The sequence below is a fragment of the Tetrao urogallus genome, assembly GCF_951394365.1.
Source record: "Tetrao urogallus genome assembly, chromosome: 23".
Lineage (NCBI taxonomy): Eukaryota > Metazoa > Chordata > Aves > Galliformes > Phasianidae > Tetrao > Tetrao urogallus.
In genome coordinates, this window is record NC_136836.1 from 1860425 (window position 1) to 2000017 (window position 139593).

General features: G+C 52.2%; 12 protein-coding genes and 1 long non-coding RNA gene across 13 annotated transcripts; 5 read left to right on the forward strand and 8 right to left on the reverse strand.

Annotated features, from left to right (window-relative positions):
• Window positions 1–1770: 1770 nt before the first annotated feature.
• ZMPSTE24 (zinc metallopeptidase STE24) lies at window positions 1771–14946 on the reverse strand (the record flags this gene model as incomplete). Its single annotated transcript, XM_079546241.1, has 10 exons — window positions 1771–1995; window positions 2320–2463; window positions 4158–4262; window positions 4942–5102; window positions 6340–6481; window positions 7434–7586; window positions 10322–10438; window positions 12088–12174; window positions 12805–12951; window positions 14830–14946. The coding sequence occupies 10 exons, from the start codon at window positions 14944–14946 to the stop codon at window positions 1771–1773; spliced, it is 1398 nt and encodes a 465-aa protein (XP_079402367.1).
• A 3798-nt stretch (window positions 14947–18744) lies between these two features.
• Window positions 18745–46325, reverse strand: RLF (RLF zinc finger; the record flags this gene model as incomplete). The annotated part of the gene is made up of 8 exons (XM_079546223.1): window positions 46152–46325; window positions 40973–41127; window positions 35193–35274; window positions 28945–29077; window positions 27385–27587; window positions 26502–26638; window positions 25437–25578; window positions 18745–23442 (listed from the first exon to the last, which is right to left on the reverse strand). Exons 1-8 carry the CDS (start codon window positions 46302–46304, stop codon window positions 18745–18747), a joined length of 5703 nt encoding a protein of 1900 aa, XP_079402349.1. The 5' UTR covers window positions 46305–46325.
• A 1668-nt stretch (window positions 46326–47993) lies between these two features.
• On the reverse strand, window positions 47994–54178 carry C2 (complement C2; the record flags this gene model as incomplete). The annotated part of the gene is made up of 16 exons (XM_079546139.1): window positions 47994–48179; window positions 48267–48316; window positions 48432–48567; window positions 48698–48789; window positions 49073–49149; window positions 49239–49389; window positions 49520–49631; window positions 50020–50240; window positions 50974–51063; window positions 51138–51284; window positions 51359–51497; window positions 51775–51911; window positions 51986–52081; window positions 52401–52574; window positions 53571–53756; window positions 54013–54178. The coding sequence occupies 16 exons, from the start codon at window positions 54176–54178 to the stop codon at window positions 47994–47996; spliced, it is 2160 nt and encodes a 719-aa protein (XP_079402265.1).
• A 1704-nt stretch (window positions 54179–55882) lies between these two features.
• Window positions 55883–57247, forward strand: LOC306954790. Its single transcript, XR_013792597.1, has 3 exons — window positions 55883–55954; window positions 56873–56960; window positions 57088–57247. It is a non-coding gene; the product is annotated as an uncharacterized lncRNA (long non-coding RNA).
• A 2603-nt stretch (window positions 57248–59850) lies between these two features.
• ZDHHC18 (zDHHC palmitoyltransferase 18) lies at window positions 59851–71445 on the forward strand (the record flags this gene model as incomplete). The annotated part of the gene is given in 13 exon segments (XM_079546061.1): window positions 59851–60095; window positions 60773–60933; window positions 63442–63591; window positions 65062–65199; window positions 65695–65741; window positions 65743–65754; window positions 66213–66305; window positions 67714–67823; window positions 68472–68591; window positions 70707–70799; window positions 71245–71332; window positions 71334–71365; window positions 71367–71445. Coding segments are annotated over 13 exon segments (1368 nt in total).
• Window positions 71446–73979: 2534 nt separating this feature from the next.
• SFN (stratifin) lies at window positions 73980–74721 on the forward strand (the record flags this gene model as incomplete). Its single annotated transcript, XM_079546133.1, is given in 2 exon segments — window positions 73980–74672; window positions 74674–74721. Coding segments are annotated over 2 exon segments (741 nt in total).
• Window positions 74722–78991: 4270 nt separating this feature from the next.
• GPN2 (GPN-loop GTPase 2) lies at window positions 78992–82912 on the reverse strand (the record flags this gene model as incomplete). The annotated part of the gene is made up of 5 exons (XM_079546180.1): window positions 78992–79064; window positions 79547–79677; window positions 80430–80590; window positions 80778–80934; window positions 82496–82912. The coding sequence occupies 5 exons, from the start codon at window positions 82910–82912 to the stop codon at window positions 78992–78994; spliced, it is 939 nt and encodes a 312-aa protein (XP_079402306.1).
• Window positions 82913–84212: 1300 nt separating this feature from the next.
• On the reverse strand, window positions 84213–88602 carry GPATCH3 (G-patch domain containing 3; the record flags this gene model as incomplete). The annotated part of the gene is made up of 7 exons (XM_079545927.1): window positions 84213–84432; window positions 85004–85131; window positions 85272–85393; window positions 85655–85714; window positions 86079–86253; window positions 87560–87978; window positions 88245–88602. 7 exons carry the CDS (start codon window positions 88600–88602, stop codon window positions 84213–84215), a joined length of 1482 nt encoding a protein of 493 aa, XP_079402053.1.
• Window positions 88603–90824: 2222 nt separating this feature from the next.
• On the reverse strand, window positions 90825–92067 carry NR0B2 (nuclear receptor subfamily 0 group B member 2; the record flags this gene model as incomplete). The annotated part of the gene is made up of 2 exons (XM_079546185.1): window positions 90825–91105; window positions 91560–92067. 2 exons carry the CDS (start codon window positions 92065–92067, stop codon window positions 90825–90827), a joined length of 789 nt encoding a protein of 262 aa, XP_079402311.1.
• Window positions 92068–93601: 1534 nt separating this feature from the next.
• Window positions 93602–101532, forward strand: NUDC (nuclear distribution C, dynein complex regulator; the record flags this gene model as incomplete). The annotated part of the gene is made up of 9 exons (XM_079546120.1): window positions 93602–93697; window positions 94801–94878; window positions 96830–97033; window positions 97362–97445; window positions 97773–97886; window positions 98294–98488; window positions 99245–99328; window positions 99625–99743; window positions 101481–101532. The coding sequence occupies 9 exons, from the start codon at window positions 93602–93604 to the stop codon at window positions 101530–101532; spliced, it is 1026 nt and encodes a 341-aa protein (XP_079402246.1).
• Window positions 101533–108445: 6913 nt separating this feature from the next.
• On the reverse strand, window positions 108446–111270 carry KDF1 (keratinocyte differentiation factor 1; the record flags this gene model as incomplete). The annotated part of the gene is made up of 3 exons (XM_079546080.1): window positions 108446–108528; window positions 109197–109271; window positions 110175–111270. The coding sequence occupies 3 exons, from the start codon at window positions 111268–111270 to the stop codon at window positions 108446–108448; spliced, it is 1254 nt and encodes a 417-aa protein (XP_079402206.1).
• A 5468-nt stretch (window positions 111271–116738) lies between these two features.
• On the forward strand, window positions 116739–117278 carry TRNP1 (TMF1 regulated nuclear protein 1; the record flags this gene model as incomplete). Its single annotated transcript, XM_079545924.1, has 1 exon — window positions 116739–117278. One exon carries the CDS (start codon window positions 116739–116741, stop codon window positions 117276–117278), a length of 540 nt encoding a protein of 179 aa, XP_079402050.1.
• Window positions 117279–133079: 15801 nt separating this feature from the next.
• TENT5B (terminal nucleotidyltransferase 5B) lies at window positions 133080–136922 on the reverse strand (the record flags this gene model as incomplete). The annotated part of the gene is made up of 2 exons (XM_079546072.1): window positions 133080–134189; window positions 136752–136922. The coding sequence occupies 2 exons, from the start codon at window positions 136920–136922 to the stop codon at window positions 133170–133172; spliced, it is 1191 nt and encodes a 396-aa protein (XP_079402198.1). The 3' UTR covers window positions 133080–133169.
• Between the last annotated feature and the right edge of the window lie 2671 nt (window positions 136923–139593).

Sequence of the window (139593 nt, forward strand, 5' to 3'; positions counted from 1 at the left end):
GTATTCAGCTTGGAAAAGGCCCTGGGAGACCTCTTTACAGCCCTACAGTAGTTGAAGGAAGCTTATAAAGAGGAGGAGAGTGACATTTTACATGGTCTGATGGTAATAGGACAAGGAGGGATGATTCTCAACTAAAAGAGATTTAGGTTAGATGTGAGGAGCAAATTCTTTACTTGAGGGCCTGCAAGGTGCAGGCACTGCTGCCCAGAACTGTGGGTGCCCCATCCCTGGAGTTGCCCAAGGCCAAGAATGGGGTACAGGGCAGCCCAACCTGGTGGGGGGCACCCAGCCCATGAGAAGGAGCTGGAACTGGATGATCGTTAAGTTCCCTTCACCCCCGCCATCCTATGATCCAAGTTAACCCTTTTATTTCCAAAAATAGTATAGGCTGCTCCTCTAAAACTGTGTCCTAAATCCCTATCTGTAGTTTTGCTTCACGTTCTTTAGTTCATAAATACAAATCATACATCATCTATTCCTACTGCTCCTGAGGCATCATCATGCCCACCATCTCAATTCTCCCAATTCTCCCTGTGACCAAAAAAACAAATGTAAGCCAATAGCAAAGTGTTGGAGAATGTTCAGGCACTCAAAAGGATCAGATCTTGCTTTGATTTGTTGTCTCTGCACAAAACTGAGAAGAGAATTTCAACTTAGAACATACAGGAAATCAGATTTTTATATAAAGTATTTGCATTCAGTCCACTCTGACGGCACATACAAACCCACATTTAATTTCTATCTTTATTCAAAAGTAAATTCAATTCCACATCTCACCTGTGATGACAGATGCAGAAGCCATTTCTCCAAATACCCCTTTACCCTTCCCCAGCCTATACAAACAAACCGTATCTTGAATTACTTGTATTACAGTGATCACGAGCAATATTTTTTGAGTTCCCACACTGTTTCAGTTAAGTCCATATGAATGAAAAAACCCTCTGCAGACCTCAGAATTAAAGTTTGACATGAACGCGCAGCCTGAGCATCAGACCTCTTCCATATACACAATTAAATTAGGCAAAGATTGACAGAAATGAAGGAACCGAGGTGTGGAAATGCTGTTAACCATTATGCTTACAAGCAAGAGGAGGAAGACAAAGAACTTACAACTTTCTTTAATGCATGGGTCTTGTCTTCACTTCTCCATCACATTCTTCTGCACCCCCAGAATGGAGGACAGCCCAATCCCCCCTATACCAATACTGAATACAGACTAATCCTCATTTTCAAGGAGGCCATGATTTATTTCTTTGACTGACTCAACCGTATTGCTACATTTCAGAGAAACAGCATTTTCCCTTATGGCAGACATGGATTTAACTCCAGCAGAAAGGCTCATACCTGCATTAAACTCTTTTTAAACACAGTGACCGGCTAGTACGGTTATGATGTGAGAAACCATAGCATTCAAAACCTCTTCATTGTGAGTGAAGGTGGAGACAGAGAAAGTTCACTGAACACCAAGAAGGGGAAAAGAATCAAATCCAATGTAAAATTTAAGAAATAGGTGCCTCAAAATATTATATTTTTCTCCCCTTACAAATCTATACGGAGATAAAAGCCAGAGCATAGGAGGCGTGGCCTTCACCCAGGACTTTATTCTAAATTAAGTTCCACCACTTCGTTTTTGTTTAAAAATAAAAAGTCATAATTTAATACTGTTTCAGGATTCTTGGATTTGTCGTGCTGTTAACGTCACACCCGTTTTTAAGAGATGCTCCTATCTTTGCCTCTGGATGGAAGCGCTGTCTGCCCCACAGGCTGCTGTCACTCTTGCTTTGCTTCTTTCAAGGCTTGCAGTCTTTCTAAAAGGGGTGGATGGGAATAATGCCACATTGAAAAGATCCAGTCAGAAACAGGGAATCCTAAGTTATCTTTGTTTAGTTTGATCAAAGCAGAATATAGGTCTTTAGCCTTTCCAAGTTCCTTGGCAAATGCATCTGCTTGAAACTCAAATCGTCGGCTTAATACAGTCAAGCAAAAGGAGAGAATCTGTGGAGAGAAATACATTAAAATTACCTAAAAATTCAACCATCTGCACTTTCTTTACACTGTCAGTGTACAGACACTGCTGTACCTTCCCTCCCCATCCCACACGTCACTGTGGCTGTAGATTGAGCTCATAAGATTTGTCCAGGCCATACCCCCAACTGGGAGTCTTACATGGAGCAGTAACGATCTTTATGAAACAGGAATAGCAGAGCTACCTAAACTTCCAACTTTTCTCCACAGTAATAATACAGTCAACGTAAAGTTGTTATTTAAACAGGACAATACTTCAGCAACTGCATCTGAAAGACAAGTTCAAAGCCATACCTCATTGTAAGGTGAAAAAATGAACTGGAAAATAATCATCAAGCCTATCAGGGTTGGCTGAGTCTCGTAGAAGCCAAATGCAGCAAAGAGTTCTTTTCGACCAATCAGAACAGCAAACAAGAAGAAGCAGAGGAAGGAATTCATCTAGAGAAATGTAACAGCATTCTTGATTAAGATGAGCTTTTCATCCAAGTCTAATATATGCCCTAAAATATAATTGGTTTGCATATAAGCTCCACAGGAAAGATAAAAAGAAATCCAAACAGATTACTTCAGAACTCATATGTGCAGAGGAGCAAGCAGTTGGCTTTCACCAGCTTTCTGAGGCTGCATGCAATTAAAAAAATCACTGTTTTGGTCCAGGGCAACGTGCTCCACATGTCCCTGCTAGAGCAGGGCGTTGGGTCCAATGGCCTCTGGAGTCCCTCCCAGCCTCATCCACTTTGTGACTTCGTGTTGTTTTCTGTCAGTGACCTAAAAAGATGCCTCAGGTAGCGAAGGAAGACAAAAAGGCAACACAACAAGACAACTGATAGGGAACACTGAAGACAATCTATTTCCTTGGATTTAAGCGTGGGTTCCAACATGTTTAAAGATGAACCATGTGTGTGCACATCACTCAAAGCAGTATCTGCTGTTTGTTCCATCATACACCTGCTCCTAGCAACAATGTTTGTTTCCATCTAATCCAATATGTGCCCATTGCTTGGTAGGTTGTCCAGAAGCACCTCCCTGCTTTACCATGGTGTGCAGGGAAGCAGATTAGTGCCTTTTCCATTCCTGCAAACAGCTGTTTTTAGAGTAATGTGGAATGTGGCAAATAACATTCACTATTCAAACACACAGGACAGAAGAGAGATAGTGGCAATAAAAATCAACATAAGAAATAAAACATTGCAGAAAAATTGGTGAAAATTTCAGGAAGTGAAGGTAAAGCTTCCTTCGAAGTTTATCTATTACAGCAAGATTATATCTAAATAGTGGCAAAAACATCACAGTCATTACTTTATCATTAGTAGGGATCAACACCAACATCAAAAGTTGGAACATAATTGCATTAATCAAAGTAGAAAGAATGTCACTGGAGGGTTTAGTGTCATGAATAAGAAAAACATAGCATGGAATCAGAGAGATTGTCTTAAGCAGTGATGTAACCTGAAAAAAAAATCATTAATAGCTCTAGAGAAAAAAAAAAACCAAGAGAATAACATTCCTGCACTCATCAACAGGAGAAAAGAAAAAAGTTGGGAATGTGAAAAGATGGGTGCGTGATAATTGGAAAAAGTTAGATTACACCATGATAGACTTGATAATAATTAACGTAGAGTACATAGCTGTGAACTGGAAACCAAAACATCTGAAATTAGGAAGTAAGATACTTGGGGAAGGAATTCCCTTACACTGTGCTACAACCAGAGGCACATGCATGAATAAATGGACCATCAGGCTCCTTTCATTCCAACGTGAAGTTGCCCAACCTCCAGAGATTGCTTTGATACTAAATCCTGATTTGGGCACGCAACAAGAATTGCAAATAATGTTATTTACCAATAAGCAATGCACAAGGCAGGACAAAACAAGATAAATAAGTAAATAAAATAGAAATACCCTCTGAGTCAGATTTCATAACTGGCAGTCATGTTCCTCCGTTCTTCTGCAAGGAGCAAGAGCAATTCTCTGGTTCATGCTACCCACCAACCAGGTGGGGCAAGGAAGGGACGGGAGGGTACAGCATGCTCAGTAAAGATACAAAAATGAAAACAAAAGGGGAAAAAAAAGAAAAACAACTGGAAACAATAACTTGAAACAATCACCACCGCCAGTTTGTCATGACTTACCTGGCTGATAATAATGTTTTTGACAGTGTGACCTAGCTTCCAGTGACCCAATTCATGACCAAGGACAGCCAGAACTTCTTCATTCTTACATCCTTGCTTTTTATTCTGAGGGAAGAAAGTCAAACTGAGCACAGCTGAACATATTTTTCACTTATTGTTCTCTTAAGTCACTTAAGTTTCCCAAGACCAGCACTGCTATGCTCTTCCATTCTACCAACACATACAAGTTCTTAGTGAGGCTTTTTCAAGATGATATTGGGAAAATACGAAGTTGTGAGTTCAACAGTCTTTCTACCATGAAGCAGCGATGTCTCACTTCTATCTGTGCAAACATTTCTCAGCAGACCTGGAACAATGCTGGAAAATCTCCCAAACTCTCTCCAAAGCACCAAAGCTCTTGCCTGCAAGTAAGAGGCACTCCTATGATGCACTGATAAGCAAAAGCACTCCCTTCAAAGGGAAGCTTACCTACAGCAGTCCCAAGAGTAGAGACAAAAGCTAAAAATCCAAACAGGTCCCTCATTCCATCAGTTGCATTTGTTACGTGCAGGAAAACAATGTTTGCTAAAGCCCCTGTGGACTTCTGAGGTCTCTGGTTATCGGCACCCACACACTGCCAAGCCTAGAAATTCCACTTTGTAACCATTCAGGGATACTTTGATGATGGAATTTGGGATTTCAGCATCCCACTTAGGACCCTTAGGACACAAGGGATAATCTCACCAGTAAGTAAACATAAATAACAGAATGAAAGACATTGGGAGGGTAGGGAAGCATAACTCACTTTTGTTTTAGACTTTGTTTCTTCATTCTCACCCTCTTCTCCTTCTCCTGGTTCTTTGTTCAATGCAGAATAATCTTCCAGGAGCGTGTCGAACAGCACTATCCGCTTATTCTTGAAGAATCCATAGAAGTAAGCATTGCTATGAGAAGAACGCTTAGAACCTGACAGGGAAAAACTAACATTAGAGACCACAGTTCAGATAATCCTGCTCATCAAAGCTTATACATAAAATCTTAGACAGAATGGATGCTTTCAAAGGAATTGCCAAAGTCCTGACACAACACAGACATACTCAAGCAAATGATTTCATGGGCTGACGTGCATTTTAAGTAGAATTTATCTCTTTTACTGACTGCAATAGAGAAATAACATTTTTCATTGTTAAACAAACAAACAAACAGCCAAGTGAAGATCTGCTATCCAAAAAAGAGAAAACAATGTCTATTGTAATTTCAGGTTCAGAGTGGAAAAAGAATTCTGCAAAGAACTTGTGCTGCTCCCCCAGCAAAGCCCTGTCATGGATTCATTCGGAATTGTCTGAAAGTGACAGAAAGGACTATTCACAATTCTGAAGCTGTAGGAGCAGATAAAGAAAGAGAAGATGAAGAGATGCAGTCCCTTATAATTGTTTGAAATAGGCAATTTTTTAGTTATTTTCATCTAAATCACCTGAATGGTGGACCTACAGGCTCTTTCTATTACTGATAGAATTTAGGCCAGTAAAATCATCTCTTTCCATAGAACAGACTGCTTCAGTTGATCCTAGTAAGTTGTCTAGGTCAAAGGAACTGTTCAATTTGTCTATTTTTTTTTGCCTATAGACAGGAGCCGTTGCAAATCCAGACTGAATAAGGGCTCCATGGGAGAAGAGGTGGAATTTGGCTCCATTTATTCCAGCAAAAGATCAGGTACTTCAGGCTGAAGGCATGCTCCCACTGTGTGTTCATCAGCTGCATCAACTCCTCAGGGCATAGGATATCCATTGTCTCATTGCCAACCCAAGGTACACACACGGCAACTTCAGCACTCAACCATGACAGATGGGCAGAGGAAGAAGCTGCTCAGAGCACGAGGCCTCAGCATCCAGTCCCTCTGCATCAAGGAAATCCCATGACCAGCTACAAGGCAGCAATGTCTTTTGGCAACACATGTCAACCTCTATGAAAGCATTTGCAGGGAAGGAACCTTTGTAACCTAGCTGTTACTGAACGAACCCTGAAATTAACAGAGTTTGTTGCACATCACCAATTATTGGTTATGAACTTGAGAGAGCCAAGACACAGGGCAGTGAAATGCTGGAAAGAAGACATCTGTAGAGCAGAGTCCAGATCAGCAGGGGCTCAACGCTTTAGGATGCCAGGAAAGAAAACTGAAAATCCACAGATTTCAAACTCTCACCTTCAACAACATACACCTTCGTCAATGGGAAGTCAATGCTCTTTGCCATGACTTCAATTTGTTGCTTGAGCTCTCCCTCAGGAAGTGGAATGAATTTATCAAACAAAGGAGCAATGTAGTCTGCATAGATGGTAACGAGCACCTGAAAAAAGCCAACATTGTGTTTAGTGTTAACTACAGGCTAAGGAACTGATGGTCTTTATCACAAAACCTTGCTGTGAGGTACCATATCTCTTCCCATTGGTACCAGATGCAGACTGAGAAAGTTTAAGTTCTAGTTAGAGGAAAGGGACAAAGTGTGTAGGCATGGGCTTAACCCTCAGGAAGAGGGGAGAGAGAAGGGGGAGGTGGGAGAAGAGGGAAATACAAAGAAAAAATCCTGGAAGATCTTTTAGTAGTATTTGTGAGCTAGACTCACCGCTTCAGCAGGGCACTGCTGCTACTATACTGTGTCACCATGGAGCTCCACATCAAACATGAAATCATTTTAATGGATACAAAAGGATCCTTCAATTACCAATTCAGTCTATAAAAGCAGATATACCAGCAGGGCAAGAAATGGAAACCTGTTAATTGTCTCAGTGCAAAGTAAAACAACTGCAAATTGGTGTTTCGTTATGTGGAAAAGAAGCCCTGTGGGAATATTACTGACCAAGGCACATTTTGTCTTGTCTTGTTAAACCAGTGGTCATTGTCTTGGCTCCCTTTCTATAGGTACAAAAAAAGAAAAAACAGAATCATAGAACCATCAAGATTGGAAAAGACCTCTAAGAGCATCCAGTCCAACCATCCTATCGTTATGTAGCATTTTAATTCCAGTACCTGTTCTAAAGTTTTTTGAATGTTTAATTTCCGCTGAACCACTGCAAAATAAATCAAATCTAAAATATCAAATTAGCATGGGCAATTAATATGAGCTATTACTGCTGAACAGGAGCAGTGAGAACATGACAAAATATTTATTAAACACTGCAGGCACCAAAACTCCCAGGAGATGCAGATTCCTTCCTATGTTCTTTTCAGTTATGTATTATGTGCAGGTCAGCACACCAAGCCATGTATTTGGAAGAACCCAAACATACCCTCGTACTCACCAAGGACACAACTAATGTGAAGAGCCAGGCGTAGATGAAGAAGTAGTCTCCCCCTATTTTAATAATATAAAGCAGAAGGGATGTCACTGGCAACAGAATGCACTGTGTCACGATAAACTTCTTGATGGCATCCTTAAAAAAAAATCCCAGTGTCTGCAAAGGAAGGACAGCAGTGACATTTACAGTGTAAACACCAACGGGTCTCAGCAGTCAGTGAACTGATCCTTACACTGGACAAGCAGAAGCAAAATAAGACAAGTCATGAGACAACCAAGTGGCAATAACAACGTGTGGTAAGGAGAGCAGTCAGTTATAAAGGGTGGAAGAACTTCTTCAGCTCTGCTCGTAGCAGCTGTGGCTCCACATATCCACCTGGACTTGAGGCCCATGTGGCTGCACAGTTTGTTAGCAGGACCTGACCCAAACCTGAATTTTCTGGCATATACATCCTTCACCACAGAAGAAAAGGAAAACGTTAAGTTTATCTGTCTCTTAATTCATTTACCAATCAGTATTCCAGATATGGTGGAGTTTTAGAGAAATGGGAAGTGGAAAGAAACAAAGTTATGTAGGATATTTTGTCTTTGAGCAGTTGCCTCAATTCATCTCAACTCAGTCACCAAGCTGATTGTCTGACCTGGAAAAGGGACAGAAGTCCTCCTGAAGACTTGTAGGTAGCAGCTGGGCCTTTTATCCCTATCAAAATTAGAATAACTTTATCAGGATGGATGTTTCATAGATGTTTAAGGGATGCTTCAAAGACCTCTACTTGAATCAAACTTCACTAGTGATTCTGCAGTGCAGTTACACTCCCAGCTAGCTCTGTCAGAAAATGTTCTTTCAGTACTTACAGCTATCTGCAAGGCACAGAAGTGAAGGGTTTATTATGTACAGATCCTTTCCAACAAGGCATTAAAAGCCCCATACTGTGTTAAAGATATGGAACTCGTCTGGAAAGAAAAACAAAAACAAAAACCTGGTGAAACAACTTGGGGCAATAGTTTGGATAGATTTCAACTCTCTCTTTAATGCCAGCACCATGATCTAGGAGGAGCAGAGCTATCCATTTTTATGGTGCTTTTTGACTTTGCTCCATCTCTTCTGACCTTTCTAAGGCAGGTGTAAACTCAAGAGAAACCCTCATTTCCATCAAGGCATTCTCATGGAAGAGTCAGCATGAAGATCAGTTGCAAAGTGCCAGGTGTGAATCTGGCTCATTCACTCAAGGAGCCAGCCTACTGCTCTGAAATGAATGGCAGAGAATCCGTGTTTGTAAGACAGCTGTTATAACAGACTGGATTTGAGCCAGACTTGGCATTCAGTTCTGGCATGAGGACCATTGTGGAGAAAAAAAGACGTAAGGAAAGGCAGCTCAATCCTCCTCACTCTCACTAAAGCATTCAGAGAAACTACAGAGCTTCTGTGAGCTGTCTCAAGGCAGTTTTAAAGAGCTGCTAAGGTCAGGTTTTGGCCCTCTGCTTCCCTACAGACAAAGGGTCTGCTCAGTGCTGTGAGCCTACCATGCACTCTGCAAGGTTACTGATGTTTAAGTGAAGCTGTCCATCCACCAGCTGGTCCCCGGTTTGCTCTACCTTTACTACATCACAGCTCCTAGTTTTGACAGTCTTAGGACTTTTGTGTTCCTGAAACAACAAGCTTGCAGAACTGGAACCAGGATGGTTCCCAATAAGGTAAGAGACAATCCAAGCACAGATCTGATGCAACTGCAAAGGACTGACATGAGAGATAATCAAAGAGGCTTTCTGATGGATATTTAAGGATTTTCAATATCAAAGGCATGTCTAAGGTAAGGCCAGGCCATAAACATACTGCAAGAACTGAGACTTGGTCAGCCTTTACAATCCCTGAGGACTGCAGAATTGAAGGGACAGAGAGAGAACAAACCAAGTACATTGCACAGATATTCTGGTTTGGCATTTGCCAGAAGAAAAACTCCTCGTGCTCTGGAAACAAGGGGACATTCACCCTTCCCTCAACAGGAGCTCCCTATTAAGTCTGCAGAAGAGAAGGGAACCTCTAGTTCTCTAATTCAGATTCACTCAGATACAAACGACCACCTACATCAACACTCTGAGAATGAGTACTTCCTTATTAGTATGAAAAAGAGAAGAAAAATATTTTTAAAAGATGCACGTTTTCCAGCTTTGCTAGAGCAACGTTTTCAGAAGGACAGGTTTTCATGTCAAACAAGAGCTCAACGGAGCACAAAAGAGTTCCAAGCTGGTCACAAGCTTAAGTCTCATCCAGAACAATCTTGCTTCCCACACACTGGAGTAGCAGCTGCCATTGGCACAGTTTCAGAAGATACACATGCAGCTGTCAAGGAAAAACTGCAGTGGCAATTTTCAAAGTTGAGCTTCCCCAGAAAGAAAACAGTGCACCAGTACAGAATAGAGGTGGACAAAGACAACGCTGGGAGCACCACCACACTGGGTTTATGAGGCAAAGTTCTGGGAGGAGTAGGGCTGGACTTGTGCTTGGTGCAAGCAGAGCACAGCACGGCCCCGTGTCAGCTCAGGGGCAGCCCCAGCTGCTCCAACAGGGTTCAGCTGCTGCCAGAGCTGAGCTGCCACGTAATGCCAGGGTGCTCTGGGAGAGCAACAGCAGATGGGAGACAGGAGGGAGAGACTGAGAGAATGAATCAGGTAGATGCTACAGGCAGACAGAGAAGGAGGGCAGGAGCTGCTCCAGGCACAGAGCAGCAGTTCCCTGCAGTCCAGGAGAGGCTGGAGGAGCAGGCTGGCCCCCTGCAGCCTGGGGGCACGACACAGAGCAGATCTTCATCTCAGAAAATACCTCATCCCACTCAACCTACCAAAGCTATGGAAGATGTTAGGTCAGTACACAGGTTGCCCACTATACAATACCTGCTGATTGAAGCCGTGTTTCTCTTCTATGACAAAAGTGTTGTATAAACTCCATGGGAGACCAGTCAGGGCACTGAACAGTGTCGCGAGCAGCAGGAACACCAATGACTGAACGATCTGAAAGCAAAACAAAAGAGCTGATATTTACTGACCTATGCTGATTAACATTCCTGCTGTCAAAAAGGATTCCATGTCAGTAGTGTAACTGAATCTGGTTAAAAGCTAAAGCTAGATGCATTCACAGAAACAGCATTTCTGAGTGTCAGATTACTGACTGCTGGAGCAGCCTCCCTTGCACCAAAGCAAACTGTTTTCATAAAGGATCTGGTGCTTGATGCTTGAAAACTTTGATTTGTGTTCAGCAGTAGACCCAGCCAATTGTGAGAACAGCTCTTTCTGATCTTAGCTTCTAGCACATACAGGGATGGATGTTCCCCCACATTCACACTGCTCCTGCAGTGTGTAGGCACTGCTCAGAACTTCTTCAGAATACAAACCAGGATGCCATCACATATCTCAGACATCATGGAGCAGCTGGAGATAAGAGAGGCCACTACTCAGGTCTGCTTAGAAAGGAAACTTTTTACCACTGACTTCTGAGTAGAACAGGGGTCGACTGTCCAAAAAGCAACAGCTTTAAATCTCAGAAGTTATTTATGTGTCTTCTGCAGAACTTTTGGAGTAGAGGAGTAATGAATCCATAATGACTAAACTATTTATTCTGGGGAAATCTCACCGTGTAATTTAAAGAAAAACACCTTAGACAAAACTGGCACTACCACCTCCCTGTGATCATATGGCTTTCAAGTGGTTTTTATGATGGTAGAGAGAGGTTTTCAAGAGATGTGTTTCTATTTGCTCACTCAGGCAGCAGACAGAGGAGACACATCAGAACTGACACAACCTAAGAGTGAAGCAGAGGACACTGAGCTTTCCTTACCCTAAACTGAGGGCACCTGATGATAACCCAGCTATGGGAGCAGAAGGAATGATGGACATTTCCTTTGCACAGGTATATTTATTTTTCCTGCTCTCAGACAAAAATAAAAAAGAAGGCACATTATTTATTTGTGGGGGTCATCTCAATAGAGTACCTTGGGCTTAAGTGATTGAAGCAGGAAAAGTATGACACCTCAAAGGTGCCATCAGATGCGGGGGTTTTCTTGACACGTCAAATCTTCTCTAGAATAGGAAAGTGTCTGGAACAGAACTCCTCCTTTCTCATTTGGAGGAGAGACTCCAACTCCTCAAGAAAATGGGTGAGAAAGGACATTTCATACAAAACTGGATGCCTTGGCCATCACACGTCGTCTTTGAGACTCAGCCACTGAAAGTAACCCCACAGGTTCAACCTCCCCCCTCAGTGCTGCTTGTAGGACCCACCATGGAAGAGCTGGCAGCAACAGCCACTGCTGTGGTGTGACAGCAGGGATGTCTGACACACTCTCCTGTATTTGATATCCCACGCTGTGACAGGCGAAAGCTTTCATCTATCAGAAAGTGGTCCTGAGAGGGGGAACAAAGAACCCCTAAGCCTACACCCCCCTGTGCTGCCATCCTGACACCACAGAACAGCTTTGTTCAAAGTGAGCAGAAGCTTTTTCTGGACTGCTTGAAGGTCCAAACAAAGCCCTGATCAAAACATCTACAATACTTAAAATATAAAAGCCCTTAAGCCCCATCTGCCACCTCAGCTAGCTGAAGCGGCGCTGAGATGTGGGTCACTCCATGTTTAATGCTTTCTGTAGCATTTCAAGACTGCTTACCTCATATTCTGGTCCAAACCCAGCACGGCCTGAAATCTGACCAGACAGATTCCAGAGAAAAGGAATTCCTCCGCAGATGAGAATCATCTGGAAAACAAAAACACAAACCACAGAGCCCACATGAAGCAGGCTGTCACCTTGTGCTGCTATGATTTCAGCATGAGAAGTGACTTCAGAGGATGAATCAGAAGAGTTTTGTAATTAGGTTTTCCCCTTCTCTTCCCCTGACCTCAGCTCTATCTTTTCCATATACATGAGCACTCATTGCCCATTGTAACTCTCTTAAGAAGGACCTTTTGGTATTCCTCCTGTTCTCACAGGTTTGTCTTTCTATCTCCTGCTTAATTTGAACCGACAAGTCAAACAGCTGTAGCCTTTCAAACACAGAGGTTGTATTTGTAATAATTGAAATCACTCCAATACTCCTTAATTACTTGGAAAGCATAATGGCTCAGCTGTGCCCCAACGCATAACTATACGGGTTGTAGCTGTGCAGGATTATTCAGCACTGCACAGAGAAATCACTTGCTACCTGAATCGTCTCTTCTTTTCACAAGGCAATACAGCCACAAACAAGAAACACGGAGCCTGAGCCATTCAAATTTCAGTCTGATGTGAGGTGCCACAGTGCCAACAGCACAGGATCACTCCAAAGTATTTCACAATTCCTTCACCATGAAAATCACCACCTGATGCTGGAGCAGCTCTGGTACTTACAGTGCCCTCCAGCTCTGAGTACAGCCCTGACCAGAAGCTGAAAGTGCTCTTGTCCAACTGATACAGACGAGATTTTTCAAACGTTTCTGAATCCATGATCTGTCCCAATTCCCACGGCACGTGTGTTGTTGTCCTGTACACCCGTCTCTGAAAAAGAGAAAGAAACTTCAAACCGACTTCCAGTGTTCTGAAGGGGAGAAGTAAGACTGAGAGAAGTATGGCATGGCAAATGCTCACCAGCCACCCCAGAAAGGAAAAAAACAAACAAACAAACTGAAAAACTCCACAGGAAAACAAATACTCCAAAGTTCTTGTTTTCTGTGACGTTCCAAATCTACAATCAAAGCACGACTGCCAGACCCAGAAACCGAGCTGCTTGCTTACCCATTTCTAACACAAAAAGTTGCTATATAAAGATCACAGAAAGCAATTCTTTCCACGGGGTAAGACTGACGGTGCTGTGATTGTGACTAAGCAGAGTTTCAAACCCACCACCACATCCTCTGTGAAATCATCCCTGTGAGTTGGCTGCGATTTCATTTTCGATCAAGAACTTTTCACTGTAAATTTCGGAAGTCTGCTCGCCATTCTTCCATCCATCCTTGCCTCATTTCAATAGTTTTGCTCCTCCTCCAAGGAAAAGCTCCTCAGCTCTGTCACTTATCTCCTTCCTTCAAGCAGAGGATCAGGCTGCAGATCACCCAGTGGCTCACAGCAGCTGCCATTGCTGCTCCCCCCCCTCCGAGATGCAGTTTGCTGTCTTCACAGCAGCCCTCACAGTGCTGCGCTCTGCGTGCGCTGCTGCGATGTGCCAATGTGGCATCAAGGTGCACTGTGCCCCTCTCTGCCCAAGGGCACGGAGAATGGGGATGCACAGCAAGACAGGAGAGGACACAGCTGGGGCAAGGGGATATCCATAGAATCGTCTGAGTTGGATGAGACCTTTAAAGGCCACGTGGTCCAACTCCCCTGCAGTGAGCAGGGACACCCACAGCTCCATCAGCGCTCAGAGCCCCTCCAGCCTCACCTTGGGTGTCTGCAGGGATGGGCACCACCACCTCTGGGTAACCCACTCCAGTGCCTCACTGCCCTTATTGTATTCCAACTTATACCCAATGCAGATCTCCCCTCTTTGAAACCATTCCCCCGTCCTATCGCCCTGCTAAAGAGTCTGTCCCCTTTCTTACAGCCCTTTCAGACACTCACAGACCCATAGGTCTCCCTGCAGCCTTCCCTTCTTCAGCTGCACAGCCCAGCTCTCAGCCTGGCCTCGCAGGGAGGTGTTCCATCCCTGGGAGCATTTTTGTGGCCCTTCTCTGGACGCTCTCCAACAGCTCCACGTCTCTCCTGTCCTGAGGACTCCCCATCTGGGCGCAGTGCTGCAGGTGAGGTCTCAGCACACAGCAGAGGGGCAGATCCCCCGCTTTGGATGCAGTCAGGGTACGGTTGGCTGTGAGCTGTCGTGTCCAGCTGCCATCCATCAGTGCCTCCTTTTTGGCAGGGCTGTGCTCCGTCCTTACATCCCCAGCTCATACTGATGGTGATAGTGTTGCTGTGACCCAGGTGCAGACCTTGCACGTGGATTTATTGAACCTCACGAGCTGGGCGCACCGCTCGTCCTACCCGGTTCCCTCCCGCCGCCATCCCGCACCGCAGGGCACCGCGCTCAACAGTAAGAACCGACGCGGCAGAGGAAGGCGGGACGCTGAGCCGCGGCGCGGAGGCCTTCAGCGCGGCACAGCGCCTTCACCGCACGGCTCGTTTGCAACCGAGAGGAGCGAGTGGGGCAGGACGGCAGAACGGCGCACACCGGCACCGAGCGGCACCGAGCGGCACCGAGCGGCACCGAGCGGCACCGAGCGGCACCGAGCGGCACCGAGCGGCACCGAGCGGCACCGCGCCCCGGCCGACCCCCGCCGCGCATCGGGAAAAAGCCGCGTGAAGGGAAACCAGCTCCGCCCGTCGGGCCGGGCTCTCCCCGCTCCCGCCCGCCGCCGGCCTCCACTCAGACTCAGCCCCGCCGACCTGCCGGTGCGCCAGGAAGGCCTCCCACAGGTACACGGCCCAGGAGAAGAGCAGGACGGAGGTGAAGATGCGCTTCTCGGCGGGCAGCTCTGCCCACAGCTCGCCGGGCAGCGCCATGGCCCCGCGCCGCGCTCGCACTTCCTCCTTCCGCCGCCAGCGCTGCAGCGCCCCCTGCCGGAGCGGAGGAGCGACGCGGGGTGAACCCGGCTCTGCGGCGGAGGCAGCGAACGGAATGAAAGGAAACCCGAGCGCTGAGCGGGGGAAGGGACGGAGCCGGGCTGCCCGCTGGCAGAACTAAACAGAAGGAAATCTTGTTTTCACTGCGCAGGACGTGGGATGCGGGGGCTCACGGTGGACACAGCCCTGAGTGCTGGCTGAGCAGAAGCTGAGGCTGGTGGGGTGAACAAGGTGTTTTCAGGAGGACTTTTCTAACCAAAATGAATGTAGCACCGTGGGGAGGCTGTCCTCAGAGATCCAGCGAGTGAAGTCCAGACGCACAGCACTGCCCCAAAGCCCTCAGTCCCTTTTCCATCTGCTCCAAAGCCATCATAGCATTCGATGGACATTTGCTTTCCACGCACCCAGGAAAAGAATCCAGCTGGTGGAACTGCACTTCTTGGGCATGGCATCAACACACAGCTATTCATCGGGATGATCAGCAGTTAATCATCAGCGCTCTGTTCCAACTTGTGTGAAACGTCTGATGCTGTCCCACGTCACATCCCCGTCTGCAGATCAGACGTGGGTTTGGTGCATGGAGCACGGCTGGCTCAGGGCTGGCTGCCCTCAGGGAGCATTCCCAGCGCCCCGTGTTGGAGTGGGAGCACTGCAACCTGAAGACCCCCCCAGCCCACGCTGCGTTGTTACCTCACACAGCTCTGAGCTGCCACCCCACCTCCTGCTCAACCCTTCTGGATTTTCAGTTGGCTCCATCCTAACGTGGTGAATCTTTCTGCTCATCTTTGCCATCCGTTCCTGCTGGTTTCTACTGCTTCTGCTCAGAAATCCCCCTTCTGATTCACGTTTTCCATTCTGCCCAGGATGAACTCCATGCTGGAGGTGGATTACCTTCCCAAACACCACGTTGCTGCTCTGTGCATTTCCCTCCTGCCCCCCAGCTTGCTATAAAGCCAAGAATTTCAGCATGATTGAAGGAGCAAGGAGTTTCTTAGCAACCTAAAATGCAAAGGAGTAGAAACTCGACTCCCACACAGCTTCTTACTGTGACTTTAGCAGAGCTTGAAGGGAATTCACACCCTACTGGATGGATGCAGTCTTCAGTATTGAAGCTAGTTGTGTCCATTCAGCCCTATGAGCCCACAGAAGTCTCCTTCCCCCCTGCTTCTAAAAAAACACCTCTTTCCAGGACATAACCATCTGTAATGACTTTACTCTTCTCCCAGTTTCCAGCAGAGTTCCAGTTTCTTTGCTTTCATCCCCAGCGCTATTGAGGGATGTCTCTTAGCTGTCCTCAACCAGCTCTGGTTTTTCCATTCCTTATTTTCTCCTCCTTGCAATGGAGCATTTGTTGCCTTCAACATAAGCTCTGTTAAATCCTTTCTGAAATCAGGCCACCCAACACGTGTCCAGTGCATCTCTTGGGCTTCTTGTGCTGGGACCAACCTCAGCACACAGCGGTTCTTCTGCAGGGACTGCCAGAAGGCGGGATCTTCTAGAATTCAAAATCTACGTTGCCTCCTGTAGCGTGATGTGGCGTGGATGACACCACAGGAAGAGAACAGGAGCGCAAAGATCAGAATACAGAATCAGAGCAGTGCACTCAGCGGATTGTTCGAATAGAATCGAACAGAATAGAATCAAATTGAACAGAATGGGAGGATTTCAGAGAGTGGGGAGCAGGCACTACTATGGCACTGGCTGTGCACACTGGGCAGGAACCCTGTTAGGGATGACAACCTTTCTCTCCCACTCCACCTCTGTGCTCACACGTTTACATGGTTTTGTAGTGAAACGTTTTAAAACTGAAGAGTTATTTGGCTTTTAAGCCATTTCTTGTCAGCTCATCGTGAAGTCAAGCAGGTCCTCCCCCCTCCCCCCCCTCCCATTTCTACAACAGAACAAACAGAACATGTTTGAGGAAATAGAAGGCAAGTAAAATTTGGCAGTCCTACCAGGAAACAAATATCTCTTGAGTTGATCCAAAGTACAACAGAGCTTTTCTGTGTATCTACTCTCAGCCCCACGTTCAGGTGCAGGCAGTGATAGGTGGCATCCCCCAGGGGACGGTGCTCAACACCTTCGGTGACACAGATGGGATCCAGATGCACCATCAGCAGTTCACACAGAGTTCTTTGGCAACAAGGACTTACAGTGGAGTTTATATAATCCACATAAGAAATACAGACTCGGTTGAAGTCATGTTTTTAAAATGATTTGGGAGTCTGACATAAGGACATAGGAAACCAGGCTCTGGAGGGAGAGGTGATGCTGCAGCAATATGCACTTTGTAGTCTTTTGCTCATTAATCACACTGCAAGGGCAGCAATACCCCCAAAAAAGCCAGAATTTTGTGCACTGCTCCTTCTGTCTGCCTATGGTAACTGTTGCTGTTCCCACATCCATCTCAGGAGAGGGAAATCAATGCACCCTGAGTTCCACTGGAGACGGATATCTGCAAGAAGCCTTTCTACAGCAATTTATCCCATCGTCTCAGGCAAACTCTTGTGATGCATTTCTCTCTCACACAGAAGAGCTCCATCCATGCCAAGCTGAAACCCCTCTTACTGCTGGACAATTCTGTGCACCTAGAATTGTCTTTATTTAAAAAAAGCCCACAATTAATTCACAAACTGCACGAGGACGTTCCCTGCCCATCTATGGACACAGCTTCCTATGGACCAAAAAGCAGAAATGGGAAAGAAACAACCTGCACAAAGTTTCATTACAATCAAACTTGAGCACAGATCGATACGCCGTTCTGTCGGATGCCCCCCGCTACCATCTGTCACACAGCAACAAAACGTCACGGGATGATGGTGGGAAGATTCCACCTCTGCTGCCACACCACCTTCATCTGTCTGGATATTGGTTACCAACAAGCACTTTGGAGGATGCTTCATTTACTTCAGACACCCAACCCCAGTGCAAGATTTAACATTTTGACCTCATCTTTTGTCTCCTAAAAACTAACAAGATGCACACATCCTCTCACAGTTTCAAAACGAGATGGGAAAGATACAGCAAAGGGCCCTGCTGCTTGGAGCACAATCTGTGTGCTGCAGGGAGTTGGATGAAGACCATCCAGGCCAACTCCAAGGATTCCGATTCCACTGCATTCTTTGAAGATGCCCAAATCCCTGCTCCAAGCTGTGAGTCGCTGAGGGACGGCACTGCTGTTTGCTCACCGCCATTCTTGTGGAGACTGGGGCAAAAACACTGATGGAGGAACCAAACGCCATCGCTCCAAGGTGAGAAATGAGACGCAGCAGGTCAAAAAACAAGGAGGCCACGCTAAGGATTTACTGTACAGTAAATAAATGGGTGAAAAATCGTAATTTATTGAAACTCATAACTCAAAAAATATAAGATGCTGTAGTGTACAATATGTTACACAAAGCACCCTCGGGTGCACATTCAAGTCAACTCCATCGCCCCAAACCCTGGTACCCCAGCACTGTTCCATACACAGTCATGCACACGTACGCTGCAGGAGGAAGCCTCCAGTACTCTGATGTGTTAAATAGCACCAAAATCAGCAGTCCATTGGAGGAAAAAAAAATAGAGGGGGGAGGAGGGAGCTAAATTAACTTGGCCAATGCTTTTGACAGATATTATACATTCATGTAATTAAACAGTCTAAACTAACCTAAACAGTGTGAACTGTGACAGCTACTGCTCTGACGTGAATTCTCCCCAATAGCAGCAGTGCAGGCAAGCTGCTCCAAGCAGAACTGCTCACATACTTCCTACGCAGAGCTCGTCTGCCTTTTTTGTCGGAAATAAATTTATAAGGGCTGTGGAAAATTTGGATCTTTCAAGAACAACTACAGGCCTTAAGTAATGGAGCTGCTTTAAGGCAAGGTCTCCGCAGCCTGTCAGCGCCTTGTCCAAGATTGCCCTCAGGTTGTCTAAAGAAGGGGCAGATGAGGGCTCTGCCAACAAGGGCTGCATTTCTGAGAGCTGCCCAGGATCGCTTTGGGGCACGACGACGCTTTTGTCACTCGCACAGCTGTTCAGCGTGGAGTCCTTCTGACCCTCTCCCTCTTTCTGCAACGCTCTGTCTATGGGCAGCTGCTCGGGGGACTCCCATTCCACCACCTCATCAAACTCGTCGTCGTCGTCGTCATCTTTTCCCTCACTTTCCTGAATGAATTTTAGAAATGAAGACTCAAACCCCATTGGTTTATATGTCTTTAAATCAAATGGTCTGGAGACTGGAGGCTTCTGAAATTTGTCTTTCGTAGCAAAAAGCACGTTTCTTTTTGCACTTGGATTGACTGCGCTTTGCTCACAGCCTTCTGGCTCTTTCTCTCTTGGCAGTTCTAATTGTAAACCGGAGAAATAAGAGCTATTTTCTCTTTCACTGTTCTCAGAAAACTCCTCGGTGTTCCCCACGCCTGACTCCCTGACGTTATGCTCTTCCAAACAGCTGCTTTTGGAGCTGTGGCTACAGTTTAAAGTGCCCGAATACACGAAGGCACCCGTACTGAAGCTCTCGCTACTCGATGGACATTGCTTCTGCTCCTCACTGCTCGCATCCTGATGCTCAGTGTTCGAAACGAGAGACTCCTCCGCTTCCTGCGGGCATTCAGGATCAGCTGATTTCTCCTCTTTCACTTCTACGTCTTTCTTATCCAAGTCTAAGGCTGGGTCAGAGCAGGCCTGCTTTTCAGTCATTGTGCCACATTTAACGCAAAGAACGAGTTTCTGAATCCTCTGCTCTATGTACATGTTGGTCATCTGATGTGTGCGCTTATAGTGCCTCAATATGCTGCTTTCCAACTTGACAACAGACAGACATCCCACAACCATGCACGGGTACTGGGTCTGGTTAGAATTCTCCTGACACATCTGCAAGGCTTCCTCTTTTGTTTTGAAACTAAGCAAATGCTTGTCTTTACTTCTGCTAATTCTTTTCGGTTTGTCTTTGACCCTCTTTCCATTCTGCTTGCTTAGGCCAAATCCGCCTCTCACACAACTTTGCCCACTTTTATTTTTGTCGTGATTATCTTGCTCCTCTTTCTGATTCCCGAAGAGATCGTCGTAATATTCGCTGTGCCGGAAATACACGTGCTGCGAATAGTGACTGTAGTTGGTGAAAATCCGATTGCAGCCGTTGAGGTCGCAATGGATTTCAAAATCTTTGTTTATTTTCTCTCCGCTGGCATGTTCTTCAATGAGGTGCTGTTTCAGCTTGCTGAAGGTACAAAACACAGCAGGACACTGGGCTTGATTGCAAGCAAACCTTGCAGATTCAGTCCCAGCAAGCAGCTTTTGGTCATCCAAGTGTTCATTGTGGAAATCACTGCAATGCTTAGCGAGGTCCTTAGAACAGAAAAAACGCTTACCACACTCTTTATGTTTGCATGCAAATATTTTTTTACATTTGACAAGTTCCCTTTTTGTTTTTGCCTTGTCTTTTTCTAAGCAAAGCTGTTCCTTATTATACTGGTGAACAGTCCTATAATGGCGAATCAAACCCTTCTGGTTGGTAAACGCGGAGTTGCAACTTTTGTGTATGCAATGAAATGGTTTGTGATACTTGTGCAGTATATAACATAAGTTTCCTTTAGCAACTGTTCTTTTACTGCCTCTCCCTTCCCTTGCTTCCAGTTCCTCCCTATGGCTGTCCAGAGTTGCTATTTTAGACGATTTTCTTGTTAGGTTTCCATCCGTCTCCTCACTGGACTCCAAATCTGTCTCAGAACTGCATTCCTCCTTTTTGGGATGACAGCGCTGCTCGGAACGGTCAATGAACTCAACCTTGGTTGGACAGACAGGTGTTGGGACAGCGCTGTTTTTGTGCACGCTGTCTGGACACAAGCTGGCATGATCAAATTTTTCATTAGAACACACCTTGTGAGCCACCTGCTCGCAGCCAATCTGATGCTTGTTTCTGTAGTGAATCCTAAGGTGTGTTTTTCTCGTAAACGATCTTTGGCAAATATGACACTTGAAAGGCGAATAGCGATGCTGGAACATGTTTAGCTGAAGAACCATTTCCTTGGAATAGTTATGCTTTTTAACATAATGCATTAAGAGAGCTTCTCTCGTCACAAATTCACACGTGCATCCCTGACATTCGCAGAAGAACGGTTTAGCTGCCAGTTGAGTAAGGTACTGGCTGGGCAAGTTTTCTTGCTGCTCTTGGAACTGAAACTTTGAGGTAGCTGCATCGACTCCTGACTCGGGGCACTTGGTGTCTCTGGATGAACAGGACTGGAAAGAGCCCAAAACACGCTTACTTCTTGAAGAACTCTGGATGTTAGAGTTTTTTAAACTGAGATGCTTTAAGCCTAACATGAGTTCCAACATGTTATCCTCAATACCTGATTCTTTAGAACTGTCATAAAAAGACGCTTCTGGAGAAGAAGGATACGTTTCTTCCTTGAAGCTGTTGTTTCCTTTAGCATTTATATTGCAGCACGAGTTTTCTGGAGAGTCGGTATTTCTGTCTGCCTTATGACCCAACTCTGCACTGATGTCTGTAGGGGACTGACTTTCTGGAGCATCACTCAACAAATCAAGAAAGTCTTTAGTTTTCACTTCCATACCTTTTTTCCCTTTGAAGTTATACGGATGAGCCCTGCGCAGGTGTTTGTGCACACTTCTGGAGTTCTTGTGTGCAGAACAGCAGCCTTCGAAGCCACAAGAAAATTTCTTTTCATCAAAGCAAACTGCTGCATTGGAACACTGCTGTTTCACATCTGCTGAATGGAAAACTCCTTCCTGGGACATGAGGAAGCTCGGAACAGTCTGACCGTGAGCCAGTGTTTCAATCAGTAAAGGAGGGACCTGGCCTTCATTCACCGCAGCAGTCCCGCTGTGGTTTCCACAATGAAGACTGCAATTACTTTCGCTGTCTAGATCTTCACTGTCAGAGAGAGCCTCTTCTTTAATCTGGGGGATTTCCTGTGATGCCGTGGGATCCAAGGATTCATTCTGACGGGAATTTTCAGATTGTTCAAGCAATTGAGACTCTTCAAGTTTCACCGTTTGCTTCACCTCCCCATTGGACACCGCAATATTGTGCACTGCAAGGTGATTCTGAAACTCGGTTTTTGAATAATAAAACTTTTTGCAACCAAAGAAGTTGCAGGTATACGAAGCATCTCTGAAGTGCTGTGCCTCATGGTGGTAAAGTTGCCCTAAGTCACTGAAAACAATGTTGCAGCCGTTCAACTCGCATTTGTAACGAAGATCGTCGTGCGTTTGTTTGTGATTAAGCAGCTCGTTAACTGACCCAAATCTGGCATAGCAGTCCATGGACACACACATGTACGGCTGAGGCCCGCAGTGCACGCGCTCGTGTTCCCGCAGGTGAAAGGACGTCATGAAGTGTCGGCGACAGAAGGCGCACTTCTCTCTCCTGTTTTTCATATCCAAGTAGTGCTTCGCGTTCTCATCGTTGTTCTGATGTTCGGCTTTCAGATGCACGCTTAAATATTTGAACTGCTTAAATACTCTGGAGCAATCCGTCCCAGGACACGGGTAGATGTCCCTGTCTTGTAGCTGGCAATTCTCCAGCTGGCTGAACGTGACGTATTCATGCGCATCACTTCCAAAGGCTTCGGGGAGCTCTGGCTGATGTGATTTCTCCTGAAGCGTCGGAGTGGGGCTGCTGGAAGCTGTTGTCTTTTGTGGTGATCTCTCTTTCTTTAGTATTATCTTCTTTTTAGGTCTGTGTGTTCTACTAGGGGGCATCTTAACGTGTTCCATTACGTGTGGTACGAAAAATTCCTTTCTCTTGAACTTTTTCGTACAGACCGGACACGTGTAAATGCCATCTTCCATATGCATCTTAGAATGATGCAGTATCCTAGCCTCTATGCACTCCCTTTTGCAAAGCACACAAAAAAATTTGTACTGAAGCCATCTCTGGTATCGTTCTGAAGAACCAATTGGTTTTTTCACCCTTGCTTTTTCTTTGTGGTAGTTTATTGGGTCTTTCCCATCGTAATATTTGTGGTCCTTTGCCTCATCACAGTCACTGAAGAAAGTTTCTAACATGTCGGTTTCGTTGATTGACATATTACAGCTCACATCATCCTCTGAATCAGAACCTGCTTTCCCTAACAGTTTAAGGCAGTGTCGCTTTAAAGTCTTCCAGTCCCAGAATTCAGGATCAAATGGCCAATATGCTTTTAAAGCTAACAGCAGCTCACAACGGAGCGAGTTTGGAACCAGTGCATTTTCTTCATCAAATTTTTGATCTGGTTGCATATAGAGCTCCTCCAACATATTAAACCCACTCAAAGTTGGCTCCAGCAAGAATTCAGTGAGCTGACAAGCTCTTCGAACTTCAAGGTCTTCTGGTAAAAGGCATGCTATTGTTTTACACACCGATGTCTTCATTTCGTCACTTCCATTCGATCTGATCTGAAGGGCTCTCACACACAAAAGAACAGACACAGCAAGCCCTGCTTCTTCTGCCTGTTAAAAAAATAATAAAAAAAAAAATCAGCCACAAATGTTTCTTTCTTTTGTCAGGTACACGCATTCCAGAGCTGTTCTCTAAAAGAGCTGTGTGACAATAGCATCCAGTAGACTTGGAATATACTTCAGGCTTCTGAGTGTTACATGTCCAAGTCCATCACCATCAGCCTACAACATTTTAAATTACTTTATGTAAGGAACATCGACTCTTTAAGAGAGGGGATCCATCTCACATTTACTGCACTGTGGAGGAGTCCACTAACTAGTTTAGATGTCAGAGCACAGAACCATAGAATATCTCAAAAGTTGGAAGGGATCAAAGGATCATCAAGTCCAACCCTGGCTCCAGGCAAGACAACTCAAAAACCAGATTATACATTACACATAGAATCATAGAATCACCAAGGTTGGAAAAGACCTAAAAGATCATCCAGTCCAAATCCACATCTCAGAGTGGTGTCCCAACACTCCTTGAGCTTCAACAGCTTGAGGCTGTGCCCGCTGCCCTGGGAGCCTGTTCCAGTGCCCACACACCCTATGGTGAGGAATCCTACCTGGCCCTCCCCTGTCACAGCTCCATGCTGTTCCCTCACGTCACATCACAGTCACCAGAGAGAAGAAATCAGTGCTGCCCCCCATTCTCATCATGAGGAAGCTGTGGGCCACAATGATGTTTCCCTTCAGCCTCCTCTGGGCTGAGGAGACTGACTTCAGCTACTCCTCATGTCTTCTCCAGATCTTTCCCCATCTTCATAGTCCTCCTTTGGGCACTCTCTAACAGTTTTATGCCTTTTTTGCACTGTGCTGTCCCAAGATCCTCACAGTACTCAAGGTGAGGCCACACAGTGCAAAGCAGGACAATCCCTTCCCTCACTCGATGGCAGTGCTGTGCCTGATGCACCCCATGGGACAGCCGGCCCTCCTGGCAGCCTGGGCATGCTGCTGGCTCATGGTCACCCTGCTGCTGACCAAGCCCCCCCAGGCCCCTTTCAGCAGGGCTGCCCTCCAGCATCTCATGTGCACGTGTAGCCAAGGCTGCCCTTCCCAGACGCAGAGCTTCTCTCCTTTGTCAAGAACTCTCTGCAAGGCCTCGCTACCCTTGAAACAGTCAACAGCTCCTGGCAATTTAGTATGAAATGTAAATTTGCTCAAAACTCCTCCTAATCTTACATCCAAGTCATTTATGAAAAGCTTGAAGAGAAGCGGCCCATAAAGGGAGCCCTGGGGAACCCCACTACAGACTGGCCACCAGCCTGACAGCACCCCATTTCCCATAACCTTTTGGGCCCAACCCATCAGCCAATGCTCATCCTTTATGTTTCTGTCTAGCTGTAAGCCGGACGTTTTGTCCAGAAGGATCCTCTGAGAAACAGTATCAAAAGCTTCGCTGAAATCCACAAAGGTAGCAACAACTGGCTTCCCTTGGTAAACTAGATAGGTGATCTTGTCATAAAAGGTAATTAAGTTAATTAAACAGAACCTTCCCCTCATGAAACAGAGCTGGCTGTGACCAATGACTGTGTTGTTTTTCAGATATTTTTCAATAACTTCTTCAGGCACTGAAGTGAGACAGGCAGGCCTGTAACTACCAGGATTATCTTTCTAGCTCTTCCTGAAAACTGGAAAAACGTTTGCCAGCTCCCAGTCAACTGGGACCTATCCAGATTCCCAAGACAGCTGAAAAATAATGGTGAGGCCTTGTGATGACATCAGCAACTCCAAGTACCATGGGAAAAATCCCATTGGGCCCAACGGACTTGTGTAAAACCAGGTGGAACAGCAAACTGTACACAAGTTCAGGGTTACATGAAACAACTCCATGGACCAACTCGGTCATAATCTCCATCCCTCATCACTGCTAGACCTTAATCATTAAAAAGTCAGATGTCTGATGTCTTCATAGCAGATCAGCAGAATTATTAAGAGAACGGTAAATTCATCTAAACAATTCCAGTTGCACCCAAAGCCTCTGGAACGAAGCACATACTTACTTCAGACTGTATGACTCTTATCAAGAAAAATAAATGCTGTAGAGTCTTGGCAATGATGCCAAATTGACGACATCTCTCCAAGAAGGAATCTAAAGAAGGATCTATTCTTCTCTGCAATTTGCTCCAGAAAAGTGTCAGCTCCCTGCAAAAATTAAAAACAGAACATAAGCCCATTGCTGATACACACGGCCTGCATGGAGTCTACACACCTCAGAGCTGATGTCACAATAATTTAAGTGTTACCAGAAAACACTGCACACCTCCATCAGCTCTCTATCTCCTAGAAATGCTGACAAGAACAGTTACTGTGCCTTACTTCCATGCGTGCATTGGATGAAAACAGTTTGCGTCCTGTTATTTAATGGGTAAAGACAAGAGGATTTATTTTGTTTAATACAGATATCTAGAGTTGAACAAATTGTTTAAACTCCCTTTATAGTCAAGAAAAAGAAAAACAACACAACCACAATCGCAGTCTTAACTTTTTAGACAGAAACTCAAACGGGGCACAATGAGTCACAATGCAGCTCTGCCGCAGGGCACGAAGCAGAGCTGCTGACATCTGCATTCCAATGACACAACTCTTCCCCGGTGCTTTAAGACTCTAAATCTCTGAGATTTACAAATATCTGAAGTTCAGGAGTGAAATGGATGGGGCTGGTCTCTTTTTTTTGTGTGCTGCAACAAAACGGGGCAACGAGGAAAAAAACTGCAACACAAAGCTCCATACAAATATGAAGAAGAACTTCTTTACTGGGAGGGCAGCAGGGTGGTGGGACACGCTGCCCAGGGAGGTGGTGGAGTTTCTTCCTCTGGAGATGTTCCAGAACCGTGGGGATGTGGCTCTGAGGGATGTGGTTTAATTGGCAGGATTGGTGGTAGTGGTAGGTTTTTTGTTTCTTTTGTCATAAGTTACATAAACAAGTATTTTAGCCTGATATATTTCTTAAGTTAAAGATGCATCCACTTCCACTACGTATTTTTGTACTTTATTAGCTTAATTCTCTCACACGAAAGTCACTGAGGGAAGAAGAATTAAAAGCAGCAGTAATATGCATTACTTACCAAGAGCAATACACGTTTGCTGTTTGAAGCTGATGAGTAAGGTATGTCGTACAAAGAATAAAGGCAGTGTTTTCTTGCCCCTCAGATTCCAGATTACATATGATGTCCAGTACTTCTTTGCAATCCACCTTTGCAATCTAAAGAAAATAAATCAGGAGCACATTTATAAGACAAATATATGCTTACTCTGCCAAAGGAAGCTGTCTCAAGCACACAAACAAAACACTGTCTCCTTTTAATAGAGTTTACATCACACATTTCAGCTACAGAACAGGGTCAAGAGTTGGTAGGAGTGAGTTCTGTTTCCTACTCAGTTTTACTTTTCTGTAGGACCCTCTTCCATTTGGGCAGTCAGCAAAATGTACCTATACACCATAAAGGCAATGCTACTACAACTCCCAACTCTGCATTTTGCAGGCATTCTTTTTTTCTTTTCTTTTTTTTTTCCTTTTTTTTCCTTTTGGCAATTAAAACCCAGGTCCAAAAAGGTCAAGAGATCTGCTGCAAAAGCCAATCTCACGCTGTCTGCCCATAAGCATGAATTCCAAACAATCATGTTCCAAAACATGACACTCAACCAGAACATTTCTATCGATGGTATTTTATAGAGGAGAGACAGTTTGCAAGGCAAGGATGACCTGAGACTTCCTTCAGCCCTTTCTTCTCAAATCAAGCTTCCACAGTGAAAGCTAAAAGGGAAAGTTAAACACTCACCTGCCTCGATGAGGAGAGTTGCAGTTACTACTGTCATCTCCAATAAATCACTGGATATTTTGGAAGTCAGTTGCAACACTCACTCTCCAGCTTCAGCTCTCAGTGTTGCACAAATATATTTGTAAAATGCTGATAAACAGCCAATAAAGAGGGACCATGATTTACTAACCTCCTTAATGGAGTCCTCATTAGGCAGCATAGAACACACACAGGTGATGTAGGCTTGGCGAAAAGATGCAACATTTGCAATATCTGGAGAATCTGCACACAGTTTTGACAAGAAAGTGGCTTGTGGGATGCAGTTGGACTTCATCAAATGTTTTATTCGCATCTGCAGAAAGGAAGGCCCTTCTCGTGTAATCAATTTATTAGCTAGGGAAAGAAAAAAGCCTTTGAGAATGCATCAATTCACAGCTGACTGAATTCACACCTCCCTGAAGCTGCCTCCCTGCACTCAGAGTTCATTACAATGCTGTGCAACGCGCCCAGCTCCCCTGCAGAACGCTATGGGTGATGGAAAGGAACAGCAACAAGTGGAGCATTTTCTCCCACACGAATTCCCAACAACTCAGGAGGGAAGGAATGCTGGGCTATAGGAAACGGGGTGGGGGTAGAAATAACACCAAAGGACAGCATTCCTTAAGGCAGCATGGAATTATGTTGTAGCAGTGCCCAAAGGGCTCTGATCAGGTGATTTTGAACAGGATTCCACCCGTTTAGTTGAGATTCAGCACCTTCAACCTTTAATTGCAGCTTTATATTCCAAAGAAGCAGAATATTTCAACCAAGTATTTTTTTTTCCACCTCAAGGTGTTAAAAACCCCCGTATTTCCACAATTTGCAAAATGAATTTCAGAGGGAAAATGTTATTTCTGAGGTAGTTTTCAAAGCCAGTCCCTGAGACACGCCAGCCTTTTGGTCCAGGTCAACCAAATACAACCAGTCACCGCAAGAGGCTGCAAGCCCCTTCAATATTAGGAATGCAACTCCTAACGATTTTTCTGTAATTAGTTAGCACTATCTATTCCGTGAAGTTCAAAACCACAAAGGAGCTGCATTAGGAGTTAAAGCCAGTTTTACACTGGATCAAAAGACATCTGACTGAAAATCTCGTACTTAGTTTGATTCTCTTCTGAGGGATGCAGCAGGCACTTGGCCTTAGCTGAAGGAATATGCTTCAGGGCAGCTATGGGATTATTTCCAGGTGATCAGGATCTACAAAAAGACAGCCTGATAGTCTCCAGATCTACACTTGATTCAAAAGACCCTTGACAATTAGAAGAAAGAAACCAGTGTGTTCTTACACTGCATATAAACAGACACAAAGGTCCAGGAACGAGCCCTGCATGATGAGACAGAGAAGCAGCGATGGAATTCCTGAAATATTCCTACATGACACATATTAGAATCAGTGCTCTGCAGCCAAACGACTTACAGAGCAAAACCTCTTTTTTTAGTAGAAAAAAATAATTCCTTTTGAAAACATTCCTATTAATGACACTTGTGTACCCACAGTGCAGATCTGGCAGCAGGGATCATCATTCAGTATGCCAGGGAGGAAGTGCTGATCACAAACAGAACTCAGCAACACATGAACACACAGTACACACGTCCTGCACAAAGCCATTGAAACCAACTCCTTTCTGACTTTAAATCCTTGTTTCCTCACCAAAGGTGCACTGAGTTACTTCTTAACAACCCCACCTCATTGCCAGCACCTCCTGCTTACCTTCCTCTGTTTCTACAGGTTGCTGGGACAGAATTTTCATAAGAACTGGATTTTTCCACACTCCTTCCCTTGTGATGTCCACCAGTATTTGGAGGTTGTTGTTCCCAAATTCCAATAAAGCATCGTGTGAATCCTAAAAAAAATATGGAAATCAATCATTAGAAGCCTTTGTCAACCATTAAAATCATGTAATTTTTAATTACATATCTTCATATCTCATTGCATTCTAACAATTTCACACCGTTCTTCAGAGCCATTACTGCTTCAGTGCTTGCACTGGGCTTTTAATAATACAGCATCCTTTCTCGTGTACATTTCCCTAATTCTGTAACAATGTTTGCCAATTTCAACGTCCTGAAACTTAACTGCCTTCTTAATTCAATAATAATAATAATAATAATAAATTCTCCAGTTGTGATTCTGCAATTTTCATGTTTCTTCATGAATGTGTGCAGCATTTCCCTCGCTTTTAAGTCTGCTGCTATTTTCTAGCTTCTGAAAAAGAAGAAATAAAGAAATTGCTATACAAAAGATGAAGGATAATTCTGCAGCAAAGCACTGAGTGCCATTTGAGAAACAGGAATTAAGACTAAATAGCTCTAAACATGAAGTACTGTGAGCCTCAAATGTTATATTTACCATTAAAGCTCGTGAGGAGCTGGTTGTTTCTCTGAGAGGCATTAAAGCACATTGGTATGAAGTTCAAATTCACACACACACACCCTAAAGGTTCATGCAGAGGAAGGGCAGCTGGTGGCATTCAGCTATCTGCTCATCTGAGGGAAGCAATGAATGAAAAGCCATCCTCAGCTATGGAAGGATCTGAGCAATGGGAGCACCTGTGAAAGAACTCTCAGAGATCCCAGCACTTGTGTTCTAGCAGGAAAATCATCTCTGAAAAACTCACAGTATCACTGAGCAGAATTTCCCCAAACACAAAGCAAACCCAATTAACTGCAGCAATTGGTGGCTGCCTGGGCAATGAAGTGCTGCTCTCATCAGTCACGCCACATCTCCAGTTGAACAGAATTTGACACGACTGCATCCTCTGGTTCTAACGAGCTGTGCTTACAATTAGCAGTATTCTTAATCACACAGTATACAGCAGCTTGGGTGGAGTAGGACCGGTAGAATCCAGCCCTCCCCTTGTCACAAGCAGGGACACACTCCTCTAGAACCCCATCCAACACCTCCAGGCATGGGGCACCCACACTAACCCTGAGCATCCTGTGCCAGGCCTCTACCATCACCACCACCAAGAATTTCTTCCAATTATCCAGTCTAAATCTCCCCTCTTTCGGTTTAAATCTGGTACCCTTTGTTCTGTCACTGTGGGCCCTTGTAAAACCTCTCTAGCTTTCTCAGGAGCCCTCGTTGGGTACTGGAAGGTTGCTTTGAGGTCTACCCAGAGCTTTCTCTTCTCCAAGCTGAAGAACTGCAGGTCTTGCCGCCTGTCTCCCTCTGTAGGGTACAGTGCTCCCCTATGAGCATCACAGCCTCCTCCAGATCCATGGCAACAGCTCCACATCCTTCCCATGCTGGGGGCTGAGAGCTGAACACAGTGGGGTATCAAAAGAGAGGAACAAAGGGGGACAACCTCCCCCCCAGCCTGCTCACCACACTGCTTTCTGTGCAGCCTGTCGGCCTTCTGGGCTGCAAGCACACACTGCTGGCTGCTCACCTTCAACTTCTTGTCCACCAAACCTCCAAGTTTTTCTCCTCAGGACTTTCCCATTAGGCATTCAGAGTAAAAGACATCTTTGCATTTCATGGTTAGCTATCCTTCAATACATTAGATATCAATGTTCAGCAGTCTCTAGTTATCAGATGTTCATTTCAGACCAACTAGTGAGATCACTTCCATTTCTAATACTGCAGCAAATCACACACCGTAAGTCTGCACAGGAAAACCTAAATTTAACTCTTGGGCGATGCACCCATCTACTGAGGAGAGCAGCTTTATTCCCAGTAAAAGATTCATGAGCAGAAAATTACATTCCTGCAGTGAGATTTCACTTCAATTGATCCACAGCTGTGAGAGTCTCAGAAGCTTCTTAAAGGGTTCCTAACAAAACCACACTGCTTCACAAGCTACTTAAGAAGCACCAAATTAAAAACACAGCAAACAGGCAACCTTCACCTCTTCCCCCTCTAATTATGCACACCTGCTCTGAGTGGACCTCAGCACACTCATAATCATGGAATGGCTTGGGCTGGAAGGGACCTCAAGGATCAAGCTCCATCCCCCTGTCTTATCTACAATGGATAAACAATTACTACTTCACCACCAAAGCCTGTGTCCAGTTTTAAGTTGATACTGGCCCATTCATCACCTGGACAGCTTTGTTTCCTAGTGAGTGATGGACTCAGAGCACGAGGCTCTTCAAGGAGGCTGTGTGTCCAGCTGACTTTGGGATGCATTATCAGTTAACAGAGAAAACGTGCAAATTTGTGAGAAAATCATCCCCAGCAAGAACTGCACGAAGACTCAATACTGAAAAAGAACAACAGAAAAATGCACGTACTACAGAACTCCCTGCAACCTTCTTCCATGCTCACATCACACACCAGCTGCGTAATTTCAGAGGACGAGCAAGAACGCTGTGCTCTGCAACTTGGTCTAACAAGAAGCATTACATCCGTGGGAGATCTTATTGTCACAGGAAGCACAAGGAAGACTAGGAACAAGCAATACATGTTTTGTGTATCCCCAATCTAGTTAGGAATGCATTCTGTGCTGCTTTATTAACTATTGAGATTTGCATAAACAATTTGCCATGCAAGTATAGCAGGGAGGTAAGCAGCTAGCCTCAAACAACAGCTTTCAGTACTGCTGCTCATTTCAGACAGAGAGCATGACTGCTGTGGGAAGGCTCCTGCTGCATACAGGAAGAAAAAAACAACAAAATAACCACAAAACAAAATCACATTGCCCTCATTTGCCAAGACCAAGGAGAAGAACCCAGGGAACTACAGGTCAGTCATCACAGTCAATGTCTCCAGCAAGAGAGTGGGACAAATTCTCCTGAAAACGACACATAAAGACATTCAGACACATAAAGAACAACAGTGGGACTGGAAATAGAAAGGACTTACTTTAGCAAGTAACACTTGATCAGCCTGAATACACTCTGCAGCAACAGACTGCAGATGACGTGAGAGCAGGCAGCATTGATCACACAGACATAGCAAGACTTTCAACAGTCTCCCATAGCATCTCCAGAACTAACTTTTCACAATATGGAAAAGGGGAGAATAATGTGGGTGGCAAAATGAGCTCAACTGTCAGGTTCAGAAGCTTTGTGATCAACCATACAAAGACTAAAGAGCAGCTGTCTCCTGCAAGCATTTTTCGAGGGTCAACGCTGGGCTGACATTTTCAACATCTTTATTCATGGGCTGAATAATGTGGAAGAAGACATTTCCTGCTGGTCTGTACCTCACACAAAACCTGGAGAACAGCAGGCATGCTGCAGAGCAGAGCTGTCGTTCAGGAGGAGCTCCAACAAGCTGTAGGAAGGAGCTGACAAGGACTTCAGCAAGTTCCACACAGGGAAACACCAAGCGTTGCACCTGGCACAGAACACCCCAAGGCACCTGCTGCAGCTCAAGAAGCATTCATACAGTGCTCTCAGAAACACGGTTTGGATTCTGGGGAGTCCTTTGTTGAGCCAGGACTCAATGATCCTTGTGGGCCTCTTCTGCCTCAGGACATGCTGTGATTTTTATGTTAAGTATCTGTGGAGGCTGGTGACCAACTGGATTGGTTCCAGCTTGGTAGAACTGGCCTTTAGGGTCTGTAAGGGAAACATCAGTCTGTCACGAGCCTTTACAGCAAACAAGGTCACCTCTGCTGAACTGCCTTAACCAGAGCATGACCAAGAGGTTGGCCAAGTGTTCATTCCCCTCCGCCTGCTATTTTTGAGGCTCTGCTGTAGTACAACACACTTGTCACAGTGGAGCAAGTCCAGCAAAGGTCTTTGGAGGGGTCTGTGCAACCACAGGAAAAGAGAGTGAAGGGGGAATACTCAGAAGCCAGATGGAGCTAAACTCCTCATTAATTGTAAGAGTCAATACAACAGTCATAATAAAGGGAAATCCTGATAGAGCATGTGCTCACTGCAGCGTTTTGGTGTTCAAATTCTTAAAGATGCTTAACATGACTAAGAATGAGAAGGAGAACCTTCAGCAACCTGATCCAAAATAGTCCTACAAGGTAAAACTGGAGCTCTCTTCTAAATCCAGCTGTGCTACGACTCTTCCACAACAGACAGCTTCAAGGGGCTGCACATGCAGTGCATTCAATCCATTTACTGCAAGTACACTTAGTGTGAGACAGTGCTTCCACCTGAGACTGCTCTGACAGAAAAACAAAAAGCAAGCCAACAGAAGGAATGCAGTTCTGTCCAAAGACAGAAATACAGTCCAGATTTCCAGCTCTGACCTCCCAGCATGCTCACTAATTGAAATTCATTATTAAAGACTAAGCAATCTCTAAAAATTACTCAAAAAGCAAACCAGCAAGACACCTGTCTGTAAGATCATCTCAAAAATCAGCTGTTGGTAGCTGTAGAAGAGCTGGTGCTAATTTACAGATTCAAAGATGTGTGATGATCACAGCAGTGATTTCTGCCCTTGAGCCTGAGATGTCACTTACAATTCAGCATTACAGTCACACCCTGAGTATTCAAGTGACTTTAAGTGCCCCTAACCAGAGCTCCAGGAGCTCTTAAGCAGTGCTAAGAACCTAAAAAAGAATGACGACACACAAAAGTTTCAAGGTGCATTCAAGCAAAACGACCTAAGCAACCATCATGCTCACACAGCTGCTCTTTCTCTCAGGTCTTCCCTTCCTGTACAGTTTGAAAACAAATTCATCAGAAAGAGTCTCAGAGGGAAGATTTTTTAGTATCTATTTTTGATTAACACAAGATCAATTCCCCACTTTATACACGGCCAGATGGCGTGCCATGGAATTTGACAGGTGAGTGACACGTAAAGTCAGCACTGCTGCCCAAAAATGCTCAGGTTGGAGCTTTAGGAGAGCTGTACATGTGATGGTACAGGAACCACAAACATCACGGGGAGATTAACAGAACTGCTACGGATGTGCTAGCAAACCTGCATCTTACCCACAAAAGTACAAGCACATTCTGACAGCTCCCACTTCTCATCTTGCTCAGCAGTGCGACACCAGGCACTTTTCAAAACATTCCTATGGGAGAGTGATCAGACTTTACATTCCCTGCTGTTAGGGATGCCAGGGCAGAGAGCCTTGGGATGAGCACTAAGGGGACAGACAGCAAAGAAGGTGCTGCCATGGATGGCACTATTGACTAACAGTTTTACTGCAAGTCCTGAGAATGCATGCCAATTCCTGCGGCATCATTTGAACAAAAGCGTGTAATTCAAGATATGCCCAGCTCTTACTGTTGAGAAATTGTGCAACATACACAAGACAAAGAAGAATCTCTTAAATTACAAGTGCTTAATGCAGCAATACTGCAAGAGACAGCTCTAGGAAGTCACTAGTTCTCAGCATGCATTGCATGTAGCAGTGTGACTCATATCTCTTCTGGGAACTATTTATCAGAGAAAGAATCTGGATGGCAGAGTTTTGAGCTCTGCACAGCTCTGTAAGACACACACACACACAAAGGACAACTCCTGGGTACACAAACTTATCTTATCTGAGGACAGGTATGTGTTACACCCAAAAAGCATTTCCCAAGTAACAAGTGCCAAAGATGACAAGCACATTATTGAGCATTGTACTACAGCAGCTGAGGTTTGCTGCCTCCTAGTGATACCTATCCCAAGCCCCTCTCTGCTACTGTGATTCATGTTCCAGATGAGCCAAAGCCACCAGTCTTAGACACTGCAAACACACATCATCTGCTGCCTCCCCTGCAGCAAGACCTAACTACAGAACAGAACTATCAACTTGGGCAAGCTGAAGTTGTACTCCTGAGAACACTGCTGTCCCTCAGCTGATGACATCCAGCCACTCAAACAACCAAGTAACAGTGTGTCCTGACAGCAGCTCTTCCCCAGCACATCTCTACTCACATCTGAGATCACATGCTAAATTGGATCAAAATATATAGCATGCTGTATGAGCTTCTTCCTAAAATAAGATATGCTACTAAACCTGAGTAAAGGCTGAATGAGGATTTTTTTAAAAAGGAAAATATATATTTAAAAATATGTAAAACTGGAAGAAAAAAAAAGAAATCCAGAGCACTTACCTGTATGGACTGATGGAATTCTAGCCACACCTCATGTGGCAATTCACTTTCAGGAATTGAAAGGAGTAGCTCAAAACAACTCCTGGAAAAGTAAGAGGCAAGTAAGCAAGCTACCTGAACAAATCCTGTCTTTATGATAGATAACATTTGTGACAGACATTACTTAACAGAGAAGTGACAGCAACGCTGAAATACATTTGACTGCATAAATAACTTAAAGGCCAACAGCAGCCCCAGATTTGGGCAGCCATCAATAGAGATGAGTGCTCCTTTTCCCCGTGCACAACCTTCCTGGGATAAGATTGCTATGAGCAAAAAGGAGTTCTGTCCAGTGCAGCTTAGGAACTTTGCACTACAGCATTTCTACTCTTCTGAAATGGAGGAGAACGTCAGACCTAATTGCTGTTCCTTCATTTAAACCACCAGGCTAATGCTAATTTTTAAGGAGAAAAAAACAACAAGGAAATGACTGCAGACATTTAGAACGCTCACTGTATCTCAGGGGAAAGTCTTGATCAACACTGACCAGTTTCTTTGGAGACGAAGCATTAAGGCTATTGCCTACGCTGTTCACAAATGGGTTATCTAAGCTTACACTGAGCACACAGACAACAAAAACCACAAGTGCTGCCCAGAACAACATCACCAAGTCAAACTGAAGGCATCAGCCACAACGCAGCATCTGGAGAAACCACAGGGCTGACGTACAGCAGGAAAGTTCCCACACTTCACCTCAACATTAAGAAAGAAAATCAGTCCAGGGCTCCCATACAAGAACCACACCGAATTGCTGCTCTAAGTTAGACCTACATTGTTCAACAGTTCTAATTCATGCTAATTATTGCTAAAAACCTCCACTCCCAAATATTAATTAGAAGACATGACTGGACAACACACTGCTCCCAGAGACAGAAGAGCTAAGTGTGGGGAAGGGGAAAAGACAGAGATGGCCATCAAGCAAATGTGAGTTTGGGTACACCCAGCTTTGCTGTCAATGTGCTTTTCAAGATGCACACTTCATTTTCTTTTGTTAAAGACTCAACTGTCCTATCTACTTCCACTAATTTAATTTGGGGAAAAAGCTTGCTGTAAAAATATTCTTTCATGTATGTACTAGTTATAGGAAGATAGCAGGCTTAAACTACAAGGCAAAATGAGGTTTCACAGAGCTTTTCCTGCAGTTAAGCACTTGGATGCTACCCGACCTATGGAGAGATTTTTAGACATGATTCCCAAAGCATTATGTGAATACAGACTGAGATATCAGCCTGTGAAAATAAAAGGGCTGAGTTTATACCTAGAAAAATATCATCTGCTGTAGTAACTCAGGACTGAGTTGAGCCAAGAAATCTCTGAGCCCTGCAGTCTCCTCCTGGAGCCATTTCTGAAGCGTGAAGCACACAACCACCTAACAGCTTACAGCACAGCCACAAAAGCCAACCAGAGATTTGTTGGGTTTCTTTTTTTTGCCAAGAAAAACAAGTCATTGTCTTTAATTTTTTGTTAGAAGTTACTCATGTACAGCTGCACAAAGACTCTCTGTCCTCCCTTAGAAGCAAGAGGGAGGAACGGCCGTTCAGAGCAACCCTGGATGAGAACACAAAACAAAGAAGATGCCATTCTCCCCAAAGGGAAAGTCAACTGCTACTGAGCAGAACAGCTTTGGCTTCAGCTCAGAACGCTGCTGGTTCTTCCTAACATCACTCTGTACAATTCAAAGGCACAATTTCATGGTGTAACTCTACTGAAAGCTGTTCAACCTTCCCACTCCTTTGTTCTGTTAAAGAACAAGGCCTTGGGGTTTCTCCTTCATTTCATGCTTTCTACCCATAACGTACTCCCTGATTTCATGTTTTTTATTCTGCAGAGCAGCTCTGAGTCAAATAAACCCAACGCTTCATATCTGCAACAATTATTACACTACTGCTTTTATAGGCAGCAATTTAATTGTGTTAAAAGACCAACAGGAATAATCCACCTGCAGCCAGAAGTTACTCTGCATTTGCTCTGAGTTGAATTAACCCTTAAGGACAGCCAGCAGAGTGGTACAGCTGAGTTAGTGAATTAAATTACAGCAGCTTATTAGACAGAATAATGCTATGTTAGACATGTAAAGACACTGAACTACCACACCTGCCTCCTCACAGAGGTGCTATGAAAAGCAAGGGCTCTCCTCCTGGAAGCAATACACATCAGACTCGCTGCTCTAACCACAGTTCTTTCTACTTAGACATTCAGGTCTCCTTTCTTCCACTGGTTGAAAAAGAACATAAAACACCTTGCTGAAGATGTGGAAATGCTGATGTCCCTTTCGAATGACTGCCTTAGCAGCTGGGGCTGGGTTGGGCAGATACTCCTCCCAGCCTCTATGATCCTGTGCTTTGCTGCTGTGGAAATGAGCATCCCGAATTCTATTTGATCCAAGGGCCACAACAAAGACCATTCCTTTTCCCTCACACTCACTCGCCCACCCTGCACACCACAACCACTCCAAGCTTTCCTTCTATTTTCTAACGTTAAGCAGTGGACCAGAACATCCCCACACTGCACCAGCATCAATTTTCAGGGGATGAGGGGAGTGTGACAGCAGCGTTTGTGTCTGTGGCAGCTCCCATCAGAACAGCACACTTCCATATCCCAAACCAAGTAATATTCTTCCTCCCTCACAGAACTTAACTTCAACCTCTAACTCCCTGCCTCAGCTCCTCTCTCCTTCCCATTTAAACTTATATAAAGATACGATGGGAGAGCTCAGAGTGAGGAAAAGAGCACACCTAAAACCCGTGACACAGAACCACCCGTGACCTCACGCGTCACCTCTTTCATTCCTCAGATTCCTCTCAACTGCAACCATAACAAGAACACGATGATTCTACCACACCAGCCACAAAGTGAGCCAAGTGCACAAGCTGCACCCTGAAAGATGAAAGAAGCTGTACTCCAGGCATCACTGACCCCACGTACAAAGACAGAAGGCAAACCTAAAGCTAAATGAGTAGGAACCAGCGGAATAGTGATTAGAAAAAAGGATGGGAACATGATAAGAGAGTGAAAACTGCCGAGGTGTTTTGCAAAGAGATGTGCTGGGCACCAGCTGAGGCAGCTGCCTGGCCTGCAGCCCCACACCATCACAGCAGCAGCTACAAGCAATGTGACAAGAACTCATCCTAATAAAAAATGGATCTCTGTAAGATCAGCAGACTGCAGCCAAACAGATGGAAAAACAGGAAAAGCTGTCGCAGGAAATATGGAGAATAAAGCAGCTAATTTCAAATAGTCTGCTTTGGCAGTCGGTGAAAATACCAACACTCCATTCTCATTAGAGGTATTGATAATGAAATGCTTTCTTTGTTGCCACTAAAATACACAACTAAATCTCGTGATTTGTATGAAGCAGTAAAAAAAAATTACATTAAAGCCATTTTATTTAACCTTTGTCAGCAGATCTGGTAGAGCTACTGAAGCTGATGGAGTTCAAGGAGCATCTGGACAAGGCTCTCAGATACAGGGGTTGAGTTTTGGGTGGTCTGGATAGAGTTGGACTCAACGACCTTTGTGGGCCCTTCCAACTTCTGACCTTCTATGGTGCCCCAATGGTGGTTGGTAAAACAGTGGGACTTACAAAATTAATAGAAGAGGATGCAATTGCCACGGCAACTCACATCTGGTTAAATATCAGCAGGTCTTACATCAAGAAAATTTATCTGCAAAAGCTTAAAAAAGGATAATGCCATGCAAATCATCCTCTAAGCTGTGAATGTCATCAATCCAAGGGACTGAATCATCGCCAGCTCCTGGAGTTCCTTAGAAGTGCAGATGCTGGTTATGGGCCGTTCCTCCTTTTGCTGAAGGAAGGTGGCTAACTTGGGGTAAAATGTTACATTTCACAGTTTGTGGAATGAAATCAAGGCATTTATGGAATCCAAGGGAAATTCTGTGCCAGAACTTGAAGATTAAAAATGGCAGCTGGATTTAACATTTTGGGTGGGTTTGACCACTCCTTAAATGAGTGAAACGTGTCTTTGAGGTCAAAAATCAACTCATCAGTGTTATGCTTCAAACCAAACTGAATTATGGCAAGCTCAAGTTATAGCAAATGATTTCATGCATTTTAATGCGTTGGCAAAACAGTCCTGTGAGCAGAGGAAAACAGGCAGCCCTACTTTCCATTCTGATAACGGAATTTGAAAATAGTTTTCAAAATTGCTGAGAAAGACATCAATTTCTTGTATATTTTTGACTCCAGTTTCAGTCAACATAAAAATATGAGCTGCCAGTCTTCAAGAGGAATGTGTAGAGTTGCAAATCAACTCAAAAGCCTGGCCTTGTCTCTTACCATAGGAAGATACCCCTCACTTCTCAGTCACACCTTATTCATGCCATCACCTTTTGGCAGTGCATCCATTTGTCAACAACTCTGCTTTCATGGATGAAGCACAGGAAAACTAAAACTTCATCAGACATCTCTGACAACCCTCTGAGAGCTCCAGCCACTGCCATCAACCAGGCACGGATGCTTGGTTTCACAGCTACAAGGTCACACATCCCACTAGTTTTGTTGTGTTGTTGCTGCTCTTATTTCCTAATATATTTTTTATTAAAACAAGTTACTTTTGGCAACATTGGGATATATTATATATGAGGCCCAAGACAATTCCTCTTCACTCAGTGCAGCCCAAGAAACCACAAAGCCATGAGCTGAATGATTTACAGTGTAAGCTTTCAGTTTCCATGTTAGCATCTTAAATTAAACAAACAAGGAGAGGACTGTAAGGTAATTCAGGTGGGAAGGAATCTGATTTTATGTTTTTTTCTCTCCTAGGCAGAAGTAGAAAAAAAAATAAACTACTGCTAGTTCATATTTTCTCTTAACTCCAAATATTAAAAAAAAAAAAAAGCATCATAAGGAGATATCTGGTTCTGACTGATATTTCAAGTCCATCCATTACAAAACGTGTTCTCAAAAACAACACTTGACTTCAGATCACTACTGGCAGAGAAAGCAGAGAAAAGTCAGCCCACTGAGAAACCAAACTACTCATATTTTACACAGAGCTTCATAGCTAAAGTTCAGAAACTTCACCCTTCTGCCTTGAACAAAACCTCACCAGCAGTGCTGTTACCCTTCTGGGGTTAAGGTTGCTAACCGATGGCTTTGAAAGCCCTTACACTGCGGTTTTCGCAATCACAAACAGCACCCCTGCACTTGAAAGTGTCTGTGAGGAAGTAAGAGAAATTCCAATTTTGCATCCACCAGTAAAAACAGGAACAAAAAGGAGAATTGCTTTACAAGAATCGATCTGCTTTAAATCATCCGAGTGCCTACAGACCCTGGTCAGAGAGCTCAGGTTAAGTCACACGTGGCTTATATACACACAAAACTTCGTCTGTAACCAACACAAACAGCTTCTTGTTTTCAGAAGGGGATCTCCTCACAACTTCCTTGCACTACAAGCAGAAGGACACACAAAGGCAGCAATTGCACCAAGACCGATGCAGGTTTCTTCAGCTATGCATGAAAGCCTAGCATTAAAGCTTGCATTCAAAGAGAACTCAGCTTTTTCTACTAAAGAAATAATTTTTAGAACCTTTATGAAGGAACAGAGTCTTCTTAATACCTTTACACCTACCCAGGTACAGAGGAACTAGATAATACATCTTAAACACGGCTGTCAAGTATTACACTGCATTTCAACAACTCGCCCGTTCATTTGTAAAGTATTGTTTCTGCCTTTCTTTAAATGTATTTTAAAACACAGGTGTACCAACTTAACACTTACAGCACCAGCCTGCCCAGCACCAAGAGAACATCCTCACATTCCGTGGTCAAGTAAGGCCGTGCGTTGGCAAAGCTTTGGATGGAGATCCGATATACTTCCAAAAAAGGTAAAATATGTTCTGATGCACCCCGACTGCCAGCGTAGTGAAGAAGTGTCTGAAAGAAAATGGGTTTTTGTTAGAAGGTCTCATAGTACACTTTTCTGTAAGGAACAAACGTCATTGTGTAATATCCAGTAGAGATGATGGGTGAATTCTGAAAGTGAATTCCTATTCTAAAGGAGAGCTTCTTCTGTGCAAGTGTCACACAGGCAGATCCACACATGTAGCAGTGGATCACAGCAGCACCAAGGTTGGAAGAGACTCCAAGATCATCCAATCCAACCTAGAATCATAGAATGGCTGGGCTGAAAAGGCCCACAGTGCTCATCCAGCTCCAACCCCCTGCTGTGTGCAGGGTTGTCAACCAGCAGCCCAGGCTGCCCAGAGCCACATCCAGCCTGGCCTTGAATGCCTGCAGGGATGGGGATCCACAGCCTCCTGAGCAACCTGTTCCAGTGTTTCACCACCCTCTGGGTGAAAAACTTCCCCCTAATATCCAACCTAAACCTCCCCTGTCTCAGTTTAAGACCACCTCCCACCAATACTTTCCACTAAACCACATCCCTCAGTAAAACATCCCAACACTGAGATTAAGAACATCTATCAAGCTGTACTGTATTAAAGACACACATACATCAATGCAACAAACATGAGGCCATCAGTAGAACACTACAGAACTACAGAACCCAGATCATACCATTCTGTACCCATGTTCCAAACACAGGCACAGTACTGAAGAAGCCACCTAAAATCCAGCCTGCTTTAAGAAAAATAGTACAGTTTTGACAGTAGCATTTCCTCAGCTTCTTAGACCTCTGATCAGCGGTGTGTTGTTTTCCTACCAACCACTGCATAACACAGAGCAGGCAAGGTGCTGAGCTAAGGACAGTGCAGTCCTGCTTCCAGGCAGCACCTCCTCTCTGAAGGCAGGCACCCTGCAGCTGCTGTTCTCACCAACTACAACCTCCTCCAGTCCAAACCAAGTACCAACATTAAGGTCAGCTCCAAAGAAAAAAAAGGCAACGATGCTGAGCTTTGGGCAATCCTCAGGGCCAAGACTGTATGGGAAGAGTTTAGTTGTCACAAGGGTTTGGACAAGTCCTATCACTTCAGGCTGTGCCTCTGACACCTCGAAATAACGTGTGATTACATCAGACTGTGACAGGACATTGCTGACCAGGCACAATGGTGAGCCTGCTAAAATACATGCAGTCATTACAGTGGTCAGAAACTTCTAAAGTGTCCAACATAGCAAGAAATAAGCAGCTAGTTCCATGCTGTTCTGTGCACTGCCCAATGCTGTGTCAGTGATCTAAGCCATACCTTGACAGTCCCAGGGTCAAAGAATGCAGACATCCACTCCACCAGCACACCCACACGTATGTTTAACAATGAAATCTATGGAAATACTAAAACTAAGACTGTTCTGCAGGCTATTCTCCCAGAACTCAGTAATACAACCCCTGTGTGAATTCAACCATAAAATAACCCAAACCACAATGTTAACACTTTTAAAGAGGCTGGAAGTTTACAGAAACCATCCTTTAAAACCACACAAAGCTCATTAACAAAAGCAATGAGTTACTAATGGTTGTTTACTGATGTAAGTGCCTCTCTAAGAAACTAGTGGAGGATTTAATAAACAAAATAAGGCATTAGAAGAATTACGAAGGCTGTCAAGCCGTAATTCCTTGAGCTACTCACAAGACTGATGACTATCATGAAATCAACTATTCAGAAACCCTGCTAGGAGTCTATCATTATAGAAATAAAATATACTGATCACTGTACCTGACTAAAACTACATCCATTAATGGCAGCTTACCCAATTTAGTACTTGCTTATGACACGTGGAGCTGTGGGGGTCCCTGCTCACTGCTGGCAGTTGGACTGGATGGCCTTTAAAGATCCTCTCCAACCCAAACAATTCAGTGACTATGATTCTATGGCAGAACAAGGCTGTAAAACGTTCTACAATGTTTCCCAAAAGTATATACGTTTGCTAGAAAACACTACACCCTTCCCCTTAGTGCTGTCTTACCACTGAGGTCATCTACAGTCAGCAATTCTTTGAGCAGCCAATGAGCTGGAACTTCTCCTGGAGCAGATAGACACTGAAATCATCACTACATCCCCTTTCCTTTGACTACAGCCACAGACGTAACCAGAGTGGGATGCAGACAACAGAGGCCACAAGCATCCACCTACAGCACAACCCACAGACTGACGCAGCTCCTCAGTTCTGCACTGATTCCCAAGCAGGTATTGCAGCACTGCAGGGCACAGGTGCACTTCTCACAAAGCTGTTCTTACACCAGCTTTGAGTTTAACATAAATACAAAGACATCTCCTCTTTAACAGACCTGATCACAGCTGCAAGTCCTCCAACAGTTTCACCCACCCAACTGGTGCTGAGGATCAGCAGATGAGGTTCTTTGAGGTGCTGCACGCTCTGCCTCATTGACACTGCTTCATATTTACAACACAGCAACCTCATGTACGCACAACCTGACCCTACCAGTTGGTGTCTGTGTATATAGACTTAGCCCAACAGACTTGTTCCTCATAATGTGAACGTGCAGTGCATCACAACAGTGCAGAGCCAACCCACTATTTAGTGCCGAGACACTTAGCTGTGTCATCCTGAACACTCATCTTCCTCTCCTGCCCAAGAGGTAGGTGACCAAGAAGGCAGCATCATCAGACACTGCTCCCAGAAGGAGCTGCAGGAAAGCAGCACAAGTTTCTGTGTTGCCAACGCTGCTTCTCTGTGCACAGAGCAGTCTGGATACTATTTGGTTCACCATCTGTTGTGCCCTGACGGCATCAGTTGCTCCCACAGTGCCAGATGTACCCACAGGATGGCAAATCCTGAAGTATTTTAATGGCCCCCACCACAACTACACCTCCAGACCCTACTTAAACACAACTGAAGTGAGTTTCTCTCTAGGCAAGACCTGCTGCAGTTCAATGAGCAGATGACAAGATATCAGTGGTGGCCTCCAAGATGTTAAGTACCTCAATTCAACTTTCTATTAAGTTTAACTTAGAAGCAGACATTCAGTTCTTGAGAAGTTTTATCACTAGAGCTCTGTGCCACATCCACAAACATCCCCAGTTGGAAGGGGAAACAGCGATGTAAAATCATACCCTCCCATAGCATAGTTTGACAGCACAACATCACAAACTCACACCCCACTGACATGGCTGGATGTCAGCCCAACAACTGCACGCCTGGATCTCTAAGAGAACAATCATGGCAATCAGAACTGTCCAAAACTGATGACAGCACTGGATAAGTTTATTCTGGGCAACCAAATGAATACAAGTGTTGGTCATCTTGACAGTATCTGCCAAACATCTGCCAAATCCTTGTTCCAACGCTTGGCTGCAATAAACAGCACTGCAGGTCATTTTTGTAAAGCCTGAAACAAGGCAGAAGTAACACATTTTACAGAGATTTCCATGTAAACCCATGGTCATCTCAGTGCACACGTAACTTGGGAGATAACTGCAGTATGTGTGAGCTGCACTCTGAAGTTTGCAAAGCACAAATACCAGAACCTAACAAACCTTTCCAGCACTGAGCACCCTCACTAAGTTCACAGACAGCATCAAGTTGGGGGAAGCATCGATCTGCCTGAGGGTAGGAAGGTGCAATGGAGGGAGCTAGGCAGGCTGGTTGCTGGGCTGAGGCAGATGGGATGAGCTTCAGTGAGACAGAGTGCTGAGTGCTGCACTTTGGTCACAACAGCCCCATGTAATGCTGTGGGCTTGGGGCACAGCAGCCAAGAGCTGTGAAGAGAAGGACCTGGGGCTGATGGTGACACTTGGCTGGATGCGAGCCAGCAGGGTGCCCAGGTGGCCAAGAAACCCCATGGCATCCTGGCTGCAGTGCTGTGCTCAGCCTTGAGCCTCTCACTGTGAGAAAGACACAGAAGGTCTGGAGTGTGTGCAGAGAAGGGAACAGAGCTGCGAGGGATCTGAAGCACAGTGCTGGGGAGCGGCTGAGGGAATGGGATGGGTCCACCTGAAGAAGAGGAGCTCAGGAAAGACCTCACTGTTCTCTACAACTGCCTAAAAAGAGGTCGTGGGGAGGTGGGAGTCGGCCTCTGCTTTTGTGATAGGATGAGAGGTGATGCCCTCAAGTTGCACCAGGGGAGGGTCAGGTTGGGTATTAGAAAGATCATCTTAGAATCAGCAGTGATGCAGTGGCAGAGGCTGCACAGAGAGTGGTGGAGTCACCATCCCCAGTCATCCCCACTCCAGGTGCTCCAGAACCATGGGAAGGTGGCATTGAGGGCCACGGTCCATCAGCAATACTGTGGTGGGCAGATGGTTGGACTGAATAATCTCAGAGGTCTTTTCCAACCTTATTGATTCTCCGATTTCCCCAAAAGAACAGCATGGCCAAGCACACAGCCTACAGGTGTAAATCAACCTTGTGAGGACTAACACCACATTTCAGACACCCGTGAGGCTGCTGGCCACAGTCAGCAGCTGGTGTTGCCCTTCCATTCAGAAAGGAAGGCGGGTGGGAGCACTGGCTGGCAGGTTGGGTTTTAAGCACAGAACGCTTTCGGATTGGAGAGGAAAAGCACCCAAACCCAACAACAACAGATGATGTAACCGCACAGCTCTCACTAACAGATGCCGTTCAGGAAGCAATAACTCATTAACCGCACAGATTAATGTATCACAAATATGTCACGTTCACCCATAACACTTAATCAAGCTCAAGAACTTAATGATTTAATTCAAAAAACGTTCATCACCGGCATTAAACCACCGCTCACACCGAGCACTGACCCGGACGCAGCACAACGGGCGGCCGGCCGGCCGGACTCCCACACGGCGCCGTTTCCAACCGCGATGAACGCAGAACGTCCCGTCCGTCCCCCCCCCAACCCCCCGATGCCCCGCGCGGCCCAAAGGCGCAGCGCTCCGCCTCACCGCACCGGCGGCCCCGCACCGCGACGCCTCGACAGCTCCCCCCCCGCCGCACTCCGCCAACTCCCGCCGCACTGAAGTCTCGCAACGACCTCACCGCGCTGAGAGGCCCCTCGCCGCGGCCCGTACCTGGCAGAAGCCGCGGCAGTAGGCCCGGGACGACGCCTCCGACACTTCCTGCTCGCACAGTTCCGTCTGCAGCTGCCACAGCCGGCCCCGCAGCGCCGCCACCAGCCGCGCCATCTCGGCCCGCGGAGCCGCCTCGGCCTCAGCGTCCGCCATCTGCGCTCGGCCCCGCCGCGCGTAGGCACGGGTCACGTGACGGCGCCGCCGACCTCAGCGGCCCGGGACGGCGGCACGTGATGCGCACGTGATGCGACGCACAGCGGCGCTGAGCACGTGAGCGGAAATAGCGCAAGGGTACGGGATGAGCTCTTCCGGGGGCAGCCGGAAGCGTGTCGCTGCGGGGTGAAGTCAGTGCGGATATGAGGGGGTGTCAGATCGTAACGGCGCCGATGACGTCACAGCCCTAACGTCGGAGTTGTCGCGTGTCGTGAGGTATTTCGCCGCGTTTGTGGGGGTGCATCTGTAATTCTGCGCCCGCGCGGAAATAAAAGGCGGAGGAAATGCCTGATGGGGTCCGTTCTGGTGATGGTGCGTGAAGGCCGCCGGGGGGTCTGGGTGGAGAGTCCTGGAGGCTCTGGGGGCCGGGGTGGCCAGCAGGGACGGGGGGGGGGGTTGTCTCTCTCTACTCTGCCCCCGTGAGGCCCCCATCTGCGGTACTGTGTCCTTCGTATTGGAGCCCCCAGTACAACAAGGACAGAGAGCTGTTGGAGAGGGTCCAGAGGAGCCACAAAGATGATCAGGGGACTGGAGCACCTCCCCTACAAAGACAGGCTGAGGGAGCTGGGCTTGTTCAGCCTGGAGAAAAGAAGGCTGCGGGGTGACCTCATTGCAGCCTGCAGTACCTAAAGGGAGCCTACAAACAGGAGGGGAATCAACTCTTGGAAAGGGGGATAACAGCAGGACAAGGGGAAATGGTTTGAAGTTGAGGGAGAGATTTAGGTTGGATGTCATGGGGAAGTTCTTTACTATGAGAGTGGTGAGGTGCTGGAACAGCTGCCGAGAGAGGTTGTGGATGTCCCGTCCTTGGGGGTGTTCAAGGCCAGGTTGGATGGGGCCCTGGGCAGCCTGGGCTGCTGTAAAATGTGGAGATTGGAGGCCTTGCATGTGGAGATTCATGATCCTTGAGGTCCCTTCCAACCCTGGCCTTTCTGTGGAGGCAGGATGAGGGGCTTCCCTATGTTTGGGGCTGTACTCAGCTGAGCACTCCAGGCACAGGAGCTCTCTCCCCTAGGAAGCAGTGTGGCAGTCAGCTCCCAGCAGCCCTCTGGGAGGGTCCCAGGACAGAGCTGTGGGGCGTGGTTGTGAGGTAGTAATTAGGCAGCCGAGAGGGAGCACTATCGGGCAGTCATGGGGGCAGAGATATGGTGCAGAGCCGTGGGACTGGGGTTGGGGTCACCTACAGGCCAGGGTTGGGAGGGTTCAACGGTAGGAGAGTGAACTGTGGGAACGGTGCCGTGGCTGTTAGTCTGGATCCAGCTTCTTCTGTGGGTCAGGGTTTGGAGCTGGGGGAGGGTAAGGATTGTGTAATATTGTCTCCTCTGGGCAAGTTATGGGAAATGGGAGTGGTTGAACACAGCCTACCTCCCCTCCCCACAGGTGGGGCCTTGTTAAGTCTGAAGCTCATTAAGCACAGTGATGCTAATGAGCTCCCCCAATGGTACCCCAGAAGTCCCACCACCCCATACTGCCCCATCTTAACCACCCATGGAAGTTCACAAAACTGGGAGAGGCACAACTTTATTTGAGGGGGGGTGGGGGAGAGAATTGGGGTAGGAGGGTCCAATTGAGCTCCTATAGGAGTCCAATGGCGAGGACCCTTGGGGGGAGTCCTGCTGTGGTGGGGAGTCACAGGGGGGTGAAGCGCAGGACCCCCCCCAGGTGTCGCCGTAACCAGGGCTGAATGCGGAAGAGGCTGATGGCAAAATCCCTGGGGTGGTGGCCAGGGGGGGCTGGGGCACGGAGCAGCCCCCCCTCGGCATTGCGGCCCCCCCTGTAGCATGGATTGAAGGTGCCCCAGCTCAGGACCCCCACCTGCAGGGAGGGGGAGATTGGGGAGCCCCAAACGGGTGGGGAGGGGGGACTGGAGGAGGGGATTCAGGCCCCCCCCATAGCACTCACCTGGAGGAAACGGTGGCGGCGTTCCACAAAGAGGGAACCTCCAGATTCACCTGGGAATGTTTGGGGACATTGGGGTATGGGGATATGGGGACAGTACAGTGACATGGGAACAATATGGGGGCATGGGAGTGTGGCGATGGGGATATTTGGTGCCCTCACACACACCTTTGCAGGCTGCATCCTCCTGCTCACTGCTGCTCTCCTGCCCACTGCACAGGAACCGTTCTGTCACCACATCCTTCACAGAGGCATTAGCATGGGGCATCCCAGGCTGCACTGCACCCGTCAGGCAGGAGGCACGCTGTGGGGCAGAGCCACGCTATGGGGCAGGATCCTGCTGTGGGGCAGAGCCCTCCTTGGACTCTTCCTTGTTGTGGAGGGTGTTTGGGGCCCACTATGGGGTAGAGCTGTGCCTTGGGGCAGCCCCACACCTCCTCCTGCTCCTTGATCCTGACGCTCAACCTCTTGCCCTCCAGTGACACAAACTCGGCGGGGACACGAGCGTGGCCCAACAGCTCCACCTCTGGAGGACATTTGGGGACATGGGGATAATATGGGGATGTATGGGGGGGCTGGGGACATGGGGATGGTGACACAGGAATATGGGACATTGTGAAATTTGGGGATATTGGAACAAAATGAAGACTTGGGGACGATGTGGAGATGGGGAAATGGGGATGTAGGGATAGGGAGACAATACCGGGGGGATACAGACACAGGGATATGAGGCACTGTGACATTTGGCAATATGAGGACAGTGTGGGAACGGAGATACAGGGAGGTGGGGATGATGTTGGGTGCCCCACCTTGCTTCTGGCATGTGGTCCCTGGTGCCATTCTCAGAGCTCTGTTTGCATCCTCAGTGCAGGGTATGCAGATGCGCCTTTTTTGGGGGGGGCAATTAGATTTCTTAGGGGGGTCAGAAACCCCTCAACATCAACCTGCCCCCCCCAGCCCCACTGTCTCACTCACCTGGGGACCCCTGTGTCTCCCACCTCCTTCTCCAGCTCCACCAGGGCCACATCATAGTCGTAGAATTCAGGGACCCCCAGTGCCGCCCTCCCCCGGATATCAAAGTCCTCATGGAGGTTCCACCTCCGGATGGAAACCTCCTGACCCCCTGCTGCAGACCCCCAAAAATGGGAATCGGGGGGAGTCCCAATGGTTTGGAGAGGTCCTGGATTTTGGGGTCCCAGTGGGTTGGGGGGGGCTCTGGGATCAGGATGAGGGAGTCCCCACTTTTGGGGCCTTACCCAGCTCGGCGCTCCAGTCGTGGGGGCTTTCACCCCCCAGGAAGCAGTGGGCAGCCGTCAGCACCCAGCGGCCCCCCAGAAGGGTCCCTGCACAACGCTGCTGCACTCCAGTCTGGGAAAGTAATGGGGAAGGGAGTGCAAGAACATGGGGTCTACATTGGAATCCCCTGTCCCCATTGGGTCCTCCCATCCCCAACAGACTCCTCCACCCCCAATGATCCTTCGTGACTTCCCCCCAAGCCCTAAGGGATCCCAACGATCCGTAATGGATCCTCCCAACCCCAGTCGTTCCCCAATACATTCCCCCCATCCTCACTGGATCCCTCAATCCCCAATGGTTCCTCCCTCCATCCTCAACGAATCCCCAATAAATATTCCTTTGACCCCCAACATTCCCCAAAGGATCCCTCATCCAAGATGGTACCCAAAGCGTTCCTCTCCATCCTCAATTGCTCCTAGTGGATCATCTCCAACCCAAACAGATCCTCCCCAGTGCCCACCCTCAGTACAACATGCCACGGTGGTCGGGCAGTGCCAGCAGGGATGATGACACCGCAGAGATCCCCGATGGCAGTGGCAGTCAGAGCCCCCTCCAGTGCCTGGCGTAGTGCCGACGCATCTGCCAGCTTGAAGGCATGGCGCTCATCCCGGCGGTGCGAGGCCACTGCCTCCAGCTCGGCCATGTCCACCTCCAGGGTCCCCACCCCAAAAGCATAGATGTCTGGGGGTGAGAGGTCAGGGGGTGAAAAAGGGGGCAGGGGACACCTGGAGCGGGGTTTGGAGAACCTGAGTTGGGATTGAGTGCAATGAAGGTGGGTGAAGGCCTCAGAAGTGGGGTCTGGATGTCTCACATGAAAATTGGAGCACGTAGAGCAGGGCTTGGGGCATCTAGAACAGGGTTCAGGGCACTGCAACAGGGTTAAGGGCCCCCAGAATGGGGTTTGGGCCATCTGCCACAGGGTGTGATCATAAGTACGGGGTTAGAGGCACCAAATCAAGGGTTGGTGACCCAGGATGGGGCACTGTCCCTGGAGATAGCAGTAAACCAGGGTATTGACCCCACTGCTGGTGCAACAGCAAATAGTGGCCAGGGCAAAGGGACACTGGGGGCAGGGATGTGGAGACAGGATGGCCTCCAGATGCCCAAAGCCCAACTCAGGTCCCCAGAACCACTGAGGACACCTCAACCCTATTCCTCAGCTCTCCAAAGCCACTCCCAAGGTCCCCAAACCCTACCTTGATGTCCCCACTCCCCCATCCATATCCCCATTGGTGTCCACATGGCCCCGCAGATGTCCCCAGTCTAGCTCTGAGGTCCCCCAAATCACCTTTGAGGTGCCCAGTTCTACCTCAGGTGTTCTCAAACCCCAACTGAGATCCTCAAATCCACTTCAGAGATCCACAAAGCCAACCTTAGTGTCCCCATCTCCCCGCTGGTGTCCCCACACACCCACCCAGGTACTCCTCGCGGTCGTCTCTGATCTCCAGCACATCCTCAATCTTGGCCACAGCATCCCGGGGATGTCCGCCAACGTTGAACCTCCCTAAGGGGCAGCACGATGGAGCTCAGCCCAGCCCCACAGCACCCACCCAAGCGCTGTCCCCTCATTGTCCCCACCATCTGTCAGCAGGATAACGACATGCCGCGTGTTCCTCCACGCGTTGGGTTGGCCGTCACGCGTTGACCGCTCCTTTTGGAAGAGGATCATGTGGTAGACCTCCAACAGCGCCCCATGCATGTTGGTCCCCGTTGCGTTCCTGTGCACTGAGGGGACAACACCATGTCACTGTGTCCACAGTGCGTTCCCAACTTTGGGGTCGCCCACTTTGGGGATGTACCACCAAAGTTCATGGCCTCCAAGCGCGCGATGACTTCGTCAGCATCAGAAGCGTCGTCTTCGATGGTGGAGATGATGACATGCGTGTGGGTGGCGAAGGAGACGATGGCAAACCTGAGGGGCACCTCGAAGCTGCTGAGCTGTGGGGCAGCAGGGGGATGGGGACAGCTCAGGGCACCCATTCCAGACCTCCAACCTGTAGGACCTACCCCCTTGGTCATATTCCATCTCCTCGGGGTCTCATCTCATCCCATCATTTGTCCCTGTGGTCTTAACCTCATCCCGTGGTCTCACCCCATCTCCTCATCTCTCCATGATCCCCCTATGATCCCACCTCTTCTCCCCATGGTCCCACCCCATCTCCCCTCCCCATCCCCCGTGGTCTCCTCATGGTCCCACCCTGCTGTCCCCTCGCACCCTATCCACGATGGCCACCGCGCTCTGCCGGAAGAGCTCAAAGTTGTCCTGTTGGACGCTGCCAGAAGCATCCAGAAGCACGTAGACATGGAGGGACTCATTGCGGCTCAGTACAATGCGGCGTCCCAGGGACTTGTCTGTCACCACAGTGTCACCGTGAGGTCATTGTGATGATGTCACCATGGTGTCACCACAGTGTCCCCCAGCTCACCATTGTCAGCGTGGGCACCCGCCAGCTCCAGGATGGAGGCAAAGGAAGAGCCAAGGCCACTGCTGATGTCCTCGGGGAGGTCGAAGGAGTAGGGGTCTGTGGGGACATTTGGGGATGTGGCAAGTTGTGACATTTTGGGGAAGTGGGAACGTGGAGACAATATGAGGACATTTGGGAACATTATGGGGATGTGGAGATACAGGGACGCTTGGGGACATGCAGACATTTGGGGACTTAGGAATGTGGGTATCTGGAACACAGGAAAAAGGGAACAATGTGAGGATATTTAGGGACATGGGAATATGGCACATGGGGATACAGGACATGGGGATTTTGGGGAACACGGGGGTATTTGGGGACATGGATATATGGGACATATGAGGACCCGGGGACATAGGGACACAGTGCCACTCACGGCGGCAGGTGGGTTCGGGCCCGGACCACCTCCCAGTCTCCATGCAGTGGCGTCGGGAAGGTCCCAGAAGCTGCAGCCCTGCCCCACAGTGCACCCGAACCTCGGCTCCATGGTGCCGTCCCCCGCCCGTTGTCACCCCCCCCGCTGGTGTCACAGGGGGGGGACAGTCACCTTCTAGGGGGAGAATCAGTGGAGGTAGCCCTTGACCCCCTCCCCAAGGGACCCACACACCTCAGAGGGATGACCCCCAACCCCACAGAGACTCCCCAACCCCATAGGAATCCCCCTATCTAACTCCTATCTCCCCCCCCCCCATCCCCCCCCCAGGCCCTTAGGGACTCTTGACAAACCCCAAGGACCCCATAACCCCCCAGATATTTTTTCCTTTCCCCTCAGCCCCACAGGGACCACTGAGTCCCTCCCAAGCAACCCACCTATCCATCCCATGAAGACTCCCCCCACCAACCCCCCCAATCCCCCAGACTCATGTTCCTTACCCCCCCTCAGCCCTATAAAGACCCTCCAACCCCTGTCGTCCCCCCCATCCTCCTGAAGAATTTTGGGGACTCTATGAGGAATTCTGGGCTCTGTAAGAGGAACTTTACACCCTTCCTACCCCTCCACCCCCCCCGAGGTATTTTGGAGCATCATTGAGAGATTTGGGGGTGATGATGAGGGCTCTGCCCACACTCTTAACATCCCCTTCTGGAAAGGATTTTGGGGCCCTTAGGAAGGATTTTAGGGCTTTTGAGGTGTTTGCCCCATCCCACAGATATATTTCACCCCCTCTTCAGAAGAACTTTGGGATCTCTGTGGGGATTTTGCCACCCCCAGAAGGATGTGGGGGCTTTCATGTGAGGGATTTTGCCCTCACACCAGAAGCATTTGGAACTATCTACAGAAGATTCTGTCCCTCCTCACAAGTATATTGGGGTATATACAGGGATTTGGGGAGCTCCCAAGAATTTTGGGGCATTTAAGACAATTTTAAAGACCTTGAGGGATTTGAGTGCCTTGTTGAAGATTTCTGGGGTCTCTTTGAGGGATCTTGAGGTCTCCCAGGGATATTTTGGCCCCGCAAAATAATTTTGGGGCATTTCCTGGAGGCTTGGGGGCCTTTTGGAGGGATTTCGGGCCCTTTCGATGGGTTTTAGGGCTTCTCTCACTCACCGCCGTCGTCGCACACGGGGGGGGCGTCGCTCCAGACACCCCCGGTTCTGCAGCGCAGTTCCGCGGCCCCTCGCAGCACGAAGCCGTCGTCACACGAGAAGCGGAGGACGCTGCCGGAGGGGTACGCGGGGAAGCGCGGCTCCACGGTGCCGTGAGGGAAAGACAGCGGCGCGGGGCAACGGAGCGCTGCGGGGGGTGAGGGGCGGCAGTGAACCCCACAGCAAAACGGCCCCGGGGTTCTGTTTCCCCCCCGGACCCCATTTCAGGCGGACCCCTGTGGAAATGCCCAATTGCGGGGAATCGCAAACGCAGGAAAATAATTTTTTCATCAGTTTCCTACCCGGCCCCTATTGGATGTGCACCCACTTCCTGCCTAGTCCGGAATTCGCCCGCCACTTCCGACCCCCAAGCGGAAGTTGACCTCCCGCAACCTATTTCGCACCTCGGCACCGGACGGGCTCCGAGCGGCCCTTCGGGGGACCGCAGCGCTGCCGTGTTCGGCCCGGGGGGTGCGGGTAAGTGCCAGGGGGGCACTGCGGGGCGCAGCGGGGAGAGGCGGAGGGCGTCACGGGGAGCACCGCGAGGAGCAGCAGCACCCACAGAGCCATAGCCGGGAACTGAGGACCCCGAGGGAGAAACGCGGGGTTAACGGGGCCGGGGGAATGGGGGGGGCAAAGGGAAGGCCCTGCCCTCCACCAGGGGCGGCTCTGCACTGTGGGTCCGCCCCCGGGGCCTAACGGAGGGGGACGTTGCTAAGGGGGCGGTGCGGCGCAGGATGATGACGTCATCACCACCGTCCTGTTGCGATGATCTCGAATTGACAGCGGGGCGAGGATGAGAAGGGACGTGGGGGGGGGCAGCGATGACGTCACGACGGCTTCTCTCCCCGGGTTGTGGCCCACGTGATCTCCCAGTTCTCCCCCAGTGCCCCCATTATCGCCAGTTTCTCCACACTGTTCCCAGTTTTTCCTTCCTGTTACCCCACGTAGCCCCCACTGATTCCAGTTTCCCCCTGTTAACCCCATTGCCCCCACCACCCCGTGTCCCCAATTCCCCCACTGCCGCCCAGTTCTCTCATTGCCCCTATTAGCCCCATAGAGCCGAATTTCCTTGAGAATGGATCTGATTACGTGGTATGTCCCAGCCAACATGAAATATTTCCTTGAACTAGCAAATATGGAGAAAGGTGAGGAGCAAGGTCCGTCTGCACATCTGTCTGCAGGGGATGTGCCTCTAAACTTTGACTCGATCCTATCCTTAACTTTCTGCTTTGTATAATACTCCATTTGTACACATGGACAAAGCTTTTTCCTCCATTCAAATCATTCCTCCATTCAAAGGTTTTTCAGACAGGTGGAGTTTGTGTTTAGAGGGATGGGCATCTCTGTCACGTGGGAGAGAAATACATCTGCTGATGACACTCTCCAGCCCAACAAAAGTAGTGCTGTCTTGTACTTTCTTGGCCAGATTCCTTCCAATGTGGTCACTGTGGTCCCACTTGAGGCTAAGTGAAGTGTCCACACAACCACAACTCCACATTACTTACAGTGCCACTATTTTGCTTTCTTAACCAAGGGTTTCAAGTCTCACGTTGGTTCCACGTGCCAATTAACAAAGCAGCGCATTTTATGATCCTTTCCACTTCCCCATTCAGATTTATCTTTCCACATTGGTACCCAATGTCCAGGCCCTACCAGAGATCACAAATTCTTATCGGTAGTAAAATGAGTGCAGCAACAGGGATGGATAATCTGGTGTACAAACCACCTTCACTGTGTGTTCGTTGTCATGCAAATATGTGATCATTCAGCATAGGCTTCAGCGCAGCGTTTTTCATTGAAGTATTTCCTTCTTTATTTTGAGAACTCTCAGAAATACAAAGAAAATGTATTTAAATAAATAATAAATAAATATAAGAATGCATGGCAGCATAAAAGTAGTAAAAACAGGGACATTCCCAGTGCCAGCATGCACACCTTCCTGTGGAGCGTGTTAATTGCATACTTTCTTGCATGGGAAAGGACCATATGACCAAGACCTAAAACAGTGAATTTCCTGGAGAAAATATTTCTGAATTGTCAGGATTCAGTGAATCCCTTCAGTTCTGGAAGAATTCTGTAGCTCATAAATAATGGATCTTCTTGCTATTTTGACTTGCCGTGGAAGCAGGTGATTGTGAAGGTAGGTGTGACTGTGATCACTGTCGTCTTCTTTGCTGCTGTGCCAGCTAACAGTGAAGCTTTGTTTTTTTCTTTTGAGGTGGGTGCTGAGTTGAACTGTGATTGTCATCCCCTCATGGCTGGCAACTGGGAAGGCATCACTGGAGAAGGAGAACCACAGGCAGACTTTGGAGAACGGTGAAAGGAGAAGCTTTGAGTATCTTGGTAAGTTCCCTGCTGTTACTTGGATGCTTGGTTGCTGTTTGATGCCCACGATTTGAATGTTTCTCAAACCAGGCGATGTGAATAATTTAATGAATTTTAGACCAATGGAAAGAAGACTCAGTGCACACAGTGATTGAAGTACTGCCCTTTGGGAGTTAGAAAAGGGAAACACAGCCACTGGTTGCAGAGAGAGATGAAAGAAAGAGGTGGTTTGCCCAGAGATACAGTACAGTTCTCAATGGGGAAAAAAAGACAACACTCAGATAAGTGAAAATCTCTTCTGGAGTAGTTTGTCACAGGTGCCTCCACAAGCTCATGATCTGCCAGCTAAAGGCAATCATGAATCATTTCCCAGAATAAATATCTTCATTTCATGCGTTATTCTTATGCTCTGCTCCCAGTTTTATTTTCATGGAATACAAAATCCCTCCTTCTTCTCGTGTGATTCCTTTAATGGCATCTGAAGTATCATATTTGCCTATGCAGCTTCAACCTGTACAGACAGAGTTTGAGTGACCTGAAAAGAAATAGGCTTTCTTTTTTCAGAGAGGAATTGTGCTGGTGATTTCTGCAGGCTTACAAATATCTGTTATCTGTAGCCCATGTCACAAGCAATTGCAGCCATGTTAGGACTCGACTTCCTACCATCAAGTTGGGTGGCAGATGGTGTTGGAAGTGAGGTGTGCATGTCCTGCACCTCAGAAAAACACTGCAGGCTTCCAGCCATCTGTTGGGCTTAATTCTTAAGTCACTGGCTCGCTCCCTTTGGCATCCTCTGCTGCTCAACATGGAGGCATAACCTGCAGCTGAGGGCTGGGAAAAGAGCAGGGGTTAAGTGAGACTGACAGGGCACCATCCAGAACCACCTGGGGGAATGGAAAGACGTCAACATTTGTTCACTTTTTCTCTCTCTTTCAGAATCTGTTGCAAAATGTGAAAATGAAAGGGGGAAAGTCTACAGGTAGCACTGATCCCAGACAACCTTTGTATCGTGTGTGTTTGCCTGGTAAGTTTGCATTTCAGATCACACGTGGATAAACACAGCTCAAGGCCCAAACAGGTGACTGGCCCACGAGAAAGGACTTGTGGCAGCTTGGGAACACACTTACACTGCCTCTTCCTTCTGTACATAGCAAGAAGAAACTTGTTTGTGAGCAACTGCTCTGCAGCTGTAACCAGGTCTCCCTGCTTTCTGTGAATGCTGCTTTCTTGTCTCCTGCTGTCATAAATACAGCACTGAGGGGTGGTGTGGGCACTCTGCTGGCCAGCTGCCCCTACCAAGGTGAGTGCCTCTATTAAACTGATGGATATTAACTTGCCTCCACGTATTTTCTTTGGGATTGATAAACCTTAAGCAGAAGCACTGGCCTGGTTTGTCATTACTGAGTTAAGACTCAGCTCGTTAGCTGGTGCCACCTGCAGCAAGGTGAGGGTGGGTGGGACTGACACTGAAAGAGTCACAGCTGCTTGTGCTGCTGTTCTCTGTGGCAGTCTGGTTTAGTATATTAACTCATTGCTTCTTGTCAGCAGTAGTAGAGAGAGCTGAAAGCCAAAGCAGTCAGATATTGTAGGTTTAGGTTGGACATAGGAGGAAGTTTTTCACCCAGAGGGTTGTGAAGCACTGGCACAGGTTGCCCAAGGAGGCTGTGGATCCCCATCCCTGCAGGCATTCAAGGCCAGGCTGGATGTGGCTCTGGGCAGCCTGGGCTGCTGGTTGGTGACCTGCACACAGCAGGGGTTGGAGCTGGATGAGCACTGTGGGCCTTTTCAACCCAGGCCATCCTATGATTTTATCAACTTAGTAGGTGTGGGTGTTGTGATAACAACTAGAAACACAAGGAGCTTAATTGGCAGTGACCCCCCACAGTGAAAAGGTCAGATTTGTTGGGGCTTTGTGAAAAACGACTTCCTGGTTATTGGGGTTCTTTGCAAAGATCTGACTTCCTGGAGGTTCATTTTGTAATGTTTCTGTCTTAATAAACAAAGGTGTGTTTTTTTTATAATGTAAAGGAGGATGCAGGAGAGCAGTTCAGAACTATCAGGTGTGTGTGCATACATTTGAGCCACTTCATTAACATAACATTGGAGAATATGAGCAGAGTAATTACAGAAAAATAAACAGCACCCATACAACAAGCTGTTGGAACACATTTCCTTCCGTCTTTCAAATATGCAGTTGCATTAGTTATCTTATCTGCACTGAAATAAACATTTGAGAAATGCAGTGTGAACCTGGAGAGCTATTTCTTTGTTTCTGAAACAGCTAAAAAGACACTTCAGCATGGAGGAATCTTTCTTGCCTTTCTCCTGCTGCACTCTGCTACATGACATGTGTTGTAATACAGAATTTCCTTTAGGTAGTGATTGAGTGCAGATGATACACGTAGCTGAAGAGCATGGCTCTGTCCTGGAATGGACAGCTGATGTAAATGTACACCTTCACCTTCCAAAGACACTTCCTTTGAACAGCATCCTGTGCTTTATGGCTGCTCACAGATTCATTATAACAAAAGGAGCTGCTCAGCACAGAGCTGTAGCAGTGGACACCTCTTCCTAAGCAGCACCAGGGCTGTACCCATGGGGTTGTTCCCCAGTGTCTCCTTACTTTTCTAGGGTGTTATCCTGACTTTTCGCCTCCTCCCGCCTTCCCATTGGCACTGCAGGAGATGAGGTGGAAGAGCCGGCAGGCAGGCAGAGTTTTGTCTGCCTCCCACTGTTATGCAGAAGATGATAAGGAAAGATTCCCATCTTGTGGAGGGTAGAAACTCAAACCCTATGTTCACAAAAGGAGCCACTGGACCGAAACTCTCAAAAGCAGAAAGAGCTGCCCTCCTTACCACAGAAGGGGAAACGCATGGCAGCGAGCTGCTGGCCCTGCTCACAGCTGCTGCTTCCCGTTAGGGCTCCTCTTTGCAATCACATGAGGCCGCAACAGGCTTGAAAGGTGAGCCTGGGTGAAACTGATGAGGTTCAACACAGCAAAGTGCAAGGTTCTGCACTTGGATCAGGGGAATCCCAGGCATCCACACAGACTGGAAGCAGCGGTCCTTGAGAGCAGCCCTGCAGAGAAGGACCTGGGGGTCCTGATGGATGAAAAGCTGAACGTGAGCCAGCAGTGTGCATTGCAAAAGCAAATGGTATCCTGGGCTCCATCAGAAGAGGGGTGGCCAACAGGGACAGGGAGGTGATTGTCCTCCCTCTACTCTGCTCTTCTGAGGTCCCATCTGCAGTACTGTGTCCAGATCTGGAGCCCCCAGTACAACAAGGACAGAGAGCTGTTGGAGAGGGTCCAGAGGAGCCACAAAGATGATCAGGGGACTGGAGCACCTCCCCTACAAAGACAGGCTGAGGGAGCTGGGCTTGTCCAGCCTGGAGAACAGAAGGCTGCGGGGTGACCTCATTGCAGCCTGCAGTACCTAAAGGGAGCCTACAGACAGGAGGGGAATCAACTCTTGGAAAGGGGGGATAACAGCAGGACAAGGGGAAATGGTTTGAAGTTGAGGGAGGGGAGATTGAGGTTGGATGTCAGGGGAAAGTTCTTTACTATGAGAGTGGTGAGGTGCTGGAACAACTGCCGAGAGAGGCTGATGCCCCGTCCATCCCTGGAGGTGTTCAAGGCCTGGTTGGATGGGGCCCTGGGCAGCCTGGGCTGCTGTAAAATGTGGAGGTTGGTGGCCCTGTGTGTGGCAGGGGGTTGGAGCTTCGTGACCCTGGAGGTCCCTTCCAACCCGGGCCTTTCTGTGATTCTGTGCAACGACCCCCCCGATTCCCCCGTGCTGAGCCGTGCCGCCCCGCAACGCCGCTCTCCGGTCACACCCCGCTCCCACGGCGGCCGGCAGGGGGCGCTGCAACGCGGGGCGGGGCCGGGCCGGGCGCTGCGGGCTCCGGGCGGCGCCATGAAGGACTGCGAGTACCGGCAGATCCCGCCCGGTGCCGCCGCTCCGGGCCCCGCCGTTTCCCCGCCGCCCGTTGTACCGGAACATCCAGGCGAGAACCGGCGGCCCCGACGGAAATGGGAGGTGTTCCCGGGCCGCAACCGCTTCTATTGCGGCGGCCGGTTGATGCTGGCGGGGCACAGCGGAGTCTTCGCCCTCACGCTCGGTCTCATCCTGGCCACCAGCGCTCTGTTCTTCGCTTTCGAGTGAGTCCGCGCAGCCCCCAGCGCCGCTTCGCGTCCGTCGGCCGGCGGTGCCCGCTGTGCGGTGCGAGACATCGCGTCCGTCCTTCCCGTTCTGCGCGTGAGCTGCCGGGACCCGGAGGAGGAAAAAGAGGAGGAGGAGGCAGCGCTGAGCTCGGAGTCCTTTCCGTGCCGGTTGTTCGGGGGATGCGCGGTGCCGGGCAGCCGAGCTCGGTGCTGAGCCTCCCGAAGCGGAGGAAAACGAGCGCTCCTTTCCCTCTCCGCTTTGGGCAAAGCTCGTGCCGTGTTTGATCCCTGCTTAACCCGGGCTGCGGGGGGGGGGGGGGGAGGGGGGGGTCGGGCTCGGTGACCCCCGTGGGTCCTTTCCTAGTGGGGATATCCTGCGGTTTGGCGATGCTGCGATTGAGGAGGGCAGAGGTTGTGCGGAGCGGCTGGCTCCTGGTGCTGCCTTGGTGCTGGAGAACACGGGGCTGCCCCGCACAGCTCCGGTGCTGCAGGATTTGTGTTACGGGACGTGATCTGTGCTGGCTCCTGCTGTGTTAGAGGGCTCTGCTTCAGCCCAACCCCGTCCCCGCGATAATTTGTAGTATGCTGTATAATAAACGATAGCTAGTTCTGAAGGGATGGGAGGTAACAGTGCTTATATATGTGAGTTTGGGGTTTTTTTGGTCATTTCACAGCTGTCCCTTCCTCGCCCGTCACCTGACCCTGGCCATCCCCATCATCGCAGCTGTCCTCTTCTTCTTCGTCATCAGCTGCCTCCTCCAGACGAGCTGCAGGGACCCCGGGATCCTGCCCAGAGCCACCCCCAGTGAGGCTGCAGACCTGGAGAAACGCATCGGTGAGACAGCTGGGCCCTCTGCTGCGGGTGCTTCTGCACGCTGTCTGCTTAGAGCTTTCCTTTCTGCTTTGTCCCGTTGCTTTCCCAGGCAAAGCCCTGTGCCTGTAGCACAGCAGCAAGTCAGGCTGTGGCTCTGTACAGAGCTGAGATGAAGGAGAGCTCACGACATCAGCATCCTGAACATGGTGCTGTCAGTGGCTGTGCTGCAGCTGGGGGTGCACAAAGTCCCCATTCAGAGTCACACTGCTGCACTCGTGGAGGCAGACAGGCAGAGCGTTCATCGTCTGTGCCGTAGTTCAGATCTGGGGCTGGGATTTCTGGGGATTTGATTTCCAGCCGAGCCTACAGACCTCGGTTTATTTTCCCTCTCTTGGAAGAGACAGTTCTGTGCTACCTGAGTTCCTCCCCTCTGCCCTTCTGTGACGTGGCTGTAGTGCAGAGACTCTGACAAGACAGAAAGCTGATGAGGATTAATCAGCAGCATTTAGAAAGCTGCTGAAAGCAAGAGGCACGCTTGGAAGATAAAAAGCTTCCCTAGATGATGTGCTTATCCCCACATCAGCTGGGATTTGAGGGGAGAACTTGACAGGCAGAATCTCCTGAGTAGGGTTCCTGGATCAAGGAAATGTTTCTAAAAACAATTAGGGATGAGATCCTCTTTTCTGTTTTCACGGGACAGCCGCGACTGAGCTAAAACTGGTGCTGAGATGGAGGTTGTTGCTGCACAGAGAGCGGTCCCTCAGTCATTTCATCTCAGTGTGAGTGAGGGTGGTCTGTTCTGATGCATGGTCCCATCTCTCACTGCCCTCCCTCCCGCTGGTGTTGGTGGGGTCGCCCCGCAGCAGGAATTTTGCTGTGATGGAACTGAGCTGCCACTCCTTGCTCAGGTCAGCATTGGGAAGGTGGAGGGGCTGCACAGCAGGAGATGAGAGAGCAGGATGGGCCTGGGGGGTGGAATCCACTCTTGGGGTGTAGTAAAGGACTGTGGATTTGTAAGCTGGAAGCACTCAGCCAGAAGTGCAGGGGGGGGGGGGGATGTCCAGTGCTGGGATGCTTTGGAACGCCAGTGTGAGAAGGATGGAGCCCTTAACCTGTGCCTTCACTCCAAGTGGAACCATCCCTCCTGGAGGCTTTAGTGGGTTTCAGAGCTGCTTGTGGTAAACCACGACAAACCTCTGCGTATGCATCCTGCAGATAGTGAGGGCTGGGCTGAGCAGCCTGAGCCCTGCAAGGAGGACGAGGTGAATGGCCAGGGTTGGAAGGGACCTCAAGGATCACAAATCTCCAACCCCCTGCCACATATAGGGCCACAAGCTTCCCCATTTAATACCAGGCTGCCCAGGGCCCCATCCAACCTGGCCTTGAACACCTCCAGGGATGGACGGGGCATCACAGCCTCTCTGGGCAGCTGTTCAGCACCTCACCACTCTCATAGCACAGACTTCCCCGTGACATCCAACCTCAATCTCCCCTCCTCAACTTCAAACCATTTCCCCTTGTCCTGCAGTTATCAATAATTTCAAAGAGTTGATTCCCCTCCTGTCTGTAGGCTCCCTTTAGGTACTGCAGGCTGCAATGAGGTCACCCCGCAGCCTTCTTTTCTCCATGCTGAACAAGCCCAGCTCCCTCAGCCTGTCTTTGTAGGGGAGGTGCTCCAGTCCCCTGATCTTTGTGGCTCCTCTGGACCCTCTCCAACAGCTCTCTGTCCTTGTTGTACTGGGGCTCCAGACCTGGACACAAATGATGCGATGGGCTCAGCCCCCAGCTCTTTGCTTTTCACTGCATCAGTGCCACTGTCTGCTGTGCTGCAGTGCCAGGAAGGTGTGTGCACCCTGACCTTCAGTAAGAAATGCTTTAGCAGAGCTGACATGGAGCATTTCCCATCTGCCCACTGAGGGCAGCTGCAAGGCGATAATTCTGTACTTGACTAAACAAACTGGCTTGAAAATCTTCTCAGAGTGGTTATCTGTGTTTCTATTTATAAGTGCTGACAGCAGTAATCTGGCTGCAGATGCTGCCTGCTGCACCAGCTGTTGCTGGTAATATAATCCATTTATTTTCCTCTTACCTTGCTCTGTTACATCTCTATTTTCAAAGCCTTCCCCAGGAGTGGGAAAGGTGCTCTTTCAGGAGTGGCTGAGACAAACAAATAACCCAAAATCGCAGACATGGCACAGAGGTTTTCCAGCTCCCAATTTTGCCGAGCTGATAATCAGTTTCTAGCTGCCAGCTCCAAGTGCACAACGCACAGGTGAAACGCACAGCACCTCTGCAAATCCTCAGTTTCACCCACGAGGATAAGGAACCCTTCGTGCCACTGATGTGCACGGGTCAATGAAATCTTCCTTGGAGCACCTGAGACGTGCTTGCTGTGCTGCTCTGTGATGGGGATGTGCCAATGCCTCGTCGTGCCTGGCAGCGGATTGGGGTCCCGTGGGGTGTCAGCTGGGTCCTGGGGTGGTCAGGTGTCCCCTGCACTGCTCTGACTGTCCCTCCTCTCCCTTGCAGATGCCATGGGGACCTCCACGTACCGCCTGCCAGCCCGCACGATGGAAGTGGTCATCAATAAGTACGTGGTGAAGCTCAAATACTGCTACACCTGCAAAATGTTCCGTCCCCCCCGCACCTCTCACTGCAGCGTCTGCGACAACTGCGTCGGTGAGTCCCGAAAGCAGCAGTTTGCATCCCATGGGTGTAGGGGTGGCTTAGGTTCCTGAGCAGACTGCTTTTGCTTTTCACAAGGGGTTATAAGGTGAATAGCAAGAGGTCTGGCCTCTTCTCATTTAAATAGAAGTGGCTCGGGTTGAGGGCTCAGCACGTCCAGTGCTCTGTGTCTCTTTCCCCTGCTTTGGAGGGGAGTGTTCCATGATGTGTGGTTTTGCTGGAACAGCTGCCCAGAGAGGCTGTGATGCCCCGTCCATCCCTGGAGGTGTTCAAGGCCAGGTTGGATGGGGCCCTGGGCAGCCTGGGTTGCTATGAAATGTGGAGGTTAGTGGCCCTGCCTGTGGCAGGGGATTGGAGCTTCTTGATCCTTGAGGTCCCTTCCAACCCTGGCTGTTCTGTGATTCTGTGATTCTGTTAAGGCTTCACCAAGCACAATGTTTGCAGCAGGCTCCAAGCTGTCTCTGGCCTCTGGGTGGTACAGAAACTGCTGCAGGTTGTGGTGTAGCTCATCTATGCGTTCACTCTGTGCCCTCTGGCTGCGGTGGGGCAGGAGGGAAGGAAGACAAGAAAAGCCCCCAAGGCTCCATGCAGCCAGGCCCCATGCAGGGAGCAGTGTGAGTGGGCAGAGCAGCGGCACAGGGCTCAGTGGCACGAGCAGAGGCTTTGCTCCTTGAGTGAGGCTCCTGGTAGTCCCCCGTGGGGCCCTGCAGCCATGCACTGCACTTCACTGGGGCAGATGGAGCAGCAGAACCCCATGGCTCTGATTAAGTTTGGGAGCTCTTATGTGTTTCATGTCTGAGGATAGCTGTGGGTGGCTGGGGCTCCTCCTTGCACTGGATCTGCTGCCTGGAAAGCAGCCACAGGCAGGACAGCATTTGGGGAGGTACAGTCTGGGTGAGCAGGCATGCACTGACTTTGTGCCAGAGTTTTGTTTGTGTTGATGTCCCCTGCAGCAGGGTTACAGCAGTGCTTCAGTCTGCAATCCAGCCCTTTCATTAGAAGCTGGGAGTGCTTCCAGGCATACTGTACCTGCCCTGGGTTCCCAGGCAGTTTCTTGGATTGTAGAGCTGTATTTTCATAACTTTGTATATTATTTCCTGCAAAGGGAGCAAACACACAGAGGGAGAGCAGCAATGCTGTGGGTACACACCCAGTGCTGCTGGGTGCTGGAGAAACTGCCACGCTTTCCCTGCTCTCTTTCAGTTTTAGTAATGGGAGATGTTACCGGTCACAGGGCTTGCAAGCTTGCAGTGCATGGTGATAGGAAATTTTTGACCTTAAATGATGTTTAAGAAGGGGTCTATGAACAGGCTGCAGGGCTTGCTTCAAGCTTCTCAGCAATGATGCTCTGCTGAGAGCTGCTGATCTCGGCACAGTGGGTGCGAGCTCGGTTCTCAGCCGGTTGTCAGAGGCTCAGCAGCGTGTGGAGGGCAGCAGCAGCCTCACTGTTTTCCTGTGTTCCAGAGAGGTTTGATCACCACTGCCCCTGGGTGGGCAACTGCGTGGGGAAGCGCAACTACCGCTACTTCTACGCCTTCATCCTCTCCCTCTCCTTCCTGACAGCCTTCATCTTCGCCTGCGTCGTCACCCACCTCACTCTGCGTAAGTCCGGCTGCCAGCAGCAGCAGCAGCACACCTTGCTTTAGGAGACAAGCAGCTCGGGGCCCTGGGGCAGCACGAGGTTGTTGTGTGGGTTTGAGCCTGGTTTCCCAGTGCAGGTATCCCAAATAAATGGGGGTTCACGTTGCGGGGAAGCCCTGACTCGCTCCTCTCCTCTCTGCAGACAAACCTTGAGAGCTGGCGACAGAGTTATCCCCCTCCAGAGCAAATGCATTTTGTGCAATCCCAAATGTGTGGGCTTTAAGTGTGTCTTCACTTAGCCCTGCAGGGCAGGTGACCTCTCCTTCAGCTCTAAATCTCCTGGACCTGCACTTGCTCACTGACATCTCTGCACAGTTGCAGCCTGCAGGTGTTTTTGGGCAGCCAGGCAGATCCCTCTGGCCTGCGGGGGGTGGCTGTGTGCTGGGGAGTGAAGCATTGCCTGGAGGTGTGAGGCTGCCTGCTGGAACGTGGTTCCTTGTCCCATTTGCCTTGCAGGCTCTCAGAGAGATGGATTCCTCACCACTCTGAAGACAACACCTGCAAGATATCCTTTTGGTGCCAACAACTGCTTGGACAATTGAGCACTGGTGCAGCAACAATTAATTGTGTAACAGAGAAGGGAAGCTGGCTCTTCATAGGGGTGGCCTGATGTATTTCCCATGGTTTAATCAGACCCCAGGTGCCAGGTTGGGGCAGGCAGCTATCCGATGCTCACAGACTGATGGCATCACCAGTTTGGTTTCATCTTTACTCCCACTTGTAGTTCATTGCCAGGGACTAAGGCTGGGTAGCAAACTTGATTCCCAGCTTGCAAGGCTCTGAAGAATGAGGAACATCTGGAGAAAGTCATGCATTGGTGGATGGCTGCAGAATGGCATGGGGATGGAGAGGTAGCTGGGGTGCTTTCATGGCCCAGTTGGTGTGGTCTTAACTGTGAGTACCTCCCCAAAACAGCTTGTGTAGATGACTTTGTTCCCTGAGAATTCCTTGACTTTTGTTTCACTGTGCTGGAGCTGGTGATTTGTTTTTTCTCAGTCTGGTCTATTTTGGGCCTCTCAGGTTTTCACACTTACTTAGTTGCCTCGAACCTGACCACGAACGAAGACGTGAGTAGCCAAACCCTCATCTTTTCACCCCAAAATCTGCTGAGGGGCTGCCAGCCCTCCTGCTCTCTTAGCAGAGGTGAGGCTCCCAGGACTCCCTGGCCATGGTGCAGGATCTGGGTGAGGTATTCTGCCATAATTCACTGACAAGGAAGCAGCTGTGCTCCCGGTTTGGAGAGCTGAGCAAGGGAACAGCAGCAAACAGCAGCGTGGTGGGAGGACAGCATTGGTGTCAGGTTGGGAGGCAGCACTCTGAAATGTCAGCAGGGTCACACATGTGAGCTTTTTTCCATTCTGTGTATGGGTTTGCTTAAAATGAGGAGTTCTGAGGTTAAAAAAAGGAAAGCAGGCCCCTGAGGTTTGGGTGTTAGCTTGGGACATGGGTGATCTTAATTCAGCATCCTGTCTAACCACAGGTTTCCTGAGAGACCCTGGGCAAGTCCCTTTGTCTCTATTAGTTCCTCGTGTCTAATAAGCAAAAAATACACAGATGCCTTCTCAAGAGGTGTGCCTTAAAGGCTGGGGTGGTGCAGACTCAAAGGGCTGAGTGAGTGCCCTGAGAAGGGCAGACTGTATGGAAAAGCAGGATCTGTCTGATCCTCAGAAGGAATCAAAATTCACCCTTCTGATCAGAAGTACCTGTCATCCTTGCTGGAAGCTTCTAGCACTGCATCCCATTAGGTTTGAATCCTTTTTGTTTGTTTGTTTTTCTCCTCTTTTTATTTCTTCCTCCTCCCCATTCTGTTGGCTGAGAGTGGTTGGCTGGACTGCAGCAGGCTGTCACAGCCCAGCCCCACCAGCCGTGAGCCCAAAGCTCCTCCAGCTGTGCTGCCCACGTCCCAGGCACGTGCTGCATCTGCAGAGGGGGAGTAAAAACAGAAGGAGGAAACAGGGTGGTGAATGGTTCACTGCAGCCAGGGGCCCAAGGCTGGGTACAACATCTGCCCGCCTGCGTGCGCCTATGCTGAATGTGCCCTGACTTTCAAAATCAGAGTCCTTGTGACAGCTGCTGAGGGTGGGGACATGAGATTACTTCCTCCTGTTGCAGAACGACCTGGGAGTTCCCTCACTGCTTGTTTAACCTCTGGAGCATGAGAGGGACCGTTAGGCAGAGCGCTGCTCTGAAGAGCTTTCAGCTTAGCGGAGAATAAAGAGGGGTGAGGGTCAGGCAGTGGCACTGATGGTGCATGGCATAGAGGGACACGGCTCTGGAGCTTCTGGTTGCTGAGCCTGGGCAGAGGCAGGAGCGGCACGCTGCCGTCATGCTGCCCTGCTGCTCATCACACAGAGGGAGGAGGTTTGCATTAAGCCCAACCTCCCACCTCCTGAGCGAGGATTTGAACCAAGCCCCCCATCGCGCCATTACCTACCATCACCTCTTTCCTACCTTAATCGTGTCCTTTCTTTTCAGATCAAAGGGTCCTGGTCAAATAAGAGGGGTTCAGAGTTTGCCAATCCTTACAGCCATAAAAGTATCCTCACAAACTGCTGTGCGGTGCTGTGTGGACCATTCCATCCCAGGTGAGAGCTCAGATGACCCGAAATGCTTGGCAGCATCCCACCAGATTCTCCAGAACAGCTGTTAGTGTTTGTCTGGGGAGCTGCAAGCAGCTGCTTTCGCTGCTCTGTCACCAGAGGGTGCACTGGGGCAGAGTTAGGCTGCCTGCTATGCAGCTCTGCGTTCTGCATCCTGCTCTCTGCGTTGCTCCCTGCATTACCCACTGCTCTTTGTTGGCCTCAGAGGTACTGAAATGCCAGCATTGCCATTCAGCAATGCTAAATGTCGTTTCAGGGAGCTGAGCTGCGTGCTGGGAGGCTGCAGAACAACATTTCACCTAGATTCTTTCCACATTTAGTTTGTATTCCTGTTATAAAGTCCTTCTGCAGCTCCCACTTGGGTCTGTGGCAACCCAAACCTTTCTGTTGGCTGTGTGGTGGGCAGGGAGCTGTGGAGACCTCCTGTGGGTCATCAGCTCCATCTCTACAGCAGAGCTGTCTGCGTGTCAGGAAGGTTTTGCTTTTATGATCAGGGTTGGTTTACAGCCCAGGCCAGCAGAGGGTCTGCAGAAACCATCACTGAAAATGATTTGATTCAGTGGCTGTGCGTCCGGTCTCCATGTCCTGCATCCTAACCCTCCTCCCCTCGCGTCTTTTCCTTTTGTTTTCCAGTTTGATAGACAGACGAGGGTTCATCCAGCCAGATGTGGGGACGCCGGCCAGTCCAAAGAACGAAATCCCTTCCTTTGGAGCCAAACCTGACACCAGCATGGTAGGAGGTGGTGCTGGGGTGTAGCCCAGTGCCCGCCATGCCTGCACCCATCTCCAGCAGTACCTTCCCTTCTCACCATCTCCCTGGCCTCAGGCAGCACAGCTTTGTGATGCAGATCTGCCAAAGACTCGGTCGAGCCATACGTTGCCTTTTTTTTTATTATTATTATTTATTTATTATTTTTTGTTTCTTCCTTTCACTGTGATGTGACCTGCCTGGACTTCTGACTGATGCAGCACCCCGGGGCTGCCGGGGAAGCAGGGATCCCTCCTGCACCTGGGAAGCGAAATGGGTCTGGGGAGAGCCCTGAGCCTGGAGCATCACTCCGGGGAGTGGCTGCGTGCCCTGCGTGGGGCAGAGAGGAGCTGAGAATGGGGCATGGGCTGGCAGAGGGATCCTGCTTGGAGCTGTGCTGCTGAGCCTTGCCTGCAAGGCTGGTGCAGGTGGAAGCTCCCTGGTGCCCCTGCTGTATCCATGAACGCTTCTTGCTCCTCCGTGCCAATGCAGAGGGGTTGTGTGTCTTAGAGGCCAGGTATTCAGCTTGACCTGCTGCCAGAGTGGCTTTTCTTTTCCAGCAGCTGCTGTGCCTTGCTGAGTTGTGGTTGTGCAGCCATGGGAGCCGGCTGGGCGTCCTGTCTGCTGCTGGTTCTGTATTCTGTCCGCTCACCGGGGCAATGCTGGGGAGATCTTGGCATGTTGGCTGTGGCAGTAAGACAAAGCTTTGCAGCAAGGGCACAAGTTAGGAGGACCCTCGTAGTGAGGAAGAAGAAACACATACAGCATCCTGCAGCTCTCCTTGTGGGAAGCTCCAGTTGTGAGATTTGGGATCCTTAACTTGCCAGGGAAGCCCGACTGCATCCAACCTGTAGGAGAATGGAAGGCTGCAGGAAAGTGGTGACTTCCCAAGGGCTGTGCCTGTCCCAGGTGGTTACACAGAGAGCAGCAAGCGGGTTCTGATCTCTGACAGCCTCACATCGTGCTCTTGCTTTGGGTTTTGGGCCAGCAGAGAACTCAGGGTGATCCCTGTGTGCCTTGGTGCATCATTCCCAGCCTATGGAGATGTGGCTGAGCCGGGTTGGGCTCCCAGCTCTGCAGGTTGCTGACAGGAGCAGTAGAGGGAGACTCACAGGCCTTGTTAGCAATACTTGAATCGTGTTACTAAAAGCTGCTGGATAATTTTGCACAATTTGTAGATTTTTTTTTCTATGTAATGTTTTTATATTTGACATAGATAGCATTGTGCATATTGGGACCAGGCTGGAGCCTTGCAGGGCTTTGTGTCAAGCTGCCTGGTTGGGTTTCCTGGGAGTTGCAGGCAGGGGTTTCAGCCTGGGGCAGGGGCAGCTTGTCCTGCTGAGTTAGCCAGAGCTGTGCTGCATGCAGCAGGTGACTGAGCCAGCCCACATGGAGGGCTGCCAGCTTGCCATGGCCACCAGCTTGCCTTCCCCTCTGCAGAAAGCTCGGCTGGCCCCAGGGGCCCAGGTGAGAGTGTGGCAGCTGCTCCATTTCTGCTGCATCCCAGCAGATGGCCCTCACTGAGCGCAATGGGAGCAGTGTGGCTCCGTGCCATCCCATGGGCTGCGTGCTTCAGCCTGCAAGCCTAAAAGCCACCTTGGCATCCGGAGAGGCTGCTGTGCCCCTTTGTCCCTGCTGCTGCACAGCTGTCCCAGGGGTTTGTCCCTGCCAGCAAGGGCTGAGCAGGAGGACCTGGGGCCAACAGAGCCGTGTGCAGGTCATCAGCGGGGCCCAGGTTCCTTCCTGTTCTTATTGAAACCGGTTTCCTTGATTACTCGTTGTAATAAAATTATATTTTTAAAGAGTTAATTGCTTGGATTATTATTTTATTCCTTTAAGACAAAAGAGGATGTTGACGTTGGATGGTGCATTAGTCACAGGGCTCGCCTGGGCGCCCTCCTGCAGGATGGGGCTGCAAGGGGGGGGGGGGGGGCGCTGAGCACCAGTTGAAGCTGGGGGAGGGGGTTTGCCCCCAGGTCTCAGGGCAGGGCCAAGTGTCGCCCTGCTCATGCATCTCTGCTTGGAGCTGAGCTCCCTCTGGGCCCCGCACTCCATCCATCACAGCTCGCACACCCCGTGCCCGCTGGCGTTGCGGCGCGTAACTCTGGTGTCTTCCCCAGGAGGATGCCTGCCAGGACTTCGCTGTTTCCTGCACAGCCTGATGGGACGTGCCCTCTCCTCTGCCCCTGGCCCTGCATTCTGGGGGCTGGCTGGTAAGAAAGGATTTCCTTTTTCTCCTTCAGCCCGTCTCATCTCCACCGCATGTCTGGCTCTGCCTGTGAAGCCCTCCATCACCCTCCAGCCGTGCTGATACCTGCATGCTCCCACCGCCTTCCTGCAGCCTGGGTGAGCACAGCAGGGTGCTTCCCCCCTGTGTGTTCCCTGTGTGTGTTCCCCCCCCTTGAGTGCTGTGAGATGGAGCTGGACTGGGTCAGCCCAGCCTGGGGACAGCAGCCCCGTGATGTTTGCAGTAGTGCCCTGCATGGTGCAGGGATGTGTTTGTGGTTTGTCCGGACTGGGAGCACGTTATGGTTCCACCCCTCATCTCCATCTCTCCGTGCCTCAGTTTCCCTGTGTGTAATGTGACATTTGTCCTCCCATGTGCCTACCATCAAGGTGAGTTCTTTCTCCTCCTTCCCCGGTCCTGGGGCTGTGCAGTGTGCTCAGGGCAGCATGGAGCTCCGCAGGCTGGCAGCCCCTCTGCCCCTCTTGGAGCACCCTGGGGAAGCCAGGATCCCACGAACCTCCCCGATGACGACAGCCATCAGCACCGCCTGTGCCTCTGCAGAGCTGTGCCTTCCCCCTTCCTGCTGGGAGACAGGGGGGAGAGCAGCCATGTGCAAGCCAAAGCCTTTCTGAGCCCCCCACCCACAGCAGGGGCCAAAAAGCCATACAGCATCCCTCCCGAGTGCAATACTGCGTTCCTCCTGCCTCCCACTCACCGTGGGGAAGGGCCATAAACTGAGCCAGGGCTCCCAGCACCCAGCCCTACCTGGGGGCTCCTCCTGGGGAGGGGGGGGGGGGGGTTGGGTTTGAGCCAGCACGTGTTGCCCACTGCATCCCACTTGACCCTGTAGGATGGTGCATGGTCAACACTCACCCTCCTCATGAGCTCCCCACCCCCCAGTTCATCACTATGGGGCTCTGATGGAGGGGTTGGGTCCCTTCCCCCTGTGCAAAGGGCTTCAAGCCTGGTAGGATTCTGCCTTTTACTTTTGTAATGAAATAAAGATTTTCCCGTTTCCTGTCTGTCTCTGTGGTGCTGGGCTCCATCCTGCATCCCTTGCTGAAGCTGTGTGAGTTTAGGGGCATCTGTGGGTGCTCTGAGTGTGATGGGTGGCCATGCTCCCCCCCCCAGCAGGGCACAGAGCTGGGGCTCGTCCCTTCACCTCCTCCTCCCCCCCTAACTTGCACCAAAACCGGTAGAGCAGAATATTTCTGCAGCTCCTGCTCAGCTCATTGCCACCATTTGGCAGCAGCTCGGTGCTTTTGGCAGCACCCGAACCCTCGAGCTCCACGCTGCGCCCTGGGGGGGACCTGCCCCCATACTCTCCGATGGGGGGGTGCTACCATGTTGGGATGAGATGGGGCAAAAGTGCATTCTGCTCAAAACCACAGCCCCTTCCATCCGTGAGGTCAGGCAGTGCCCATGTGGGCTCCACTTTGGGCCCCAAACCCCACAGCCCCCACCGCTTGGCTGGAGGGGGAGTGGGACCGCGTAAAGTTGGGACCGGCAGCTCCCAGCCCTGAGCAACCCCAGCAGGGACAGAACGGAAGGGATGGGGCCGAGGGTGCTGGCACAGTGCTGGTGAAGCCCTTGGCCCCATCCCCACGTGCTGCCTGCCCGCCGCACCCTGCCCTGTGCCGGCGTGTGGGAACAGGCTGAGAGCGAAACTGCAGCGCAACGCTGAGCGCAGATCCTAATCGGGGCCGCCAGCGCTCCTGGGCAGAAGTAAAATAAAAATGAGAATGAAAAAAAAAAAAAAAAATTGGAAAAAAAAAATCTCAACTCTTTTCAGTGCGGCGTGAAGGGAGCGAAACGTGCCCTGCTGCGATGAACGGAGAGGGTGGGGGACGTGGCAATGGGTCTGGGGGAGAGCTGGAGAAGCCTTAATGGGGCTCCGGTGGGGTTTGTGGGTGTGGAGCTGCCCTGGGGTTGGGGACACCCCGATATTTTGGGAGGGGGTTGGTGCTGAGTACTTCCAAGTGCCAGGGCAATTCCCCTGAGCCGGCAGTGTTGGTTGGGAATGCCCTGATCCCAATCCTGGCCCCGATCCCTGTGGCAGTGCTGGGCAAGGTGCTGCTCCTCCTGCCTCGATTTCCCCACCGGTGGGAATAAATACCTGCCCTTCAAGCCCTCGCAATTACCAACGAGTTAATCATCATATAAAAATGACAGCGATAGGATTTTTGGGAGGAGACCATTTTTACAGCCAGGCCCACCCCGTGCTGTTTCTCTAAGGGTATTTGGGAAGGGAGCACCGGGTGCTGCTGCATTTCTGCTTCACCCCAACGTGACGACCCCACTGCTCCCTGTTCCGAGCACTGCTGGCAGATGGGGAAGGGTCCCCAATTGGTCCCCCGGTCATCTGGGGTCTCCATTGATTCCAGGTCTCCCATTTATTTGGGGTCCCCCATTGATCCAGGTTCCCCCAATGATTCAGGATCCCCCATTGATCTGGGCTCTCCATTGATTCCGGATCTCCCATTTATTTGGGGTCCCCCATTGATTCAGAGTCTTCCATTTATTTGAGGTTTCCCATTGATCTGGGGACCCCACTGATTCCAGGTCTCCCATGGATCCGACCATCCCACTGATCTAGGCTCTCCTATTGGTTCAGGGTCCCCCACTGGTCTGGGGTCTCCATGGATTCCACATCTCCCATTTATTTGGGGTCTCCCATTGATCCAGGGACCTTCATTGGTTCAGGGTTCCCAACTGATCCGAGCTCCCCCATTGGTTCAGTCTCCCACTAATGCAGGATCTCCCGTTGACCCAGAGTTCTCCACGGATCCAGAGTCCCCCTGGGGTGTCCCCTTGACACGGGGGGGGCTCTCCGAGGACCCCAGGACTTCCCTGAGCTCATCCTCTCCCTCCCAGCACCCTGAGCGAGGGCAGGGTGGGTGCCACCCGCTCACCCCTTCCCCAGCACCCCTCTGCCTCGGGGCGCGATGACTCACGGCAATTTGGCTTTTAAGGGCGGGCTCAGCGGGGAGGAAGCAGAGGAGGAGGAGGCCGCTCCTTCAGCCTCGCTGACTCCTCCCGCTCTCGCTCGGGGCTCCGACGCTCAGCCAAAAGCGAATCGAGGCGGCGAAGCTCAGCAGAGGCTCCGACGGCTCCCAGCCCCGCTCCTCGCCCCGACGTCTCGTCCCGCGCCCGTCCGCCTTCAGCCATGGCAAGAAACCACCAAGTGCAGAAAGCCAAGCTGGCCGAGCAGGCCGAGCGCTACGAGGACATGGCGGACTTCATGAAGGCGGTGGTGGAGCACGGCGACGAGCTCTCCAACGAGGAGCGCAACCTCCTCTCCGTCGCCTACAAGAACGTGGTGGGCTGCCAGCGCTCGGCCTGGAGGGTCATCTCCAGCATCGAGCACAAAACCGAGGAGGGCGACGACAAAGCGCAGCTGGTGAACGAATACAGGGAGAAGGTGGAAGAGGAGCTGAAGGGCGTCTGCAACGTGGTGCTGGGCTTGCTGGAGAAGCACCTCATCAAGAAGGCCGGCGACGCCGAGAGCAAAGTGTTCTACCTGAAGATGAAGGGAGACTATTTCCGATACCTGGCCGAGGTGGCCGCCGGCAACGACCGCAAGGAGACGATCGACAGCGCCCAGAAGGCGTACCAAGAGGCCATGGACATCAGCAAAAAGGAGATGCAGCCCACGAACCCCATCCGCCTGGGGTTGGCCCTCAACTTCTCCGTCTTCCACTACGAGATCGCCAACGCCCCCGAGCAGGCCATCTCGCTGGCCAAGACCACCTTCGACGAGGCCATGGGGGACCTGCACACGCTCAGCGAAGACTCCTACAAGGACAGCACCCTCATCATGCAGCTGCTCAGGGACAACCTGACGCTATGGACAGCCGATGTGCGCGGGCGAAGACGGCGGCGAGGCTGGCGAAGAGCCCAAGAACTGAACGGCCCCCACGCAGCTGGGGTCCGTCCCCCACCTCCTTCCTCCTCCTCTCCCTCCCAGACTCCCCCTCCTCCCCTTCCCGAAACCCCTCGGTGTCTTTTCCTTTTTTTTTTTTTTTTTTTTTTTTGAAGGGGTGGGTAAGGAATTTCACCCCACCCTCCACCCTCAACCCCCCTCCAGTTCCGGGAGTGGGGTCCATATGTTTGCCCTTTGGCAGGGCCTCCCCTTTCCCTCTCCCCCCCATGTTCTTGTCATGCTCCCCCCCACCCCTTTAGCATTTTGGTTGGGAGATACCCCAGCGTGGCTTAGGGGAGCCCTAACCCACTGTCTTGGGGGGCTGAAGCCACGCCACTGGTCCCTTGGGGGCAGTGGGAGGAGGTGATGGGACGGGATGGGGAAAAAGGGGAGGGGGGTCCGATGTGCCCCCCACCCAGTTGGAGGATCGTGAATTGCCGAAGCCTCTGTGCGGCTCCAATAAACCATCTCGTGCACGCCTGCCTCTGTGGTCGCCTCATCTCTCCTCCCGTGCACATGCCCAGGCAGCTCCTGAAGCTCCCAGCGCCGGTCCCATTGCATGCCACGCCATGCTGGGGGAGCACTCAGGGCCCCCAAAGCACCGGTCCGGCTGCCTGCAGCCCCTCCCAGCCCTGCCGTGGGTTGTGGGAATACTCAGCGAGCCCAGACCTCAGGGACAGGTCCCAGAAAGGGCTTTCCAGGTGGGCATTCCAGGTGGGTTTTTCCACAGGGAGAGGGTGCCCCACGTCTCCAACCCTGCAGTTGTGTGTCCCCATTCCCACGGTGCCCCCATCCCTGCACTGTTCCCGTTCCTGTACTGTCCTCACCTCCATGATGTTCCCATAGTGTCCCCACCCCCATGGTATTTCCATCCCCACGGTATTCCCATTCCCCAGACCCCGGGTGTCTCCACCCCCATGGTATTTCCATCCCCATGGTGCTCCTGTTCCCACTGAGTTTCCATCCCCATGATGCCCCTATTCCATAGTGTCCCCGTCCTCATAGCGTCCCTATCCTCATGGTGTTCCCACCCTCATGGTCTTCCCATCCCTACGGTGTCCCTATGGTGTTCCCATCCCCACAGTGTCCCCATCCCTACAATGTTTCCATCCCCATGTTTTCCCTATGGTGTCCCCACCTTCATGATGTCTCCGTTCCCATGGTGTCCCCACCCAATCCACACAACCCACAGTATCCCAGATCCCATTACTGGGGCTCCGTGCAGACAGGGGGGACATTTCAGGATGTTTCAACCCCTACAGCACTGACATGGAGCTGTCCCAGGGGAGGTGACAGCATCCCACCAAGGTGAGGACATCCCCATGGAGGTGCAGATGTGCCGGCGCAGGAGAAAGCTCAGCACTTCTGGCCCTGGCGCTCAGCCACAGCGAAGGGCGCAGCTCTCAAAGCGCGAGTTTCAACACGAACAGTTAATTACACTGAAATCCAGTCCCGGCAGCCTGGGCCGTGAGCTCATCAGATGGAGAGCAGCAGGGCTGGGCCGTGGTGGGCAGGACCCGGCTTTGATGGGAAATGGGGTGGCAGGAGGAAGCGGCGTGACTCAGGGTGTGCCGGTTCAGTGGGGTCTTTGCTTGGGGACATCGGGGACATTGCGCCGAGCTGCGCTTGGGCACGGTCAAATGTTGGGTTTGGGGAAACTGAGGCACGACCCTGGGGTGGGGAGGATGGGGCCGTGGGAATGCTCTGGCTGTGGGAGGATGCGCGGAGCAGAACCTGCTCACCCAGCCCCGCATCCCGTGGCAGAGCCGGCTCAGTGCCTGCGAGGCAATGCTGGGAGCCCCCAACCCAGAGCTGAGGAGAGGCCGTGGGGTTGAGGATGGGGTTGGGGTCCATTGGTGCCATCGGTTCCCTTTGAATGGAAAATGAGCGGCTTCCGCGGTTGGCCTCTGTCCTGCCTAGAACGCACCCACCCCTCCTTGGAGCTGCTCTCAGGCTCATTGGGCAGTGCAGGGCCGGCAGACGTGCAGGATGACCCGCAGGCACCCGCTGGCCGTGACCCCAGGGGTTGGGGACACGGGGAGGGGACGGCGGGCAGTGAGAGATGATAACCATGCCCCAGATTGCAGTGTGATTGGGGCCGTGCTGCTCCCCAGCCTCCCAGACAGCCCGGAGGCTTTTTGGGGCTGGGAGGGATCCCTGATACCCACAAGGCTCCCCGTCCTTATCTTCCCAAAGTAGGAACAGAGCAGGGCTGTGCATGTGGATTTTAGGGTTTTTGAGCAGCAGCAGCACAACGGGACTCAGGTGCCCGTGTCCAGGGAGTGTCCCCAACTCAGAGCCACCCCAGGGCTGGGGATGGGTGGTGGGCACTGGGAGCAGGTCCCAGCACAGCCGCACACCCGGTGGCTACTGGCCATGGCTTTATGGCTGCTGGAATAGATCTCTGCTGCCTCACTGGCACTGCTTGTACAACCTAAGTGGGACAGACAGGCAGCAGGACACACAGCCAGGCTTGTTCTTTGTCCCCAGGCTGGGTGACAGAGGCTGAGCCCCATCCCAGGGGCTGCTGGCCACAGCAGGGCAGCTTTTGGGGTGCCCATGGTGAGTGCTGCCCTGATGGGGAGTTCACTGAACCCAAAATCAGGGGGAGGCAGCCAGGCTGGTGATGGGCTTTGCAGTGGTTGGGAGTAGATGTTTGGGATGGCTGCAGTGCCTGGAAGGACCCTTCCGTCCCACTTGCTCCGTGTCTGTGTGTCTGTCCACACACAGAGAATAGCACAAGGCTGAGGCAGTGAGGGATGGTGCCCATCCAAGCCTGGGGGGCTCTGAAACCAGTTGGTGTTGGTCCCAGCCCCACACTCCTGGGCTGCTGCTGGGATCAGCTCACTCCAAGCCCACTGCTTCGAAGTAAGCCAGTCCTGGGCACTGGAACCCATCCATGGGGGGGAGCTGTGCTGTGGGGCAGGGGGATGGAGGTGCACAGAGCCGTGAGCAACGCCTCGACCATCCCCCATCTCCCACCACTCCCCACCTCCAAACATTCCCCATCCCCAACCATTCCCAATCCCCGACCCCACAGAACACAGAGCTGGGGGTGGGGGCAGGAGGGACCACACGGGCTGGGAGCCAGGACCCCAGGGCCAGGCCCGCACCGTGGTGACGAATCCTGGCCCCGTGCCCAATGCTTGCTCAACGGGAGCGACGGGAGCCAGGCTGTCACCTCCTCAGCCCCCGGGATCTGTCCCCTCCCGGCGTGGGGACGTGCAGGAGAAGGACCCGGTCTGTGGGACACGGCAGCGCTCCCCTCGGGGCTCAGAGCTCTTTGATTTTCCATCTTCCCCACCGCAGGGCTGGGGCTGCAGGTGCTGCAGGGGTAAAATCAGCAGAAGGTGAGCGGCTATGAAAGCTTTGGCAGCTCGTGGGTAACTCTGGCTTGACCCAACAGCACCCTTTTAAGCCATCAAATCTCTCAGAGCCATGAAAAATCGGCCATAAATCGGCTTATTTTTTTTATGAGCACATCATCCGTCCCTTTTGCATCAGATGTGGGGCTCAGAGATCGGGCTGGAAACCCACACCAGCAAGGCACGAGGATGGAGTTTCAGCTCACACTCTGGTCAGGTTGGCTCCCAGCCCCACTTCCAGCTGGAGAAGGACCTGCACGGTTCCCAGGTAGAGGAACACAACGCTGCAAACAGCCCTGCTGTGACGTTCCCACCAGAGGGTTTTTAGCCCCAGGCTTTGTAGCACTCGGTTTTATTTATTCAGGTTCAGCAAACTCCCAAGATGAAAGCGAGACAAAGTGTTTTATTAAGAAAGAGTCCATCATTATTTAAAAAAAAGAAAAACAACCCTCTCTCTGTCCTCCTTGAGACAGACTGGAGGCTTCCTAGCCGAGTACGAGGGCCACGTACACCTCCTCCTAGGAAGTAAACCAAGAACTCACGTCTCAAGTCTCACTAGAGAAGAAACAAGCCAACTTTTCTTTCCCCACATCTACCTTGGGCTCACTGGGGAAAAGGAGACGTGGCAAAGCTCAGCCTCCCTTGCTTCTCTTCTCTCACAACCCCCACCCAGCTCTCTCTCGCCCCAAGAAGACCCAACTTGCTTTGTCCTCAGCCAGAGCCCATCCATTCCACTGCTGCAAATTCCCACAGTGAGGGAGTGCAGCAGGCAGACCTCTGCCTGGAGAGACTTTCACTTGCTCTGAGTCACACAGCACAGAGTCCCTTAAACTCTCAGCAGCAAAAGGAGAGCTGTCGAAGCAGAGCGCGGCTGCGGCGGAGCTGGGTGTGTTACATATCCATCACTTCTTCTTCCACCGTCTTGTCCTGAGATTGCACATACTTCTCCTGCACTGCAAGGGTGCTGATAACGCACTAATTAAGGAAAACAAGGCGGCAGGGCAGGGCTCAAACACTCCCTTCTACAAGGAGCTCTAACGTTCTCAGCGAGGAGCCAACCCCTACATGTGCCTGAAGGCTGGCAGGGAGGCAGCAGTGCTGGCAGCAGCACGCATCACCTGAGTTATTTCTGGCTCTGGCTGATCCCAGACCCGACAAGTACAGGAGAATCAATTGTATGGTTTGGACAGAGCGTAAAGAAACAGTTCAGGCGAGTGTGAATGAGAGGAGAGTTGTCAAAAGATTCCTCCCACCTGTACAGCGTCAATTAGCAAGGCATGCAGTAGCTGTGGTATGGACAACTGCCTGCTGAGCTCTGGGCTGAGCATCTGCATCACAACACAGCATCAGACCATGGCAGGAACCACCTGCAAGCTGCCAGCCCCACCTCCAGCCCCTCTTACCCAGGAGAAATTAAAGCAAGGGAGGATCGGTGGAGAAGGATACGAAGTAAAGTGGAAATCTGCTCCCACTGCTGCCGACATCAGAGCTTCCAGGCTTCTGTGCTCCTGGTCCCCAAAGGAACAGCCGTTGGCTTTGTCCACTGCCTGCATCACCTGCCGCATGCTGTCCTTATCCTGAAAGGGAGAGAGGTGACACGCAGGGAACACAATCCTTCCCAGGGGCAAGGGCTCATGCTGGCCTTTACCACCCATTTTCTCTGAGGCTGTGGGCCACCTGAACTACACTCCAAGCCTCCATGGCACTGCCTGCCTCCTCCCTGAGCCCAGAGGGCAACAGGACAAGGAGGAGCTCCCCCCTGGGGTCTGAATACACGATGGGCTGACACCCTCCGCCCTCTCGCTCCCTTTCATCACTGCTCATCTCAGCCCATCTCCCTTTGTTGACACTTCTGCAAACTGCAAAATTAACATTTTCAGTCCCCGCTCACAGATGCGTTCCTCCCATCTCCAAATTACTTTGCTCTCCCTGATTTGAAAGTGTTTTAGGTAATGGCTCAGAATTGCAATGCGGGCGAAGAATGAAGGAGTCTCAATTCCCCACCCCAGGACAGGAGGCCCACATAGCTCCAAGCCCATTAGCTTTTCCTTCTCCTTTGGCTGCCACAGAACATGTGCAAGTCTGGGTGCATTTCACTGCCCTCCTCCATCCTTGAGTCTCTCCACTGTGAAGCCTTTCAGCCCCCACTGTCCCCATTTGTTACAGCAACTTCTGGGGGCGGAGGGAAAAGCAGCAGAGGCAATAGGGGATTTGGGGGCAGCCTTTGCAGAAGATGTATTTCCCCCACTTTCTGCACTTCCACGTGCCACCCAGCTGCTCCCAAACATCCTGGCTGGCTCTCTCTGCCCCTCTCCTCCCACTGCATCACCTGGACGTTGAGCGGAACGAAGGACACCAGGCTGTAGTCCTCAATCACCTCCACCAGCTTCGCATTGAGGCGGCGGTAGTTTCTGAAGAAGGGGTCAGAAGCTAAATGGTCAACCAGGTAAGAGAGGTCCAAGACCTCCGTGTAATAATCCAGGTTGAAAGCTGTGGGGAAACACCGAGAGGCTCTGAAAACCTGTTGTAGATGTGGGTGATTCCCTGCTACCGAGAACCCAGCGAGATTTACACCATTTTCCCAACCAGCTCCCAGCAAAGCAGCCCTGTACCATGGCAGCTGATCTGCATCTGACACCACCTGACTCCACGTCTCCCTCTCTGAAAGGCGCCATACCCAGCTTGCCATACTGCTCAATCAGGTCCATCTTGGAGAGGACGTTCACGTGGGGCAGCTCCACGTGCAGCATGGTAGAGAGCGAGGTGCAGAGCACGGAGATGAACTTGCCAGGGTCTGTGCAGTAGTGAGAATCCACCAGATGTACGGCAGCCAGCTGGGGAGCAAAGGCACACAGGTGAAAATCCTTCTGCTTCATCCTGGGAGACTCTGAGAAGGACAACCCACCCAGATGTAACTAACCACACAGATTCCTACGTGGGGAAAGCTATCACACGTACATAAAACACCCTCCTATGGATATACAATCTGTACAATGCATGGATAGGTCCACCATCTCCACCCTCACACCCGTGGGGGCTTCAGAGCAAGGATGCTGTGTGCAGGGAGGGCCGTGGGAAGGCTGCAGCACTGCAGGACACCCTCACACCCCAACTGCTCCCACGTTTCTGAGGACATCTCTCTTTGCAGCAGCAGTTCCCTGCTCGGCTGCACTCTGCAGGTTTTTGGGGGTGACCCCCATCCTGAGCTACACAACTGCCTCAACATTTCCACGTTCCCCACAGGAAAGTTTGCCAGCTCAACAGCAGCAACTGCAGAACACCACACTGTGCCAGGAGAAGCAAGCGCCCTGTGGTTTGAAATAATAATTAATCGCTAAATTAACGAGCTGCTCGATTCCCTGCGTTTCACGCGGCTGTAACAATGTGGTCTGCAATCTCTGCTAAGCTGCTGGCAGTTGCACAATGCCACTCACAGGCAGAGCTCTGGAGCTGAGGGTGGTTGAGTCACAGCCGTGCTTCTGCAGCACAAAAAAAACAAAAAGCCAGAGCAAAGCTCACAGGCAGGTGTAAGCACTGCTGTGCCCATCAAAACAGGAACGTAACCATCTTTTTTTAGTAACTGCAGTTTCGTGTATGTTTATTTGAATAAAGATGAATTCTAATGTGCAGATTCCCAGCGACACTCTCAAGCAAACGAACTTGCCCTTCTTGCTCGCATCACATGTGGTTTGCACATTCATGGTTTGGCCCAAATGCAAAACAAATGCAACGTAGGCAAGTTAGTGTGGTTATGGGACTCTTCTCACCCGCGCTTCCTAATTTGCATCTTCCATTGTGCAAGAAAGCACAGAGCACGTATTACGATGTGCACAGCGATTTGGTTTGGCTGCAGGAGCAGCAGGCAGGGCCTGAGATGACACCTGAATTTCTCACAGTGCAATGCAGAGGATCTGCACTCGCCCTGCACGCACACTGCATTCCCTGCCCTGAAATACAGCACTGACTCAAATAAAACACTGAACAAACCTTCCAGCAGCGAGAATCTGGGAGGAAGGAACCCATGTTTCTGCTCAGCATAGCGGCACCGTGTTAAACGTCCTGAACAAGCTACTCCTGCCTGTCCCACCAAACATAAAATCATAGAATCCTAGAATGGCCTGGGTTGAAAGGGAGCCCAAAGATCATCTAGTTTTAATCCCCTGCTGTGTGCAGGGTCACCAACCAGCAGCCCAGGCTGCCCAGAGCCACATCCAGCTTGGCCCTGAATGCCTCCAGGGAGGGGGCATCCGCAGCCTTCTGGGGCAACTCTTTCTCAAGCAGGATGGTGAAGAAAAGAGCCATTAGCAGCCACATCCACAACCAAAAAGCCCAGACTGCAAGGTGTGCAGCACCTGAGCCCCTGCACAGCTGCAGTGCCCACAGCACTGAACCCACCCTGAAATTCCACTTGGCCAGCTGTGCAAAGACGTTCTTCAGGGCATCGTGGTGGGTGTAGAGCTCCACCTGGCCCGGGCAGTCAAACAGGTAGTAGTGACCTCTGAAGGCAGCCAGCTTCTCCTGCAGCCAGTCGAAATTGGCCTCCAGGTACTCCATGCAGTAGATGAGCCCCCCGTTGGGCCCCAGCTTCAAGTTCTCCATCACGTCAGACAGGGTGATGAGCTCAGAGATGTCCACAGCACAGGAATAGGGCATCCCCTCGTTGGCTGGGTCCAGGTTCACCACAGCCACCTTGCGCCCAATCCTGCCCATGAACTCCTGCATGCCATGGCAGTAGGTCGTCTTGCCGGAGCCTGGAGGCCCGATCACAACCTGGCCAAAGGCCAGCGGGCTGCCCTTGCTGCTCTCAGACATGGCGGCTCATCTCCTCCTCCTGAGCAAGAAATACAAAGCTCTCATTCACGGCTTTATTTCCATGGATACGAACGCTGCGAGCTGGGCCTTGAGCCCGTGGCTGCGAATCACGAAGGGTGCTGCAGCAGGGTGAGGACCCAAAGCCAGCATCACAGCTGCGCGTCCTTCCCTGCGTCCCTTCTTCCAGCCCCACACCCCATTCCCCTTCTCCCCCCGCGTCCCCACCCACACCCTCTACGCCTACATCCGTCCCCACACCCCACTCCCGGCCCTTCTCTTCTTTCTCCACCTCTCCCAGCCCCCAAACCCCCCCACGTCTCCCCCACACCCCCACGTGCTCCCCCTCCCGCTCACCGCCACCACCGGTGTCTCAGCTCTGGGTCCGGGTGCCCGCAGGGCCCCGCTTACCGCGTTCCGGCCCCGGAACGGCAACCGCCTGCACGGCGCCCCCTAGCGGTCGGAGGGCGCAGCGGACCGAATGGTGCCTCGGGTTTGCCGGTTCGATTCTCCGCTCCACCCGTTTCCTCCAGGCACAAACCCAGCACCCCCACCTCCGCCTCCAAAAACAGAGAAATGACTCTCTACGTTGTCTCTGCCACACCTAATGAGAAGTGCAGAGTAAGCAGCAGGAAAAGGCTGGAGCCCACTGACTCGGAGGAGACTTAATTCACATGTAACACCACAACGCCAGGTCACACGGATGAAAGCTCTCAGCCCAGGGCTCTCTGCAGCCCAGGCTTTGTCACAGAGAAGCATGGAAGGAAGCAGCTGCTACACCTGACCACAGGGAGACGCCTTCCCGAAGGCTGCCAGGACGTGTCTTTCATCCCAGTGAGTTTCTGCTGGGACTGTGGGATTGTCACGCCCAAGCAAGACAAAGCTGTGAGCCCGCAGCAAACTTTCTGCAGGACAGTTACATTGCCACAGCTGGCCCTGTCTGTACTTGTCCTGCCCTAGGTCTCACGGAGCTGTGAACTATGCGCTCTGCTTTTTGGGCTGAGCTGGCTGTGGACCTAACACAGCAGCTCTGCTGATCTAGGCAGCAGTATTGGCTTTAAAGCTCTGGCATAAAAATGCAATTCCCACCTCGTTCCCAGTGAACAAATAGGACCATTAATATCTCTCCCCACTTTAATAGCTCTAGGAGGAGTTAAAAAAAATAATCAGGGCATTTTCCGTTACAAATTATTTCTTCCAAAAATAAATATATGAACAAACTACTCCAGTATCGAGACCAGCAGGAGCCAGCCTGTGGTCAACAGGAGCAGGAGCAGTAAAAAGGCTCTGTGATTGTCTCTGCTCAGTGTGACTGAGTGCTGGAGCTCTGCAGAGTGCCACGCGACGCCCGGACGAAAGGCATGCCCTGTCTGTACTTCATGGCAGTGGGTGGCTGGCGCCTGAGCAGCTGGTCACCACTGTCCACAGGCTCAGGGTCATCGTAGATGGTTGAGATGAGGACAGGAGTTTCTCTCCGTGGCTTTTTCACCTTGCTGAATGCTGGCAGTTTCTCCCCATGGTACCTAGAGGGAAGCAGGCAGCGTTGGGTTCAGTAGCGCTGGGGCAGTGGGACACCCCTGTAAATGCAGGCTGTCTCCACCATGTGTTATAAAGGAGGAACGGGCAGAAACGGTGCAGGTGTTCTGTCCTGGAGCCATCTCACAGACAGGAACAAGCAGCAGCCCTCGCAGTGAGACAAGGCCCACAGACAAGTCAGAAGTACGGCACACAAATCTTGCTCGGTCACCTGAGCTTTTCCTACAGAAATACTGCAGCAGGCGACCCTTAATTCCTGAGCACGGATTTCCCTTATGTTTGTGTGCTGCATGAACCTGCAAATGGTTGCAGTTCTTTTAGTGTAACAACACAAGCCCTTCCAAGAGTACTGCCCTGTCAGGAAGAGCAGAGCAGTCAGCTCAGGAGTGCTGTGGCAGGGCCCTGGGACATAGCCTTACCGCTCTGGTTCACAGTCCTCACTTTTTAAGCCAGTTAGCTTATAGTTTATATTATATATATTTATAGTTTATATATTAGTTAGCAGATGCCAGGCAGAGGCTCCAAACACAGGCTGGCAGGGGAGGACAAGGTACTTACCCCAGACCTCTCCTGCACCTGGGATTCTGACCCTCACTGTCAAGAGCTTCAGCCATTCCAGAGTTGTTGCTCCCCAGTCCCAGCCCCTCCGTCCAGCCCTGCTGCTCCAGAACCTTCCTGCCAAAGCCCTGAAAGAGCAGAAAAAGAGTCATAAAGGTGTTGGAACAAAGCCCACCCTCATTTGCCCAGAGCCTCCCTCCACAAGACACACATATTTTGAACGTCACCAGCACAGCCTTTCCCCATCCACTCTGTATCCAAAGCTCACCTTGGTGTATCTCTCAAAGGTGCCGATTTGCTGCCCTGATGTAGACCCATCCTCCAAACCATCTCGAAGTCTCTGTTCCAGCCACATCTGGACTGAGTCACGAGCGTCCTTGTCACCTCCATCTAGGGAAAAAAGAAGCAAGAGTCGGAGTAGAACAGCTCAGGAAAGCTATTTCCTGCTGTGATTTCCCCCAGAGCACCACCCAGCAAGGAAGCAGAACCTGTTCTTTTTGGCAGCTCTCACAGCCAGAAAATGTTCTTTCAAGTACAGTGACGTCTCAGATGCTTTCAAAGGATGACTGAGTTCCCCACGTCAAAAATTCTGCAGGTTCAGAACTTCCCAACCTCCCCTGTTTCCTATGAAGTTTTTCCAAGCTCGAATACCTTTGTCATAGTAGATGCTCATGTCCACATCCCAGTCATCAGCAGTCTGCTCATCAAAGTCTGCCAAGAGAAGAAAAGCACCGGTTCTGGTAATGGCTGTGGATGTCTGACACAGAAGAGCTGCTAGCTAGCAGTCGATCCCCTGTTTTCTCTAACAAAATGGGAAGGAACAGATACTAGGGTATACAAGCCACAGGCTTACAGAACAGGCTGCTAATAGGACCAGCAGGTCCTGGAGCCATCAGATGGAACTTCTGCAGGTTTTGTCACCAAGGGAAGGCTTAAAAATCGATCACCAGATGCCCATATCTGCAGCTGAGCTGGACGGGTTATACTTGATTTATCTGCTTCTGCCAGGCTGGGCCCCCAGTCCCCAGCTTGTGGCAGTCAGTTTGCAGTGCAGCAACACAAACAGCAACATTACCTCCATTCTCCTCCCGCCAGTACTGAGCATCTGTGTAGAAGACAAGGCCTGAACCTCCTTTCTCCCACTTCAGCTCAATCTCCTCCTCAAACAGCCGCTCCTCCACACGATCCTGCTTGGTCACATCCTCATGCAGAGCCTCGTGTCGCTCCCACTCCTCACAGGTATCATTGTCCTGCAAAGAAACCAGCAAAAGGTGGGGGACAGCAGCAGCACAAAGTCTCCTTTTCACTTCCCTGACCCTCACGGCCTTTACAATGAAACACCTTTGTCAACAGAGCTCGTCTCAGCCTGCTGTTCTCAGGCACTGACACGACCAGCGCTGATGACCTCATTCCCCTGACTAATGCCAGAGTCAGCAGACAGAAGTGGTGAAAAATACCACATCACACCCACTTCACAGCATGCTTTCAGCAGCGTACCTGATCTGTAAGGCAGAGATGTCCATTTAAGGAGCAGGTGTGTTGTAGGTAAAGTCAGCACTAGCAACAAATTAATTCCACTCAAGTAGATCCCTAAAGAGATTGTATCGGTTCCAGAACAGGAGTTTGCTGGCACAGCCACACATCAGACTGACAGCTTTACTGCTGTCTGCCCAGCTTTGGGCACAGCCCTTCAAGGCAGACACCAACCAGCTAAGGAATGTCCAAAAGAATAGCTGGAGATCCAGGAAACAGAGCCCCTGAGAAACGGCCAGAGGAGCAGACTGGCTTAGTCTGGAAAAGACTGAAAGCAGCTGTTGAATAAAGAGCTTTTAAAGGAAGGAACAAAGTGTTCTCTGTGGCCGCTGTTGGTAGGAGAATCTAATGGAATAAAACTGCAGCAAAGATTTGACATACAAGTTAATTCTGGTGCATAATGGCAGGACAGCCAGGAACGGGATTGGCTTGCCTCAGGACTGCACTGCCTCTGTAATAACAAAGGTTTGGGAGAGCAGGCTAGACAGGCGTCTGTCGGGGGGAGCAAGATAATCTCTGGAGAGCCAGACCAGCCCAGTTTTCTAGAAGTCTTTGTCAAGAAAGTCATTTTTCTCCAAATGACTAATTTGTATTGCAGGAACATTCAAGGTCAACCATCTGCACGACTCTGCATGTCATTTCCAGAACACTGATGTGCTCCTCAGTCTCCAGCCATCTCATTTACAAGCAACATCAGAGCCAGACCAACCTGCCACGCAGCAGGCAGAGGTGCCCTCCTGCAGCACCAGCCACCACCAGGGCTCCATCCTCTGGACTGAGCTCTTTGTGCTCACACCATGAAGCACTTTCACTTGGACAAGCTGCTCTGGAAGTACTAACATCTGCACCACCATGTGCACCAAAGAGCTCAGAATGTGAACAACCACATTTAACACCATATTCAGACAAGCAGACTTCCCAGTACAATTAAAAGATTAAAAATTAGCTCTAAGAGTTACATCAATTCTCTCAGCTTTGCAGCGCAGCGCCTGACTGCAGGCAGCACTACAAAAATCCACTCACGTCATCCAAGTGCGACTCCTCTTCCTCCTTTTCCTGCCCCACCTCGTCTTCCTCAGCACTGGCTGGATCAGTCACCTCAGATCTTGCCACAGGCCCCTCGTCCTCTGTGATCTCATCCCCCGTAGCAGTGTAAACTCTTTCTTCTTCTATAACCATCTCAGTGTTCTGGTATTCAAAAGGCACGTTGCCATACCTCCGGGACGAGCCTGTCTTTGGGAAATCCAGCTGTAATTTCTTGATGATCCTGGGAGGCAGCCTGCAGGCACGGATCAGCTCCAGAAAGACTTTCAGAGGGGTGCCCACGTTCCCAAAAGGCATAAAGGAAGGGGGGTTGAACTCAGGCAGCCGCTTCAAGTCCGATTCCGTGACGGTTTCACCCTCAGCCTTCATGTCCACTGCACTGGGAAACGTCTCTGTGCCTGGAAGAGGGAAGGAGTGACCTGGGGAGGGAAAACACACCAACACCAGAGAGGGGCAAATCGGGGCCCTCCTGGGAAGGTCTAGGGAACAGCCCCCAAACTCACTCTGCTTGCCCCATAATGGATGTAAGGTGTTAAGGAAACTCCACCGGGGGGGAGAGGGGGAAAAAGGGAAGAGAGAGGAGGAAGGGAGAAAGCAGGGGGGGAAAAGGAGTGGGGACGACCCACCCTGTGCTCAGCGGGCCCACAGGGGAGCCCAGACGTACCTGTCCCAGGGCTGAGGCGGACCCTGCGGACGTGGCAGCGGCCGGGCAACGAGGTGCCGTCAGGCCCGACCCAGCGCCTGCCCGAGTACATGCGGACGAAGCGCCGGGCCCGGCCGGGCCGCACGGCCACCGGGCAGCAGCAGGTGCTGGGCGCTGCGCTCTGCCCATCGCTGCCGCTCGCCGGCGGGCGCTCGGGGCGGTGGCGATAGTGGAAGCAAAGGAAACCGCCGGCCTCCAGGAACTGGCTGAAGTAGGCACGGAGATGGGCAGAGCGCAGCGCGGCCGGGATGCCGCTTACCAGGCAATAACGGGCGGCACCGACGCCGCCATTAGGGATTTCACAACTGAGCGCCGCCATCTTGTCCGCAGAACGGTGCGTCACGCGGGGCTGGGCGCGCGGTGATGACGTCATCATCAGACCCGCGGGGAAGATGGCGCCGCCTCGTGGCGGGGAGGGGTACTGCAGGCCAAGGGGTCAGTGCAACCCAACCCGGGGGGGGTCTTGGTGTTTGTTTTTCCTTTTCCTTATTTTCTTTTTCCTTTTAATTTCTTTTACGCTAGGTAAAGTAGCAGCTCTGAGAGCTATGCGTAGGACAGGGAAAAAGAGTGATGCTGTGGTATGAGGCTGAAGTGGGGCGCCGCCCCACCATGCACAGGGCTCCCTGCCTCCAGGAGTTGCTGGGAGCACAGTGGGATGGAGGCACCGGGGGCTCTTCCCTGTGCCCAGACGCCTGCCTGCCTGCTGCTGGGTTACTGTGCCAACGGGGCTATTGGGTGCCCTGCACACAGTGACTCACGCGTGTGTCACCGTGCTGAGCAGCTCGTGGCTGGCGTGGGCCTGCGGAAATCATCCGGTGACTCACAGCCTCCTTCCCTTTGGAAAATGGCTGTCAGGGGCTGAGATCCCCTTGGAAGCATCCTGCTGCAGTTTGGCAGCAGGGGTGAAGGGACAGCTGGGCAGAACGCGCCGCTCTCCCACCAGGCTCCTGTTCAAACGCGATGTGTTTCAGGGCGATGGGGAACCAGGAGACCTTGTGTGGCTCCAGCAGGCACCTCGGCGGGGCCACGCGTGGCACACAGCCTGGTCTCCGTGCCTGCTGACGGCTGTGTGCACATCCAGGTGAGTCAGCACCCACCTCCTGCCTCAGCACCTCCGGGCGAGGCTGCGTGCATGAAGGAAGGCGCAGCGTGCAGACAGGCTGCGGTTCTGCTGCCTCTGCAGATTTCTCTCTGCTGGGTGCACAGGGCACTGTGTGCCACGGGGCTGTGAATCAGACACTGCTGTGACCACATCGCAACGCTGCCCTGCGATGACGAGGCAGCAGGATTTCACTGAGAGGGGAAAGGCTCTGGCCCTGCTTTCAGGTGTCCTTTCCACACCAGGCCTGCAGCCGGTATTTAAGTGCGGAATCCCAGGAATGTAACAGACACCCTCCCTGAAAGTCACCACCGCTTTCCAAAAGGTAAAACGCTTTATTAAAAAAATAATTTACTGTATCTTATATACAAACCGAAAGAAGGTTCACCCACAAAATACTGACATCTAATGGTTTACAAAAGCTGCAGACAGGAGAAGTGAGGTTTCCAGACGTGCTACATGTTTAACCAGCTATAACTCGAGGCAGGGATGTTTTGTTCTGCCACCAACAGTTCTGCTGGTTTGTTCGGTGTCCGTAGCTCAGTGTGTTGCTTGCTGTCGCAGGAACAGAGGCAGGCCCACAGCCTGAGCCATTCTCAACGCTGCTAAAAGCACCTTTGTGGTGTATGGGTAGGACGGACTCCCTGGTGTTCATGCAGCATTATTTGCCATATGTTTCACTGCTCTTAGGTAATTCGTTGCTCTGTGAGCAATCCTGTTGCAGCTCATGGCATAATGGAGAGAAGATGCAATCTGATGAAAGGCACAAGGCGTTAATTCGGCTGGCTGCACACCCTGTAAGATTTTGTACTTTTCCCTCTTGCTGCCTGAGGAAGATTCTTTATGAATATTTCTGAGATTTCGTGCACAACAGACATTGGCCAATACTTAAAGATCTAATTTCTGACTGTTTGCACTTGGTCATACTCTACAAGTGATACCACTGAAGATACTCAGCACCCCTAAATACCACTATCACAGGGTTGAGCTGTTATGGGCAGTGAGTTGAGGTCAAACCTCATCTCTTGGAGTTAACAGCAAAACACACATTGGTTTTAATTGAACTGAGGATTCACTGAGATAAAAAAAACAACTGGAGCAGGCTCTAACTCAATCTGCCCTGTGTCACGGGGCTGGCCTGCTTGCTAGCAGCTGAGTATTACCAGCTGCAGAACAGAGAAACAGCCACACACACACAGTCACACTCCTTGAAACAGACTGGCAGAGGCGGAGCAGGAGCTGCCACAGACATCTGCTGAATCAAGGCTGCTTTCCTGAGTGCTCTGCTAACACCTTGCTGAGCCCTGCAGCCTAGCAAGAGGCACACGCAAAGCCAGCTGTGGAGCTCAGGGCGCCTGTCCCGAGTGCCTGCTCCCCAGTCCTCCCTGCTGCCCTGCCAGCTGATGGAGAGCACCCACAGAGCTGTGGCAGAGCACAGCAGCTCACAGGGCCGTGTGCGGTGAGGGAGCCGGCTGCCAGCTGGTGATTTCATACAGCATATCCACAATGAGCTCAACAATGTCTGCGCTGCCAATGACGGGCCGGAAGAAGAGGTCTGTGATGAGGGCAGGAGGGATGGATTTCAAGGTGGAGGTGATGAGCAAAATGAGGGCAAAACGGTCCTGGTCCTCGGGGTGCAGAATCCTCACCACCTCCTGAAGCGCTCGCTCGGCTTCCCGCTGGAGGCTCTCGATGTGCAGGGAGGCTGTCAGCCCTGGGACATCTGCCAAGAGAAAGGAGGAAAGGCATGTGAAGAGGAAGGCTGGAAAACAGCTCCAGGTTTCTCCCATCTCCTTCCCCGTGTCTTGGAGAAAACCTCCGAGTGCCACCCTAATGACACGGATTTCAGGGCTGTTGCATTGAGGGAGTAAATATAACTAACAGGGCAGACATAGGCTTTATAGATTTAAGTCCCCCTTTATAGATTTAAGTGTTTGTTTGTAAGGTGAGGAGGTCTCTGCTTTTAAACACCGCATTCAGTATCTCTCCTCCCTCCATCCCAGCTGTAAGCTGCACTGTTGATGCTAACGATAAAGTGAGCAGCTCTCCCTGCTCTCACACACACTTTTGCCCAAACTCTGAGTGACTCCAAGCCAAGAGCTGTGTTTTTAAATGCTAACTCATGCAGGGCTTTCTCTCGCCACCAGCAGGCAGAGCTGAGAGGGTTGAGCACTCACCAGGATTAAAGAGGATGGCTCCCTTCAGGTAGGCGTATTCTTTTGGGCTCAAGTCCAGGCTCCAAAAAGTGTTGAGGCTGCACTGCAGCCACTGCACGGCGGCCAGCATGGGCTGCGTCCACTCAGGCTCCTGCCTTTTGCTTTGGCCATCGAGGAGGATCTTCTCGAGCATGCTGGGGGCCGGGGTCTCCATCACCTCAAACGTCACCGTCTCCTGGACCAGCCCCAGGAGGAAAAGGGGGACCCAGCAGCTGTCCAGCAGCAGGAGCTGATCCCCCCGTGGCAGCAGGTGGAAGGAAGGGAGGTTTTTCATGAAGCTGATGGTTTTCACCAACACATCGGAGGCGGCCTGGCAGGTGATATGGGGTGTCCGGAGGCAAACTGTCCAGCGCTGGTGACACAGGCAGCGTTGGTGGGGTGGGCTGCGGCTCAGGTTCTGGCTCAGGAGGGTGTAGAGAATGGCTGAGTGTTTGTCTCCATGCTGGCACTGACACCTCTCGCAGTCCATGTCCGTGCTACTGGTCATCAGAGCTTGGGAGCCTGTATCCTCTGTAAAGCTCCACAGATAGGAGAGAACTGTAAGTTTCCTCCCCGTCTCAGCCTGGGAGTGACCTGTCCCCTCTGCTCTGCCAGCACATGGCTGTTCAAACAAGCTCTTATAAGGCTCAGTCACAAGTGGAACACCCCTTCCCAGCCTTGACCGCTCTGTGATTAAGCGGTCCTCATTAAAAAAGAAAAAAACAACCCAACCAACCAGCTGTCCCCAGACTGATTGGCTGGGACCAGCAAGATCTCAGCATGGCGTCAGTGGCCGTTTTCTCAATGAAACACCAGCAGCCGCAGCGCGGGGATGGGACAGCGGGTTGGGCAGCCTTATCACAATTACCCAAACAGTATAAACAAAGTCATTAACCCGGGCTGTACCATGGCACCAAGGCCCCGCACTGCAATCAGGCTGTGCTATCTGGCAGGTGTCGCTGCCAAGGAGTTCACACACACATACACACACACACAGTGCTCGTCTGGAGCGAGGACACCATGGCAAATGGCCTGCGTGCTCTGGCCTTGGAAAGAGCAACCTGGAAGTCATTTTATCAGCAGATGTTTGCCTAACCTTGTTGACAGGAGATTCGTGCTGTTACGGTTAAGGAAGCCAGTGAATAAGTGAAGCCACACTACACCCGAGGCAGCGCCCCATGTGCTGCAGAAGAAATGCTGGGTAGGCGAGAGCCAGATTATACATTTTTCCCTTTTATTGCGCTGAATTTGTATGTTTCGATCAGCAGAAGTGAAGTGGCAGCACACAATTATGGATTTCAGGGGGGCCTGTGAGGAATTCCTCACTCAGGTCCAGTGAACCCTGTGAGGAACAAACGCCTTAAGGGCACAAACAAGCGGGAACTGAGGGCCACGTTTATAGATTTTCACCACAAAATACCCGGGTATTTGTGTCTGTTGGCCAGCACAAGTCAGCCTGGGGAACTGGCAGCATCTGCTGATTGATTTCAGGGGGACCTCAGGCAGTAGGCAGTGGGGATAAGGACAACTCATCCAAAGGGCACACAGCTCTTGGTGCAAAGGAGTGAAACCATTAGTGAGGGGTAAGGAAAGGCCCACAGCAGCCAGCAGGACTGCCACAGTCTCTCCCTGCTTCAGACTGCAGAGCCTTGGCCCTGCTTGGGCCTGAACGAGCAGTTCTTTGAACCGTGTGGTGACGGGAGGGGACTCGGGAAGAGCCAAACCCTGCGCAAGGACAGGAAATACCCGGAAGTAAACAACGCTGCCCGGCCCGGAGCCCCGAGCCCCGGCCGAGCTTTCTGGAAAGGCCCAGGCCCGGCCGTCGCTATAGCAACCGAGCCCCGCGCCACTCTTCCCGCCTCTCCACCGCGGGTACTGCCTCGACCAATCCACGAAGGCAGCAGCGCAGCCGAGCGCTGCGATTGGCTGTTGAGGGAGGTACTGCTTTTCCGCTTCCGCCCAGCTTGCTTCCGGTTCCGGTTAGCAGTAGCGTGAGGGCTCTGAGGAGACCGGTGGCGGGCAGGATGGGGCTGAGCGCGGAGGAAGCGGCGGAGCAGGAGGATCGCTTCGATGGCATCCTTCTGGCCATGGCGCAGCAGCACCAAGGCGGCGTGTGCGAGGTAGCACCGTCGTTCCCGGGGCGGCCAAAGCCTTTCCGTGCTCCCGGTGGTGGTTGGGGGGGTGGGAGGAGCGGGCGGGCCCGGGAGGAGGGGCAGCGCGTGACTTCCGGCCCCGCCGTGGCGGCTGCAGCGGCTCTGCGGGGCGCGTGGTGCTGGCGAGGGGCTGAGGAGCTGCGGGGCGCGGCTGCTAACAGCGTGCGGATCCCCTTTCCTCGGCCGCGGCTCCGCTGCGTGGTGCACGAGGGCGGGGATGTGAGCGGAAGGAGCCGCTAAAAACCCGGCGGCGGCCCCCTCTCGGCTCCTCGCGGGGCTCTGAGGCTGCGGTGCGGCCTCACATTTACTCACGTGGCAGCTCAAGCTGGGATCCCGGAGCTGAGCTGCAGGAGGGAGCATCCCCTGCACCCCAAAATTTTGGAGAAGTGGTGCTAAAAACATCTCCTTGTTTCAATTCTCAAAGTTCAGGTTGGAATACCGACACGATGCAATTCCTGATGGGAGGAAAAAATACAAGGAAAAAAAAAACCAACAATGTTCTTTGAGAGAGTGCGTTTCCATTCATCAGTAACACTTGGCAGGTAGCAAGGTGGTTAGTGGGAAACAAAAGGACTTTGTTCTTTTGTAAAAGTAAAGGGACACAGAGCTGGGAAAGGTGGGCTTGTGTGCTTTGAGGGCTTAGACATGCAGGGCAGCAAAATACAGCACGTGTGTAAACCTGTACACATACACATGTATGGATATGTGCATGCTCAGTGTTCCTGCATCAAGTGGGTCTAATTAGCAGCTTGGGGTGCCCACATCTGTGCATCTCCAACGTGATCTGAGAATAACGTGCCTACATTATTAATGTAAATCACATAGATGCCTGTCCTGAAAAACAGAGAGCCAGGAGGTGGATTTTCACACAAGCCACTGAATGTTTTCTCTGGAAAACAGTCAGAGGGTTTCATTATGGAATTGTAGAATTATGATCCTGACTCAGATGGGAAGAGCAGAATAAAGACTGTTCACTAAACACGAGGTGCCTTGGGGTGATTTGGTCTCATTGCTCTGGGTGGTTTTTTTTTTTCCCCTGTCCTTTTCCTGTCCCCTTTCTTTGTTCCCAGCTTGTGAACACATTCTTCAGTTTCCTGAGGCGTAAAACAGATTTCTTCACTGGTGGAGAAGATGGCGTAGCAGAGAAGGTAACAAACCACAGTCTGCAAGTTGTGTTATGTCTTTTGATTTATGTGTCAGCCACGTTTATGCCTTGCTAAGCCTTCCTTTCCTGAACATCCTAAAACCCTGTAATGCAATTGGGGATGAGCAGTAATAAAACACACCACTGAAACGAGGGAACAGCGAGCTGTCCCTACCTGTGGTGAGGCACGACCGCTTGCTCAGGTGATGCTGGTGGTGCAGGGATTTGCCATGCTCTGGCCAAAGGCTTGTTTGGAAAGCAAATCTGCCAGACGCGCTGACTGAACGGTGACAGACACCGCCGTGCCGATAACTGCGTGTCGCCTTGTTTGTTCACCCCAGGAAGAGCTCAAAGTCCACATCTGCACACCAGCAGCTGCACCTTTGTCTCCTGGCTGCTGTAACTGTAAGGACTGAGCGCCTTGGCTCGTCCCACCACAAGTTAGCCAGACTTTCTGAAGGGTTCTCAGTTGTACTTGCTGTTCCCCCTCACTTAGCATGTGAACTGCTTTGTAATGCTCGGCTGGATGCTGTGTCCCTGCCCTGCTTGCATACAATCTTTGGGTGATTGCTGAAGGGGTTACAGGGAAGCTGATGTTGTAGAAGGGTCTGATGCTTCTAGATCCCACGGCCAGTATGGAACAGAGGGAAAAACTCAGAGTGCACATTTCTTGTGAGCACTTTTTGACTACTAGAACTCCCTGTGAGCAAAACAGGTGCTGTTGCCATGGTAAATGCATTAGGGAAGGCATTAATTGCTAATGGAGAGCAGAATGTACTCTCTCTGGTCTCCAAAGTAACAACTAAGGCAGGTCAGGGGTGGGAAAGTGGACGGTTTCAAAGGAAGAATGAATTGAAGTCTAGTGCTGTTTTCCTTCCATTGGAGGACATATCTCCTCAGATTCCTGGGGATTCTGTGTTCCCAGGGAATGAAACTGAGTAGCAGTTGGGAGATGAGCCCTGATGGGTGCTTTTGGGGGTCCTGGCTGCTCTTATTGGAACTTATGTAGCTAAATAGTTTTGCTCCCTGTGGGTTCAATTAGGAGCAGAGGCTGGGAGATGCATGTCTTGAGTTCTGTGTCCTAGGAGACACCGGACTCAGGCTGTGTAAATAAACCTTGTTTTGCCCTTTAGAAGCAAAGCAGAAATAGCTGCTGGTTGGTTACAAAACCCATTGCTTTGAGTTTCTCTGGAAAGGTGCTGATTCATCGCAGGGGTTCTGGGCTGTACATACAGAAATACCTGGCTCCTACGTCTGAGGACTCTCTCCACTCTGATTTCTCTTCTGAGATTCTGTCTGCGTTGTTTTCTGGAGCAGTTCTCATCCGTGCAGCTTTGCACAGTGCTCTGTGGCATTACTGAGCAGCAGGCAGTGCTCTGGCTTCCTGCCTGTGTACTGAGCTTTCCCTCTGAGCAGCACAGCCGTTTGCATCAGAGACCTTGAGAGTTTGCTTTTCACAGACACAACAATGTGAAAGGTTGAAGTTAGGTTGGAAGCAAAGATTTCTGTTGGAACTTCACCCTCAGTAAAAGGAGCTTTTCGAATCTTCCTCCTCTAAATGATGACACAGTGAAACTGTGATACTTACTGATTTCTGCTAGATTTTGCTGTTGCAGTGGTAGCCACAATTCCAGGAGCTATAGAAATTCTTCATGGCAAAGGTTTTGTAATCCAGACATTAAATATGCCTGGGGAAAGCCCAGCTGGGTGAGAGGTCAGAAGCAGGCATAAAAACTAAGACCAGTGTCTCCATTCTTCCAGCTTCCTGGATGTACGGAGTAGCTGTCAGATGGCTGGGTTAGGAAGGCTCAAAGCACAGAGGACAAAAAAGCAAAAAACTTTGGTATCTAGTGAGTTGGCTTCAGTTGGGTTTGGAAAAAAAAAAAAAGAAAAAAAAAAAAGGGGTGATTTCTTTATTTTTTTTCAACCCTTTGGTACACGTCCCTGTCTTCCAGCTGATCACAGACTCCTTCAACCATCACAACAAACTGGCTCAGAAGGAGAGGAAGGAGAAGAAGGCTCGACAAGAGGCAGAACGACGGGAGAAGGCAGAGAGAGCTGCAAAGCTTGCCAAGGAAGCAAAACAGGAAGCAAATGAGCCAAGGATTAAGGAACTTACAGACGAGGAAGCAGAAAGGCTGCAGCTGGAAATCAATCAGGTGAGGGTTTCACTTGGCTCTTATGGATGCCAGCTTGGTCCAGGCTGTCTCCTCCATTTGCCAGTGCATGTTTCAAGTATTGGGGGTTGTTCACATGGCGTGGACTCACTGCTTTGCAGCATCAGAACCTCCTGATGGCAGCAGGTGGGGGCTTCTGAAGTAAAGCACTCTAGAACAACTGTTAGATTTTGGTGTGGGTTTGTCAGTGAGTCCCTCTGCCCTCAGCAAGGTATTGCAATACCTTCTGCTGTAGAAGTGGAAGCTGCCTAGTGTCAGGTGAGCAAGTAACACAAATATGGACTATTCTGTTAATTCTCTTTTTGAACAGAAGAAAGAGGCACAAAAAGAGGTTAACAATGTCCCGGTGAAATCCTCAGAGGATGAAGGTGACTCTTCAGATTCTAACAAGCAGGTAAAACTCATCTGTGGGTTTCATTTTAGACTGAGAGCAATATGTTTCTGGATAACCACGAGAACTCTTGTCAATATTAGGGGATGTCCTGCCTGCCTTTCTTTGGGAATATGCACTGAAGCTGATTTTGTCTTCTGTGCTGTGCCCTGGTCATAACAAGGCTGAATTCCCAAAGACTGCAGTGCCTTTTAACACAAAAACCTTTTGGTTTTGGGTTAAGTTTATGCAAATATGTTCTACTGACCTGGAACTCTTCTAAAAATCTGGAATTGGGAAGGGTGTATGGAGGCCTGAAAAACTTCCTTTCACTTTATGTTGGTTGGTTAGGAAACAGATGAAGAAGACAAAGATGAGAACGATAAAGGAAAACTTAAACCCAACGCTGGCAATGGAGCTGACCTCCCAAATTACAGATGGACACAGACTCTTTCAGAGCTGGATGTAAGTGCTGCCTGATATACAGGGTCTGAGGGATCTCAGCCACAAAATAAAAGTAGGTGCTGGTAAGAACAGCAGACCTGAAGGTTGTTAATTGCACTTAATGACGACATTTCAGTAGCTGGCGGACAGCCTGGTAACTAAATTAAATTCCCAGAAGCTGTAGTTAACTCTGCCAAGCTTTGGCAAACAAAGTTGAACAGGATGTGAAAATCTGCTTCCCTTCCTTAAAGACCCATTGGCTGCCCTGCTGCTGCATTTACACCTGTATCCTTTCACCTCTTGCTCGACCAACAAGGATTATTGTATCTTACTCTGGCAAAAGGCAAAGAGTCTTACAACAGCAGCACAAGAGGGCAAGGAGAGGCTTAATTGCTCTGCTCCTCACATCTGCCCTTTGTCTGTTCCAGCTGGCCGTCCCTTTCAAGGTGACCTTCCGGCTGAAGGGGAAGGATGTGGTGGTGGATATCCAGAGACGGCGCCTCAGAGTTGGCCTGAAAGGCCATCCTCCTGTTCTCGATGGAGAGCTCTTCAATGAAGTGAAGGTGGAGGAGAGCTCCTGGCTGATTGAAGATGGTAAAACAGTCACCGTGCACCTGGAGAAGGTAAAGCGGCGTCAACTGGGGAGGGCTGGGACCTGTCTGCCTCTTCCCTGGTGAAACCAGTCACCAAACTCATGAAAGCACGGGGCTTTATAAGCTGGAACAGAAGAATCGAGCTCGTCCTTGGTCCTGTCTCAGGGATGCTGTTGGGTGTTGCCACTTGGTGCTGTTTGCAGCCTCTGCAGGGAGGTGAGGCTCTGGCACAGTGAGTTGTGCTCCATCCCTGCAGACACTCGAGGTCAGGCTGGAAGGGCTGTGAGCACGGATGGAGCTGTTTCCTGCTCGTTGCAGGGGAGTTAGACCAGGTGGCCTTTAAAGATCCCTTCCTATCCTAAGGATTTGATGATGGATTCTGGATGATGGATTCTATAATCCAGGATTTCCAGTTAATTTCTCAGCGATTCAGGAGAATCTGAAGTTGCTCCTTAGTGCATTCATGCTGTTCTTTCACATCTGTTAGTGACATGAGCAGCAATAAGGTCTGTCCTTGAGTTTTCATGTCCCTTCTTGGCTTCTACAGGCAATTTTTTATTGCAACCTGTTTTGTTGTGCCAGCCATGACATCTAACATGCTCTTGGATTTGTCAGTTGTGGAAATTCCAGATAGCTGAAGTGATTAGAAATGAAAATAATGCCCTTCCTCCAGGTTCAGATTTTACTGGTGCTTAGAGAACTGTCAAATAAAGTTTGATTCCAGACACAGCATGCTAAGAGCAAGCCCAGGAAAAAGAAATAACTGTTGCTTCTTCGTTCCCTCAGATCAACAAGATGGAATGGTGGAACAAACTGGTCTCCACAGACCCAGAGATCAACACCAAGAAAATCAATCCAGAAAACTCCAAGGTGAGAGAACTCCCTCCTCTGGAACGAATGTAGCTTCTCATAAACACATTCACACTCAACTTCTGTGACTGTTCTAGCAGCAGAAACAAAACAAGGCTGGGAGCACTGCTGTGTGTGCCCCTATCTGATAGGTGCTCCCAAAGCTTCAACTAAACAAAGCTGAGATAAGTTAGAGCGGCTAATGTTTCTCTAGCTTGTGCACACAGTGTTGTGCACATCAGAGAATGCAAGCAGTGTGTGTGTGTGTGTGTGTTGAGCAAAGTGAGTTCAATTCTGATGGCATTCCTTGGTTTCAGCTGTCAGACCTGGACAGTGAGACTCGCAGTATGGTGGAGAAAATGATGTATGATCAGCGACAGAAATCCATGGGCCTCCCCACGTCTGATGAACAGAAGAAGCAAGACATTTTGAAAAAGTGGGTATAGCCAGTTGATCTGGGGGTGCTTGCTTTCCCACAGCCCTCTCCTCTCCTCTCCTCCCTCCACACCAGTACCTAGCGGTGTTACTGAGCGAGGAACGGGTCGCCCTTCAGTTCTACCTGAGTTCAAATCTGCAGTTACAAAGTCACGGAATTGTTGGCCAACCACCAGCATCTATAAAAGCCAGTGGGGGTAGATAACATAATGAGAAATTCTGGGAATAGTCCAGCTCTGGCATTGTCTTAATCTTCTGATTTCAAGTCCAGAAAGCATGTTTGAGCATGGAAGTACCGACTCTAGTGAACTTTAACATGGTCTTGATTGTTTTCTAATCTCCCTCTACTCGGTAGCCCAGATAATCTCCCTTACACACCTGTCACCAGACAGCTGTCTCCAAGCCAATAGTCCTTTTATGCCTTTATTGCCTTGTTTGGCACAAATGCACCTTGGCAGGGAAATTACTCATGGAGCCCCCAAGGCCAGGCAGGGAGGTGTGGAGACAGTTCTGAGTCAGGCATCTTCCTTGGAAAGTGCAAACCTGCATGTCTCAGGGCTGGAGGGAGGATCGGTGAGGCAGGCCTTCCTTCTGCACCTGGCTCCTTTCCTTCCTCAGCTTATCTGTCCTGGAAGAAGCTTTGCTCTGAGCGGTGCGCTGAGTTGAGAGCAGGGTGTAACTTTTATAGACCAGGCTTCCTCAGCATCTGAAGGAGCTGTGGAATGGCAGCTAGTCCTTGCCTGCTGGAAGGTGCACGTACAGAGCACCTCAGCACTGGTTCAGTGCTCTGTGAGCTTGGCCCGTGTGCAGATTGACTGGTAAGAATGGATAGGAAGTTCAGACTTTGTTCATACCAGAGCGGACTGGGTGACACCCAGGTGGGTTCTGCTCTGTGCTGGGGAGTTCCTCCTGCCTGCTCAACAAAGATGCTGCTCTCACAGTGCGTATTTCCATGGAGATGAAAAGTGAAATGCCTGCCCTGTCCCTCCACCTCATAGGTACACCCCCACAGCGTTGTGCTGTGTCCCATGGCGAAGTGCAGGGCAGAGGAGGAATGCAGGGACGTCTCTGTGCCCTGATACCCCACTCCTGATCTCCCGTAGGCACAGTTCAGTTCTCAGAGCTTTCTGATGTGGCAATCTGTGTCCAAATAGTCATATCTGCTGAGTTTGCAGTACATCTGAAATCAGGTTGTGCTGAGTCTCAGGTTGCACTAGAGATATTCCCTATGTCTCCAGTAATGCATAAGGTAACACACTCGAGCTTAAATCCTAATCTACCCTTACAATCTCCCCTCTGCCCCACAATCCGTGTCACAGTGCTACGTGTCTGTCCGAGAGGCAGCAGTTAAGGGTGTGTAGCTGATAAAAAAAAACTGCCATGTGTGTGGGCTTGCTGACCTTCGTGGCTGGTAGAATTGCTGATGTACCGAGCTGAGGAGAAACCATTTGTAGTTTGGGGAGCGTGACCTGGGGCTCAGTCAAACAATCCCTGCTGTGGAGGATGTGGAGAGGAAGTGAACTTGATAGTGCAGGAAGTAGGGATGCCTCCTTGGGATGCACACCTTGGGAGAGGGCTGCCTTGCACCTGAAAAGTGGGATGTGGAGAGGCTGAATGAATGAGTTGAAATGGAGTGGAAGAGCGCTGAGCCTCGCAGGTACTCGCTGTGTGTCCCTGGGGAGAGCTCTGTGTCTTCTGCTGACTTACAACTTAGCTGTTGTCTTTGTGTTCGTTGCAGGTTCATGGAACAGCATCCAGAAATGGACTTTTCAAAGGCTAAATTCAACTGATTCCGATCCTTCTCCCCGCTCTTTCAGGCAGCCCATTGAATGGGACAGGAAACGTATTGCTGGATAAGTAGGGATCCCTTACCTTGGGCAAGTAAGCACTTGCAGCATCCCCAGCTGAGCTTGCTGTGAAGGCAGCTCCATGAAGTCGTCCTCAGTTGTCCTGTGTTGAGCAGAATGTAAGACCACAGAACCAGTCTGCAGCAACGCCAGTCAGAGCCATCTGTGGCAATTCCCAAGCAGCAGTTAGGAGAGAAGGAGGGGCTGGAGCAAAAAGGGCATTGAGGTTTCAAGAGCCAGACTTGAGAGATCTGGGGACATATCCTTAATGCATTGCTTAGCTTAATCTCCTGGCTCTTTGGAGCTGTTCACCTCTGCTTTGCCATTTCAGTTCTGGCTGCAGGTGCTCCTGAGTTTTTACTCCCTCCCTGCTCTGGCATTCCTGCTCTTCTGTGAAAACAAGGGCCAGTTTATTTTAGGAAATACTTACATTTCTGCCTCCCTGAGCAGGGAAAACAGCAGTCTTTAAAAAAACAAAACAAAATATAGTCTTTGCAGTAGAAAGAGAACATTGCTCGTCATTGCTGTAACCCATCAATTCAAGGTAGCAGATAGCATTGTGCTGCCGCCCAAAAACTGAATGGGAAAGGATAAAACTGGTTCCTTTCTTCTCACCTGTAATGGACTCTAGGTTCAATCACATCTGAGCAGAGGGTTTAGTGGCTGACCTGCACTCAGGTGCCTTCCATCCTGCTGCTTCTGTTGCCAGAAGTGGGACAAACTTGACCCCAAGGAAGGGCTCTCATTCCAGCTGGAGAGAGTGACGTGCTGCTCTAGGGCAAGGGAAGGCTGTGGGGTCTGTGACTGTGGGCCAGGGGAGGGTGTGGGGGTCTTTGGGATAATGTTGTTACTGAGAGTTCACCTGCCTCTCTGCCAAGAGCCTCTCTCCCTGCTGCTGCTGGCAGGCATTGCTGCGTTCTCTTCTGAGCTCCTGCTGACGAGCGGCGTTTTTCTGCATGGTTCATATCTTCGTTAAAGCTGCAGTGCAACATAAAGGAAAAAAGTGTCAAATCTGTGGGTAGAGCGTGTGGTTCCTCCTGCAGAAGGGCTTTGGAGGGGCTGTGCAGTTCAGGTACGAGCTGGGAGGGGGCACGAAGTTGCCCAGGGAGAGGTGGCTGCCTGCTGAGGGCTGGGGCTTCTGCTCCGCAGCTGCTTGGGTCCTCAGGATCCTCGCTCCTCACTTTTGCTCCCCAGCTCAAGAGAGGCAGCTGGAGCCGTGCCTTGCTCAGGAGTGCTGACCAAGGCTCATTGCTTCAGGCTCCCCATTCCCTACGTAGCAGCGCGTGACTGCACTGAGACAGCCACCCTTGCCCCAGGTCTGCTTTATGACAAGCATGCGAGGAAAGTGTGACAAAAGCTGCTATTCCTGCCTGCCCTTTAGAGGCTACCCCAAAATCCTGCTGCTGGGGTTCTGCCACTACAAAGTATTTCTGCCTTCTGCCAGAGGGAGTGGGCGCAAACAGCAGAAAATCCCTGCTTGGGCAAAGTCCGGCCTGGCCTTGCACCTGCCTTGCCAGGTTTTCTTTTTTTGAATAACAGGACACTGTGTGCATTCATTCTCCCAGTTTTATAGGCCCTCGAGTTCAAAAAGCGGCACCCACCCAGTTCAGCAGTGACCTTGTGGGAAAGCGAGAACCTGGGGCAGCTGCCTGCAGCCCGCCCTCGTCACCACCTGCTGAGATGTGTCTGCTCTGCTCTGGGTCCTTCGAGGCTGCTCTGCAGCTGACCCTGGGCTCGTTTCCTTTTGGTGGCAGTGGGACACAGCAGAGGGCATTGTGTCCTGTACTGTGAGCGTACCCTGCTCTGAAATACAGGGGCAGGGGGGAGCTTGGGAGCTGAGCTGCTGTTCTGGGGCTGCAGTGAGCTCTCCCTGTGTTCCATGGCAAAGCAGTGAGGCCGTTCCCAGAGCTGAGGGTGAGCAGGTGGGGTTGGGCTCCTTACCTGCAGCCGGCCCCTCCTGCAGAGCAAGCACAGGCAGGCCCTGGGCACTGCTCATAACCACCACTGAGCCCAACCCTCCTTACTTCCCAAAAAAACCTCCTCACCCCGCTAACCCACACCTGGCACCCCAAGTGCACCCTGATGGGTTGCTGGCACCACATGGGGCTCCGTTTTGTTACCAAACCCAGCATCTCAGCCTCTTGCAGGGTCTCTGCTGGTGTGAGCCTGAAGCAGTGGCTGGTATAACCACAACTGGGGAACTCCTGAGTGCTCCAGCTGGGGCTGGTACTGCTCAGGGTCAGGGCAAGGAGGCAAGCAGGGGAGCAGCTAAGAGCAAACAGCACCAAGAACAGCAGGTAGCAGCAACCCCAGAATAAGCTGTTGGGGAATTTGGGACCTGGGCAGTGGGGAGAGAGGGAAACAATGCCATTTGCCTTTCTTTTGGACACAGAAGGGAAATGCAAATGGCCCTGGAAGAAACAGCCCCAGCTCTGCTCTGAACTGCTGGCAGGTGAATGCCCTGCACTGTTTGTGAACTGCCCCTGGACTTCAACCCTTGTGGTCAGCGGAACAGAAGGTGTTTCTCCTGCTGGCCTTGTCCCCTGCATGGCACCCAGCAGCCACACTGGCTGAGCTGAACCCGACACCCTTTGGCTTCCAAAAGTGTTTTCCTTTGGAGTCAACTGCCAGGCAGGACAGCTCTGGTCTGGCAGCAGAAGTGGCTTAAAGAGCACAAACCTCAGTGAGCAGTTAGTGCAGACTGCAGCTCCCAGCTGTGACCGATGCAGGAAAATAACTGTGACACGGGACATCAGGGACCAAACCCAGCAAATATTTCTTTCTCCTCGTTCCCAGCAAATGCCCACCTCCTGGAGGAGCTGTGCTCGGGGCTGGCGGCCACCAAAGGTCCCCTGGCACGTCACACCCGTGTGTCACACCTGCAGAAGCCGTGTCAGTGCTGCCACCCACCGGAGCTGCAGCTGAGGCTCTGCTCTGCTTTGGCGAAAGCCCCCAAGAAGCAACAGCCAGGCTGGGGGGGGGCACAGCTTGCAGCCTGCACCCTTGGCTTTTAGTGGGGCAGAAGGTCTGACGTTGGCCCTGCTCCAGCAATGCTACAGCAATCCAGCAGGGTGGTCCTGGTCCCAAAAAAGAGCCAAAGCCTCCCCCCACCTTTTAAAAGCAAAATGCTAGACCACACGGGCTTTCCTGTGCCAAAAGTGTCTCCTGGTCTTTTTTTTTTCCCAACAACAGCTCTTGCTGCAGTTCTTTTTAATGATGATTACTGCTCAGATTGCTCAGGAGCAGGCTGCTTTGGGAACCCCAAGGAAGGAAAAGAGGCAGCAGATCTGTCTCATCACTGCTTGCTTTGAGGGAAAGCCACCACTCCTCCGCCACGAAGGACCAGGCTGTAAAGTTGGGCTGAAGATTGTCTGCTTTCCAACCTGTAAGCTGTGCCGAAATCCCATCCCTGCTGTACAGGGGAGGCACAGCTTCCTGCAGCACCAGGACACGCACACAGCAGCGCCTGTGGACTTTCCTTGCACAGCTGAGCCCAACAACATCACGGCCTTCAGGAGAACGGCGGTGCTGAGTCACGCTCCCAGCAGGAAGTGCCCATGCACTTCATTGGGGTGAAAGGCTGCCATCCCCACCGCGTCAGGTCGCTCCGTTTTGCTCCAAGCAAAAAAAAAAAAACAACAAAAAACCATTCCATGAACAACTCTGACGGTTTGGTCAACGGCAAACACGGCCTTCAGCAGACAGAAAATAGCAGCGGTTCCCTGTGCAGCTGTGAGCGAACCCAGATCGATGCAGCAAACTCATGCTGCAAAGCAGGTTACTGAGCACAGAGCTTACAGCAGGGATGCAGAAGCTGTGTGTGCATTGTTCTATATGCAAAGGTATAAAATCTGTCCAGAAATGACAGTGGTCTGACAGCACTGATCTCAAACAATGCTGCTGGTTGGGGATGAGATCCTGCATTGTGCATACAGTGCACACAGCAGACAGAAGCACAGCGTCCTCGGATCCTCAGGGAAGCAGGAGCTGGGATGCACATCAGGAACAGACACCCTGCGCCATCCAATGCCCAGATTCACGCAGGAGGAAGACTGATCTCTTCCAAGAAGAGTGCTGCAGGAACTCACAGAAAGGGCATTCGGAGGGCAAAGAAACACAGCCTGGACTTGCAGGAGGAACTAGCAGGGCAGCTCAGGAGCAGGTGGGGATGGCAGGGACAGCAGTGACAGCCACGTCCCAGCGCGGCGCTGCAGGGAGCCTTGGCTGCATTGCCGTGGGGCAGCAAAAGGCCGTTCTGAGCACTGCAGGCACGGCGGCTCGCTGCAGCAGACCGTTTCCAGCTGAGAGAAGGCAGCAGTGCCCACTCATGGGCTTAAAACCATCCCAAGGAACACATGTCTTGCACGAGATGCTGCCTGCTGGCCAAGGGTGGTCAGGTTGAACTGCAATCCTCGTGTAACAAAGCACAGCTGGCACTGGTGGCACTTTCTAGCAAGAAGCATTCACACCCTTGGAAATTCTCCCCTCAGGCTGAGTTCTCCCAGAGCTCAGTTCCAGCTTCACCCTTGTGATCCTGTGTTTCCACAGAGGGTTCTCCACCTGCACCCTCCTTCCCTGTGCCCTGCACACCAGCCCTGCATTCAGGCCTCAGAATAACCCCCCCACACACACACACACAACCACCGCTGTGCACGCACTGCTGGGAAGGCAGAACAGCCTTCCTCCTCAGCCCAGGCTCCCTCATAACACAAGAACACAAAAGACAGCACAGGTAAAGAGCACATCTCCTGCTTTATATTAAAAAAAAATAGACTGAATCAGATGTTAAGGGTGAGGAAGGGAGATGAATGCCATAAGACACCACAGGTGCACCAGCTGCAGGGTCCAGCAGATGACTCGGCTTTTGGGTGTGTTTTGCAAGCTTGATCCATACACATTGGCTCACAATATGCAGACTAAACATAAAGAAGTGCCATTGCACCTGTAGTAGCAGCTGGCAGCTCTTTGCAAGTTCATTCTCACCCCTCATCTCCACCGCAAAGCACACAGAGCTGCACGAGCCACAGTGCTGTACAGGTGTAAGGAAACTCATTGCAGAGGTATGGGCAAACCCACTCAGGAGCAGGAAGCAGAGTGGGTCCATGTGGCATTCTGAAGGTCACCAAGCAGCCGATCCGGGCCCCGCGCTGTCCTTGCTTCATGTCTCTTCCTTGCATAGAGAGGGTTTTTCACAGCCAGTGCTGATGACAACACCAGGAGGGCACGCCAAACCAATGGCTCAGACCCCTTTATTGCCAATATCTCAGTCAGTGTCTCAAGGTGTGGTCTCAGTGATGTCCATGATTCATGAAATCACGCTGGGAAATGTGAGCAGTTTACAAAAACAGGCTCTGACAGGGACTTGGGCTGCACATTTCAAAGGACTTTGGCCACTTAAATAAGTTTGACTGCTTACGTCAAGAATTTAATCCTCTTCCCCCTCCCCAACCTTTGGGAGAGTAATCATGGGCTATGAGCTCAAGGCACGTTTCAGTTCAATTAAGGCACGTTTCAGTTCAATTAAGGCACACAAACACAGTCTACACCAAAGCATGGGACCGACTTTGGTTTCCCCCTCCTCAGAAACCAGTGGGTGTGTTGATTGCGTTGATGGGAAATCCAACCCAACATTTTCTAGTCATGTCCAAGGGCACCTGAAGTATAAACAAGTCCCATGGCCTCGCATGTTTGCTTTCTGATAAAAAAACAAGTGGCAACACCAGCAAGGTACAGCTTCCTCCTGCTGCAGCCCTCAAGGTCATCTGGCTCTGTGCCCTTGGGGTAGCAAAGCCACAGCTGTACGTGGCTGTGAAAGAAGAGCAGAAGTAAGAGAAGGTGCTGAGCGCTCACAGGGCTGTGCAGGATCAAGCAGTTTCTCCCAGGTCCTGTGCAGATGCTCTCTGAGGGAGGCTTTCATTCAAGTTAGGACACTTTGATGGGATTTTCTGGCAGAGCAAACAGTCCAAGTCTTTATCAGAAAAAATAAGAACTAAAAATGAAGGAATTGTCTCACATACCTCATATAACCCACGTTCCAGGGCTGCCCCAGCAGCCAGCCTGACAACAAGCACGATGGGGAAATGCACAGGGCTTGGTGGTGAGTGAGATAGGAGAGCAGGCTGGCATGCAAGCCACAGGTCAGTGTGTGCAGCTCAGATCAGACTGGGAGTAGCTGGGGAGGATGAGGAGGGCAGCAGTTCAAGCTTTGCCTCCCTGCAGCTGGCACTATCTTGGGAGAGGAGCCAAGAGGCCAAAGTTGAAACAAACCACATCAGCTGAACCTTCTCCTTACAGGGCAATGGGAAACGACACTAAGGGCAGCAGGAAGAAGGCAGATCTGCAACGCCACGGGCAGAGGACCTGTGTTTCTGGGACCACCAACCCAGGCTCTTTACACAGAGATCTGGGTCCTTAGAGAGCGGGTGCCTGGCCTTTGCCTCAGCACTGTCACTAACGCAGACACCCCCTGACATCCCCTCCCCAGGTTAACTTCTGCAATGCCAGCAAGCAAGAAATGTACAGCACATTCTCAAAGCAGGGAAGGAGCTGGGTCACTGAGATTGCTGGAACGTGAAGACTGGAAATAAAATCATCGAGCACTTCCTTGTCCATTTCTCCTCCCTGGGCACACATTCCACCTCCCAAGTGCATTAGCTCCACAGTTCACTTCCTTAATGTTCTATATTGTCCAAAGAAAAAAGAAAATTCCCAGTGAAACTCAGACAGTAGGAGAACTTTGGCTTCAACAAAGGATGTGAGTAGACTGGGGGGAAAAAGTGACATAATATGCTCCATATGGAAAGAGAAATCTGCAGCAAAGCCTTGCAATGCCTGCCTGCTGTTTGGGTCCCTTTTCTTAACAATACACCTGAAGCAGAGGTGCTCCAGATGAGTCAGTCTCTGTGTCTTGGAAAGAGGAATCTCTGCTTGTTGGAGAGCCTTGGAGAGGAAAAAAGAAGAGACGGTGACATTAGACATGATGGACTATAGCAGCCAAGTGCCAGGCAGTTAGGCAAGCAGCTGCCACAAAAGGCATTGTGTATCATGAGGGAGGAGAAAGCCACACAAAGCCCACGGGCAGGGAACAACCCTGCCTGCATTGTGGCCATCTTCTAGGAGAGATCTGTTATTATGCAGGAGAAAACTTGTCTTTTAGCCCTGGGCAGCTCTTTGGAGTGTAGCATGCATGCCACGAGGATCAGAGCTCAGGGGACAGGCAGCTGCTCTCCTCTGCTTCCCTTTGCACAGTTCCCATGTGATCCGACCTCAGCTGCTCACGCCCCAGGCAGAGCCCCAGACTTTGTCAAGATACCTGCAGACTGGAAGCTCTTGGGACAAATGCTGAGCACAGGCACAGCTCTACAGTGGGTTCCCTTCTCTTTCAGGAGGAGCCACCAAACCCGGGCAGCTCGCAGCCTTCTGAGCCCCCCTTCACTCCTGAGAGAAGGAAACACCTTACGGTACCCTAAGAGGCAGCCGTCACCTCAGCAAAGGGTGAAAACTGAAGGCACACCGGTGTGAGGAGCTCAGGGTGCTCTGCTCCCTCCTGCCAACCCCCCCCTTCCTGCAGCACACCCACTGCAAAGACCTCTGGCCAGGCACGTTACCTGCGCCGCTGTGCCGCCTCATGTTCCTGGCCAGCACATCTGCTGGCGTTTCCTCTGATATTTGCACGGCCAAATCTGCAAGAAAAACCAAGAAGGTCAGGAAGAAGCCAGGAAAGGACGGGCAGCTATGACTCAAGAGTAAAGACACCTGTCAGGGAGTGCACGAGGCTCTCCTTCAGAAGGCACCACCCTCAGCTAGCAGCAGAGGCAGCGTCTTATTCTTCAGATTGCTTCCACCATTGTCCCAGTAATGGGAGCTATAAATACCAGGAAGCAACAGCAACCTCGCTGCTGAGCTGGGAAGCATGACAGCCACCCAGTTTCCTCTGTGATTTCTGGATGTCTCCTGACCCCACGCTCAGCTTTTCCAGGTCTTTCTACAAACGCTCCTCCCACCTGTTTTAGAGGTCACTCAATTCAGGCTGCTCCAGACAAGGACAGTGTCCTTGGAATAAGTCTGCACACCCACACTGTGGCAAAAGCCCTTCCCCCCTCTTTGCAGGGCTATTTGCTGGCTTCTCCTCACCCCTCCTGTAGGAAGGCTGAGCTCCAATGAGGCACTCTGTCTTGGTGGTTTAAGGGTGGCATTGCCAAGAACGGTGCTAGAACACGGGGTAGAGAGGCAGCTTGGTAACTGGACATCCTCTGGCACAAGCCAGCTTGTCTGGTCATACCAGTTAAGTTTGACTCACAGTCTTTCTGCCTAGCATAGAGGTGCAGAGGAAGCAGCACAACGAACCCTTCCATTGCTCAGTGCAAACTTCCCCGACAGTGAAAGATAGCATCAAGAAAGCAATGACTGGTGACAAGCAGAACTCTCTGGTAATACAGAAAGACCCCCACTGACAGACGCCAGGAAAAGCAGCCCACCCTGAAGACAGCCATCAGTTTTCAGCCCCACTCCATCAGCACATCTGACAGCTCTGATGAAAACAGCCCCGCTGTGCCGAAGCTGTAACACCTGAATCCTGCACGTACCGTCCTGGCTGATGACCGTGGACTCCAGCATTGTTTCATTCCCACTATCCGGCGCGTTGCCTCTGCTGGACTTTTCCTCATGGCTCTGGCTGGCTGGAACAGAAATGTGGGGCCGGACCCTGCTTTTCCGAGTGCTGATGCGGATGATGCCTCGGACCAGCCTGCATTCAGCATCCTGCTCATCCAGGTTGTAGTCCTGAGTTATGCTATTGATGAGGTCCGAGATCTTGTTGGTCTTCTCCAGGAAGACAGTGTCTGACGTGCACTTGGCCAGCTCGTCGATCTGGTGGACGCTGAAGAGCTCTGTCAGCTTCTTGAAGATCAGGACGTCGATCTCCCTGCTGGACATGGAGCCGTTCAGCTCGCTGATATCCAGGTCAGACTCGTGGAAGGAATAATACTCCTCTGAGCTGCGGTGGCTGCTGGGGAGCGGAGGCTTTTCTATGCTGTTCCTGAGGGGCTTCTCCGGCAGCAGCTCTTTGAAGCACGAATCTGATTCCAGATGGTGGCCCAGGCTCCTGTTCTGATAGACAGGAATGCCCTTCAGTTTGACATCTGGGTAACTGAAACTGCTGCCCATGTGGGACTTTTTGATCTGGTTCCCATTCTTCTCGGTGGGAGAGACGTTGGCAGGGCTGTTTGGCAGCCGCCCGTTATAATCTCCATTCTTCCCATCGTCGGTGGAGGACTCGGCAGGCCCTGGATAGGGGATGCAGACACTGCAGTCCTGAAAGCAGCCCCCACAGGTCACTATGCAACAGAAAACAGCTTTGTACGTTTTCCAGGCATGAGACAGAGAGGAACAGCAGAAGCTCTGGTTTGCAGGAGCCTCCGCCGTGCCGGAGATGAAGGTAATGGTTTCTGCCTCTCTCCCATTAGAGTCCTTGAGGTCAGCTTTGCGACCTTTCCTGTCCCGCATCTGCTGGGCTCTGGTGCGGCTCTGTTTGATTTCAGGAGTCAAACCACCCAACACCTCCAGCCCGACCTCGGCCTCCTTGGATGGTCGGCTCCTCGGGGGCACGGCCTGCTGGTAGGACTGGTTTTTCTGGCGGTGGCTGTTCAGGTTGTGGGGGGGTCCTGCTTTTCGGCCCAGCATGGCTCAAGCACCTGAAGGACAAGGAGGTTTCAAGTCAAGCCAAGCATCTGCCGCCTTAGCAAGCTGCCAGTAACACGAGAAGGACCCAAATCCAAATTCAGTGAGGCTCCATCTCAAATTCAGTGTACTCTGAGAACCATTTGGCACTAGGACTCACGCTGCGCACACTCACTGCACACACGGGGAGGCTGCTGTACAGTTCAGAGTCCCCCAGCTACCAAACCACACCGTTTGCTTTCACTCAATGCTCCAACCAGGAAAGAAGTGTTATAGAAGAGCCCCTTTAAGGCACCAAAATCCCCATAGCCTTCAGAAGAGGTTCACCTCGTGCTGCTACAGAAGTCAGGCTGCAGAGCTGCTGCCTCCAAGCAATAAATGCGCAGGTGGAGCTGGCAGCCCGGCTCCAAAGGGAAAGCATCCTCTTTTCAACAGCTTCCCCTTTGCCTTGCATTCTCTGGGATTACCTGACAGCACTCACCCGTTTCAAAACACACTGTGCCTAGGAGGAGATGACAAGTAATCAATTATGCAACTGTCAATTCATGCTCCAAATCATTTGCCACCATTCACATTTAGAGGATTTAGCAACGATGGCATTACTAACACTGATGAATTTTGCCAGTCACGGCCGTGTCACGTCCTGGACTTTGCTGAGAAAGCCAACCTCTGCATCTGGATTGAAGATCCTCTCTCAAATCACATCTCGTGGGAGCAAAGCTTCCACAGGGCTGTGCTGCAGGAATCCTAAAGCAAGCTGCTCTCGTTGCCACCACACACCATAGTGAGAGATGCTGGGTCGAGGCTGTCCCTCTGCTTTCATCGCTGCTGCTTTTATTCCAGGCTGTGCTGGGCCCCTCAGTTGCCCTTGCTTTCTGAGCTTCTCACCCAGGACCCCCAAGAGATCCTTCTAAATACTAATTAGGTCAATTAATAAACAGTGAGAGCCCAGCCACAGCTTAAGTGCTTTTGGGCTGTCCCTGCTTTATTCTTTCTATAGGGCAACTCAAGCACAGATACCTGCCCTCGTTAATTAATTAAGTTAATTAATAAAAGAAAAAGGAAAACAAAAAGCAGCAGTACCATGAGAAAGAAGCACAGGGAAAACACTCCCCTGGCAGTTGTGTCGCATCGCTGCTTTCCAGGAACCTTTTGGCTCCATTAGCTTATAGCAATTTGTAAGCAGCACATGTTTCTGGAGTTCCTTTGCACATTCCTGGACAACGTATTTAATATAAACCCCAATTCCAGTGCCAAACAGGCAGAGCTCTCCAGACAGAGCACGAACAGAGAGTTCCATTGCTGCTTCAGAACAGCAATCCTACTCTGTTCTCAGCTTCGCTGTTTTCAGAACTCAGCTCAAAATTTAGCACCGAACAAAAGCCATCTGAGCTGATCTAATCACTGCTTAATGGGATGCTTCCCTTCATACCCAGCTCCCCCCCGAGATCCAACACCCGGACTGCAGCCATCCCTTACGTAACGACCCACAACATTCTGACATGTCAAAGCATCTTCGGTGCCCAGAAAAGGACAACCCAGGCCCGGTGCAGAGATGACACCTCCACTCACAAACACCTCCAGCCCCAAAGTGCTGCACTCAGCCCCTCTGTGTCACAGCACCCCCCTCTGTGCCCGCAGCACGCCGTGCTGAGCACACAGCCTATGGACTCGATGGGTTTCTTTGGCGTAGGGACTGACAGCAGCTTAACGCAGCTGTACGTAACTTGAATCCACAGCAGAGCTGATACTCACAGGGCAGCTGGCAGCTTTCCCTCTTCTCACACAGGCGCCTGGTTTGAAAGGAGCCGATCCTCACAGAGGACTCCACCATCTGCCTGGGAGGAGCAGCGTGGGAGCCGTGAGCTGTGCCAGTTAGCCGGGGTCTAAGATCGTCATTGTTCAGCAGAAAGAGATTCCTTTAAAAAAGGTTTCAACAGAGCAAATAAACGAGGCTGTGAGCATCCTCCAGATGGGGGTTTTGGCCCCGCGGGTTCGCCCACACCCATGCCGGTGGGGGGTGGGAGGGGGGATCAGAGCATCCCGTTAGCAGCAGGACCCCAGCGCCGACGCTGATATCGACACGGAGCTGCAAACTCGGCTCAGACGAACAGGAGGAACCGCAGCCCCCCCCCAACCACGCACAACCTGCAGGAGGAGCCCCCCGCCCCACCGACGCCCCCCACCCAATAAGCTGCCGGTGAGGAGCGCAGCCCCGCTGCCCGTAGGACGGCACCGAGACAACGAGGGTTGGGGTTGGGGCTCCCAGCGCTCTCAGAGGATCCTCAGCACCCCGCGATGGGACCGGAGGAGGAGGAAGAGGAGGAGGAAGAGGAGGCCTGGACGCGGCTGCGGGGCCTGGGCGGGGGGTCGGGCCCGGCTCTGGAGCGGGGAGAAAGGGGACGAACCCCGGGGCGGGTGGAGCTGGGAGGGCAAAGCAGAGCGGGGCAGGGCAGGAGCCGCCGGCCGCTCCCCTCCTCCCGGTGCCGCTGCGGGGGACGCGCGGGGTCCCGGCGTTACCTGCGAGCAGGGAGCGGCGCCGGCCCCGCCCCACCTGGGCCAGGTGAGCCCACGTGACCCGCCCGACGGAGCGCCGCGAGGGACACGGGAGCGCGAAGCGCGAAGCGCGGTGCGACCCCGACCCGAGCGCAGCGCTGCGCCCGGCTGAGCGCCGACGTTCGTCACCCCGCGTCCGTGTGCTCAGGGTCTGTGACAGCACTCATCCCCTGACCCCCTGTCCGTCTCGAGCAACCCTCGTCCCCTGCTGTCCCTGAGGATCCTTGTCCCCGTATGACCCTGTCCCCGAGGGTCTGTATCTCAAGCAGAGCTCTGGCCGTACGTTGTCAGGCTGATCTGAAGGGAGCCAACAGAAAAAATATCCCGGCCCTGTTCCGATTTTTTTTTCTTGTGCGGCTAATTTTAGTTCCACTATTTAAGCACTTAAAACACAAAAAAAGTATAAAATTCTAAAAAAAAAGACCTGAAAAACCGAACAAAAAACAAACAAACAAAAAAAAAGTAGCAAAAAATAGTTTCTTTCCCAGAAAGTCCAAGAGGTCCCCACAGGTCTCTGTCTCAAGCAGCCCTCGTCACCTTCTGTCCCCAGAGATCCTTGTCCCCAAAGGTCCCTGTCCCTGAGAGGCTGTATCTCAGACAGCACTTATTCCCCCATCCCCGAGGATCCTTGTCCTTGAAGGTTCCCATCCCCAGAGGCTGTATCTCAGCACTCATCCCCTCTCCCTGAGGATCCTTGTCCCCAGAGGTCTCTGCCCCAGGTGTCTCTCTCTCTCTCAAGCAGCCCTTTTTCCATGCTGTTCCCAAGGATCCTTGTCCCTGTGGGTCCCTGTCCCCAAGGGTCTGTACCTCAAACAGTATTTGTTCCCTCTCCCTGAGGATTCTTGTCCCCCAGAGGTCTCTGTTTTGAGCAGCCCTCATCCCCTGTTGCCAAGGATTACTGTTCTGAAATCCCCATTCCCAAGTTCTTTGCCCCAAGGATCCTCGCCTCAAAGCATCTCTGTCCCAATGGATTGTTGTCCCCAAGGAGTCCTGTCCCAAAGCCCTCAGAGATCCCCAGCTCTGAGGTCCCTGTCCCCAGGGCTCTGTGCCTCAAACAGTCCTCACACCCAATGCTCATTATCCCTGAGGTCCCTGTCCCTGTAATCCCCATGCCCAAGTTCCTAGCCTCAAAGCATCCCTGTCCCGATGGATCACCATCCCTCAGAGCCCTGTCCTCAACGACCCCCGTCCCTGAGGTTTCCCATCTCAGCCCCCAGCCCTGCACTGGGGACCCACACTCCCTGTGGTGTCCCTTCATCCCATTTGCTCAGCAAATGACGCTGCCTGTCCCATTTTTCCCAGCCTATACAAGCCTTTGTAAAGAGGGGAAGCAAGCAAACAAACAAACAAAAACAAAAAACCCAGCCAGGCAATTATTTTGAGTCAGTCCTTCACAGTAAAATCTCAGTATCTGCACTGACCCTTCCCAGTAACCCATGTCCTAACCAACCCTTCCCAGTAATCCTTCCACATCCCATCCCAACCCACCCTTCCCCAGCATCCCCTCAGTATTCCACCTGACCCTTCCCACTAATCCCCAGTGCCACGGCCAGCCCCTTCCCAGAATCTCCCCAGTATCCCAACTGATTCTTCCTAGCATCACCTTGGTATCCCAGCCCTTCCTAATAATCCCCAGTCTCCCACCCAGCCCATTCTTCTCCTCCCAGTACTCCCAGCATCCCTCCAGCCCCTCCCATACCTTCCAGTATCCAATCCAACTCCTCCCACGTCTCCCCAGGATGCCACCCATTCCCTCCCAGTACCCCCAGTATCCCGTTCTTCCCCTCCTAGTACTCGCCCAGTATCCCAGCCAGTCCCTCCCACTACTCCCCAGTATCTCATACATCCCCTCCCAGTGTCCCACACAACTTCTCCCAGTACCCCCAGTATCCCATTCATCCCTTCCCAGTACCCCCAGTACCTCCCCAGTATCCCATCCATACTCTCCCACTATTCCCCCGTATCCCACTCATCCCTTCCTAGCATTCCATTCAGCCCATCCCAGTATCCCATCCTACTACCCCTCAGTATTCCAGTCATCCCCTTACAGCATCCCATCCAACTGCTCCCAGTACCTTCCAGTATCCCATCAACCTCTCCCAGAACCCCTAGTATCCCAGTATCCCCTCTCAGTATCCCCAGTATCCCATCCATCCCCTCCCAGTATCCCCCAGTACCCATCAACATCTCAGACTACCCCCAGTATCCCAGCCAGTCCTTCCCAGTACTCCCCAGTATCCCAATGTCCCTTCCCATTACTGCCAGTATCTCATCCATCCCCTCCCAGTATCCCCAGTATCCCACCCAGTCCCTCCCATTACTCCCCAGTATCCCAGTATCCCCTCCCAGTACCCCCAGTATCCCATGCAACCCCTCCCAATATCTTCCAGTATCCCACCAACATCTCCAAGTCCCCCCAGTTCCCCCAGTACCCCCTCCCAGTACCCCCAATATCCATCCAACCCCTCCCATTACTCCCCAGTATCCCATCCAACCCCTCCCAGTACACCCAGTATCCCAGCCAGTCCCTCCCATTACTCCCCAGTATCCCATCCAACCCTCCCAGTATCTTCCAGTATTCCATCCACATCTCCGAGTACCCCCAATATCCCATCCATCCCCTCCCAGTACCCCCAGTATCCCACCCATCCCCTCCCATTACTCCCCAGTATCCCATCCAGTCCCTCCCAGTACCCCCAGTATCCCATCCAGCCCCTCCCTTTACTCCCAATATCCCACCCATCCCCTCCCAGTACCCCAGTATCCCACCCAGTCCCTCCCATTACTCCCCAGCACCCCTCCCATCTCCTCCCCTCCCCGCTGTCGGTGCCGCCCCCCGGTGCCGCTCCACGCAGCATCACCCCGCCCCCCCGCTATACCCGCACCGCCGCTCTCCCTCCGCCCGTCTCCTCCCCATGGCGACAGCGGACGCCGCATCCCCGGCTCCGACGGACGAGCAGCGCCCGGAGCGCTCCGGCGGCAGCACCGGCACGGCGGCTGGCGGAGGAGCGGCAGCGACGGCATCGGGACGAGGAACGGCATCGGGAGGAGGAGGAGGAGGAGGAGGAGGAGGAAGCGGCGGCTCGCTGGAGCTGGCGGCGGCGCGGCGGCGCCTGGTGGCTGCGGAGTGCCGGCGGAGAGCCGCGGCGGAGCTGGAGGGCCGCGTGGTTCAGGTGCACTGCGCGCTGCGGCACGCCGAGCTGCGCCTGGCCGCCCGAGCCGAGGCGCTGAGCCGGCTGGGGAGCGGCGTGGCACAGGCGCAGCTGGCGCTGGCCGCGCAGGGGCAGCGTTTGCAGAAGGGGCTCCGCCGCCGCCCTCGCCCCCGACCCGGTGCTTTGCTTGCCGCGGCCCGAGCGCTCCGAAGCTGCGTGCCCTGGGCGACGGGGAGAGCGCGGCGTTCCTCCGTGCACACCCCCAGCAGGAGGCTGCCCGCTGCACCGCGCAGCCCCGCTTAGAAAAGAGGGGAGGTGGGGGGGGTGGGTGGGGGGAGCTGTGGGGTGCTGCGGGCTTCGTGAGAACGCTGTGGGTTTGGGGAGCCGGAGGGAGCTGAGGGGGTGTGAAGGGTCGGGGCGTGGGGGTGTGAGAGCTGTCATGGGAACGCTGTGGGTTTGGGGGTCCTGCAGGACACAGGGGGACCCAGCGGGGTCTGGGGACTGTGATGGTGCCTGATGGGCTGGGGTGCTGTGAGTTGGGGGGGTGTTACGGGGATTCTGTGGGTTTTGGGGTCTGACAAAGCTTGCTCTGGTGGGGGGAACCTGCAGGGTCAGGGGGAGCCCATGGAGGGAGGAGGAAATCCAGCGGGGTCTGGAGTCCTTAGGGGTGGTTTAATGGGGAGGAGGCTGGGATGCTTGGAGTTCCTTAAGGGGCTCAGTGGGATTGGGGCGCTCCAGAGTACTTAGCAGGGTCTGGAACCTTGGGGTGCCCTGAAGAATGAGGGTGAAGGGGTCCCTGGGGGACTCTGTGGGGTTTGGAATGCTTGAAGGACACAGCAGGATTTTGGCCCTTGAGTGCATGGTGGAGGGGAACCCAGCAGGTCTGGGAACCTCTGTGGGGTTGGGGGATCCTGCAGGACCGGAGGTTTCCCTGGAAGATCACAAGGTCTGGAGGCAACAAAGGGGAATCTGCTGTCGGCACCCCCTGGAAGCAGCAGCAGCAATGGGGCTGTGCCCATTCCCCACCTAAGCTTCACATCGGGACATGAGTGCTGACATTGAGCCTGAGTGCAGCCCCATGCAGAACTGAGGGGGTTGTTGGTCACCCCACATCCACCAGCCCCAGGTTGGGCTTCGGACTGTGCATCCTGGGAGGGCAGGGAGCAAAGAGGACCGGTCCTTACTGCAGTGCCGACCCTGTGTGGATCCTGCAGGGCTCAGCAGGACGGCTGGGACTCTGGTTGCCATCAGGCAGATAACGCTCAGGACTGGAGGCGTGGGGACACACTGAGCGAGCATCCTTCAGGCGCCCCAATGTCACCCTGCAGCAGAGGCCGTCCTTGCAGGCTCCGAGGAGGCTCAGAGTTGAGCTCAGGGCTGAGCAGAAAGCTTCTACAGGACCACTGATCCCCCCTGCACCCCGCCAGCCTTGGGATGGAGGGCTGGGGCACGGCAGCACCGTCCCCATCCTGCTGGGATCGCTGCCAGCTGCAGCCCGGGCTCCTGCTTCACCGCACCGCGCTTCTGCCTGCTGCAGCTTTCCTCAGAGGCTGCGTGAATCCTGCTGGAAGATCACAGCTCGGCTTTTGTGTTGCTTTTTTTTCTTTTTTTTTTAATTTAAAGAACAAAACCTCCCCCCTGTTTTGGGGGATGGGGGGTGGGGGAGGGTCTCACTGACTCATGAATGTACCTTCCTGTGACACAGCAGGTCTGTTGCGCGCGCTTTGCTCTGCGGGGCGATGCAGAAGTAAACTTTGATATATTCCACTCATTCCCAGCTGTGTCTTGATGTGTTCAGAGCAGGGATGAGCAAACGAGCCCCAGTAACACCTCGCAATCAACCCGTGCTATCAGATGGGTTCCTGTGCTGCTCTGTTTGCACCCCCCCCCTTCCCCCAACCCCCAGATGCTCCCTGCTTTCTGCCCTCCCGTGCTCAGCCCTAATCCTGCACACCCCACAGAGGGACAGGGGCTGCTGCTGGAGCAGCTTATGGGGCTCAGCCTGGAGAAGGGATGCGTTATCTGTGCCAGGCTTTCAATTAATAATATGAAATGCACAGCTTGGGCTTAATTCTCTTGGTTGGATCCCCCCCCCCCAACCCCCTCCAAACACACTCTCTGGTGATTATTTCCAAATCAGCTTTTGACCTGATTAGAGCAGGAACGGCGGGGGGAGACCTTAGGAAAAAAGAAAATGATGATGATAATAATAATAATAATCCACTCCGTTAAACCAGTAAGAATAAAATCGTTCAAAGCCCTTCGGTGCAGCCATTCCTCCCCGCTCCCGGCACAATCCCAGCCTCATCGCGCCGTGTGTTCCTGCGGTGGCTTTGGCTAAATGGTTCCGTTTGTTTCCCTTTGCAGGGCAAACGCCGCACCGCGGGATGCTCGGCTTTGTTTTTTTCCTCCGAATCCCTTCGGGTCGGGCACAGGCAGAGCCGTGGGAAGGGACGCGCGTGGGGCTGCGGGTAGCGCTGCGGAGCGACGACGGCAGAGGGCAGTGCAGCCCCACGGAGCTCGGTGTGGGGCTGGGAGGGGTTTGGGGGGGGAGATGTGGGGCCGATGGGGGGCCGAGACACGGGGGAGGGGGGTTGAGGTATGGGGCTGATGGGGGGCTGAGCCATGGGGCTGAAAGGAAGGGGAGGTGGGATGTGGTGTCATGGGGTCCCTCTGGGTCCCCACCTGAATTGGTGCCCCTTTTCTCTCAGGACACCCCCATCTCTCTGCCCTCCATCTTGGTCTCCCTTAAAAGCCAATTAGCCCCTATTAGCCCCAGTCAGCCCGAGCGGGTGGGAATTGCCCCTTCCATCCCCAGGTGGCCCCTCAGAGCACCTGAGCTCAGCCCACAGGATTTTGGGGGTTGTGGGGGACACTACAGTGGGTTCTCAGGCTCTTTTTTCCAGGCCCAGCTGTGGTAGTGCTGGGAATATGGGTGGCACCTCGTGGTGTTTTGAGCTCTTTCTGAACCCGTGAAAAGTTCCATCTCCCACCCCTTCCTTCAGCCCCCTGTTTGGACACACAGGGAAACGTCAGTAAATCCCATTTTGGGGATTTCCCATTGCTGCCCCCAAACCACAGCTGAGGGTCTGAGACCCCCAGACTCAAGGTCACCATGGGATCTGCAGCCACCTCATCCCCTGGGCAAAGCTGTTGCTGCCCGAGACCATTTGGGACGCCCCTGTCGTCCCCCCTCTCCCCCCATGCCATCCTTTTGCAGGTTTTCAGGTCTCAGGAACCCATTCCTGCTGCAAGTGGCCCCTGGGCCAATTCCCAGCTGCCTTCCTCCCATGCTCAGAGGCATTTGGCCCCTTGTGTTGTGGGACTGATGGACTCTCAGAGGTTCTTCCTGCTCCATTGGGCAGCAGTGGGACGCATCCATGCTGTGCTTCGCTGGCATTCAGGCAGCTCCCACCCAACTCCCACAGATGCTGGGCAGGGTCCTGTCACCGCCTCCCGTCCCCATCAGATGTGACCCCAATGAGAGGCTGACACCAAGCATCCCAGCACCTGCGCCTTGTGGGAAGTGTCTCCTGCTGGGAGCCCTGGGAAGGGACCCCAAAATAACTCAACCATGTGTGCAGCACGTGGCCTCAAAGGGCAAGGTGCACCGAGGGGCTGCGCCCTGCTCACTGCGCCCGTGGGGCTGGAGGAGGTGGGAACGGGTCCCCACGCACCCTATATATGTATATGTTAAAGCCCACAGCTGCTGGGCCCTATGGAGGAGGGCTGTCTGCACAGCAACCCGACCTGATGGCAGACCTGTAACCTGATCACGCTTCATGAAGGGTTTTAAAGAGATTAATTGCCCAAAGCACTGACTTGCTGGCTGCAGTCACGGCTCCCCTGGGTGCTCCCTTCCCTCTGCAGTGATCTGTCAGGACGTCAGCCCCAAAGCACAAAGGGAGCAGGGCTCTGGGGCCTGGGCTTTGCCCTGCAGAGGCGGAGGGGAGCGAGGCAGCGCTCCGGGGTTTGGCACATCCCGGTCCCTGTGTGCGGTGTGGGATGGTTGAACCCAAAGATCATCATCGTAACACCTGGGTTGTCATCACAGCTTTGGGGTTTGAGGAGAAAAGCCCCACGTTTTGGCAGATGTGACGCCTGAAGCAGGACTCCAGGGCTCGAGTTGTGCCAGCAGTCCTGCAGCCACCCGGGGGGAACCCAGCCGCGTTGCCGTGCCACCAGCACACATGAGACAGAGAGGTGAAGGACAGCCCTGCACTCACAGCCCTTATTTTCATCCCGTTTGACACCTGCGAGCTCATCCCCTGCTGCCTCAGTGCGAGGAGGGGGTGAAGGATGATGCCAAGAAGGACCCCCTGCACCCCATGGCATCCCGGGCACCGAGACCCGGCTGACACGGCCGTGCTGACGTGGGCACTATATCTGTCAGTGACGGGCAGGAAAGGAATCCATGGGGGAAGCCAAGCTGTGCTCAGCGCTCCCAGCCGCCTCTCCTCTTATGGAGCGGAGCAGGAGGGAGCAGCTCCCGTTATGGAGAAGCCCTGGGGAAGCCCTGGCTCGAACGAGCCTCCCTGCAGGGCCCCATAGGACACGATGGGGACGTCGTGCTGGGGACACCGTCTCTATGGCTGACGGCGCATCCTGGAGAGCAGGAGGAGGAAGAGGCAGAGTGGGGCTGCTGGGCAGTGCTGGCTCTCGGTGCTGACCCCCGGTGCTCGGGGATGGGCTGCCAGCTCTGCCCTGCCAAAGGTGACGTGGGCACGAGCAGATGGCAGCAGTGCTGCTGGGTGCCCGGCATGCCAGGGCTGGTAGCTGTGAATCAGCCCTCACCTTTCCCATGGGTGCAATTCCCACCTCCAGTGTGGCTTCCAAGAAAACCGTGGGCATGGGTGAGGACTGTGCCATTCCCAGCAATGGTGCCCTTCTTGCTCCCACCCCGGGGGGCTTGGGGTGTCCAGGTGTTGTGCTCCTTGCAGCAAAATGCAAGCTGCCAAACGACGCTCAGGGAGAAGGATATTGAGGCCAATAGGAATAGAGCAAAGAGGAATAGAGTGGTGAAGCCGAGCTGTGCACGTGCAGCAGGAGAAATGGGTGAACGCAGTGACAGGGAGCAGCTCTGGGTGCAATCGTCGGAGGGATCAATGGAGACCTGCGCTGCTTTGTGCCATACAGGGGTGGGGGGGGTTGGCCAGCTGGCACAGCCATTTCACAGCCAACACGGCCAGCATTGAGGACAGGTGATGAGTGGTGCCCCTTCCTGAGCTCAGCACTGTGCCCTTCACACACACAGATGGGATTTGGGGTGGATTTGGGGCACGGACAGCAGCCGCTGTGGCCTCACTCCTCCCCACGCCGCCCGCCTTGCTGCTGCCCAGCACCGGCCAAGATGCCCCTTTAACATTAAAGCCTCTTTGTGCAAACCCATGGGGCAGAACGAGGTTTGCAAGCAGTTCAGCCCAGCACAGGTCAGGGCATGGCTGAACCCCCCCGGGCAGGGTCCAGCTCCCTGGAGCCACCGCTGTGCAGTGAGGGGGGTTAGTGAACGCCCCTGCTTTTTCCCACGTGTTGTTGTGCTGCTCAAATATTTGCTTTGGAAAGCGCTGCCTTGTCCCGAGCCCCACAGCCAAGGCCGTCCCCAGCTGCTAGCACTGGGCAATGAGGAGAGATCCTGCTCAGATGCAAAACCACACGGTTAAGGAAAACCAGCCCAGGTCCAGCCTCGTGCCCTGGGATGCTCTTTGGGGGTCCAGGACCTTGCTGTGGGTGGGATGGGGAGATGCTGGAACATCTGTGCCATTGAAGAGTTCCACAGAATCACAGAATGGCCCGGGTTGGAAGGGACCTCAAGGATCACGAAGCTCCAACCCCCTTGTGCCATGCAGGGCCACCAACCTCCCCATTTCACAGCAGCCCAGGCTGCCCAGGGCCCCATCCAACCTGGCCTTGAACACCTCCAGGGATGGACGGGGCATCACAGCCTCTCTGGGCAGCTGTTCCAGCACCTCACCACTCTCATAGCACAGAACTTCCCCCTGACATCCAACCTCAATCTCCCCTCCCTCAACTTCAAACCATTTCCCTTGTCCTGCTGTTGTCTACCCTTTCAATGAGTTCCCAGGGAGGGCTGTCCTATGATCCTAGAGGGAAATCCCACCCCTCGGGGCTGCTTTTTCAACTCTTGTCTCTTACAGCACACTCTCAGCTCCCCTTGCAGCAAGGGAAAGGTTCACCGGTGGGAGGGGGTTGGTTTTGGAAGTGGAGATTTGGGACAGGGGCTGCAGGGCTGCCGTCAGCCGCAGCTTATTGCGCTCCCCAGCCCTGGCCTCCGCGCTGCCGGCCGCCGGGAGCTGGAACAGCCCTCGGTGTCTGGGACACTGCCCTTTGTTTCAGAGAATAAAGTTAGCGCTGTTACTCAGCCTGTCGCTATTCCAGCAATTCCTGCCTCCACTTTCACTCGGCAGAGGGAAACATTCCTGCCCGCGGCTGCCAGACCTGCCAAGAGAAATACGCCCGGAGGGGGGGGGAAGGGATGGTGGAGGGATGAAGGAATAGATGGAGGGGGAGATGAAGGGATGGAGGGATGAAGGGAAGGATGGAGGGATGGAGGGATGGAGGGATGGAGGGATGGAGGGATGGATGGATGGATGGATGGATGGATGGATGGATGGATGGATGGATGGATGGATGGATGGATGGATGGAGGGAGGGAGGGAAGGAGGGAGGGATGGAGGGATGGAGGGAGGGAGGGAGGGAGGGAGGGAGGGATGGAGGGAGGGATGGATGGATGGATGGATGGATGGAGGGAGGGAGGGAGGGAGGGAGGGATGGAGGGAGGGATGGATGGATGGATGGATGGATGGAGGGAGGGAGGGAGGGAGGGAGGGATGGAGGGATGGAGGGAGGGAGGGAGGGAGGGAGGGAGGGATGGAGGGATGGAGGGATGGAGGGAGGAAGGGAGGGAGGGAGGGAGGCAGGGAGGGAGGGAAGGAGGGAGGGAGGGAGGGAGGGAGGGAGGGAGGGAGGGAGGGATGAATGGGGGGATGGAGGAGGGAGGGATGGATGGGTTATCTGGGGATGCGACCCCATGGGAATGGTTATAGGTTGCAGTTTGGGGTTTGTTTTGTCATTCTGGGTTGTTTTAGTGAGTCCTCATGAAATAAATGTCATAACACTGATTTGCCTCTTGGTTTTGGCTGGGTGAAGCTGTCATGTGGGGTGGTGATGTTCCCCTAGCACAGAACTGGGATTCTAACCCACATCTCCTGTGCCTGTGTATGAGACGTGCAATGGGAACTGCTGTCAGTGCTGTGGGACAGGGACCAGGACACTGCAGGGACGGTTGGCCACGGCTTTAAGCACACGGAGTCATGGACCCACATCCCTGCAGGAGCAGCCCCATATGGGGTGGGGTTTGGGGGGGGCAGAGCTGTGGCCACCACTGCAGCATCACCTTCCCAGGTCGGGCTGTGCCCAGTGTTAGCAGATGGATGGGCAGCCCCCTGGGATGGGTTTCACAGGCCAGGCTGGTGGGGTTTCCCCACGTCCATGGGATGTGGGTAAGGAGAGCCAGAGGACGTGTGGATGGGGTGAAGCTGTATAACCCAGTGCCACCAACCCCTATGGAAACTTTTCCTGATGCCAGCACTACCAGAGCCACCTGGCATGCATTTATCTTTCTCCTCTCCCTCCTGATAGGCAAAGCAAACTGCCTGCCCTGGCACCCGGCGTGCTGCTCCCCTGCTTTTACCCCCATGACCAAAAGGCAGCGATGCTGATAAACCCACCCTGGGACCGGCTGGGTGCAATGCTCTGGGGGAGGTGCTGCAAAATCCTATATGGGAAAGGGGGGGGAGCTTTTTGGGGATGCGGTGATTCCTCTGTCCCATCCTGGAGGTCTCCCAGTGCTTAGACATCCAGCTGGACCCTGCTGAATCCATTCAGGGCAGCCCCTCTGCTCCCACCATTGCACCCTCTGCATCGGGTGGGGGGTGATAACCAGAAGAACAGATCCCCTTCCACAGACACCACCCTAAAAAGCACCAAAAACCTTCCAAAGCAGCCCACATCAACAGCTTTTATCCAACCAACAGGGCCCGGCTGTGTGGATATGGAGCCGTGGGCACAAACCCCGGGGCACCACAGCTCCATGCAGCCATGGTCAACACGGGAACAAAGGGAGGTGAGCAGCTGGGAACGTCCTTTGCCAGTCCCAGGGACATTAAACAAAGCCCAGAGACCATTGTCCCTTTGTCAGCCCTGCAGGTCAGCGGGGGTTTGATCTGCAGCGCGGGGCGGCGGATGGAACGATCCCTGCTGAGCTTTGGGGCAGTTCTGCTCCCTCCATCTGTTGGGCACCACGAGCCCCCAGATGCTGTGTCTGTTGTTGGGGGCTGAAATGGGGCTCGGTGCACAACCCCCCCTCCTCCAATTAACATCACGGGGTCCCTTGGCCCAGTGCAATGAGCGCAGCGTTGCATTCAGGGTGGCAGGTTGCATTCATGCATGCAGGGTGGCTTGTGCATTCTAGAAATCATCTGCTGAGCCTTATAATTGCAGTATAAAGCAGAGCTGTTTTAACGTGCTATCTCCCTCTCCTAGGCTCTCCTGATAACCCCGGAGTTACGCACATAAATAACGCTGAAAGGCTGCAATCTCCTGCACTGCACCCACAGCCCGTGCTGGGAGAAAGCAGCCGGGACACAAAGGTTGCAGTAATCTTGAAATACTCGAAGAACAGGGCATGGCCAGCTGGATTTATTACCTGCCATCAGATTCTGCTCCAGCTGAGGCCGGTGAGCCCAGAGCAAACACTGCACTGCCATGGCCACTCCTTCCCTGCCCCGTCAGCCCCTTATCGCTGCTGCTTTCCAGGTTTGGGGTTTTCCTGGCGCCTTTTGCGAGCAGCGTTTTGGGATTTGCAAAGCTCTAAGCTTTCAGGACATGGAGCAGAACCTGCATCCGCACTCCACGGTCCATGTGCTGGTGTGTCCCAAGCCCTGGATGCAGGAGAGGCAGATCACCCTCAGCTTGGGTGCAGAGGGATGTGCTGGAGCACAGGGTGCATACACACAGCTCCTTATCTCACCTGTCCATTCTGCAGCGCTGCGCACGCTGGCTGGCACGTGGCACCAGCACATGGCACCAGCACATGGCACTGCCACAGCAGCCTCCTGGAGCCATGTCTGCTGGAGAGGAGCAGATGGGTGTCACAAAGAGCTCCTCGTTACTTCCTTTTTCCAGCCCGTCTCCTGTGATGGGACAATTAGTGTCTTCCCGAGGCTTGACACACGGCGTGGGGACTCCCAGAGCTGCCCAGGCCGGTTTGGGAGGGAGTTGTGTCCCTGCCGTCCCCATGCTGGCTCTCTGGACCGTGGTGGGCTGGGGGCATCCCCTGGCCTGGCAGCCTGACGGATGATGGATCAGCCCTGGGCTCAGGGGATGAGGCATCGTGGCACATCTGTGCTGACAGAGCTGCTGGGGCTGGCAGGATGAGGCAGGAGGGAAAAGGGCCATGAGTTCTGCACCCTTCCCAACACCCAGATTTCATGCTGCCACTTGGGCTGTGCCTGGCAGCACCCTGGGCTCCCCGTTTTGCCTTGAATTACAGCCATCTAGGCTGATGTCTCAGACGCCCCAGAGGTGACAGCCACGGTTCAGGGCATCCTTTAATGCTCCAGGCTGCTAAATACCCTCCCAATCAATAAGAGAGCAGCTGGAAGTTGTCATCCAGAAATCACACAGCAGAACAGACTCCTTAATCCTTCCCGAAGGCTCTGTGAGGTGGACCTGCACACCTGGGCAGAAACCAAGGGGAGAACATGGGGAGAGACCCCAGTGCGTGTCCTGCAGCAAGGGGAAACCCACAGCAATGGTCTCAGTGCTGTCCTGTCCCATAGCCAAGTGCTCCCTGGAAACAGCCCTGGACAACGCTGCAGGACACGCTGCTCATCGAGCTGGAGTGGCTCCAGGCTGAATCCGGGCTCTGCTCCACGTGGGAGAGACACAACACATTTGTCTTCTTGTCGCCCCATCCCACCTCACCACTTCCCCACGCTGCAGCCCCCACGCATCCCCCTGAGAGCATCCTGCTCAGGCACTGCTCCATCCCTGTGCCCCATCCTCTGCACACACACCAGCACACCCACACCACATCCCCAGCACAGCTCCAGCTTCCCCCCCACCAGGCAGCTGCCCACGGGGCCTTGCTGACCCCCAAGTGGGGCAGGCACAGAGCAATGGACTTCTTCAACCTGTGGTCTGCTGAAGCTCAGGGCTGTTTGGGGCTGGGGACAGGAGGTGTTGGGGATTTGCAGCGGCTGGGCACGCTGTGGGAGCCCAACACAGTGCCATGTGCAGGCAGATGTGCCACACAGCTGGGAACCACTGGGGATGTGCACTGGGATCCCAGTCCTGCTCCAGGTGCACTCAGTGCTGGGCTGTGTGAGGCTGGAGCACAGCCCCAGGCTGTGAGGGGCAGAGGCTGCATTGTCTCCGTCACCATCTCCTCTGCTGCTGCTTTCAGTATCTGGAAGCTCCTGCTGATGGCTCTGTGAAGAAGAAACCCTTGAGCAGCAATCAAACAGAAAGAAAACCCTGCAGCCCCGTGCTGCAGCATTGTGCAACTCTAGGCCCTGTATCCCCCAGCCCCAAGCATCCCTTCTGCCTCAATCAGGGCTTTATTTCAGCTTATCTGATACACACATGTGGGCAATTCTCCTTTCCCAGCGCAGATGCAGATCGCTGGGCCTCAGTGCAGCAGTGAGAAACCCCTCCACAAAAGGGAATGACGCCCTGGATGCTGACATGGACAGGTTGCAGCCGCCCGTCCCGCTGTGGCAGAGGAGGGGCAGGGGAAGAAACTGGCTCGACTCGCTGTGCTGACGATGAAAAAGGGTGGCTGGTTACTAAGTGGCACGTTAACATCACGTCCAGCCTGGAAGGAATGCACCCAGGATTCATTAGGGGAGCTGTCGTTAGGTGAGTCACGCCGCGGCCATGCGGATTTAGGCAGGATGGCGCTGTAATTGTGCAGGAGGGGAAGGGATGCTTGGTGTAATCGTTCTGGGTGCTGCAGGGAGAGGCAGGAGGGCCGTCGGGGTGTGATGCAGCCACCCTTCATTAAAACAGCAGGCTGAAATGTAGGGCACAGCGATGCCGTGGGGAGAGCTGCGTGCTGATGGCGCTGGGAAGGCAGGGTGACACCGCTCCTGTCGGAATAGGGGTTTGGGAGCAGTGAGATAAGCAGAGTAAACATTGCTGTGGTGGCAGCACGGGGGCAGGGATCAGCCAGCCTGGATGGGTGGGCAAAGATGTCCTCATCAGAGAGATGCCCCATCCACAAAGCGAAGGGAAATGTCACTCCCTGGGCAGGAAGGGGAGGTGGGGACGGCCCTTCGGCTCTGAGATGCTGGGAAGGGGATGTGAGCCCTACAGGTGAGAGGGCATGCTGTGCTTTGTGTGGGCTGTTATCTGCCTCCACGTACATCACCAGGCACAACTCCTGAACCACGCTCCCACCTAAAGGCCCTCTGCTCTGCTGGGCACCACCCAGCAAACCTTCAGCACCTCCGGAGGATGCACCAGGTTTTCCAAGCACGAAACCCCTGTTACTGCCAGAGTTGGACTCAGGGATCCATATGGGTCCTTTCTAAGTTGGGATATTCTATGGTTCTACTGGGGACGGTGGGTTTGTGAGTGCACATGGGGAGCTGGGCTGGTGTTTGCAAGCAGCTCCACACCACTGATCTCACCTTGATGTGCTCAGGAGAGAAGGGGACAACCTCCATTCCCAACTCTGAGCAGTTTGCCGTGAGCTGAGGCGCTCAGAAACCCCATCTGTGATCCTTCAGCTCCAGGGCCGGCAGGTGAGACAGCAGAGCAGCACGAGCTGTGCGCTGCGCCTTCCTCCCCACTTGTGAGCGCTCCCCTGGGCTCAGCCTGCCCGGCCCCAGCCCGTGCCACCCAGCTCAGCGCCGTCCCGGCCCCGCTGCCCTCCCGGTATGCACGTATCAATGAAGCATTTGTCTCGTGCTTGGCACCAGGCGTCAGAGCGCGAGGGTCCGTGCACTGGATCGCCTAAACACAGCTATAAATGGAAAGAGGAGCCGCACAGACAGGCTGTTCTCTCAGCCGGCATGAGCTCAAATAGCACAGTTAACACCCGCGCTGCCCGAGGGCATGCAGGAGCTCCAAAATCCCGGAGATGGCCGAACTGCTGCCTAAACCCAGCTCAAACCCAGCCCAAACCCAGCCTGAGCCTGGCCCTAAGCCAGCCTGAACCCAGCCCAAACTCAACCCAGCCCAAACTCAGCCTGAATCCAATCCATCCCCAGCCCATCCCCAACCCAACCCACACCCAGCCCCAGCCCAGCCCAAATTCAACCCAAACTCATCCCCAACCCAACCCAAACTCAGCCCAAATCCATCCCCAACCCATCCCGAACCCAACCCAAACCCAGCCCCAACCCGAACCCAGGCGCCAGCAGGCACAGGGATGGTGCTCAGAGCAGAGCAGATTAAGGACAGCTGAAAGGTGGGAGCAAAATGCTTCTTGCACTCTGGAAACCTGAGACAAATTCCTCCCGTTCCTCCAAGCCCTGGGCTTGGCCAGACCTGCTTCCAGGAAAAGGGCTGAGGCTGTGAGCACTGCGCTGTGCCCGGGGGGCCTGAGCTGCCTGGGAGCAGCACCAGTTGCAGGCCTGGGTTGGCAGCCCTGCCTGCAGCACAGGGGTCGGGACCTGATGACCCTCAAGGTCCCTTTCAACCCATGCAATTCTGTGGTAGTGGGGCCACGAAGCTGCGGGATGAGTGCAGCTTTGGGCACTTTGGGCACGCAGAGGCACCACCGTGCAATGCTCTGTGTGCAGATCTCAGCAAGCTCTGCCTTGTCAGTCACTCAGAGCATCAGAGCAAGGGTGCAAAACCAGGAGGAGAACCACGAGCTGTGCAAAGCAGGGAAACCCCAGCAGCCAAACTGCTCTGTGCTCCCATTTGTGAGCAGGGAAGTGAAGCAGCACTCAGCCAACCCTGGCTCTGGGAGGGGGGGGCACCCAGCACACATCAGCCCAACCCCCCTGGTTCCATCACCCCCTGCCCAAAGCAAAAAAAAAAAAAAAAGACAGATACAGGCTGCAAGGGGCAAAAAAATAAATAAAGATAGATGTGGTTTTATTGGACAATTAACAAAAGAGAGCTCCGAATGCGGGTTGGTAAACATTTCCTTTCTGCTCACAGCTAGTACTTTCCACTCGCGTCCCTTTGTGCCTCCTGATCCGCCCCAACAATGACAGCCGGTGCTGTCAGGGCTTTTGCTGCCACGCTCAGGGTCACAGCAGCAGCCGACAGACCTGGCAGATATTTTCAGACCCAGCAGATGCTCAGGGAAGGCAGCTCGGTGCCAACAAGGAGAAATCAGCCCACACAGAGCAGCTCTGCTCCCACCTGAGCGGCTGCTGGGTGCAATCCCTGCTTCAGCCCAGGGCTGATGTCAGAGAGGAGCTCACAGCCCCACAACTGCCAGGGTTTGGAGAAGCAGAGCCAGCAAGTCTGTCCCAAACAAGGACTGGCATGTTGTCAGCACGATTGTTGCGGTGGAACCAGAACTGCCTGTAGCTCTGCAAGGGGAAATGAAACTGCAGCTCCGGCTGGAGGGCAGCCAGGCAACGAGGAGCTCACACCCAGCTCCCAGCCACCACCAGGAACCTGGCTGGGCACAGGGCTTCGCTAGAGAACGAGCCCCTCTGGCTTCCCAGCCCTGCCATCCCAAGGGGAAACACCTTGCTGCAGGGTGCTGCCCCAAACACAGCGTTACAGCAGAGGAGCAACGTGGTGCTGGTGACCACGGGCAGGGGATGCTACTCATGAAAAGGCAGGAGCAGCAGGGAGGGTCACCCAGCATCATCCCATGGGAGCCCAGATGGTGACCAAAGAGCAGAACACCCATGGGACCACCAGGAACAGGGAGCAGCAATGAGCAGGACCCCCATGAGACGTCATTACAAACACAAAGCTCCCAGCTGAGTGCCACCAGGCTTCGGGACAGAGAGCCCAGAGCAGAGGGGGGACAGAGGGAGAATCAGGAGCCCACAGCTGCTCCAGCCCATCGATCTGTTCTGGTTCTTTCCAGTAAGGACAGCAGCAGTACCACCACCCTGCCCTGATAGATAAGCAAATAAAAAAACCCAACAGATTTGAATACACTGTATTTATTTTTAAACAGATTCTAAAGAATCTAGTGAATCTATGTCAAGCCCATCGCATGACAAGTGATACAGGTGTAGGAAAAAAAAACACTTAAAACAAAATCAAGTGCCATTCAAGCTACTGGAATCTTCCCAATGCCCCCTCACAGGAGGCAGCACAGTATCACTGCAAGGTCTAGAAAATTCAGATTCAACCCATTCATAAGAGTCCCACCACACGCACTCCGCAAACCAAAAGTGCAATCTCAACGTCAGTCGAGCTGTCAGCTGTAGGGAAACACATCTGCAATAGGGAGAGGAGAGAAAAACATCTCAGTTTAGTGCATCTCTGTTTCTGTGGATGGGGAGTAAGGAGCCTGTAAGAATGAAGAGAAGCATGCTACATGTCGTGGAGCTTGAAATGGGAGATGGTGGTCAGGATCTCGAAGCCAGCCTTGGAACAGCTTTGCACAGAGCAGAGCACCAAGCAGTTTGCAGGCTGCTGGTGAGCTGTGCCTACGAAAGCAAAACTGCCCCGTGGGAAAGCCACAGTGACACCAGTGCTCCTCCAGGGGATTTGCTGGGCAGGAAGCAAAGCTGCACCGATGGGAAGCTTGGTTAGTTGGTATGAAGCACAAGGAGCCCCCGGTGGCATCCCCACCCTGCATCACCCCTGCCCCCAAAGAAGGCAGCCATCTGGCTAGACACAGTCCAAGTATCTAGACTTTATTTAGCACGTCTGCCCGCCTGGTACAGTCGTCACAGGAACACAAATGAGTTAGTAGAGATACTGAGCCTCAGAGGGAGCACCCAGCTGCCTTCCCACTGCCCCCATCCATGCACAGATGGCCTGAGATGATGCTCGGTGAGAAGGGGCAGCTGAGGGAAAGGCTCTGCACACCCTACAGATGCACCCCGGGGCCCTCAAGACACAATAGGGTTTGTTTGGAAGACAGAATTTCTCCTAACACCAACCACCCCTCACGTGGGACCCCAGGAGCTCAGCTTCTAAGCTAGAGGATGAGTTCCAATGCTTCACACAGCTGGGATCACAGCAGCTGCATGTGAACAGGACCTGCCCCAAAGTGGAGGAGGATCAGGGTGCTGGGAGAGGGCTGTGCATCCCCCCCACCCCAAGGACACAGCCCCCACCGTGAGATAACAGCCTCCTGAACGTGTTGTGCTTCAAGGACAAGCCTGCTCTTCCCACAGAGCCCCAAACGTGATGCCAAGAAAAGCAGCATTGCCAATTCCCCTAGAAAACACAGCACCTCGCACAGCCTGGGGCTCCCACACCGATCTGCATCATCCTCCATGGACAAATTCACCTTTAGGCACTACAGGATGGGGAACTTCAGTCAACCCACACACCCCCCCAGCAGCATCCCCCCATTTCAGGCATTTACACGCAGTCAATCCAAGCCAGAACCCCGGCGACACGTCGCTGCAATCCCACTCTCCCTCCAGCAAGGCTACTAGAAATGATCTCACGACCCCCCCACCCCCCATACAACAGAAACATTTTCCACGCAGGACATCCCCTCTTCGAGCTCTCGGGATGTCAACCCCTGCAAAAAATATATATCTATGTATCAGGTTTACAGTACAGTTGTGTTTATATTGTTACAGGCACTTAAACAGGATTCTTTGGTCCGTTCACAGGAATTAGCCACTCTGGCTTCTCTCATCAGAAACCACAAGTCTGCACACACCCCATAACACCCCCTGCACTAAAAAAAAAAAAAAAAAAAGGGAAAAAAGATTCAGATCCATGTCAGGGCAGTGCAGATCTACCTCACCGGAACTCTACAATCTCCCCTCACACCCCCCCACCCCCCGTTGCCTACAATAAATCTTCCCATCTGAGCTCCTGCAGCGCTGCGCGGCCCATCACAGCCTGCAGGCCTGGCTCTGACCACCCCAGCAGCAACACACGCTGGGGGGAGAGAGTGAAGTTTGCTTTTGTCGCAGTCCTAGGAAGGTCGCCCCCGCTCCTGGCTCCCCAAAACGAGGGAAGACCTCGAGGGCGGCCCCCGAAGTTCATCCCAGCTCAGTTACAGGGCAGCCACGTCGGGTAGGATTGGTTGCAGGGCAGGAAGGGCTGCACGTGGGTCACGTAGTAGTTGACGTTGATCTCACTGATGTAAGGGGCCGGCTGGTAATAGCAGGTGACATTTGTGACCGTGGGGAGGATGTTCTGCTCGGCCAGGACCCTCACGGCCAGCGTGGCAATGAGGTTCAGGGTCTGCCTCCGCTCGTGTCCCATGAGGCAGACCGTGCTCTCATTGACCACCCGGTGGAGGGTCATCAGATAGTCATAACGTTTGTCCTCCATGCCCACGAAGTGGCTCTGCAGGTAGCACTCCAGCTTCCTCTGCTGCTCGCCGATGTCAGAAAAGTCTATGAAAAACCTGGAGCACATGTAACGCTGCAGAGCCTTCATATCCACCTCGGATTTGGGCTTGAAGCCCCTCACCAGGAGGTTGCAGTACTTCAGGAGCCCCCCGCCTCTGATCTCCTCCGGGTTCCGGGTGGCGATGACTCTGCTCCTCAGGTGCTCCATGGCCTCCTCAAAGTCCCCATACATGCTCTCCCCGGTGACCGTGGGGTGGAAGTTCTCAGCCATGGGGTTCTCCGAGCACTCCCCGAAGAGCAGAAGGGAATCCAGGATGATCTGAAAGGAATCCACGCTGAACTCAAACTGCCTCCTGAGAGAGTCCACGAATTTGAGCTCCACGTTCTTCCCGCTGTTGTTGGACAGGGAGATGAGGCTCCAGCGGTCGGTTTCGTTGCACACCTTCACCAGCTTCTGCACGTAGGCTTCCTTCAGGGTCATGGGGGTGATCTTGTCTTTGTTGACCCCTTCGGGGAGGAAGTCGAGGAGGCAATCCATCACCACATCCTTCACCTGCTGGAAGACGTCTTCCGTCTTCAGATCCACCCCGAAGATGAGGTCGAGGTCTTTGTAGCCCAGCCCGCTGTCCTGGTGCAGCACGTGGCTGGCTGCCGAGCCGTTCAGCCTCACGTTGTGCACCACGATCCCCTTCTTCTCCAGGCGACTGCGGACAACCTGAGGGATAAAGAGAGCGGAGGTGAGAAGCGAGCGCCCGTTCCCAGGACAGCGCCGAGATCCGCTCCCCACGCCTATATGGGCCGCTCCAGTGCAAGGAAGCAAAATAAAGAGCTAACCCAGCAGAAATAGGTCGCTCTGGGAGACCCACCCCAGCTGCTGGCACAGCTCTGGACGCCTCCCCCACTCTTCCTCACGTCAGAGGGTCTCCCAGCACATCCGTGTGCCCTTCCCTCCCCTCCCTGCCACCCCAGCCGCTCCTGGGCAGCAGGCTCTGCTCCTTGGGGCTGCAGCCCCAGCCATCCCCACATTCCCCCCAAGGGCTCTGGGGAGGAGCGGCTGCCGTCCCTGCTGATCTCATCAGAGCTGCTCACTCATTTCGGCCATCCCCTTTTAACTGTCAAGATTAATTAGAGGCAAATCAAGATGCCAGAAGCACTCAAAAGCCCTGGCCAGGTGTATGCAAGTTCGTGTCCTAACTAGTAAGTGTATCCTAACAATTTCCAGTGTGTCAGAGCTTCGTGCCGAACTTGGCGTGCTATCAAGCACAGGAGGCAGCTTTCATCTGACGGGTGTTACTCCAGCAATGTCAATGCTCAGCCCTGGCACACCCACCCGTACCTGCAGAGCTTTGTTCATTGAGTACGAGGCTGAATCATTTGCCTGATTACTTAACAGGCAGCAGGCTGGAATCACCTTAAGACCATACAATAAACTGCCACGGACACGGCCTGTCATTTAACAGAGCTCACAGATCTCGGGAAGGCAGGATGAGCTGCTGCAGGAAGATGCAAACCTCACTCCCCTCCATCCCTTTCATTTCTCCTTCCTGCAATTACAGAGCCCTGCAAACCTCCGCCTGCTCACCTGGTGCTGGACGTGAGGAGCCAGCTTGGAAGAGCCCAACGTTGGGGTACAGACAAGCCGTTACCCCAGCAGGGCACCCCATTCTCCCAGGGACACCCACGTGTTGCAGCTCTGTCCTTTGGTTTAGAAGCAGCACCGGGGTGAAGGACCACAGCGAGATAGCGAGCTGCGCTGACCCTGAGCTGCCCTTGCAGGGAGATAGGCTTGGAAAAAATGCTCCTACAACCGTCCTAAAACTTGTTAAATCCCCAGCCCGGGAGGCCGCTCGGTGCCCTGATGCAGCTACAATGCTGGCATTTCCCCATTGCTCTCTGACATTAGGAACTGCTGCTCAGGCTGGAGATGTGCCCGGGCTCAATGCCAGCCCCACGGCAACGGTCACATGCTGGGCAACAGTTAACCAGGGAGCTACTTGCCGTCGGAAGTCCCAAGTCCCCACCAGCATATGAACACATTTGTCCTCTAAAAGAGGAATTTACTCCTAAAATGCAGGAGTGGTTTATCTACAGAGCAGCTGTCAGGGAGCTGAACCCACCATGAGCTCCCTATTGCTGCAGGTGATGGTGGCTGAGCCACGCGCGCTGCCAGCACTGCTGCTCTGTGGGGCTCAGTGCGAGGTGAGAAACAGATCACAGAGAGACCAAAGCAGAGCTGGGGGAAGGTCTCGTTCCTGTTTTAACTTCCCAGACACAAGCCAAGGATGGCTGCTCAATCCTACACTGAATCTGTGGGCTACAGAGCTCCAGCCCCATAACCGAGGCCCCAGACTGGGGGCTGACAGCTCTGCTAAGCACTGAGGGGGGAACAACCCCACCCTGACCCCAAAGCCTCAGCGCTGAGCAGACCCCCCCCCAAGGACAGGAGGCTCCAGTAGGGGCAGGAATGTGCTTTTCCCCATAGGGGCAGATATTTGGAGGGTTACACGGCTGCTGACCTGCTTCCCAAACCCGCACCTCACCTCCACTGCGGTTGAGTTAATTGGTTCTGACAGGCAGGCAGCCCTACCCCAACCCTACCTGCTGCTCCCCACTGTCAACGAGTGCCTTTCTGGTTACTCCTCGGAATTACTCAGCCCCAAACACTGCGGGAAGGAGCTCGAGCAGCATCCCTTTGGGACACAGCTATATTAGGGGTGCTCCAGCACTGCCCCGACCCCATAGCAGCTCCTTGGGCCGCACGCAGCAGCTCAAAAACCCAAAGACATCGGGAAAAGAAGGAAACCAGCACAGAACCACAGCGGGGCAGCCGGGGGGCGGCATCCATCCATCGAGCTCCGAACGCAGCAGCAGCAGCCGCTGTGCTGGGAGAGCCAGCCGGGGTTCGGCTTCGCGAATCTCCTTTGTAATTAGAAGCCAACATGCCCGATTTTACATTTGATGAGTCATTACCGAAGAATGAAGTTGCCTCCCAAACATGAATATGCATCAGCTTATTTGAACTACGCTGTCAGTTTAATATTAAACACGGTTATGACTTTATGGTTAAACCAACAGAACTCTGGAATCGGAACGAGAGCCCCGTGCGGACCGGGGGCAGCGCCACGTGCGGGGCACACAGACAGGGGGGGGAGGGGGGGAACCTCCGGGAGCGCAGTGCGGGGCTCCTCCCACTCCCCCCCTCCCCCCCGTCCCCATCTCCCACCCCCCGGGACCGCGGCAGAAGCCCAAAAGCCCCCCGGCGCCGCCCGGTTCTCACCTGCACGATGGTTCGGGGCTTCACGGACAGCGTCGGGAAGTTGCCTCGGCCGTGGATGGGGACGGTCTCGCCCAAGATCTGGTCCAACCGCTGCACCTGCTCCCATGTCAGCACGCTGAAGCGTTCCCCCGTGCGCTGCTCCGAGCAGCCCGCAGCCTCCGCCGCCAGCATCGCCCCGCCGGCAGCTCCCCCCGGAAGCGATGCGGAAAACAGCCGGAAATACCGGGCTGGGGGTGGTGATGGGGGGAAAGAAGGGAAGAAAAAACAAAAAAAAAAACAAAAAAAAACTAAGCCGGTGCCGAGCGGGGGGAGCTGCGGGCGGAGGCGGACCCCGGGGGGCGCTGCAGGGAACCGTTCCGCGCCGCTGCGCTCCCGCCCGCCGCCGGCTGCACTCAGCACTGCGCTCGCCCGCGCCCCGCCGCCGCTTTATATAGGAGCCCCGCCGCGCCCCCATTGGCCCGGCCCCGCCGCCAATCGCTGCCGGGTCTCGCAGCCCCTCCTGCGCTCTGATTGGTGAAGGGGGAAGGTCGGGACTAGCCGGAGCGCCAATCGGAACAAGAGGAAAAGGAAAGAGGCGGGGTAAAGAGGGAGGGGGCGGGGCTCCGGCGGCTTGCCCCGCCCTCTGGCACGGCCTGCGGCGTGGAGGGATCCCGGCGGCTTAAAGGGACCGCGCCCGGGAGCGGCGGCTGTGGGGACACCCAGCCGTGACACCTGGGATACCGCGCTGATGTCCCGCTGGTGGCTCATTCACACCCCACTCGTGTCCCATTGATGCTCTGTTGATATTCCATTGACATTCCATTGGCATCTGTTGATGTTCCCTTGATGCTGAACGGATGCCCCTTACGCATCCCGTTGGCCCCACTGATGTCCTTTTGATGTTCCATTCATGTCCCATCGATACCACATTGGTGCTCCATTAACATCCCTTTCATGTCCCACTGGAATCCCATTCATGACCCATTGATACCCAGTTGACACCACATTGATACCCTACTAGTGTCACCTTGATACCTGCTTGACATCCCACTGATGCCCCACTGATGCCCCACTGATACACCACCCACAGATGCTCAATTGATAACCAAATTGATGCCCCATTGGTTTCCCATCATGGAACCCACAAGGTCAGGTGCTGCTACTGCACCTTGGGAGCCTGAACCCCAGTGCGTGTCCCACTGCTTTTTTCTCCTAAGAGATTCCCCAGCCCTGGGGTCTCCCTCAGAGCCCATCTCCACATCAGCACACTGCTCTCCCATTGGACAGTGGAGATCTCCCTGTGGGTACCAAGCTCTTCTGCTGCTGATGCCCGGTGCGCGTGTAAATGGGGCAGCTGCCAGCAGGGCGTCACCAAAGCAGGACATGGCCCGTGTGCCACGCATGTGCCAGGGTGCTGGATGGTTCCTTGGAAAGCCACAAAGCCATTGTGCAAAAGGAGGTGAAGGATAGGGCAGATGTTCAACATGTGGGGCAGCCAGGACTGGGCTCAGAATGCGCCCCATAAACCCCGAGGGATGCCCACAGCTGCTGGGGGAAAACATGGGGTTGGGCTGGGTGTGCTGGGTGAACCCTGAGGCAGGAGCACTGCGAGGCCAGCAGGCAGGTGCAGGCTATGGGGTGCAGGGAGTGAAAGCAGTTTTCCATGGAACTCTGCAAATATTGCTGTTGCGAAACCCCTTTGGTGGCACCGGCAGAAGAGCTTCATCAGGAAGTTTCCTAAGAGGCTGATGGACGAGTCAAAGTGCTTAGGAAATCAGGAGAGCATCCCCTCCCTCCCTTGTTTTCCATGTCCCATCTCCCATATCCTGCGTCCCACCTCCCCTGCCCCAGTTCCCATGTCCCACGTTCCACATCTCATGCCCCACACCCCACATCTTATTTCCCCTCTGTTGAGCCCCCAGTGCCCGGTGCCTGGGCAGTGGCCGTGCCCCGTGATGCCATGGGGCGCACTGCAGGGCCCGACAGCACTGAGCTGAGCACCCACTCCTGGACTCCAAACCGTGGCACTGGGGCGCCCTGGCAGAATCCCTTGGCATATGGCTCAGGAGTTGGGCACAGGGGACTGCAGTGAGCAGCGCCCCGTCGGGGGCTCTTTCCCAGCCCCTGTTGGGTGCTCGCCTGCAGAACTGGGTGCAGGGCTGGGGGGGAACCGAGCCAGGCTGGGAGGGAACAGCCCAACCGAGGGGTCAGGAGAGGCCTTGGGGACATCCTGGCTGCATGGGACCAACTGCTGCCCGCCTGCCATTGCGCAGGTGAGCCGCCTCCCTGAGCAAGCAGCAGGGACCCAGCCCTGCTCCAGAGCCACCGACGTCACCAAACGTCACCCCAGGCAGCAGCAACGCTCCCTCGTGCATTGCAGAAGTCCCCATGCATGCACTGCCTGTCCCCTGGCACCTGGCCCCATGCATGCCTCGGTGTCCCCATGCCACACACCAGCTGTCCCTGCATGCACGGCGCTGTCTCTGTGCATGCACACGTGCCACCATCCCCGTGCAGGTGCCAGCTGTCTCCAGCTGCTCACCTGTTGTCCCTACACAAACGGGCCACCATCCCCACGCTGTCCCCGTGCACATGTCTGTGCCTGCTGTGGATTTAGGAGGTGGGTCCCAGCTGTGTCTGCAACCTCCTTCAGCAAACACAGCTCCTGGCTGCCTCCTGCTTGCATCATTTGTGCAGTTGTGGCACTGCTGGAACCCTGCAGTTCCCAGAGCACTGCTTTGTCCCCAGGGGAGCTGTGAGGATGGGGAAGGTGGAGCTGTGAGGGAAGGACAAGGTGAGGATGAGGAGGATGAGGTGAAAATGGAGTGGAGGTGAGGGTGAGGAGGATGATGTGGTGAGGAAG